Raw genomic sequence first — 143,178 nt, 5'->3', positions numbered from 1 at the left:
CAGAGAGATTAACAACCACTTATGTCAACAACTTTTACCATACAGCACCACAATCAAAGAACTGGAAAATTAAAAAGCAGCCAAACAGCTTTTGAACAATTTCATGCAAATCAGTGATAATTCTTACATAGTCATGTTTTTAATTATTCATTAGTTTTCCTTTTATATTTTCTGTCATGTTCCAGCCACTAAGTTGATTTGTTTACACTTGTTGTTGTTTTTGTTCCCTTATAAAGAGGAAAAAAGACAAACAGGTGGTTTAAGATGGCGCCATCTTAAACCACCTGTAAGGTGGTTGTCATGTGACACATTTCGAGTGATTTAAGATGGCGCCGTATTCTGTGGTTTATCAAGAGCAGTGTCGATATGAAACGTCACACAACACTAGGTGCGATGAAACACAAAGTTGGAGTTGTGTAATCTGTGGACTTTTATGTTTCTGTATGATTTTCTTGCACCGTAGTTTGTGTGAACGTTGTTGTTGAAAAGCATGTGTATGATGAGTTACAGAAACACATCAGTTCCTTTTCTGTGCAGCTTTTATTTATTTATTTAAGCGAGAAAGTGAAAGGCGTCGGAGGAGAGACGAACGAAGAGAGGTGACAGAAAAAGGATTTATACAAATCAGGCTGAGGGAAGAGAAGGTTTCTTTCCCTGATGGGCAACCGCCCTGATCCTTTTATACCTTAACCAAACTCACAAAGAAAATTCCTCAACACATCACATGAGCCTATACAGTATTTTACGGTTTTGACGTGGAGGACTCAATCGGAGAACTCCAGGATCATTTGCACGCAAGAAAGTTTTATTTACAAGTCCACCAGGTGTACAGAAGGTGCAGGGGAAGTGTTATGTACAACGGGGTGGGGACGAGGCTCCAGGGAAATCCAGGGGGAGGCACGCGCAATCCAAACAATCCACACACACACGACAGCAGGCTCTCTCTCCAACACTCGCCACTCGGGAATGACACTGGGAAGAATCCAGGAAGTCTGTAGACAGGGAGACGTTGGTAAATACAAAGTACAAAGAAACACTCCACTTAACTTGCTGTGGCTTGACGTTCACTAACGCGTGGCAGACAACGATCCAGCAAAGAACAGCAGTCATCTTCTGGCTTATATGCTGATCACCTTGATGAGGCTCAGGTGTTTCCTTTCTCCAAGGGCCGAGGGCGTGAACCCACAGTGAGTTCTGCCCCGGTGACAGAAAGGAGCAGAGAGAGAAAGATAGAAACCGCTGATCAGCGTTCAGGTGACCCTCCTGGCCGTGACACTATACCTTCGAACCTTCCCCCTCACATGGGGCCGCTGACTTTGCTATGCACTCAGCCATTACAGTGATCTAATCTAGAGAAGATGAAAGCAGATTACTAGATTTGTTCATGCTTACTTAAGTCGAGGTTGTTATCAGAAATGACTGTGAGGATTTTACATTATTGGTCCAGTTTTATAGATCAGGAGCTCAGGTGTGTTTGTGAGTGCGCTGCATACACAGCGGCCAATGACAACTACCTCAGTCTTATTCATATTTGGCTGCAGAAGGTTTGTGCCATCGAACAGTTATTATGTTTGTTGTGTAGCAAAGGCCCTATATCTTATTGGAACTACATTACCCAGCAGACCTTGCACATAGCTGACTGATGTAGTTATCTCCCAGGGTGACAGCAAAGCAGAGAGGTGCTAGGAACTAAAGCGAACAGCCCATCCTTTATTTGTTAAAGCAGGAGTTTGACTGTAGTATGTTTACAACACTTCTATTTTGTGATATTTGTGTTGTAGTTACTTCTAGTTTACTTACTACTATTTACTACTACTATTTAGTAAAAGTGTGAACAAGTGGGGTTTTTTTTCACCCCCCCACCAAAAAAAAGCAAAGTGGTCACTTTAGTTTTGAACCTAATTGTTTCTATGATTGTGATTTCAAAGCTCCACAAGTTAGTAATTGTACTTTGATCCCTTTAACCTCTCTGCTTTGTGTCACTTTCTCTCTTTCAGACCAGAAAAACATCACAGCTGGACAGAACGTCATTCTGCCGTGTCGAGCTCGAGACAACAACATCCCCATCATAGTGGTAGAGTGGAGCAGAGCTGACCTGGGCAAAGAAAGTGTCCTAATGTACCGGGATAAGCAGCTGGATCCAGATCACCAGCATCCATCTTTTAAGAACCGGGTGGATCTGCAGGACAGACAGATGAAGGATGGAGACGTGTCTCTGATTCTGAAGAACGTGACGATTAATGACACTGGAACATACGAGTGTCGTGTTGTACAAAGAACAAACCGCAGGAAGAGAGCAAATCTGAAGACTCCCCCCATCAGAGTCATCTACCTTCATGTTGTTGTTCCTCCAGGTGAGTGAGTAGAGTTGAGTGTGTGTGTGATCAGAGGTGAAGCTGCTTCCTGCTTGTTGATGTTTGTTTCTAAAGATGTTGTTGATGAGACTTTGTAGAAAGCAGCTGGTCTGAGTGATGTGATCAGAGTGCAGTAGATAATGTCTGACAGCAGTTTGAAGAGGAAATGGATTCTGTTCTGTTCTTCACTCATCACCTACCTGACAGCTGACACCTCACACCTGTTTCTCACCTGCAGGTCAGCCAGGAGGACACACAGAGGATGGAGGGAAGGAGGCTGGATCTTTTGGACTCGTCATTGGTCTTTCAGTTGTTGCTGTTGTTCTTTTTTTGATCTATAGAAAACATAAAAAATGTAATCAGGACTCACACCATCCTCCCGCTGAACCACAGACTGAAATGTCTGAGAGTTTTCTAAACTCTGAATCTCCTGCTGCTGAATACAATGACAGAAATGACCTGGAAGCAAACAACTGTCACGGACACTCCAGAAGGATCCCTGATGTCACTCTGACACTTGCTGACTCCTCAGGAAACAGCAGGACTGCTTCCAGAGAGAAACATCAGAGTGCAGTAGATAATGTCTGACAGCAGTTTGATTCTGTTCTGTTCTTCACTCATCACCTACCTGACAGCTGACACCTCACACCTGTGTCTCACCTGCAGATCAGACAGGAGGAGACCCTGGGCTGGAAGCTGGTCTGTCAGTTTTTGGTGTGACTTATTTTTAAACCTGAAACAATTTTTTCACCTTCTCTTTGTACCGAACAAAAGCTGGTCTTAAGCTATATTTATATTATAAGCTAATGAAATGTTTCATAACTAAAATCTGACAGTTGAGCTTTCAGATTACTACAGTACTATTTTATCTACCTCATGCTTTACAACCTATTTATTTGCCTCATTACAAATTGTCCAACTAATGTTCCTTCTGCTATCAGTTTCAGTAGAAAATTGAATCAGTCTATTTCAGCTTTAGCACTGGATACATGAAAATCTATTTACTGTCATTTCATTGTTTTTATAGAAAACAGATCAACTAGTCTGACAGGTGCCTCTTCATCACAGAGGTAACACTGTGATCAGTAACATTAGACATTCATTGTTATTAAATGTTCTCATTAGTTTGTTTCTGTTTCTTTATTGTATTGATACATTATTACACATAATTCTCAGAAATTATAAGAGCAGAATACAAACAGACCATGACACATTTTTCAGGGATTCTCAGCTGCCAGAAGCAGATCAGAAAAGATCATAATGTTTTATATTCTGTAAATGATCAAATAATGAAGAAATAAATGATGTCAACGTTAATTCTCAGTGTGTCATGTGTGTTATTAACAATGTCCAGGTGTTGAAACTTTGTAAGCTCTGCTTTTCAAATCTTTCATGTTCTTTAAAGAAAAGTAAAGATCTTTTGACCTAAAGTGACTGAATTTTTATTTCAGCTCAGCCCCAACAAAATGGTTTCTACAGAGAAAGAGGATCGTACTCAGTGTGCACACTACACAGGAGTGACAGCTGTGCCCACACAGTTTAATTATACCTGGAACAACATCAGTGATCACACTAGTCAAACTTGCTCAACAATGGCAAGGACAAACATTTTCTTAATACGATGAATATAACTTTTTTAGACTGTCATATTATAATTATCTGGTGAGAATAAATTATGTATTAATAATATATTTGAGATCTCATGCAGGTTAGACGTGTAGGCTAACATCACAGGATGATTCTGTCCATTCAAAGCTGCTAATAAACCTGAATATTGACCTTTAACCACGATACAGAGAAAATGCAATTAAAATGTAACCTGCACAACTCCTAACAAGCCAGTGTTGTGGTTTGTGTTCAGGTTGATTAAAACCACTGTTCAGTTTGAGGAAGCAGTTTTAAGACACAACAGACATACATGCAAGTGTAATCGTTTTTGTTTGTTTGTTTTAAAACAAGCTCATTATTCAAGTCTTTAAGAATCCAAAGAACATTTAACTGCCTGAAGGAAAACTGTGGATGTTAAAAATGTGGTCAGGTCAGTTTTAACAATGGTTTGCGTTACCAGTTTGTACCGGTTCTTTTGTTTTCCTGTAATTTGTTTTACAAGCAGCAACTCATGAACTCAGTAACTCGATAAAATGGTTTAAAAAACTAAATGTGGGATCAGGGCTGTGAGTCAATCAGTCTTATTTGAATGTTCTTTGATAGCATGTGTACGGTTTCCTCATCAGGCTGACTAGATACAGTTTTGAAGTTCATTGACAGCATCAGGGTGAGTAAATCTGCCTCATCAAGTTTAGGTGTGACCTACATGAGTGTGTGCTCGAGTTAGTATAGTTCAATGATAACTAGGTAAATAACCACAATGACATCATCTTCTCAAAATGTTAGTTTGTCCTGTTTATAAGAAACGTCTCCTAGTGTTTAAATCTGACCTTGGACTTCCAGCTTTTTCGTTTGTTATGAGCTCACTTGTTTATTTATTTTTTCTTTTGTGAACTGAAAAAAAAAAGTGAATCAATTCTGATAAATTGCTACAGAGTAGGTGGAGCCCAACCCTCCCTCATTTCTTGTAAAACGAAACTAACTTTCTCCATTTTCGTCCTTTCTTTATCAACTTATGTGTGACTTTCTTTCTTTTTTTCTTTGTAAATAATTATATTTAAGGTAGGAACATTAAATCAGGCTGTTGTTGGTCCTGTCTGTGACGGCTATGCTGATTTATATTGGATGATGAACTGTGACATGGTAAGCAATAAATGCTTGAGCTCATAAGATCAGTATGGCTGGACTTTCCCCATACAACAACTTTCATTCACAACAATAACATCGCGTCAGCCCATCAAACACCTCACTGACTTCACACCCAGGCTTAGCCTCTACATTACAGCTTTACTTTATTTTTCTCTCTTAGAGCCTTTTTCAGAATGACTTATAATAACTCCTGCATCCCAAATATGAATTAATAATACTACAAATTCAGTGATTCAGCAAGAGATGCCTGAACATTCAAACATTGTAAATAAATAAACCTTCATGACACTGCTGCATCACACCTGCTTATGAAGCATATGAAGTGGATCAGAGTACAGTTGTTCATGGGCTTGTTTGTTTTCTCGTATTACGAGGTTTCCTCCGTGATTTATGACTTATTAAAGCATTTTAACCTTTGATACTGTTTCACCTGATTTCAATGTTGAACCTGAACTAAATACATAAATACATGAAAATTTGCGCATAGGAACCATATCTAGTATGGTTTAATTGTTTAATTATGCAGTTAGACATTTTTCTGAGAACAATAATTGTCGGCAGTGCGTCTAAATAAACACAGCATCATGCTGAAACCTCAGCGCTGGTTCAGCTGCTTGTTATCACCAACTTTGTTTAAAATGTTATCAGCCAAATAATGTAGTTTTGTAATGACTGAGAATAAAACACAAACACCAACACAAATGCAGCATGTTTTTCATTCAGAAACAAAGTGACGGCAGTTTGAATGTGAGTCTGTTTGCACGGCAGCTGTGTTATTAGGAAGACTGGATTTCCATTTCTTATCCATTAACTAAATGAAAGTTTTCCTTTGTCGAGACAATAGAGAAGTGAATGAACTGAACAAGGGAAGTAATTGTACTGCACATGTTCTAGTTGTTTTTTAACGTAAACTAAGAAACAGTGTAGAAGGGAAACTCCCTGCAGGAAAGCAGTCAATGCATTACAGTGTGTGTGTGATGCTGTTGCTGTTGTTTGTAATAATGTGGTGTTGATATCAAGTGAATGTGTCATTTGCATGATGAATACTGCATACCTGTAGCACATGTCAGGCTAAAAATAATGATGAGGCCAAATAAGCACTATGACTGATGCTCAAGAATATATGCAACGCAGAAAGAGGAAAAAAAAAGAAAGAGATGCTCCTCCTCTGATTCACCACTCTGTTTTTATTAAATATGATTGAAGAGCGTTTCTCACATAAATAGTAGAAGTCCATAAATAAACATCTCTCCTCTTCAAAAGAGAGCTAGAGATAACTTACAATCACCAATCCCCTCAATCTGAAACAGCCTCAGTTAAACTTCTTTGGTTTATTTGCTCTGACTGTGCAGAGCCATCACACAAAGGAGAGAGTACACAGATAAGATGAGAGATAACAGCAGAGGAGAAACTTTGTTTGCACATTTGAAATTCAAATCAGGCCACAGTACAGGGTCTGTTTTAATCAGAGATCTGTGGTTCTGATCCACTGCCTGCTGAGTCCACTCTCCTCATACACTTAGCCTCCGAGTATTTGAGATCATAATATTTAAGTGAGTTATCTAGGTTTGTTTAATGGCAACAGCAGATAGCTCTTCTCTTGTTTACCTCCCGCTCCTGCTGAATGGCAGGAGCAAACAGTTTTAAGTTTGAATAACAAAAAATGCAATTAAATGCTGAATGCCGAGAGACACTCCTCTGATTCACCACTCTGGTTTTATTAATGACATTAGCATCACAAAAGCTCCCCCTAGTGGTGAAACGCCAGCATTTCAACAGCTGTTACAAGTCCCATTACAGTTTTCTTGACCATGGATTCATACTGGAGGCCAAACCTGCACAAGCATAGCAGTGTAGAATGTAACACATCATTTCATTTCAAGTGGCTTCTAAGGTGGATTTACTTGTGCAAGTTTAGATTTTTTGTTTGATATTGTTGAGTGCCAGTATGGGTTTACTAAGTTTAATTTTTTTAATTTAACTATTAGTTTCTGTGTGTGAATGACAGAAAGACCACATACTGTTGAGGGAAAACAAAGGCATAGGAATCTCTTTTCCTCTGGCTGAGTAATATCACATGAACAAATGCAGCAGATGGCCCCATGAATGGAAATCTGCCCTCACGACACGTGTGTGTTACATTACAACTTCTTATTATTCCTTCAGATACACACATACATTGTGTACATTGTGTGGTTCAGATGGACTACATTATTAAATAATCATCAAATCTTCATTATGAGTAATTAAATTATCTTCAGTTACAATCACAAATATTTTCCCAACTGAACCCCCCCCCCCACACACACACACACACAAACTTTGTTCTTATAAAACAAAACTTAATGTTTTACTTTCTTTTTCTCGCATTTTTCTTTATTGAAAAATTCATTATAACTTATAATAATCAATGAAAGCTCCTGAATCCCAAACAGCTTAACAATGAAACACAGTTGGCATGATGACCATGCCCAGAATGTATAAAATGAATATAAAGCAAATAATTCACACGAAAATATTTTAATAAAATAAATAAGGTATATTAAGGCTGTGTCATTGTTCAGCCAAGGACAGTGTGTGAAAAGGTAACTGTCTCCACCTTGGGAAATGGTGAAACTGCAGATCACCTGAAGCCCTTGATGGATACAAAATAAAATATAAATAATACATTATAATAGACCTGCCTGGTCCGCCATGCAACAGAGAGAACAAATGTGACCGCAGGTTGGGTCTGATATGAGGCAAACAGAAGATCGGTCTAAAAAAGTAGGTGTGGCATCCAGTCGAACTGAGACGGCCAGAACTGAGGGTTGTTGAATGACCTTTATTATTTATTGCAGTGTATCAGACAGCGAACAAACGTAAGAGCTGGAACAATTCATATTTGTACAATATAACAATAGTCCTCTCTCCCTTTTTCTCCGTTAGCATGAGTTTTCCGGTTTTTTTTTCTCGTCTTTTTATACATCAAGTTGTTCACCGTTACACCATTCTACTTCCGGTCACACAGGAAGTTGCCAAAATAAAAGGTTTATACGGTATGTTACGTGAATATGAGCTAGCTTTACATATCCGCTGTTACAGTAGGCACAAACGTGTTGAGAGGAAAAGCAAATCTGTGCAGATTGGATGAATTCTAAATTATCTGTTTGCTGAATAAGATGATCCTAACTATCAAATTGGCTCAGTAGTAGTATAGTGGTACACACTAATAAAATATTATAATATGCTATTGCTGTTATATAAGACAAAGATGATAATATTAACAATGACATAATATTAATATGAAGAGGCACCTTAGTCGGTTATGATGTGAGGTGGATAATTGTTAAACAGTAGTCTGCATCAAGCTTAAGGTTTGCTGAAACTCAGTGTAGTGACATGTGGGATGAAGACAATACAGAGAATAACTAAACTAATGAAGTGCATAGAGGCACTTGACCAGCTTGAAACCTATCATCCTAGAATGACACATTGCTGAGATATAGAGCACACCTATAATAACAACCAATAAGCAAAACCCTGTAGACAACAGCTAAAACTACAGGATTGAGAAGCTGAATTAAATATGTAGACACTGCTAAACTGATGAGCATGTTACACATTTTCTTTTATTTTTATTTATTTGTTTCTTTTAGAGCAGAAGCTGCATGCTATTAAAAGCCAACATATGCAGACTTCTGCCTTGTTCGGGTGGCAGCATTTTTTTCTTTTTTCTTTTGTGTCCTGACACGTGTTTGTTTTTTGTTTTTGTTTGATTATTTTGTTGGTTTTGGAAACGAATTTAAACGAACTTGTGACAATACTTGAGAATCACAGTGACACATAGTGATTAGGCATATGATTGAAAAATGCCTAGGTTTAGAGCTGTGAGCTATGAGCTGTGAGCAATGCAAAGTTTAAATATATATATATATATATATGTATAAATGGGAAACAACCCTAACTTCAAAGTTTGAAATGTGTGAGATGCATGAATTGTTTGAAAAACTAGAAATTATCTAAAAATGCCTTAAGTGAAAATGTAGTGTTGCATCTATAGAGAAGAGAAAAAAGAAGAAGCATTCTGTAACTTTTGTAAACTAATTGTAGGAGTAGGCCACAGAGAAATAATGCAAAACAGTTTTGAGGCAGCCACTTAAGAACTTACAGTTTTCAAAGGACAAATTAGTTGTAAAGTCAGCTTCAGGCCACACAACTGTAGAACAATTAACTGCCCCTTTAGAACTAGTACATACAGCAAGTGGCCGCAGGTGCTTTATTAAATGCATATGACCCGTCGTGTCCAGTAAATTTGCTAGGTAGAGACGCTCTGACAAAACTTAAGATAGGTGTAATACCAGAAAAGAATGGCATGACTGCTGAGTGCATGCTAAATGACACCCCACCAGAGCCAGATAGCACTAACACAGAAAACAGTAGCCGCGTGTGTCTCTCTCAAGGCTACGGTGTTCCACATTATTACTGGACTCTCGCTTTGCCAGAGCTAAAAGCACTACACGATGTGGCCCGTCAACACACACCCGCCACATCCACTTTCCAGAAACCAACCGAGTATCACAACACTCTGAGATTTAAACAAACTCCAGGCCCAGATCCACCTTATGATCAGCAAGTGTGGAAGCTAGGAGAACAGCGTTTGACCTTACAGCACAGGCCGGAATTGTGTAGGTTACGCAGTGACCACAGACAGTAAGATGATAGAAGCAAAACCACTTTCTTCTTCATGTTCTGCACAGAGCGCTGAGCTGATAGCTGTGATACGCGCATGTGAGATGCACAAAGATAAGCGAATAAACATACATACAGACAGCCAGTATGTTTTCTCTGCTGTGGATCATTTTGAAAAATTTGGCAAAACAGAGGAATGATTGATGTGTTGAAAAATGAACAAAAGCAGCAAGCACAGCCGAACAGAAAAAAATGGCTACAACACGGTGCAGTTCTGAGAACGATCTAATGATGTGCTATGGCAAGCCAGTGTTGCCAAAATCTCCCCACAAAACAGCAGCATTAGTGACACATGGCTCAACGCATTTGTCAACGGGGGGAATGACTAGTATTGTCAACTCACATTTCTACACTGTAAATTTTGAAACCTCAGCAAAACAAGTTGTCAGAACGTGCATGACGTGTCAAAAATATAATGCTCAGGGAAACCTAAGACCAAAAAGAGGTTGTTTTCCCACACCACCTTATCTTTTTCACACAATCCATATGGACTTTATTGAGCTAAATGAATGCCAAGGGTAAAAATACGCCCTAGTGGTTATAGATGTATTCTCAAAGTGGCCAGAAATCTACCCAGTGAAAAGGGCAGATGCAATTTCAGTAGCAAAATGTCTGTGCAATCACTTCATACCCACATATGGCATCCCAGCTTTGATACGATCAGACAACGGCACTCATTTTGTAAATGATGTCATCACCAAGGTCTCTGAAGCACTCGGTTTCAGCATAAAACACCATTGTGCGTATCACCCACAAAGTGCTGGCCTTGTAGAGAGAACTAACGGCACTATAAAACAAAGGCTCAGAAAGTGCATGGCAGAAACAGGAAGGCCGTGGCCTGAATGTTTGGGTTTAGTGAAAATGTGGATGCGTTTAACGCAGGGCTCCCAGAAACTAACTCCATTTGAAATCATTCATGGTAGGCCATTCCCACTGCCCATCACCAGTGAACCAATAGACAAATCAATCAGAGAAACCACACTAGCAAAATGTATGTCTAAGTTGTTGGAAAATAAAGAGATGATTGTAAATAACGAAGAACGTAATGATGTCTATCAAGTGTCTTGCAGATTACAGCCTGGTGACTGGGTTCTGATCAAGGTGCTCCAAAGGAAAAACTGGAGCTCACCAAGGTAGAAGGGACCATACCAAGTTCTTCTCACTACACCTACCGCTTGCAAAATAGCGGAACGACCATCTTGGATCCATCAGAGCCACTGCAGGAGAGTAAGTGAAGCCATCTAAACTCAGCCGACACAGGCTCGCCCAATTGTTGTGATCCTGCTCGGTGGAGGGATCAGCCTTTCTGGCCGAGAGTTCTACTCTCAACAGGAGGGTGTGTTCTGCTGTCATGAGGTGTTGGCTGCTTATCACTGCAGCGGGCTTGACCCTGGCCGGGCTCCTCATCTTTGTTTCCGTGAGGGACAACAAGTCACGCCATATGAAGAAAAGGCAGACACTGTACGACAAAGGAAAGCACACCAAGTTTCCCCATGGCTACGCCACTAATTTCTGGTGGCAGTTTATGAACACTATCGCTCACTTGAATAATAAAACTGACTGCTATGCATGTGCCCATATGCCCCTATCCTCGCAGACGTCTGGCCTATGGCCATACAGCATACCAGAAGATCGCAGTTGGTGTCTGTTGGGTCTGGCAACTCATCCAGGCTACGGTACTCTTTGGTCCAAGGCCAACTACAGCATCCCTGCAAACGCAACCTGGAGGAAATTGTCACTCACGAATGTGAACTGTTCCGGACAGATCAACCTACTGACCTGGCCCCAAGTCTCAGACCCACTGCCTGATGTAATTCTACTAAACAAACTGAACGCAGCGCAACTGCCAGTATGTGTGATGAACAATGGATCGCGGGCAGTGGGGGAGCTGCCTACTCACCTATGTAGATACATATACACTTTCTGCCCACCGAGGAATGAGAGGAAGTGTATGGCCTGTTCAACCAACACAACCTGTGCCAAAAACACGACGCTGATGAGCATCAACTGTCGCTCTAACTACAGTTACCGAATGCCACTAAAAACAAAGACTCAATACCAGACAGGTTGTGCACGGACGGCACCAAGCAGTAAAGGAACCAGAGTTTCGCATCTGGGGAGGAGTGAAATTCTTACAGAGCTTGATCCCCGGCATTGGAGTTGCCGAGGTGCGGGAACATGTGGAGATCAACCGATATGCTCTGCTATGACACATCAACATTGACAAAGACCCTGGGAACCGCCTTAGCAGAGGAGCGGAAGGCCATCAGAACGATGGTGCTGAAGAACAGACTGACTCTAGATCTGCTAGCAGCATAACAAGGAGGAGTTTGCAAGCTGATCGGGGAGACATGTTGCACGTTTATCCCTGAAGGATACGAAGCTGGAGGAGACATTTACGAAGCTTTGCAGAATTTGACCGTTCTGCAGAAATATGTCACTGACCACACATCTGGAGCAGCTACACCACTAGGCTGGCTGGACTGGCTATTTGGCGGCTCGTGGTTGGCTGCTGCAGCAAAGCCGTTTGTCTTTCTAGGTTTCATCATGGTAGCACTGCTCATACTAGTGTTGTGTGTGGTGCCATGTCTAAGAGTAATGATTTCAAAGATGATAACAACTACAATGACGACTTATGTTGTCGTGCCTCAAGAAGAACAGCATCCCGTTGCAATTCTGTTAGAGGAGAACTTGTAATAGCTGCTAATAAATGACGTGGTGATTAAAAGTGACTTGTCAAGTGATCATGCACTGATTAACGCATTAGTAGGTTATGCAGGTACAACATAAGGTTTTTATTCTTTTATTTTTTGTAGTTTTAGTTTTATTATTTTTCTTTATTATTACTTTTATTCTTTCTTTTTACTGTATTTTCATTTGTTCTTTTATTCTTTTATTGTTTTATTTTCTTTTATCGTTTACCACATGATTTACATTTTTGCTATGTTCACAATTTAAAAATTTAAAAATTGCTAAACATACTTAATCAATGACCTTTTCAGACAACTGTTGTAAACATTTAAAATAAGTTAAAACAGGAGGGAATATGTTAGAGGAAAAATGATTCTATGTAACTTTACCTTCTTTTAAATGTACAAGCTGTGTTCAGATAAGTAGTTTAGAAGTGTCTTTCAGACTTTCCCAGCAAGGACATATTGTTTCAGATTGTTTTATCTGTTTATTATTTTCTTATCCTGTTCTCACTGTCTCTGTGCTCTGTGCCTATAAAAAATGCCAAGCCACTGTGCATGGCGTGGGTTGTTCTCAGCAGCAGCTCACCCGTGTACACGTTTAGCAAAGAAAGTAACTTTGTCTCATTGTGTCTTTATTTCTCCTGGGTTTTTTGCAGAGTTTTCTCCCAACAGCTATCATGAACTTTATTTTAAATTATTTAAATCTAACATCAGTTATAAGGTTCATACAGACAACTCACTGTCTGTTATACTGACAGGTTAAATTTGTAAAATCACCGGAGAATCCACAACTTTACTGCTCCACACATCATCCCCCCAGAAATGTTTTGTTCTGTGATCATATAAACACATCAAAGTTGCCCCATGTGAAAATACAGATTACTACCATTTTTTAATCAGTAGGAGGAAAACTGTGAGACAGAGAATGGAAGTACACACATCATGTTTAATATGCATAAACACTGTGACACTAAGTATTTGTACATCATTACTTCCAACCTCTTGTATTTAATGAAGTGAGAAATCAATTGAAATGAGTGTTGAAACACTTGATCCAAGTACTTTATTATGTCAAATAAACTCAAAATGTTTCTACTTCTTTCTCACTTTAAGGGAAAATATCTTAAAACAAGAGCAACTGAGCAAGAATGTTACTTGAAGGATTTTCTTATATTAAACCAAGACAAAGCCTTTACACTACATGAATTAAAGCACATATACAACAACCTTTATTTGAGCATTGATCACATGAAACTGCAAAAGAAGATGAACTAACTAAGAAACTAAGAGATAAAATAAATGTTGTAAAAGATTAATTGCATCCTGCTCTCTCTGAGTGTATCACTCTACAAACAAGATAACACATTATTTTTGGCTTGATATAAGATTTTAAGAATTAGTTATTTGCAGTGATGGTGATTAATCAGAGGATGATCCCTGCAGCTCCAGGCGCAGCTCACACAGAGCAGACAGGTACTCTTCATTGTCCTTGTCATAGGTCAGAGCTTCTTCATAAAACGCAGCAGCTTCCTTGCTGTCGCCCTCAGCTCTGGCCACCTGACCCAGCAGAGCGAGAGCTTCACCATCACCTGGATTCCTTGACCGACGTCTCTTAGCGATCTGCTTCAGTTTCTGCAGGAAAAAATAGAGGAACAATGAAAGATTAATTTATGTTCCAAAGAAGTTGATTCTGTTCATCTGGACGTAGCGTTTTCAGTGTGAGAAAACATTACAGTCATTATGCTTCTTTTCTTTTGAAAAAACAACGTTTTAAAGGATTTTTAGAAATGACAGGTGCATCATCCAATGTGGGATGGATGCCACATCTCCTCACATGACCTAGTGAAAGACAGAACCACTGACAGTCACCAGTAGTTTTCAAGTTGAAGTTGAAAACAGTCCTCAGGTGCACAAGTAGGTGGTATTGAACAAATCATTTAAATCAAGGGATGTTTGATATGAGGTTATGCTCAACCCATAAGTTTGGTAAGAACACTGAGTGTATATAACACAGAATCTTTGTTATGTCTCTAGTGCTCACCTGAGCACACTGTCTCCACTCATATTTTTTCAGTGGTATCAGCAGCCCCTGCAGAGAGAAAACAGCAGAAGACTATGGTGAAGATAAATCCATCCATACTAAGTTCATGTGGTGGATGTGAGCGGTAACATGTTTCACATTACTGCCCCGACACCTCCACCCTCCAAACAAGGCCTGTTAGTTTTTCTTCTTTCATTGTTCTTCTTGGGTTGAAACTAGAGATGATGATGGCACGATACCTCTTGTTTTAAGTCCGATACCGATATAAATTTGAAAATCTGCTGAAACCGATATGAATCCGATATTGTCTATTTTAAAATCAATAAAATTGTTTGTTTTTTTAATATTTGCTGCATTTTGTATAAGTTCATACTCATGTTTAAAAAGCCAAAACACTAAAGCTATTATATTGTATTTGGATGCAAAAAACACTGCACCCAAAATACTTCAGATCAGCAATACTGAGCTTTTTACTTAAACCTTTAGCAGAACTTTAAAGTATTTAAAGTAATATTGAAAAGTAATTTAAAATGCAATTTTATGTAGATTTCAACTACTCTTTGGTTCTGAAAAAAAAAGAAGCGCAATATCAGCACAAAATAATTCAACAACTTAAAAAAAAACAGGTTGTAGAATGGACGCTTTTGTACTTAAAGCTGAACATAAATACACATCCATCCTGACAGTTTCTGTCACATTTAACCTGAGATTGAATTTTGTGTAATTTCTATACAAAACTTAACACGTATGAAAAAAGTGTTTTCATTGTTTTGTTGTTGTTGTTGTTTTTCTTTCGAACCACAGAACTGTTTAGCCTGCAACACAGTTCTTTTCAAAGTAAAACTCGAGTCTATCCATTGTACGGTCAGACTTAGCAATGACAGATGTCCCAGCTTCATATATCGGTTGTTAAGCTTAACGTGGGAATGCTTTACAAACATTCAGAGATGAACTTAGACTCTTGCTTTATTTTTCTGGGATAGCTTGCTTGGAGATGAAATTCTGGTTTGTCAGCACGTAACGAGGCTCCAAATGCTTTCAGTGTGAAGTGACTCCAGACCGCCGACAGGTCTTGTACACAACAGTCACTCTATCACGTGACGCAAACTGCTCCAGCATGATAAGGGGACCACCTGGGTTACACCATGTCGCAAGTTTTGTGAGGTGCTTTTGTGATATTTGATGGATCGGGATACATTTTTAATTTCTACCCAATATCCGGCCCAGTAATTTAGGTCAGCATCAGCATCGCACTGATACCAATACTGTATTTTAGATCCGTCCATCCATAGTTGAACCGTGGAATATTAAGAGGCAGCTGCATGTCTAACACTGTACATGCAGCTGCCTCACCTTGGTGTAATTTGCCCTCTGATGAATCAGCTGCCTGTCACCGTCACTTTTTTGTCAGTGAGGACCAATCAGAGTCTGGCACCTAGAAACTTACCTTGGTATAGTGAGCGATGGCTTGAGCCTCATTTTTTGTGTGATAATGATGAAAGTCACCGTAGTACTGATGGATAGTCTGACAAACTCTTTTCTCCTTCAACTCTGGTAACTTCTCCAAGCAGTGCTTCAAAGTCTCCTCAGCCCTGAGAAACAACGAGATGTTTAGGAATTTACACCCAGAGGAAAGAAAGGAGGAAATCGTGCAGCTTTGTTTAGACAAGCACCTGCTCAAATCCCCTTCCTCTGCGTACAACAGTGCCAGTTCAGCCCACGCCCGGACAAAGGATGGTTTCATCTCCACAGCGTCTTCAAGGTGACTAATACAGCAACGCCTCCACTTACGCACCTCTTCTGTGGAGCATTAAAGGATGATTTGAGTTGTGTTGATTAAAGGATAACATGTTGTATATTTCTGTGTACCTCTGTTGCTGAAGGGCCCGCGGCGCTATTCAGCAATTTTCTTCTGCTTGTAGCACAGAGCCAGCTGGCAGGTGAAGGAAGGTAATTGATCGCCCCTTCTCAGGCCTCGCTTAAGCACATCAATAGCCTCATCCAGTCGATTCTGGAACAGATTTAAAAACACTAATCAGATACAAATATATGTAGAGAGAGAGGCTACACCCACGCTTGAAGCCACTGAGGTGTCTGTTGGCGGGGTGACTGGTATGAACGAACTTATGAAACTTGCTACAGTCCAATAACTCCAGCCGTACCTATCTTGTTTTTTAGAATTGTTATTCCAAAGCCATTTAACAGCGTAGCGATCACAAACTGTTTGCTTCCTTCCAAACAACAACACCTGGCATTAATTACTAGGGGTGCAACGATATTCGTATCGATATTGAACCGTTCGATACAGTGCTTTCGGTTCGGTACGCATATGTATCGAACAATACAACATTTGTAATTTATTTTATCAACTTTCCTTCTGACGATGCTGTCTGTGTGGAGCGCTCAGTGAATCTGCATTTGACTACTCCGCCTAGGCTGCACTGTCGAGCGCAGATCCACTGAGCGCTCAACACAGACAGCATAGTCAGAAGCAAGAGTGCAGGGCAAGCTAGCGAGACAGAAGTTAAGCTCTCCTTACAACATGGACCTCCCCCACCCTCATTCAGATCTGGCGTTTGGAATTATTTTGGTTTTCATGTGACGTATGACCCTGAAGGTAAGCGAGTCATGGACTAAAGTAAAACAGTATGTTGGATGTGCCATGCAATGCTCAATTACATGGGTGGGAACTAGTGTGTTAGCGCAGTTAGCTCGTTAACGTGTTGGCCGTCTAGCCCCATGCACGGGGTGATCGGCGGTAGCTCGTTAACGGAGATTTGCCGTGTTGTGGCGTTAAGGTCATTTCAACGAGATTAACCTGAAAGCACTAGTGGGAACACAACGAATATGACTGCACATTTACACCGACATCATCCTAGTGCAAAGACAAAAACAAGCAAGCATGCTACTAACTTTAGCCGAGTCATTTAGACAGCTGTTAGCACGTGATTCTCCTTATATGTTTAATATGCTGCTGAGAATATAGCCCAGAAGAAGCGGATAGTATAGCTTTTATTTTGGAAAGAGACATTTCTCTGTAATAAACTCTCTTTTCCAAAGATGAGTGATTCCTCAATCAGATACAGGGCTCGCAATATCGCTAGCCCGACGTCCCGGGGCTAGCGATTTTTTTCAGTCAGGCTACCAAAATCTATCTCTTCCCTGCCCGTCGGGCTATTGTAGGAAGGAAAAATATATGTCAATGCTTTTGCATTCTTTCAGAAATGTAGCTGGGTAATTATGTCATTGGCATCGGTGAGCCACTGTCAATATGTGACATATTGAAATCGCGTTTGAATTTGCTTTCACTTTGCAATCATGCGAACTGTGTATAGAGAGCGACAGCACTGATCTGTGAGTGATGATAATTTGTGCACCAATTCCTCTGACATCGTCTTATTAATCGTTAGCTTACTATGCAAACATGACAAGTGAAATCTCCCGCAGCAAGCTTAAACATGTGAGAGGTTGATCGCGCAGAGAATCGCTGAGCTTATGTGAGTGAGTGTGTAAAAGCATTTCAGTTCTGCTGAGCCAAATAAGACAGGTCAGGGTGAAGAAGTGACAGCCAAAGAAAAGCTTACCACAAAACGGAGAAGTTATGACAAATCAGACTATAAGGCAAAAAGAAAGTGCAGCTTTATGGTTTCATGGACAAAATAATTTCTGTGGCTGCAATATGATGAGCTAAATAACCAGGGCTGCACATAAGTGGTCCACAGGTGCGCATTCGCTGTCAAAATAAAAAACACGCACAAGGGTTAGGGTTAAATTTAAAAACTGTACTTTTGAGTTAAAATATATATTTATAATCTTAATAAATGACAAATTAAAAAGGCATGAACATTTTTTTTGTATCGAAAAAATATCGAACCGTGACACCAAAGTATCGAACCGAACCGAACCGTGAATTTTGTGTATCGTTGCACCCCTATTAATTACGTGTGTCTACCTTGAACACATTCACCATACCAAAAAAACCCACATGCCTGAGGTATTCACTGAGCACGTGGTCAGTTGGGGCCATCTTCACAATGTTTTCATAGATGTTCGTTGTCTCATCCTGGACTGTGGTGCTGACACTCACCAGTTCCCGGCCTCCCTTCAGCTTAGCGTTTAGCCTCAGGGTGCTGGACTTGGGGTGAAACCCTTCATGCATGGTCAGGAGCTTCCTTGTCTTGATGTCAGTGGCTTCTATCTCCATATTTGGCCAGCTTATTATGCCAGCAGGGTACCTGATCACAGGCAGGCTGTAGGTGTTCATATCCCAGACATTGTTCTTACCGTTCAGCTGACTCCTCAGGACTTGCCTGACCCTCTCCAGGTACTGGTTGGTTGCAGCTGATGTCATCCCGATGTCATTGCAGTATATCCTGGTGGTGTGGATCAGTTAATTTAATGTCTTGTTCACTCTTGGCATCCATGTACAGGAGGTGACTGACAATTGCTCAATTCAGTAGTCAATGATCTCACTGAAGGGGTTCAGGCCTATGCAGAACAGTAGTGGGGACAGAGCATCTCCTTGGTAGATCCCGCACTTGATGGTGACTTGTTTTATAGGCTTGAGGTTGGCCTCTAGTGTTGTTTGGCACATTCCCATTGAGTTCCTGATGAAAGCTCTAAGGGTCCTATTGATCTTGTATAGTTCCAGGCAATCCAGGTGTGGGGCATTGAGTCATAGGCCTTCTTGGATTTCTGCCTTCTATGTTTCTGCCTTATTTTTTAAGAAGATGATATCATAAATATGTTGAATTTATTGTATTATTATTTAAAGACAATACCATTTTGAAAATGTGCTTAAAGTTCTTAAAATGGCACTTTATTTTTAAGTCTGACCAATTTTGGCCAGGGGTATTATTTTTGCTTCTCTGTTTTGAACTGAAATGTAGTTTAAATGCTTTCCCCCCCATAAATTAAAAGAGTTATTAAGAGTTTGAGTTTACAATATTCATGTCCATGTCTATTATTTGATTTTATCGCTCACTAAAACCCTATAAATTAAAAAATACTGTTGCACTTTGGGGGAAATTTTCTTATAATAATAATAAACTTTATTTATAAAGCAAACCTAAAAACCAGGGGTATACCAATGTGCTTAACAAGTAAACACAGAGAATAAAAAAGAGGTAAATAGAAATAGGACCAAACAGATCGCTGTCACTGATGCATAGGAAAAGCAGCAGATACATATAAAACATAAAAGTACATAATGTAAAATCACAAGTGAAATGTTAACTAGAAGGAAAAGCAAGGTTGAATATTGTTGAATTGTTGCAAGGTTGAATAAGGTGTGTTTTCTTGTGCGATTAAATGTGATTAATCACAATTAATTAATTACAAAGCCTCAAATTAATTATATTAATTTTCTTAATCGAGTCCCACCTCTAATAACAACATAAATTAGATTTCCACTCTAAATTACTCAACACACAGACATTAATGTTTAAACCGTTGGAAACAAAAGTGAGTATACCCGTAAGTGACAATATCTAAATTGTGCCCAAAGTGTCATTTTTTTGAGTGGGTACGATTAATTTCCAGCACTGTCTTAAGGAAGGCTTGCTTCACCTGCGTGGGGAGCTCCTTTCACTGCATGTTGTCTGTTCACAGCAAAATCTTACAAATGCAAGCAGCACACCTCAAAGAACCAGGTGTGAAAGTCAACAAACTGAAAGCAGTGTCAAGGAGTGAGATTTAGAGACAAGGTAACTAGGTCCAATGTGCAGTGAAAATCAGGCTGAGCAGTACAGAAATCTAAATGTTAACGTAATGTGATTGCTGGAAAGTAAAGTTTTGTCATAGGTCTTTCTGTCTGATTGTACTGTGTATTACAACAAACAAAGACTATACAAGACCACTCACGTATCCCACTCAACAACCGAGAGCCAATAGGAGCAGCAGATTCCAGTACTAGAAAATTAACTCATGGATTCAAACTTCTCTTTTCATTTTCCATTTTTGCTGTTCTTGAAGCAAAGGCAGGTATTCTTACACACAGTGTTTACAGAACAAATCTGAAATGTACTCAACATGTCTCCTGCAGGGGCCCGTTCTTCGTACGTTGCTTACTACATCCAAGATCAAATGACACATCCAAGACCAAATCATCGCGCTAACCGTGAGCTCGCTAATCCGGTTCTCCGAACACACCTGCTGTTGACGATTAGTACAGCTGGATGAAGTAATGTGAGATCACTGGGTGGCTTAACAGGGGCTACGCATCGATAGTAGAAACATTGATCGGCAACCCTCTGATTGGTCGGCGAAAATGTCGAAGGAGTGCGCTCGGCTCGGTATTTTTTGGCAGCAGAGCAAGAACTCTTGAGTGAGGGATTTCAGGAGTTTCAGAGTTTAATCAGAACGCAAGGGAACACTGCAAAGGCTGCAAAAGCAAGGAGAGAGGGCTGGCAGAAAGTTGCTGACAAATTAAACTCGTAAGTAATTTAATAATAACAATAATAATGGAGTGGATTTATATAGCGCTTTTCAAGGCACCCAAAGCGCATGACAATGCCACTATTCAGTCACTCTCACATTCACACACTGGTGGAGGCAGCTACGGTTGTAGCCACAGCTGCCCTGGGACAGACTGACAGAAGCCAGGCTGCCATATCGCGCCATCGGCCCCTCTGGCCAACACCAGTAGGCGGCAGGGTAAGTTTATTATATTACACTATATTATCCAATATTATATTACATTATATTATATTATGTTATATTATATCCCCTTTCACATTAGAGCCACAACACCCACTAGATCCACTAGAACATGGGAACAAGTAAAAGTGAAATATAAGAATATTCTACAGAATGGTAATATTTATCACTTATATTGCTTTTAGTCTCTTGGAAAGAGACCCTGGAATAATCTGTTTGTTTGTTCATAACAGCAACCAAGAAAAGGGCAGAGCAACAAAAGACAGGTGGTGGTCCTGCACCCCCTCGTCAACAAGTTGGTTAAGTGAATAATACCCTCACGGGAATATCGATATCTCTCTATGAGCACACTGTCGCGCTGAGCTAAAGGATCCTGTCTATCCCGCAATATACGCTGAATTCTGAGGACTCTCCTTATCAATCTTGCACCTTCCGCAATGGGTTGCTCGCGTATACGGACAGGACATGGCTGCGACAGGCTTCCCAAATCCACCTTCGCTTTTATAGCCGTGGTCTCTCATCTTGATTACACAAAGTAATTTGCAATTGCTACTCTGAAATATGACTTACATCCGTAATAATCACATACATGTAATAGAATGTTAATAGTACATTTCCCTTTTTCAGGAAATGACCTGTATGTATCTGTGTGACATCAATACAAGGATCAAGTGCTGCATTATCTTTAGTTACATTGATAATATTTATTTATGGTGAAACAGTGTTGGAATATCGCTGTTGCTTTCGTATAAATGAAGCGGACATACCTGCGTGGCCGCGATCTAATTCTGTTTACATAAAGTAAACCTGCTCCCGAGCAGGTTTACGCTTACGGCTCTGTTGCTATGGCAGCAAGTCCCGGATGAGCTTCGGGGAACCGAACGATCCAGGATCACGCGAAATCGTCAACAATCAAATCCAACTAACTTACTTAGCGAGGTACGAAGAACGGGCCCTGCTGTGGTAACAGCTTGTTTTGTTGTTCTACCAGAGAGAGCAGCTACAATGAAAGCTTGTTTATTTACTACTGTCACAGTACTGGGTCATGTGCCTTCAGTTACTCTGTTTTTTACATGTAAAAACAGAAGCTAATGGCACAAAGGACGGTTCCAGATAGATTTCCAGACTACAATCTTGGACTTCAATTATCTGGTACCTTTACCCTCAGGACAGGCAGCCATTCTCCTTGAGTTGGAGTCTGTTGGCGTTCTCCTCTCCCCACTGTCACCAGGTTGTTAACATTGAATGAATTTCTAAGTATAACACTGCAGGTACCTTGATATACTGTAAATATTGTTACAATATTTTCTATGAAGAAAATGAAAAATGAAACCAAGGAGTCTCTACAGATGGATTTCTTCACTTTTGCTTTGATCTGTTGTTACTAAGCCAAAGACCCAGTAGGAAGAAATAGCATTCATAAGGTTGCAGACTTACCCGATTATGTAAGTAATTTCCCGAGTGCCGGATGACATGAGGGTTATCGGGATCATTTTCTAGTGCTTTCTTCACCAAACCATCAGCCTCTTCGTATTTCTTATAAGCCGTCAGCTTCAAGGCCAGCATGCACTGCAGAACAGCGTTATTTGGGTTGATCTCCAATGCAAAGCGAAGCTGTTTGGTGGCCTGGGATTCCTCATCTTCCTGTTTATTTCCTAAAAACCACTGCAGATGAGAAACTGGTTAGTCTGCAGTTTATTTCGCTTGAATAAAAGAATTAGCCAGTGAAACTTCTAAGAATCATACTGACACTGGAGGAGCCATAAGGTTTACTCTCATCATTTGGTGCTTTATAGAGGAATATCCATATAAGTTAATACTCTTCATTCTTATCATAAAACTGACCTGTTCTCTGCAAAAGAGAGTGATGGCATAGCCGGCGTTCCACTCGGTGTCATGACGCTGTACCTCAAGTGCTTTATGAAAACAGTCGATGGCTTTGGAGAGAGAAGACCATGACACCTTGAAATAGGTCCAGGCTTGAGCGCCATACACCTCTGGGAGGAGACTTCCTGATGAACCAGTGGGATACTTCACCTGCACAGGGAGAAGGAAGCGTCAGATGTTCAACAGCAGTGATCATCATGTTTGATCTGATTGGTTTACATACCAGTATGTCCTCGACTCTCTGACAGTAGCTTTGTGACTGTGCAAAGTCTCCGTCGTGATATTTCAGCCAGGCCATGTCTCCATATGTCACAATCAGCCGCTTCTCACTCTCATCACCGTAACTCTCCCTGATGGTCTTCTCTGATTGGTTTAAAAGTGACAGCGCTTCCTCTCGTTGATCCTGAAGATACCTGAGGACCAACAGGTCATCAACAGCTGTTCCACATCTGGTGTTTACAACACCTGACAAGAAACTGACCTGAGAGTTCAACTAACACTTGTTGATGATTCATTAAGGCTTTTATCTGAGGTTCATGACTCCAGGGTTAGATAATTACTGCATTTCCACCAGAAAAAACAAGAGTCAAAACAAGCTTTAGGAGGCAGATTATATCAAGATAGTACCAGCTTTGTAAAGAATCAGAAACTCTATTCCAATACTCAAATAATGTTTCTCTTCATATTACATGTTTGTATTAAGGTTGAAATAATGAGGTAAACTTAAAGCAAGCTGACGTTTTTCTTCTAGCTGTAGCTTTGCTAAACTGCATAAATCTGGTGATTGTTTATTTATAATATTAACTGAGTGAGTTGAAAATCAGCGAACGATATCTACTCCAGACAATATGTTATGTTATTAAATAAAATAAAATTCATCTGTGTTAGCAGCAGGAGCACTGCTGATAGGTAACATTAGCAGAAGAAACACAGCTCAGGGTTGGATCTGATCCTGAAAACAAAACTATCTCTCTATCATTCAAATATAAATCCTGCTGATGCGACCACTGTTTCCTTTGACAGTCAAATTTCTCTTTGGTCAGACGGACTTCAGTGAGAAAAACTGTCTTTCTTCTGGCTAATGTTAGCTCTTCTCTTCTGTAGCAGAGTCCCAGAAATAAAAGTGTTGAGATTTGAATGAGCAGAATAAATCCACTTTAGCTTTTCTTTCATCAGACAGCTACAGAAACTGTACCTGACATAAGCCAAGAGGCTGTAGGTGCAACTCTCTCCCTCACACTGACTCCGATGAAAATCTATGTCGATCTGTAGTCGAGTGCTCAGGGTTTCCAGGTCCACGTCCAGCTTCAGATCCCAGGTGAAGTGACACTGCAACTGTTGCAGCCTGCTGAGCAGAGCGCTGCTATCTTCACTGTAAGAGAGTCACAAAGAAAACGCTGTGAGGAGCATCAGAGGGAGAGCATCAAACCAGGACTGGCTGAACCGAGGCTCACTCAGTGCTCTGACACACTACAACCAGCACATGATCAAACATCCTCACTCAGAAACTCTCATGACAGTTCACCCACACCTCCCAGCTCCTCTCCTTGACAAAAATTCAGTTTGTGTGATCAACCAATGAAATCAGTGATGTGAAGTAGATCTGTGGTTTGAATCTCACACTGAGGAACCAGAAGAAACCTTAGATGTGGAGTGAGACACAAACACAGGGGGACAGCTAAGTACTATACTTAGTACTTGTGGAATATTTTTGATATTGTTCTGTTAAATATTTTTGGATATGAGACCACACGATTTGTTTTTGTTCAATTCATTTGATCACATGCCAGTGTTAAAATGTCTAGTTATTGATGTAAGATGCATCAGTTACCAGTGTTCATGATCTGGAATTAATATTGTTGAAGAGGTGAGCACTGAAGAAGGCAAGCATGAACGCGGACTCAAGTTGTGAGCAATCAGGTAGTTGTGAGCAATCAGGGCTAAATTGTGTGGATTTTGATACTCAAGGATGGGAGGTTTAGGCTGGATCAGTAGTAGAATGAATGAAGTGCATTCCAAGCAGCACTAAGTGTGCAGCACTCTGTGCACTCCTCAGTGCAGTGCCATGCATTGCTCTCCAGGAACTGAGATTGTTTGCTTGACACTGTTCAGTCACTGTACAAATCAAATCAAATCAAATCAAATTCAAATTTTATTTGTCACGTACACAGTCATACACAGTACGATATGTAGTGAAATGTTTGGACAACTGCTCGTGACCTAAAGAAAACAAAAAGGAAAAGGCTATGAATAAGATAGGAAATAAATATGAAAAATTAAAAAGGGTAAATTTAACTAGGAAGGAATAAGATAAAATATATAAATTAAAGTTGAAAATAAAATAACTGTACAACAAAATACACAATATAGAACTATATAAGAATGTATGAAGAAATATAAATATAAATAAATATATACACAATAACAGCAGCTGTACAAGTATTAACCGGAAATGAAGAATGTAGTGACCAGTGTTGTGCAATCCACATTATGTCTTGTGCAGTGCAAATATGCTTAAAGTGATTTAAGTGATGAAGTGAAAACAAAGTCCAGAATGTCCAGTGTGTGTAAGAACTGTATGTGTGGGTCAGTACTGTGTGGTGTGATTGAGAGACCGTATCGCCTGCGGGAAGAAGCTCCTCCTCAGTCTCTCTGTGTTGGTCTTCAGGGAGCGGAATCGCTTTCCTGACCTCAACAGAGAGAACAGTCGTTGTTGGGATGGCTGAGGTCCTTCACGATCTTCCTGGCCTTGGTCCAGCACCGCCTGCTGTAGATTGAGTGCAGGTCAGGGAGCTCGGAGTGGATGGTGCGCTCAGCTGACCGCACAACCCTCTGTAGAGCTCGTCTGTCCTGCATGGTGCTGTTCCCGAACCAGGTTAAGATGTTTCCCGTCAGGATGCTCTCTATGGTGCACGAGTAAAAGTTCCTGAGCACCTTGGAGGGCAGTTGGAAGTCTCTCAAGCGTCTGAGGTGGTAGAGACGCTGACGGGCCTTTTTCACCACGGTGTTGATGTGACAGGACCATGACAGGTCCTGCGTGATGTGAACTCCGAGGTATTTGAAGCTGTCCACTCTCTCCACTGGGCACTCGTTGATGACAGGGGTCTGGTAGTTCCTCTCCTGCTTAGTGCTGAAGTCCACTATCAGCTCCTTTGTCTTACTGACGTTTAGAAGGAGGTTGTTCCTCTGGCACCAGTTCTCCAGATTCCTAATCTCCTTCAGGTAGGCTGTCTCGTTGTTATCAGAGATCAGGCCCACCACGACGGTGTCGTCAGCAAACTTGATGATGGTGGTGGAGCTGGTAGTGGCCACACAGTCATATGTGTACAAAGAGTACAGCAGGGGGCTCAGAACACACCCCTGGGGGGGCTCCAGTGCTGAGAGTGGTGGAGGCTGAGATATGTCCACCCATCCTTACTGCCTGTGGTCTGCCAGTTAGGAAGTTGGAGATCCACTGACACATAGATGAGCTGAGTCCCAGATGCTCCAGCTTGGTGGTGAGTGTGGAGGGAATTATGGTGTTAAATGCAGAGCTGTAGTCTATGAAGAGCATTTTAACATAATTCCCCCTTCTAGCGTCCAAGTGAGTGAGTGATGTGTGGAGGAGATGAGAGATGGCATCGTCTGTGGAACGATTTGGACGGTAAGCGAACTGTAGTGGGTCCAGTGTGTCTGGTAGTGAAGAAATGATGAAGTCTCTGACCAGGCGTTCAAAGCACTTCATCACTACTGAGGTGAGGGCTACAGGGCGATAGTCATTGAGAGAAGCAGGGTGGGGTTTCTTCGGGACAGGAACAATGATGGACTCTTTGAAGCATGTGGGGATCACCGACTGAGATAAAGAGATGTTGAATATCTCCGTGAACACAGGAGCTAGCTGGTATGCGCAGTCTCTTAGGATACGACCTGGGATGCCGTCTGGTCCTGTTGCTTTCCTGGTGTTCACTCTCTTGAAGGCTCTCCTTACTTCATGCTCGGAGATGACGAGCACGTTTCCGGGGCTGGCAGTATCTTCCTGTCTGCAGCCGTTAGCGCCGCTAGCACTAGCATTGTTGGAGTCCTTAGCTGCAGCCTCGAAGCGAGCATAGAAAGTGTTCAGCTCGTCTGCCAGAGTCACGGCCGCGTTCGTCATACCGGTTGTTGGTGCTTTATAGTCCGTTATTGTCCTTAGTCCCCGCCACAGGCTCCTAGAGTCACTCTGTTGGAGTTGTGACTCTAGTTTCCTCCCGTAGCGCTGCTTTGCCTCTTTCACCGCCCTCCGCACGTTATATGACGCGGCTTTGTACGGGTCCATGTCCCCCGTCGTGAGTCCCGTGTTGTAGGCAGCGGTGCGGGATCTCAGAGCTTCGCGGATGGTTTTATCCACCCACGGCTTCTGGTTGGGAAACGTTGTGATAGTCTTTGTCTCCACGGTATCATCCGCTAGTTTCCCGATGAATCCCACAACCGCTTCCGTAAACACGTTGACATCATCATCGGAGCTGTTCCTGAACATGCCCCAGTCTGCGTCATCGAGTGCGTCCTGTAACGCGGCCACCGATTGATCCGTCCAGCGCGCGACCTTCCTCTGAACCGGAACTTCCTGTTTCAGCCTTTGTTTGCATTTTGGCATGAGGAAGATGGCGGCGTGATCAGATTTGCCAAACGGAGGGCGGGATTGTGCCTTGTAGCCGTCCTTGACCGTAGTGTAGCAGTGGTCCAGTGTCCTTTCACCTCTGGTGGGGCAGGTGATGTGTTGATAAAAGTTCGGCGCTGCGCGTTTGAGGTTGGCGCTATTAAAGTCCCCCGTCACAATAAGCGCCGCGTCCCGGTGTTGTGTCTGGTGCTGTGTGAGTGCCTCATGCAGCTCGCATAAGGCGGTGACCGTGTCCGCTTGTGGTGGAATATAAACGGCACTTATAATGACCGATGTAAATTCCCGAGGTAGATAAAAAGGACGACACATGATGGACAGTAGTTCCAGATTTGGTGTGCAGGAGCGTGTGAGAGGAACAACGTTCGCACTGTTGCACCAGTTGTTGTTCACCATTAAACACACGCCGCCTCTCCTTGACTTCCCCGAGTCCCGTGTCCTGTCCATGCGGTGAACCGAGAAGAACTCGGCCGGCTGGATGGCGTGGTCCGGCACCGCTGGGCTCAGCCATGTCTCGGTGAAGCAGAGGAGATTGCAGTCCCGAATGTCTCTCTGGAACTTTACCCTGGCCCTGAGGTCGTCAAGCTTGTTCTCCAGTGACTGGACGTTGGCGAGCAGGATGCTAGGCAGAGGTGTGCGGTGTGCACAAGCTCTCAGCCTGTTCCTGACGCCGGCTCGCTTCCCTCTAGGCCGCCGCCGCCGCTTCCCTTTGTTCTCCCTCAAGATCTCACTCGGCCAGCTCGGGTCCGGAGTTAAAAACTTCGAATTGTGAGTACATTGTATACCAATAGAAACAAGAGTGTCACTGTCATACCTAATGTACCCAATGGAGATGATTTTGCCGATTTAGAAACGCTGAAAACTAACTTAAAAAACAAAGACAAAGAAAAAGTGGTCGGAGCAGTCGTGACCAGCACCATCTTTTATCTTTGCATGATTCTATGCATGATTGTGAAACAACAAATAAAAGGTTGACTGCACAAGAACTGAAGGGTGAGAGTCCTGAGGTTAAAGTGTTAGTGCAACCTGTGACAAATAAGAAGGGACAAGTGACAGCTGGGACTGAATGGACCAATGAGACCATGTAACACAAACAAAAAGTCACCTCACCCATCTCAGAAGTGTACCGTCCACTTCTTTAGTTGAGCAGAATAAAAGAAATTTGGCTAATTAGGCAGAGAAAAGACTCTAAATATGATTAAGGTTTCTTTTGCCCAATGTGCAGAGACTTTGAAAATGTTCTAATTAACAACTTTGAGAGCCTCATGAAGTGAAAGGCATCTGGCATCTTCTGGCATCTCTGTAACGGTGTGTTCACACCGAACGCGATGGACGCGAATAAAACGCCCCAAACGCCCCTAATTTGACGCGTGCACATTCGCGTCTCAACGCGTGTCCAAGAAAAATCCACATTCCTCCCACCGGAAATGTGGGAGGAATGTGGGAGGGAGTTGTGCCAGACCGGTATCTTTGCAAGATGGCAGCTATCGAGCTAGCGCTTGAAGAGAGAGTCTCCCTTCTCTATGTACTGTGGAGAGCAGAGCAGCAGCGTAAAAGACGTCCTCGCCGTACCTGGGTCCATCAGGTCCTCCAGAGGCATGAGCAGTTTGGTGAGTTTCACCACTTGCTCCAGGAGCTGCGCCTGGATGACAGCCGATTCCAGCGCTATCACCGTCGGCCAGTTTGAGGACCTGCTTTCCCTCGTCGGTCCCAGCATCGCCCGCCTAGACACCAACTACAGACGCTCAATCCCACCTGCAGAGCGCCTGTCTGTCTGCCTGAGGTTAGTAAAACTATTTAATACGGTAGTCCTTTATTGATATCTGTGCTAATATGCTAATCCATCCAGTTATACACTGCTAACATGGATGTGCTATGCTAACAGTGAATGCTGTCGGTGTTTACTGAAAGCAAACTGTGGTACAGAGACGACTGTTTATAATATTTCTAGTGATACTCAGAAGCTCTCATCAAGCCCCGATTTAATTCGATTTATGCTGTTATCAGTGTTTGCAATGATAGCATGGCTGTGGTGTCACATCAATGTATGCGCTCGGTGTTTGCTGATATCAAACTGTAGCATTAGGACCACTGAGTTAACCTTTGTAGTGATACTCACTCCTTTTTATTTAGACCTGGTTTAATTCTGGGATAGTTGAATATTTGTATATAATCCCTGCAGCTGTCAGACTCTATAGCAGGGGTCACAGCCTTTATTAAAACAGAGTTAGATAAAACTGTGAACAGTTTGGTTCATCTCTAGTTACATGGTTCTATCTTGATAAGCTGTCTTATCACAGATTAATTTTTCAAAAATATTAATGATTTAAGCAAGGAAAGGGCTACATGTCAACACACAACTCTTTATTTCTATTAATGTCTTACTTCATTCCTACCTGATTGACATGTTTAGGAATTATGAGTGATTGGCTCACTGTAGTTGTGAAAGTTGCTACCAATCAAATTATGATATGTTAAAGTTAAAACAAAACACAACTGTTTTAGATATTATCTAATATACATTTTGTAATTATCCTTATAATTACAAAATGTTTTATGTAAGATTTAAGTTTTGTGATTTATATCTGACATCACAAAAGTATTTTGGAATTTGAATAATGTATTTTGTAACTGCAGTACACATAATACTGATTTTGAACAATTTTGTCCAGGTTCCTTGTCACCGGGGACTCCTTCAGGACCATCGCGTTCAGTTTCAGAGTCGGTGTGTCCACGGTGAGCCAGATCACCCCCCAGGCAGCGACGTCCATCTGGGACTGTCTAGTGGACGACTTCATGGCTGTGCCTTCACCTGGAGACTGGCGGTCCATCACAGAGGGATTCCAGGAGCGCTGGAACTTTCCTCTGTGCTGTGCAGCTCTGGATGGGAAGCACTTCCAGACAAAGGCACCCCATATATCATATAGGAGACACACACATTGATATACACTAAATATTCATTTCATTTCTTTTTTGTGGTGCCCAAATTTATGCACCTGCTTGATTTTGTTTAAACAATTATTGCACACTTTCTGTAAATCCAGTAAACTTCTTTTCACTTCTCAAATATCACTGTGTGTGTCTCCTGTATGATATTTAACTGACATTTTTTATTGTAACAACCAACGATTTATACAGGAAAATAATGTCTATTAACAAGGTTGCCCAAACTTCTGCATCCCACTGTATCAGTATATTTTGTCATTAGTATAATATGAAATAAATTCTACATGTGTCAAGTTGTGTGCCAACATTTGCTGTGTAGTAGAACTGAGACATTAGTCATTATAAACATTTATTTGAAATAATATTAAAAGTCTCAAACAGAAAAACATTAAACATAAATATATAAAATATAAGAATTTACAGAGAGACAGGAATAAAAAGGACCAGCTGCTCTCCAGAGCAGGAACAAGGCTGAGGAGGAAATGCTCCATTGGAGACTGGTGTGGCCTCTTCAGGGACTCCAGGATGGCCAGCTCCACCGCCGATGGACCGTCCTGGGACCCGTCCCTCATCTGCCTCGGAGCCGTCCTCCTCTGTGGGCCTGTAAAACAGCACAAAACACAAAGAAATGAGAAGGCTGCTACTAGATTTTAATTTCAACATTGAAAAAAAAAAAAAAACAATAACAGGATATAATCAGATTGGTTGTAGATATTTAGTAAAAGGGAATCCCACCGACTAAAAAGGTATCAGTGCTTGCTGTACATATCTGTGGGTGCAGCAGCAGGAGCTCAGGGACTGGGGATGCTCTGCTGCAGAATCAGTTGGTTCTATCAATACAGTATTAAATGTTAACAGGTTGGATATAATAATCGTAGAGTAGACAGTGGTCCCTCATTTATTGCAGCAGGGGTTCTCAGAATAACTAGCCCCTGGTCACAGTTCTCACAATTGATTCTCAAAGTGCAAACCTTTGTAGATTGCAAAACGTAAAAGTATTATTGTTAGGTATTTTAGTACCATGGGAGCATTTACTGGATATTGTTTTATAGTGACATTATGCAGGAAAACTCTGTCATTCAATAAGGCCCCTTTGTTTTAGTTATTTTTCTCTTTGACCCAAGAATTGATGTGTGAGAATCACAGGCTGGTACAAGGTTGAAATACCACAGAGATCACTCCCTCAGCTACATTAGTTTCTTAATCTTTTAGACGCCTGTTGAAGGCCAAATGGTTTGTTTCAGATTTCACTAATGTAAGAACTCTTCGTTTTGTGCCTTGAAAATATGTCGCTGAGATAATCACAATTGTAGCTGAACTAATAAACTACACAAAGGATGCTTCTTCACCCAAGGGCAGGAAGACGCTGCCTTATCTTGGTCTGTACTGGTTTAAACTGATAATCTGCTGTCTCATGAATTTTACCCTCTATATAAACTGTTGTACTTGTGAATAAAGTTGAGTCACTTTGGGAAGACAATCTAAAGCAGTCTCTGTTTTCTTGTTCTCCCAAGCTGCTCCCGAGCTGCTCGTACTAACACGCTGAATGGCATGCTTGAATATTACTTGAGAATATATTTGACTGTGTTACAGACTAAGGGACATTCTCTGCTGATAGGTGAAGGTACATTCTCTGCTGATAGACGTCCACGCCTCGGAGGAAGCCGATCCACGGAGTAGGCCCTGGAAACAGTTTCCTTCAATTTTGGTGTCGAGAAGTGGGATCCTGACGAAGGTAGGCACTTGTCTTTTTATTTTATAAGACTGTGTTATGCCTTTCTCAGTGATCCACATAGAAACGGGATACGCTGACGAGGCCTTCTTCAGTGGCCCACATAGTAACAAGTGGGATACACTGAGGAGCCTTATTTAGTGGCCCACATAGAAACACAGGAAGTTGCCTGTTGTTTTGTAAATAAAAGCAGAAAGGACACAGGAAGTTGCCTGCTGTCATAAACTAAGAAGTTGCTCACCAGCAGAAAGGACACAGGAAGTTGCCTGGGGTCATAAAACGAGAAGTTGCTCGTTAAAAAGTGAGAAGTTGCTCACTAAAAACATAAAATTGCTAGCAAAAAATCAAGTAACCTCAGGTGTGCCACAGCAAAGATAGATACTAACTTAAATCCTTCAAAGCGTCTAAACCCCTCTGGAAATCACTGACCATGGGTCAGAATAATTCAAAGACCTTAGACGGGTCCGATAAAAACTCAAAATTAACTGTAAAACCGAAAAAAATAAAATATAAAATCACAAATAGCGGCTCAGTACGACTCCCACTTCCGGTTACGTTTAACCCACGCTCGCGAATCAATGAAGACTTCCATGATTACGTATCCAGGACATGCGGAAGTGCTTACGTGACTGATTTCGTCTCGAACTTAAGAACTATAACTTTAATGCATCCTAATGTATTTCCGGAGCCCTATCCCGAACGATTATCGCCAGAAAACAGGTCAGTAGAAATGTTAAATACTATTTGTGATAAGGAAAGTAGGCTGATTAAAAAGTCCTGTAAAAAATATATGATAGAATGTCGTGATGTGACCAATCGCATGCTACCACTATGGAAAAAAGGACCCGAGCCAGACGTAAATGCTTTAAATCAAGCCAGTGTAGGCTCTAGTAAATCCACTGCAGAAAAAACTAGCCTTATATGCCCATCCGTTCAACCTACGGCTCTGCCGCCTTATGATGAAAAAACAGAATTAATAGCTGCTGCGGCGGCTGCACGTCATCAGCGCGTATATCCTGATTTAACAGCAGAATCCCAAAGGAGTGAGGAAGGCACTGAAATGACACCTAAATCAGAAGAAGATGACTGGTTTAACCTAGATCAAAGACAGGAACGAGAATACACTGAACGAGAAAGAGAGTTACAGGAACATAAAAAGCAAACAAAACAGTTAATGACAGAGTGTGAGGAAATCATGAAAGATCCTTTAACTGAACGTACGGAAGCCGAACTGCAGGAAGCCGTTTCTGTCATAGATAATCATGTTCAGCGCCACACTAGAGTAGCGAATGGTTTAACTGTGCCAAAAGCAATAACTAACACCAGAAATTTAATAAGGAACTACTTAAAGCAGAAAAAAGAGGAAAAAACTCAAGAGGGCCCCCACAAAAACACCCGTTATAAAGAAAAGCAGGGATCACAATTTAATGACGTCAGCACCTCCCTCCCGTTCATGATAATAGGGGACATGTGTTGCATTCAACCCCCTAAAATTTCAGAGTTAGCAGCAACCATTAAAGAACTTCCCGATCCTCTACAAAATCCTACAGCCTTTGTTTCTGCATTACAGAGAAGTACCAGATACCACCACTTGGGTGGGCCTGACTATAGATATATATTATGTCAACGAATCCCAGGTGTGACTGAATCTCAGCTTATTGAAGAAGTAGAGGAACTAGACCCTAAAAATGACCAAGCAGCCAACACCTCCTCGTTTTTGTGGATAAATGATGACAAAATCACAGCCTTTTTTCAAAATCTAAAGAGATTTCTGCTCACAATGTCTAGAGATAAAATTGATTTAAATGCAGTAACCATGTGTAAGCAAAAGCCAGATGAATCCATTCTAGTGTTTATGAAACGTTTCACACACTGCTGGACTAATGAGGCATGCATGCCTGAAGGAGGAAATGATCAGATTTTTATAACAACATTCTTAAACAATATTCATCCAGAATGTTCACAACTATTGAAGCTGACTGCCACTGATAATCTCTATGACATGAAAATAAAGAACTTTATCACACTTGTCAAAACAAAAGCTGGTGCAGATCTTTTCCCCAACAGCACGAAGGCTAAAACTGTTAAGATGATGTTGAACTTTGATGTTGAAGGCTCAGAGGAAAGTGAAAAAATGATGTATGCAGGGGCCCCGTCCCCTCAACAAGCGCAGCAGGGAGATTTCAGAAGGAGAGATAGGAGTGGAGACGTATGTTTTTATTGTGGAATAATAGGACACTGGAGGACGGAATGCAAATCAGCAGCAGGTAGATCTCAACCACAAAACACAGGACCAGCTCCTGCCACTAGGCGTAAGCAGAGCTCTTACAGACAAGGTAACTGGCAACGCAGACAGGAATCACATCAAAATAATGGCCCCTTTGCACTTAGGCAGCAACCTTATAATCCACATTTTAATCCCCACCCATATGATAACGAAAGACTGGACCGACAATAGGGAGGCCCAGGTGAAGATGAGGGACAGTGTGAAGCACTACACACGATGCTGCATTTGCAATTGTCTCGTAACACAGAAAGCTTGCCCATGTTAGATATAGAGATAGGTGAAAAGATTTATTCCTTTTTAGTTGACAGTGGAGCCACTAAAAGTTCACTGTCTGGAAAATTCTATAGTGGGCCTGTTTCCTCTGTGTGCATCAACACCATGGGAATAAACGGAACTCTAGTGCAATGCCCCAAAACTCATTCTCTAAAAACACGCTGGGGCCCAAAACCAGATGAAATTACATATCATCCATTCATAATTATTCCAAACTCGCCTGTGAATCTATTAGGCAGAGATTTAATGGCAAAAATGAACTTGTGTATTTCATTTAACACAAAGGGTGAAATGTTTGCAGATACTGATAACAGCTATGTTTTCTCTGCCCTATGCACCGACACCATGGAGAAGGAACATCCTCTGTGTCAGCTGGACGCCTCAGCGGAGAATGAACTCAATATCCATCTGACTGGTATCCCACGTCACACTCTGTGTCAAAAACATGTGCAAACACCGTTACCAGGTAGCCCCATGCCTGGAAGCCACATATTTGTTTCTCTCACACTGTTCAACAACATGATAACTGCTCACACCAGTGAAGGCCAAACAGTGGTTTTGTCACATAACTCAGACATAGGCTATGACATCACTGCACCATGTCAACACATAGATCTAACCTACCCCATACACTGTACTATCTCTGCTGTCACATTGCCAGCTGAATATCAAAACATGACATTATGGTCAAGAGGTGAGAATGATGTAGGATTTATTGACTGTACACCTTATCATGCTCAGCTGAAAAACAACAAGCCGGTATATGTCAAGCAATATCCCATTTCCGCTGAAAAAGCCGCAGCCTTAGACATCATCATAGGAGATTTATTGACAGCTGGAGTAATAAAGCCCACAGTATCTCCATATAACACTCCTGTCAATCCTGTGCCAAAGCCTAACAAACCTGGCGTATGGCGTTTCACACAAGACTTAAGGCAAGTTAATGCAGTCATTATGCCTCTGCCACCTATTGTCCCAGATGTCCCCAGCATACTGACATCTATTCCAGCAACAGCCACACATTTTACTGTGGTGGATTTGTGCTCCGCCTTTTTCTCAGTACCTGTGCATATAGACACACAGCCGATATTTGCTTTTACACATAGAGATAAGCAGTACACATGGACTCGCTTACCCCAAGGCATGGTAGACAGCCCTGCGGCTTTCTCAATGGTAGTACGTGCTACCCTGGACGGCTTCACTCCTCCAGAGGGCTGTACTCTGATCCAGTATGTAGATGATCTCCTCCTCTGTGCTGAAAGTGAAAAACTATGTCAAACTGCCACACACATGCTACTCCAGCACCTCCAACAGACTGGCCACAAAGCATCAGCAAAGAAAATGCAGTACTGTCAGACTTCTGTTCAATATTTGGGATTTACACTGTCTCACGGACAACGTTCTATGACTACAGACAGGGTCAAAGCTGTGACCTCTGTCCCTAAGCCCACTACACAGAAAGAAATGCTGTCTTTCCTAGGCATGGTGAACTATTGCAGACAGTGGATACCAGACTGTTCTTTTCATGACCACATTCTGCGTGAATGCTGCAAAAAAGACAAGCCTCCTCGAATACTGTGGTCCACAGAAATGACTGCCTCTTTCAATGCATTACAGGGAGCGCTGACCTCCGCCCCTTGTTTGGGTCTGCCTGACTACCACTTACCGTTCCACCTGTACGTCACAGAGAACGGCACAACCTGTGCAGGTGTATTGGCCCAAGAGCATGGCTGTGGCTACCGTCCAGTAGCCTTCTACTCAAAGGTGCTGCCAGCAGTAGTTCAGGGGATGCCGGCCTGCCTGAGAGCAGTAGCAGCTTGCTCTATCATGATAAGGGACTGCGAGAAGCTCACACTCTCACATGACACTATTCTACACACCAATCACCAGGTCACGACCATTCTAGCAAACATAACTACACAACACATGACCGCACAACGTCGCTCAGGTTATGAAGCTACACTGACTTCAACAGCAAATCTCACTATAAAAGCAAGCAGCACACCCAATTCGCCAGCACACTTACTCATTCGTATGCTGTGTTCCTCTGACCGACAGGATGGTTCAGACGACCCTGACGATCATGATTGTATGACACGTATACAGGAATCCACAGCACCACGCCCAGACTTAGAGCAGACACCAATCCCAGACTCAGTCATTGTTTATGTGGACGGGTCCTGTTCAAAACCAAATGACAACTTATTTCTTTGTGGCTATTCGGTGGTGACATTGCCTGACATCATACTAGAGGCTCACTCATTACCATTTCACTCAGCACAAAAAGCAGAACTCATGGCTTTAATACGCGCCTGTGAGTTACATGCGGATAAGCGGGTAACAATTTACACTGATAGCCGTTATGCATTCGGTGTGGTGCATGACTTTGGCACATTGTGGAGACAAAGAGGATTTAGATCTGCTGATGGAAAATCAATCGCTAATTCTGACCTTGTTCAAAGACTTTTGCAGGCTATACAGCTGCCATCGGCAATTGCAGTTGTTAAAACGAAGGGGCACAGCACGGCTGACACAGACGAAGCAGTGGGAAATGCTCTTGCAGACGTAACCGCGAAAGCAGCTGCTGCCTCACAGCAACCACCCAGAAGGGAAGTATTATCTTTGCCTTTACAGCTGCCACTTGTCACGCTCCCAGACTATTTAGAAACAAATGTTGACCTAAAATTCATACAAGAGCAAGCCTCTGCCTTAGATTACACTTATTGGGAAAGTAATGATTGTACCTTGGATAACAGAGACGGCTTATACAAAAACCTTGAGGGTTTGATTGCCCTCCCATCTTCACTACTGCCAATCCTTGTCCGCCATTTTCACGGTGTGAGTCATGTCGGACAAAGAGGGGTAATAGGAGCAATAAAATCAAGATTTGTAATCGAGAAAACATCACACGCAGTAAAACGCATATTAGCAACCTGTCTAACATGTGCACGAACTAATGTAGGAAAACCAAAAGCAAAACATCAGCATTTACCACAACCAGATTTCCCATTTCATACATTACAAATTGATTTTACACACATGCCAGCACAAGGAAGCATCAAGTACTTACTGGTAATAGTGGACCAATTTAGTAAATGGGTAGAAGCTTATCCAACATCAAAAGAAACTGCAGAAGTAGTCTGTCAAAAGTTGTGCAATGAAATAATACCCAGATTTGGAATACCTCACCAAATTAACAGTGATAGAGGACCTTCATTCACATCAGAAGTAATTCAAAAGTGTGCTAAAACTCTAGCAATAGACTGGAAATATCATGTGCCATACCATCCTCAGAGTTCAGGAGTTGTAGAAAGAATGAATAGGACCATAAAAAATCGCCTGACTAAAGCAATGATAGAAACAGGAATGACCTGGATCAAACTACTTCCTCAAGTCCTCTGCGAGATTAGAATGACTCCATCCGCAGCAACCAAATTATCTCCATTTGAAATAATCATGGGAAGACCGTTTCCAACACCATGGTCAGCCTCCAGAGGGGCACCGCTATTGGAAGGGGACATAGACACTGCATTGTCTGACTATGTCCATAACCTGGTAGAAACACTGAATAATAACTATCAGAAAGTTTGTCTCTCTCAGCCTCTCCCTTCCATAGATCCAACCCATCCGTGGAAACCAGGAGATGCGGTATTGGTAAAGTCGCTAAAACCAAGGGCACTCGGGGAGGCCGCGTGTTCCAGCCCCCAGACTGTACTTGCAGTGACGAGAACCAGCATCCTAACAGACGGACAACCTCAGTGGATTCATGCCAGCAGGGTTAAGACCAGCCCCACCAAACCACCTAAGGCGTCGGATCAAGTAGATGACGTCTCCGGCGAGCCAGCGCCCGGATTCAATACACCTATAGATGACGACTCAGGCGAGCCAGCGCCCGGATCCAATCCACCTACACACACACAATCACTGATTAACACACAACGTCGGAAAGAGCCAAGACTCAGAAAGCCCTTTGATCCCCCGCCTGAACAACAACAAGGTACTCGAACATCCAGCAGGAACAGAAAGCCTAGAGTACCACACAATGTCTAACCTGATAAAGATAGACTCGTTTCATCCTGATAATGGAGAAAATGAAATGCCCATTGTCATCACACGAACCTGGGACCAGGCCAGGAGACGACTAAAGAACTGTCTTTTTTATATATTTAGGTTATTAATCATATCTACTGCATTAACCTTAGGATTTTTATTTACTATTTCGTATTGTAAAGTGCAACCCTGTTCACATTTCTGCAAGCCACATTTTCAATGATAACCCATATAGCTACTAGTACAGCTACTTCAATGTATTTGCAATTAGCACAAATTGATCCTGAGGATGTGCCAGATGTTACCAATGATGTTCCTGATGTGTATATTGAACATTAGGTTGTGAACTATTACATTTTATGATTTGCTTTTTATATTATGTTATTACATTTGTGATTTTTCCTTTCTATTTGAGTTATTATTTTTAAAAATAATAAAAGAGGGGAACTGTTAGGTATTTTAGTACCATGGGAGCATTTACTGGATATTGTTTTATAGTGACATTATGCAGGAAAACTCTGTCATTCAATAAGGCCCCTTTGTTTTAGTTATTTTTCTCTTTGACCCAAGAATTGATGTGTGAGAATCACAGGCTGGTACAAGGTTGAAATACCACAGAGATCACTCCCTCAGCTACATTAGTTTCTTAATCTTTTAGACGCCTGTTGAAGGCCAAATGGTTTGTTTCAGATTTCACTAATGTAAGAACTCTTCGTTTTGTGCCTTGAAAATATGTCGCTGAGATAATCACAATTGTAGCTGAACTAATAAACTACACAAAGGATGCTTCTTCACCCAAGGGCAGGAAGACGCTGCCTTATCTTGGTCTGTACTGGTTTAAACTGATAATCTGCTGTCTCATGAATTTTACCCTCTATATAAACTGTTGTACTTGTGAATAAAGTTGAGTCACTTTGGGAAGACAATCTAAAGCAGTCTCTGTTTTCTTGTTCTCCCAAGCTGCTCCCGAGCTGCTCGTACTAACACGCTGAATGGCATGCTTGAATATTACTTGAGAATATATTTGACTGTGTTACAGACTAAGGGACATTCTCTGCTGATAGGTGAAGGTACATTCTCTGCTGATAGACGTCCACGCCTCGGAGGAAGCCGATCCACGGAGTAGGCCCTGGAAACAGTTTCCTTCAATTATTATGCCGCGGTTTGTCTTCATCTGCCCGCCACTTTCGTGCGCCTTTTTCCCTCACGGTGCAGGTGTCTATTTCCGAATGAGGCTCATAGTTATGGGTGTTTTTGTGCTGTTTTTTCTATTGGACGCGATGGTTATCAAAACCAAACGTGATAAATTTGGCAAGCGCAGGAGATTTGTCAATCAGGCTGCAGAATGCAATGCTGTACTGTGCAATAAAAAATCAGCGAAAAAGCAAAGCAGTGACGGATGAACAGCGGGACCACTGTGTGCTGTTTATTAATAAACAATAAAATATATTCCTAAATGACAACATGCATAAAAGCAGAACGGTATTTGTACGTCAGTGGGAAAATAGCGGTGGCTTGCTAGCTTTTGTGCGGCTTCCCGGGTCAGTGAAAACTTTCAAAAGAGAAATGAATGAACTTACCAGGTTGCCCGATCTCTTCACATATCTTCCTCCAAGCTCGGTCCTTTTTATTCCTGTCTCGGTACTGAAAGCAGCTGGTGTTGTACAGCTCCGAGTTGTTTGCTACCGCATTGATTAGCCTTCCCCTCCATTGAAGTATGAAAGGCTTTGGCTGGATCTGCCCCTTTGACCTAGGTAACAGCCACGTCACCAGGCTCCTGATTGGTTGTCGCGGCGCGATTTGACGCTGGAGTTCAGATTTTTCCAACTCGAGCGGTAGACGCGAAACGCGCGTATGCACAAAATGCAACACAAAAACTCACGCGCGTGGTTTTATTCGCGAGTCAAACGCGCCAGACGCGCTACACTGACGCGCGTTTCACGCGTTTTCGCGTTTTCGCGACGCAAATCTGCTTCCGAATTTTCGCGGGACCCGCAATCGCGCGTCATCGCGCCTTTCCATTGACTTTACATGTAAACCTGACGCTCTATTCGCGTCCATCGCGTTCGGTGTGAACACACCGTGAAGCTGGCTATGAATACATTCTTGTGTGTTATGTAACGGGGAGAAAGAATAACTGAAATCCCCCTGACTGCTCCATCACAGCTGAGCTTGACACTCAGCCTTATGTGTTAACAATGTGTTGATGGTCAGAGTGGTAAACCAGAAGAGGTAAGTAGATCAAATTTAATATTAATAAAAGATAAAGATATAAGTCTGATCAATAGATTAGCAGAGACATGTAGTCTGAGTAGTGAGAATGTTTATTCTAATGTTTAGATTTTGTGTGTGTAGACATAAATGATCAATCATCAACCTTTTTTATGGGGTGGCTGTAGCTCAGGTGGCAGAGCAGGTGCAGAGCAGCCACTAATCAGAAGGTCGGTGGTTCGATCCCAGGCTGCTTCCTGGCTGCATGCCAAATATCCTTGGGTAAGATACTAACCCCATGTTTGCCTACTGGTGGTGGTCAGAGGGCCCGGTGGCGCCAGTGTCCAGCAGCCTCGCCTCTGTCAGTGCGCCCCAGGGTGGCTGTGGCTACAACATCGCTTGCCATCGCCAGTGTGTGAATGACTGAATGTAGTGTAAAGCGCTTTGGGGTCCTTAGGGACTAGAAAAGCGCTATACAAATACAGGCCATTTACCATTTTTTATTGTCTGAGTTTGAGAAGATAACGATGGGCGTCTCTAACTCGTCATTGTACTTTTGAACAATAATAAAATTCTGATTCATGTGTGAATTTACTGGATAGTTAAATATGCTCAATAATGATCAGAACATTATCTTTAAACACATATAATGTGAATGTCTCTCTGTGTGTGTGTGTGTGTGTGTGTGTGTGTGTGTGTGTGGTGTGTGTGTGAGATAACAGACCATATTATTGTGGCTGTAAAAACAGTGATGTCATATCCAGTATCCGTTAATCAAACATTAACATTTCAAACCAACGAGCAGCTCATCATAAAAACACATTTTTGTTTTTCTCGTTTAAATATTTATTATTACTCATTAATAAGACAAAAGTATTTCTTATTTGATTTATCAATTAAATAACTAATAGAATATTTGACTAATAAAATAATTGATTACTGCAGCACCAGTTATTATTTTCACATACAAGGTTTATAATTTGTTAATGTCCACTTTCTCCTCTTCCTCTGATATCAGTCCCCTGTTACATGCACAGGTAGACAGACTGTGTTACTTTGTATCTCTCTGCGTGCACCTGAGCGCCAGGTAAGCTAAACTACTGCTGCATTTAAAGTCCATCAGGTGATAAATGTGTAATGTGTGATAAATGATCGATTATTGATCAGAGGTTTGACAAACTGACCTCATGTTGGAGCACACAGAGACCTCCTCCTCCTTAGACACAGCAAACTGATGACTGAACACGAAGAGTTCGTGGACCGATCTGTGAAGCTCTCACCTTTGTCACACAAACCACACACACTTCTCGTGGTGCCTTCAGGGCCTCGCTGAAAACAGGTAAAAGGCTGATGGCTCAGATCGCTCATCCTCTCCTCTCCTGTCCTCTCGAGAACTTAATGGCCATAAATATAAACTATGTTAGGAGACGGAAGGCGCATATTTTAGAAAGGAGGAAAGCTTTCTGACGAGAAGGCTGGGCTTTCTGTTTTATATGAGAGGTACATGAAGGCACCACAAGGGGACGTTAGGTTTCGTTTCTGCATCTCAGCTGAGAGCGTCTCCAAAGATCACTGATCAGCCATTGATCTGTAAATGATTGATCTGAGGTCAGCGTTTCTCACTGAACGACCACTCAGTGACCGATCAGTCGGCGCATAATCGTTTCTTCATCGGTGTGTACTCAGTGGCGTGTCTAGAAAATTTTTGTTGGGGGGGCCAGGTAGGGGCACAGATTTGGAGAAGGGTGGCAGATGTAATTGGCAGATAATGTTAAAAAAAATTCTACCAACCATTAACCATAATTCAATAACCCTATAAACCAAATAACCGAATGTGCTTTTAACTCTTATTACAATGAGATTTTAACCACTACGGTGCAAAGTTTTTAGATACTGCGTTGATAAAGTACAAGAGATACAATCAGTGCTTTGTCAGTGTTTACTCAGCATTCAAGGACATCAATGTTTGCATAGTATTTTTACTGACATGTAGTGCACATATGTTTTGGGCAAAAACATTTTTGAATATTAAAATACGAACATTTGTAACAAACAATTGACAAATTAGCCAGTTCCAATGTAAAACTTTATCTGCCTGTTAAAAAAAGAAGATAATCTTCTCACAAACTGGTGTTTGATTTTGAAACAGGAAAAAAGTGGGGAAACAACTGAAAAGACTAACATTTGAATGAAACCTGAAAGCAAGTAAATACTTTCTATGCTGCCTTATGGTAAACTTTGGTAATATTGATAAAGAACAACACTGGCTGATGATGAAATACAGTCAGCTGGCATGGTGACACTGCCAGTATAACCTGCAGGGCTGGACTGGGACAGAAAATCGGGCATTTTGACTACAGACCGGCCCACCAGGTATTAAAGCCATAAAGCCTTTGAATGAAAACAAACCCTGTTGTGAAAGTGATGTACAGTCTTGTTGGTATATGTATGATTTCTATACATTTTACGTCAGATAAAAACTTTGGTTGTAAGATTTAGATAATTATTTAATAAAAGCGAGATATTTTAAATGAGAATAAGAAAGAAAAGTATTTCTTTGTGCCTTTCCCTGTTAATGCCCTACCTGGCCCCCTGGCAAAACTTTGCTAGACCCACCCCTGCACAGTTACCAGCTGTCAGCTACATAAAAAAGGATCCTGGTGTTATTTGTCTCTCAGAAACAGTTGATAACTTCAACTCATTCATGTCACCTAAAAGGTAAACCTGTTTCTCCATCACCTGTTCAGCTCTGATGGTTCAGTAAGGACATCTCCTGGTTTCATCTTCATGTTTCCCTCTCACCACATATCCAAACCGACATCATGACCAGCAGCTTTACAGCTGTGGCTCCAGCAAACATCAGCTGATACTTGAAATTAATATTAAATAAATTCTAACAACAGCTGATCAAGCTTAAACGTGCTGCTGTTGTTTAGCGCGACATCTGCTGGTTTCCTCTTTCTGGCACAAAGTGGGCGATAAACAAACAAGAGAGAAAAGCCGATCAGCTGATCATTGATCAGTTTCATGATTGAAGTAGCAACAGGAGAGGGAGAGGGGAGAGAATGAGAGAAGAGGCAGCTGTGCAGCATAAAGACAGAATAAATCCAGCTTTGTGTCTTTTTCCATTCTAGCTAAAGTCCGGGACAAACTGCGTCTCTTCTCAGCTCAATACGAAACGTGTAATATTTTCTCTGAATGAGGGACCATTCCATTTTTTTAAGGAGCCGTTGGCAACTCTACTAACTAACCTTATGAATAAAATAAAGTTCACTATCAGTAACATCATAGCACCCACCCAGCTGGCTAAAACGCAGTATGAGTTATTGCAACTGACAGTAAAAAGTCAGCAACATGAAAATAAACTCCACCTAAACTTAGTTCATATCTGACCCAGATAGACTGCAGGTCATAACTTCTTACCTGAAGTTCAGTTCACCTGACACTCGGACTGGCGGCTGCTTCGGGTCTCTCCTCCTGCCTCCCCTTCCCTCATCCACCTGTTGCCTCTGTGGAAGCCCCGCCATAGCCACCACCAAACAACGGAGTTATTTCTACACATCGACCAGCATCTGGCCAATCCACCACCCCTCATTGTTCATGCCTTTACAAAAAAAAATAAAAAATAAGTCACTGGGGATATGCCCGGTATGCCCGATGGCCAGTCCAGCTATGTTAACCTGCAACCAAATCTGCAGCTCCATACAGCAATGTTACGACTTAGATTATCTTATAACTCATAACTCTTATGTTAGCTGCCCTCAGTAGCATACTGTCTGAAATATTCCACAGCTGCAATAATTCTTTACGTGTTATTTTTTCCTTGGTATTCTAATTTCACCGAAGTTTACTAAACTCAACAAACTTAATATTACTTACCGGGACATTTATTCTGTCATTTTCTTTCACCGAAAAATTGTTTCCTTCAGTGCCATCTTTCGCGCTTGGCTCTCCTACCTTTGCTAACGTGATGCACATAGCGCGGAAGCCGATGCTGCATTCACTTACACTCGGATATCTGAGCGTCACCGTGAAAACATAATCGGACATTTGATATTTGATTGAATTTTATTGTTTTGCCTTTGGGGTGGCACCTGGGGTGGCCAGTCTGGTTGGGGCCACCCCGCTGGACACGCCATTGTGTGTACTCTGAGGAAGAGGAGGACTGTTTCCTGTAACATGACGTGAGTTCGCATTAGCTTCACAGCTGATTTCCGACTTTCGAAAACTTTCCCAACTGAAACCCCCCCCCCCCCCCCCCACACACACACACACAAACTTCGTTCTTATAAAACAAAACTTAATGTTTTACTTTCTTTTTCTCGCATTTTTCTTTATTGAAAAATTCATTATAACTTATAATAATCAATGAAAGCTCCTGAATCCCAAACAGCTTAATTTATAATTGTTTGCTGTGATCTCATCTTGGCACAGAATCCTGAATCAGAGAGTAAATTAAACAGGAAACACAGAGAAAGTGTACACAAGTAACAAGACAGCAGAAGCTTTGCATCCACGTTTGAAAGTCAAGTGAGGTAGAAGAACAGGCCCTTTACTCAGATCTGAGGTACTGATTTCACAAGTAATTTATTTATAGTGTTTAAATGTATATTAACCCTTGATCACATAGATGTGATCACAAAAACAACAAGACAGCAGCTCGTCTTTCTGCAGCAGCTGAGGTGGTTTGGTATACTCACTTCTATTGATGTTATTCTGTGTGTCTGTATCACAAACTGCCAAGACCACAAAGCTCTGGAGGAGGGTCAGATCACAACGTATCACCTGTCTGAACTGCCAGTCATTTGGGACAGCAGTGGAGGCACGGCGGGGGTATGGACTGATTTTACCCATGTGTGGCTGATGCCACCACACCCATCCTCATGCACTCATATGCAGTTACACTTGCCCAACATGGAGACAAACAGAACATACATACATACACTAACACTCCCAAAACATACTCTATACCCCCAGGCCAGGAACCATCACCCCCAGAGGGGCAATCTGCCCCAGACCCAGGAGATGGTGCCCTTTGCCCTGCGATGGAGACGAGCAGGTTTCCCCCAGTCCCGCAGTAGCAGAGAGGCCCAGCATCCCAGACCCCGACCAGATGGCCAACTCCTTCTCCCGGCCCCCCACCCCGAATGGCGAGCAGAGAACCTATACCCTATACCTCCCTCCGCCCACTCATGTGTGGTGTTGCTGCGTGCTTTTCTGAGTGCATTTAGAACCCAGGATGGTGCTTTCTGCCAGAGCGCAGCGGGTTCAGCACCTGAGAACCCTTAATGTCCACTCAGGGACACAATCTTAATGCTGCTTGAGCAGAAACCATTGCTGTGGCCTGGCACTGACACTAACATGTCCACACGTTGCTAACTTTTGTGTTCTTTAGTTTTCACAGTGTCTGAAGAGTGACACAGAGAGAGTGAATACAAGTACGAGTATGATCTGTAGCCATTGTTTTGTTAGTGTATAATGACATCAGCACAGAAAAACAAAAAGAGAAAGAGGAGCATTGTGTAGAGTCACTTTACAGCTGTGAGTGAAAATTCTCAGTAGTTTTGTGGTTATTTGAATGTTGTTCTTGCTTGTGTTCAGTGTTGTATATGGATTCCTGTTTGTGTACAATAACACAATAACGATGTGTTGCAGGTTTCTCTGTGTTTTTATGCCTAATATCTTTACTTACTAGTCGTTCCATTTATCTTTATGACTGTGTGTCACTGTACACAATCTGTCCTCTACATTATAATCAATCGTCCTTGTAGACTGAGATAAGAGCAGTGGTACATGTAGTAGAGTAAAAAGTGAGGATAAAGGATGTGCTGCCACCTCCTGGCTGTAGTTGAAAGGTGGACATTTTATTCTCTTATTCTCATAAATTAATCATCATTAATTATGTTCTACAGAAAAAAAACATGTTTAGAATAAAAAAAGAAAGTGTTGTCTATAAATTTCTTCACTTAAACTTTAATTTGAGTTCTCCTAACTTTGTTTTTTATCATAAAGGTTAGTTTTCTTACGTGCATCCTCTTGAACTTTGACAGTAAATTATCAGCAGCTGTTTTTACCCTCTGATGTCTCCAGTCCTAAACCTGTGATATCAGAACATGTCGTTCTTGTTTTTTAAATACAATTCTCTTAAAAACTGTGCAACACTTGACAATGTTTCTCCAAGATGTATAACCAAAAATAAAAAATTACATATGCATTATCTTATACTGCATATAGAGATGATGGCAAGCACAAGTGAAGTGAGGCACTGTTCCTGTTGGTCAGTGAACAGTCAGCAGCTGCATTATATGGAGTTCACCTTGATTCTCTTCATAACACGTTAAGTCTTCTTAAAGAGGAAATTCTTTGTTTGCTGTAACAGAACCACAAATGTTTCACTCCATATTTAATTTCTTCCATTTTATTGTCTTTCCTGTCTTATCTGTGTTTCCACATTCCACTGAAAGTGGCTAACCTCTGACTGAAAGTGAGGGAGTCATTCAACACTTTTCCTCCGGATAAAAACCAGGCACGGATAAAAGTTTGGCAGTCAGCACTTTGAATGGAAATCTGTGCCAACTACAAATTTATCCAGATGATACATGGACACAGCAACAGGGTCAAAGTGGTTCAGCTCAAACCGAAGAGCAGAAAAACAACAAAGTCTGAAGTAGAAATGTTGAAGTTCAACCCAGCCCTAACAGCACGCTCAATGAGCACCAGCTGATCATGTTTTAGCTATCATGAACTTTATTTTAAATTATTTAAATCTAACATCAGTTATAAGGTTCATACAGACAACTCACTGTCTGTTATACTGACATGTTTTCAATTAAATCTGTAGCTCAAAATTACAGTAGAATCCACAACTTTACAGCTCCACACATCATCCAAAACTCCCCAGAAATGTTTTGTTCTGTGATCATATAAACATATCAAAGTTGCCCCACATGAAAATACAGATTGCTGCCATTTTTAATCAGTAGGAGGAAAACTGTGTGAGAGAGTATGGAAGTACTCATGTTACTGTTTAATATGCATAAACACTGTTACACTAAGTATTTCTACATCATTACTTCCAAAGTCTTGCATTTATTGAAGTGAGAAATCATCAGAAATTATGTCAAGTAAACTTAAAATGTCTCAAAATGGAAAATATCTTAAAACAAGAGCAACTGAGCAAGAATTTTATTAAAGGACCAAGACAAAGCATTTACACCACACACGATCACATTCACAAGTGCATCATCTCAGTGCCTTGGTGATATCGATTAACCTAATATGCAATTAAATAACTCATTTTAGGATTTAAAAGCTAAGAGATAAAATACATGTTGTAAAAGATTAATTGCATCCTGCTCTCTCTGAGTGTCTCTCTCTCAAAACAAGATCACAAATACTTTTTGGCTCCTTGTAAGATTGTAAGTTAGTTATAGCCAGTTTTTGCAGTGATCCTGATTAATCAGAGGATGATCCCTGCAGCTCCAGGCGCAGCTCGCACAGAGCAGACAGGTACTCTTCATTGTCCTTGTCACAGTTCAGAGCTTTCTCATAAAAAAAAGCAGCTCTCTTCCTGTCGCCCTCAGCTCTGGCCACCTGACCCAGCAGAGCGAGAGCTTCACCATCACCCCGATTCTTTGCCAGATGCCTGTCAGCGATCTGCTTCAGTTTCTGCGGGAAAAAAATAGAGGAACAATGAAATATTAATTTATGTTCCAAAGAAGTAGATTCTGTTCATCTGGACGTAAAGTTTTCAGTGGGAGAAAACATTACATTATGCTTTAATTTAAAAAAAAACAATGTTTTACAATTTTACAACATTTTTTAGAAATGACAGGTGCACCATCCAAAGTGGGACTGATGCCACATCTCCTCACATGACCTAGTGACAGACAGAACAGCTGACAGTCACCAGTAGTTTTCAAAACGTAAGTTGAAAACAGTCCTCAGGAGCACAAGTAGGTGGTACTGAACAAATCATTTAAATCAAGCGAGCTTTGATATGAGGTTTTGCTCACACCGCACGAGTTAGTAACAACACTGAGTTTATATAACACGTAACCTTTGTTATGTCTCTAGTGCTCACCTGAGCACACTGTCTCCACTCATATTTTTTTCAGTGGTATCAGCAGCCCCTGCAGAGAGAAAACAGCAGAAGACTATGGTGAAGATAAATCCATCCATACTAAGGTCATGTGGTGGATGTGAGCGGTAACATGTTTCATATTACTGCCCCGACACCTCCACCCTCCAAACAAGGCCTGTTAGTTTTTCTTCTTTCATTGTTCTTCTTGGGTTGAAACTAGAGATGATGATGGCACGATACCTCTTGTTTTAAGTCTGATACCGATATAAATTTGAAAATCTGCTGAAACCGATATGAATCCGATATTGTCTATTTTAAAATCAATAAAATTGTTTTTTTTTTTTTTCATATTTGCTGCATTTTGTATAAGTTCATACTCATGTTTAAAAAGCCAAAACACTAAAGCTATTCTATTGTACTTGGATGCAAAAAAAACTGCACCCAAAATACTTCAGATCAGCAATACTGAGCTTTTTACTTAAACCTTTAGCAGAACTTTAAAGTATTTAAAGTAATATTGAAAAGTAATTTAAATGCAATTTTATGTAGATTTCAACTACTCTTTGGTTCTGAAAAAAAAAGAAGCGCAATATCAGCACAAAATAATTCAACAACTTAAAAAAAAACAGGTTGTAGAATGGACGCTTTTGTACTTAAAGCTGAACATAAATACACATCCATCCTGACAGTTTCTGTCACATTTAACCTGAGATTGACTTTTGTGTAATTTCTATACAAAACTTAACACGTATGAAAAAAGTGTTTTCATTGTTTTGTTGTTGTTGTTTTTCTTTTGAACCACAGAACTGTTTAGCCTGCAACACAGTTCTTTTCAAAGTAAAACTCGAGTCTATCCATTGTACGGTCAGACTTAGCAATGACAGATGTCCCAGCTTCATATATCGGTTGTTAAGCTTAACGTGGGAATGCTTTACAAACATTCAGAGATGAACTTAGACTCTTGCTTTATTTTTCTGGGATAGCTTGCTTGGAGATGAAATTCTGGTTTGTCAGCACGTAACGAGGCTCCAAATGCTTTCAGTGTGAAGTGACTCCAGACCGCCGACAGGTCTTGTACACAACAGTCACTCTATCACGTGACGCAAACTGCTCCAGCATGATAAGGGGACCACCTGGGTTACACCATGTCACAAGTTTTGTGAGGTGCTTTTGTGATATTTGATGGATCGGGCTACATTTTTAATTTCTACCCAATATCCGGCCCAGTAATTTAGGTCAGCATCAGCATCGCACTGATACCAATACTGTATTTTAGATCGGTCCATCCTCAGATGAACCATGGAACATTAAGAGGCAGCTGCATGTGTAACACTGTACATGCAGCTGACATGTCTGGCACCTAGAAACTTACCTCTTTATAGTGAGCGATGGCTTGAGCCTCATTTTTTGTGTGATAATGATGAAAGTCACCGTAGTACTGATGGATAATCAGACAAACCCTTTTCTCCTTCAACTCTGGTAACTTCTCCAAGCAGTGCTTGAAAGTCTCCTCAGCCCTGAGAAACAACGAGATGTTTAGGAATTTACACCCAGAGGAAATAAAGGAGGAAATCGTGCAGCTTTGTTTAGACAAGCACCTGCTCAAATCCCCTTCCTCTGCGTACAACAGTGCCAGTTCAGCCAACGCCCGGACAAAGGATGGTTTCATCTCCACAGCTTCTTCAAGGTGACTAATACAGCAACGCCTCCACTTACCCTCATCTTCTGTGGAGCATTAAAGGATGATTTGAGTTGTGTTGATTAAAGGATAACATGTTGTATATTTCTGTGTACCTCTGTTGCTGAAGGGCCTGCGGCGCTGTTCAGCAATTTTCTTCTGCTTGTAGCACAGAGCCAGCTGGTAGGTGAAGGAAGGTAATTGATCGCGCCTTCTCAGGCCTCGCTTAAACACAACAATAGCCTCATCCAGTCGATTCTGGAACAGATTTAAAAACACCAGTCAAATACAAATATATAAGGAGAGAGGCTAAGCCTACGCTTGAAGTCACTGAGGTGTTTGTTGGTGGGGTGATGTGATGTCACTGGTATAAATGAACTTGTTAAACTTGCTACAGTCCAATAACTCCATCTTGTCCTTTAGAATCTTTGTTCCAAAGCCATACTTGTCCCAAAATTTCATCTTGAAAATTGATGACTATGTCAAGGTTAAAAACTTGGGCGTGTGGTTCGACATGGTGCTCTCCTTCGAGTCCCATGTAAAAGAGACAACAAAGACTGCCTTTTATCATTTAAGGAACATACCCAAATTCAGACAACATTTATCAAGCAACACTGCAGAGGTCCGTCTCCAAGCATTTGTGTCTTCACGTATCGATTATTGTAACGCTCTCCTTTCTGGGCTACCAAAGAAAGGTTTTAGAGGTTTACAGATGGTGCAAAATGCAGCTCGGGTCCTCTACCAGAGGCCTGGGAGCTTGAGGGTCCTGCGCAGTATCTTAGCTGTTCCCAGGACTGCGCTCTTCTGGACAGAGATCTCCGATGTTGTTCCCGGGATCTGCTGGAGCCACTCGCCTAGCTTGGGAGTCACCGCACCTAGTGCTCCGATTACCACGGGGACCACCGTTACCTTCACCCTCCACATCCTCTCGAGCTCTTCTCTGAGCCCTTGGTATTTCTCCAGCTTCTCGTGTTCCTTCTTCCTGATATTGCTGTCATTCGGAACCGCTACATCGATCACTACGGCCGTCTTCTTCTGTTTGTCTACCACCACTATGTCCGGTTGGTTAGCCACCACCATTTTGTCCGTCTGTATCTGGAAGTCCCACAGGATCTTAGCTCGGTCATTCTCCACCACCCTTGGGGGCATCTCCCATTTTGACCTCGGGACTTCCAGGTTATACTCGGCACAGATGTTCCTGTACACTATGCCGGCCACTTGGTTATGGCGTTCCATGTATGCCTTGCCTGCTAGCATCTTGCACCCTGCTGTTATGTGCTGGATTGTCTCTGGAGCATCTTTACACAGCCTGCACCTGGGCTCTTGCCTGGTGTGATAGACCCCAGCTCACTAAAACCCTTTAAATTTGGGGCAAATTTTCTTGTGTGATTAAATGTGATTAATCAAGATTAATTAAGCACAAAACCTCTTATTAGTTAGATTAATTTTTTTAATTGAGTCCCACTCTGCCCGTCAGACTACTCAAAATGGAAAGCAGTGCTCTACCTGCACTGTGTATAGTGTAGTAGAGCACTGCTGGCTTCGACTGAGGATATTGTTGGGTGGTGGAAGTAATACTTTAAGGAGCTCCTTAATCCAACTGACACACCTTCAGTACAGGAAACAGAGTCTGGGGACGAAGGGAACAATTTGTCCATCACCGGGCGTGAGGTTATTGAGGCAGTAAATAATAAGGGCCTCAATAAGGCAGTTATTGAGGCCCTTACTGGGCCCAAGACCCAGTGAGCAGAAGTAAGAATTAATAAGACCAAAGTTGCAGACTTACCTGATTGAGTAAGTAATTTCCTGAGTGGCGAATGACATGAGGGTTATCAGGATCATTTTCTAGTGCTTTCTTCACCAGATCATCAGCCTCTTCGTATTTCTTATAGGCCACCAGCTTCACGGCCAGCATGCACTGCAGAGCAGCGTTATTTGGGTTGATCTCCAATGCAAAGCGAAGCTGTTTGGTGGCTTTGGATTCCTCCCCGTCCTGTTTATTTTCTGCAAACCACTGCAGATGAGAATCTGGTTAGTCTACAGTTTATTTCACTTGAATAAAAAAATTAGTCATTGAAACTTCTAAAAATCATACTGACGCTGAAGCAACCGATGCCACTGAAGAAGCCTTTAGTTTATCATTTGGTGCTGTCTATCCAAATACTCTTCATTCTTATCATAAAACTGACCTGTTCTCTGCAAAAGAGGGCGATGGCGTAGCCGGCGTTCCACTCGGTGTCATGAGGCTGTACCTCAAGTGCTTTATGAAAACAGTCGATGGCTTTTGATATAGAAGACCTCGACACCTTGAAATAGGTCCAGGCTTGTTCTCCGTAGACCTCTGGAAGGAAACTTCCTGATGAACCAGTGGGATACTTCACCTGCAGAGGGAGAAGGAAGCGTCAGAGGTTCAACAGCAGTGATCATCATGTTTGATCTGATTGGTTTACATACCAGTATGTCCTCGACTCTCTGACAGTAGCTTTGTGACTGTGCAAAGTCTCCATCGTGATATTTCAGCCAGGCCATGTCTCCATACGTCACAATCAGCCGCTTCTCACTCTCATCACCGTATCTCTCCCTGATGGTCTCCTCTGATTGGTTTAAAAGTGACAGCGCTTCCTCTCGTTGATCCTTAAGATGCCTGAGGACCAACAGGTCATCAACAGCTGTTCTACAACTGGTGTTTAACTACGAGGCATTTACAACACCTGACAAGAAACTTACTTGAGACTAACACTTGTTGATGATTCATTTAGGTTTTTATCTGAGGTTCATGACTCCAGGGTTAGATAATTACTGCATTTCCACCAGAAAAACAAGAGTCAAAACAAGCTTCAGGAAACAGATTTATATCAAGATTCTTAAAGAATCAGAAACTTCAGTCCAATACTCCAATAATGTTTCTCTTCATATTACATGTTTGTATTAAGGTTGAAATAATGAGGTAAACTTAAAGCAAGCTGACGTTTTTCTTCTAGCTGTAGCTTTGCTATGCTGGTAGGTAACATTAGCAGAAGAAACACAGCTCAGGGTTGGATCTGATCCTGAAAACAAAACTATCTCTCTATCATTCAAATATAGATCCTGCTGTTTCCTTTGACGGTCAAATTTCTCTTTGGTCAGACGGACTTCAGTGAGAAAAACTGTCTTTCTTCTGGCTAATGTTAGTTCTTCTCTTTTTCTAGCAGAGTCCCAGAAATAAAAGCGTTGAGATTTGAATGAGCAGAATAAATCCACTTTAGCTTTTCCTTCATCAGACAGCTACAGAAACTGTACCTGAAATAAGCCAAGAGGCTGTAGGTGCAACTCTCTCCCTCATGCTGACGCTGATGAAAATCTATGTCGATCTGTAGTCGAGTGCTCAGGGTTTCCAGGTCCACGTCCAGGTCCAGATCCCAGGTGAAGTGACACTGCAACTGCTGCAGCCTGCTGAGCAGAGCGCTGCTATCTTCACTGTAAGAGAGTCACAAAGAAAACGCTGTGAGGAGCATCAGAGGGAGAGCATCAAACCAGGACTGGCTGAACCGAGGCTCACTCAGTGCTCTGACACACCTGAGGATCCTGTTTGTACGACCAGCACATGTCAGCTCACCCAGACCTCCCAGCTCCTCTCATTGAGAAAATTCACTTTGTGTGATCAACCAATCAGTGAAATCAGTAATGTGGTTTGAATCTCACACTGAGGAACCAGAAGAAACCTTAGATGTGGAGTGAGACACAAACACAGAGTTTGTGTTAGGGGACAGCTATTGTTGTGATACACAGGTTTGTACTTGTGGAATATTTTTGATATTGTTCTGTAAAATATTTTTGGATATGAGACCAAACAATTTGTTCTCGTTTAACTCATTTGAGCACATTCCAGTGTTAAGATGTCTAGTTAGTGATGTTAGATGCATCAGTTGCCTGTGTTTTTCCAGTTACCAGTGTTCATGGTCTGGAATTAATATTGTTGAAGAGGTGAGCACTGAAGAAGGTAAACAGGAACATGGACTTGTGTGTACATGCTAGGTAGTTGTGAGCAAACAGGGCTTAAGTGTGTGGATTTTGGGAAGTTTAGGCTGGTAGTAGAATGAATGAAGTGCATTCCAAGCAGCACTAAGTGTGCAGCACTCTGTGCACTCCTCAGTGCAGTGCCATGCATTGCTCTCCAGGACCTGAGACTGTTTGCTTGACACTGTTCAGCCACTGTACAGAGACTCTATGCATGATCATGAAACAACAAATAAAAGGTTGACTGCACAAGAACTGAAGGGTCAGAGTCCCGAGGTTAAAGTGCAAGTAACAAGGGAGTCACCTCAAGATGATCCATCATCAACCTTTTTACTCATGTCTGAGTTTGAGAAGATAACGATGGGCGTCTCTAACTCGTCATTGTACTTTTGAACAACAATAAAATTCTGATTCATGTGTGAATTTACTGGATAGTTAAATATGCTCAATAATGATCAGAACATTATCTTTAAACACATATAATGTGAATGTCTCTCTCTCTCTCTCTCTCTGTGTGTGTGTGTGTGTGTGTGTGTGTGTGTGTGTGTGTGTGTGTGTGTGTGTGTGTGAGATAACAGACCATATTATTGTGGCTGTAAAAACAGTGATGTCATATATCCGTTAATGAAACATTAACATTTCAAAAATATGAAACCACGAGCAGCTCATCATAAAAACACATTTTTGTTTTTCTCGTTTAAAAATTCATTATTACTCATTAATAAGACAAAAGTATTTCTTATTTGATTTATCAATTACATAACTGATAGAATATTTGATTAATAAAATAATTGATTACTGCAGCACCAGTTATTATTTTCACATACAAGGTTTATAATTTGTTAATGTCCACTTTCTCCTCTTCCTCTGATATCAGTCCCCTGTTACATGCACAGGTAGACAGACTGTGTTACTTTGTATCTCTCAGCGTGCACCTGAGCGCCAGGTAAGCTAAACTACTGCTGCATTTAAAGTCCATCAGGTGATAAATGTGTAATGTGTGATAAATGATCGATTATTGATCAGAGGTTTGACAAACTGACCTCATGTTGGAGCACACAGAGACCTCCTCCTCCTTAGACACAGCAAACTGATGACTGAACACGAAGAGTTCGTGGACCGATCTGTGAAGCTCTCACCTTTGTCACACAAACCACACACACTTCTCGTGGTGCCTTCAGGGCCTCGCTGAAAACAGGTAAAAGGCTGACGGCTCAGATCGCTCATCCTCTCCTCTCCTGTCCTCTCGAGAACTTAATGGCCATAAATATAAACTATGTTAGGAGACGGAAGGCGCATATTTTAGAAAGGAGGAAAGCTTTCCGACGAGAAGGCTGGGCTTTCTGTTTTATATGAGAGGTACATGAAGGCACCACGAGGGGACGTTAGGTTTCGTTTCTGCATCTCAGCTGAGAGCGTCTCCAAAGATCACTGATCAGCCATTGATCTGTAAATGATTGATCTGAGGTCAGCGTTTCTCACTGAACGACCACCCAGTGACCGATCAGTCGGCGCATAATCGTTTCTTCATCTTCATCGGTGTGTACTTTGAGGAAGAGGAGGACTGTTTCCTGTAACATGACGTGAGTTCGCATTAGCTTCACAGCTGATTTCCGACTTTCGAAAACTACCCTAAATACTACAAATATTGGTACTACTACTACTAGGCGAGGTGGTAGAAGTACTAGTTGTGTTGTTTTTGTATGTATACCGAGCTTCTTATTAACTGCACGCACACGCTGATCTCTGTTCCGCTTCCACTTTATTTCTTATTCTTTTTGCTTGCCCTCAAGCTTCTTGCTCGCCAGTGAATTACACACATTGCAGCGACACAGTGCCATCTAGTGGCTGATACAAACATAGGTCAACATGCTACATCTCCCTTCTTAAAAAAAAAAAAACACAACTCAGGCTTGTAAAATTTCTAAGGCAACTGAAATTACAGGAATAACATCCTGAGCACATCCATTGATAACATAGCATTCGACTCAATACTGGCTATATCACAAACATAATAAACAGATGCATTTAGTGACATCATTGGAACAACAAACATATAAACAGCCTTTTTTTTTTTCTAGGGCAGCGATCCGCCTGCACCCTTTACAATATTACAGGTCCAAGACCTGTCTTGGTTTGGTAACACGCCCATAACGAGTCGTGTATCCAGGTGTTGTAATGTCTTTATCAGGGGGCTCCACAGGCGGGGGCTGAGATACCACAGGGCTGTCATCGCTGATGCCTGTTGGTTGAATGAACTCCTCACCTCCTACGCTGTTCCTGCTTCTGCGGAGGTGTCGGCGGTTACGCCGGTAAACTTGTCCTGTATCTGTGGTTATGTTGTAGCTTCTGGATGTGTCGGCACAACTTGTGACCACAGCTGGTTTCCAGGAACCGTCTTTTTGCCGGAACCGGACCGGTGTGCCAGGATATAGTTGAGGCAGAGGTCGGGCGGCTCTGTTGAAATAAGTCTGCTGGCGCTGCTGGCAGACTTCTCTCCTTTCACGCACTGTTTGCTGGCAAACTACTTGGGGTTCCAGCTGTTTTGGTGTTGCAGGGAGGATGGAGCGAAGTCTCCGGCTCATGAGTAGTTGTGCAGGCGACTTTAAGTTGTCCACGGGGGTGTTCCGGTATTCTAATAGGCTCAAGTAGGGATCCTTATGTTCCGCTTTGGCCTTGTCCAGAAGTTTCTTTGCTGTCTGGACTGTTTTCTCGGCTAGACCGTTGCTCTGTGGGTAATGGGGACTAGTAGTGGTGTGGGTGAAACTCCATGACTTTGCAAACTGTTGAAACTTACTGGAAGCATAGCACGGACCGTTATCACTAATCACCGACTCTGGAATACCATGTCTAGCCATGGCTGACTTTAGTTTGTGGATCACTGCTTCTGCAGTGCAGCTGCGCAGTCTTTCCAACTCGAAGAATCTACTGTAGTAATCTACCATGATGATGTAGTCTTCCGAGTTCCAAGTGAACAGATCGGTGGCTATGACCTGCCACGGTCGTTCTGGTATTGCATGTGACAACAGGGGTTCCTTGGGGTTAGCAGCTTGTCTCTCCTGGCATGTGCTGCAGGCTCCGACGGCTTCCTCAATCTGCTTTCCCATGCCTGGCCAAAACAGAAGGTCTCTGGCTCTGTTTTTGCTCTTTTCTATGCCCATATGGCTGGAATGAATCCGATCTATCATGTCCTTTCTGAGCCTTTTTGGGATGATCATTTTCTCTCCTTTAAACATGATCCCGTCTATCAGTGAGATCTCATCCCTGTGGTTCCAAAACTCCTGGATGTCAGGCGGGCATTGAGACCTTTTATCTGGCCATCCACTCAATGTGGTCCTTCTCAGGATGTTGAGCTGAGGATCCTGGGCTGTTTCGTTTCTTATCTCTGAGAGTCTCTGGTCACTGACAGGCATGTTGCTGAGGACTGAGTGGATCTGCGCATCCATCCCGTCACATAGTGATTTGTCGTGAAACTCTATGGATTTCCGGGAGAGCGTGTCGGCTACCGGGATGTCTTTCCCTGGCTTGTGGATGATGCTGATGTCGTACTTTTGCAGCTGTATTATCATCCTCTGTAGCCGTGGTGGTGCTGATGCTAGTGTTTTTTTGAGTATGGACTCAAGTGGCTTGTGGTCCGACTCAATGGTCACATGTCGACCGTACATGTACTCGTGGAACCGCTTGCAACCAAAGAGAACAGCATACAGCTCTTTTTCTATTTGGGCATAGTTCTGCTCAGTGCTGTTAAGTGACTTGGATGCGTAGGCAACTGGCTTGCCGTCCTGCAGCATCACAGCACCGAGGCCACTTTCGGATGCATCGACCTGGAGTCGTAGCGCTTTCTTGGGGTCGAAGAAGGAGAGAACTGGGCCTGGTTCTTTAGTGATCAGCTCCTTCATTCGTTGAAAGGCTCTGTCATGGTTCTTGTCCCATACAAACTCACTGTCCTGCTTTAACAGCTGGCGGAGCGGAGCATTTATCTCTGACAGGTGTGGGGCAAATCTTGCTAGATAATTAACCATCCCCAGCACTGTTTCCAATTCCGCCCTGTTCTGTGGGGGCGCCATGTCTTGGACTGCTTTTACTTTTTGTGGATCTGGTTTCAGCCCTTCGTGTGACAATGTGTGACCGAAGTAACTGACCTCTTTGACGCAGATGGTGCACTTGTCAGGGTTCAGTTTTACACCTCTCTCTCTGCTGCGCTGCAGCATGGCCCTCAGGTTGTCGTCATGCTCCTGTTTGGTTTCTCCGAAGACCAATACGTCGTCCACAATGGCTGCCACGCCCCTCAGGCCCTCGTAGGTCTCGTCCACGCGTCGCTGGAACTCATCCTGAGCTGAGATTATGCCGAATGGCAACCTGAGGAAGCGGTACCTGCCAAACACAGTATTAAATGTGGTTAACAGAGATGATTCGTGGCTTAGCTTAATGGCCCAGTAGCCTGATCTGGCGTCCAAAACACTGAAATACTTGGCCCCAGCAAGTTTTGTGGTGACATCCTCTAAGGTGGGTAGAGGGTAATGGGGTCTTTGTATAGCCTTGTTGAGGGGTCTGGGGTCCAGACATACTCTGAGTCTGCCCGTCTTGGGTTTTTCCACGACAACAAGTGCATTCACCCAGTCCGTAGGATCTGTGACCTTGCATATGATTTGGTTCCTTTCCATGTTGTCGAGCTCGTCTTTGAGTCGGGCTCGCAGAGCGATGGGAATCCGACGAGGTGGGCTGACTGTGGGTGCAACGTCTGGATTTACATGGAAACTGCATTCACCAGGAAATTCTCCTATCCCTTTGAATACGTCTGCATATTCGTCTAGTATTGCCTGTGAACTGTTGGTTGTCTTGCCTCTTTCCTCCGTCACTGCCATCACAATCCTTACCAGGTTAAGGTCACGGCAAGCTTTCATTGCTAATACAGGTGGGGCGCTTGTGTTAACAACATGGAATTCCAACGTGCAGGTCTTGTCTTTGTGTTTGCATTTTAACTGGCATTTTCCTTCCACGCTGAGTGAGTGTCCCCCATAATCTGTGAGCTTGTGTGTGACAGGCTTCAGTGTCACGTGTGGGAAGAGTGTCTGGAACATGTTAGCTGGAATTGTGTTTGCTTGCGCCCCAGTGTCAACTTTAAACCTCACTGTCTGTGGGGGGGAACCAAGCTGCATGTCTGCATATGCTTGCTCATCATTTCTTCCTTCATTTTCTATGGTGATGCTATCAATGTAGAAACAGTCTTGGTCCTCATCTGTATCCATAGTTGACATTTCTATGTTCTCTCTCACAGTGTGTACTGATTTGAGGTGGGCTTTTGTCTGCGAAGGGAGTCTTGACCTGGATGCTCTCGCAAAATGGTTCATTTTCTTGCATTTTGCACATTGCTTCCCTTTTGCTGGGCAGGTGTCTTTATTACTGTGTTGTCCGGCACAATAGCTGCACGTTTTTAGTGTTGCATTAGCGTGTTCTTTTGGTCTCACGCTTCTTGTTTGATATTCTTGTCTGTGCGATTTCCTGCCGATGGCGTGCACAGTTTCTTGGCCCCTGGAGTGACCCATAGTTTTTAGCTGTTGCTTTGCTAGCTCGTGTGATCGTGCTATATCTATAGCTTTCTCTAGCGTGAGCTCTGCGCCTTGGCTGAGTAGCTTTTCTCGGACGTGTGGCGAGTTAGTGGCAAATACAATGCGATCCCTGACCATTTCATCTGTATTTGGGTACCCACAGTCTTTAGCAAGTAGTTTCAGTTCCGTAATAAACTGTTCAAATGTCTCATTTTCACCCTGCATCTTTTCATGAAACTTATATCGGGCGTAGATTGGGTTAGCTTTCGGTATGATGTAATCAGTGTACTTATCGTAGTACGTCTGAAGCTTTCGGGAGTCGTCTGCGGTGAGCGTCCACGTGTTGTAGACGTCCCGTCCTTTCTCACCGACCCATAGAAGAAGGTAGCTGCATTTGTCTGCCTCCTCCTTCCCCCGAAGAGGACCAGCGAACATTAGCTCGGCGTGCTGCTTGAAACGCCGCCATGCCTCGGGCAGGTTGCTGGAGTCCCAATCCATACGCGGTGTGGGAACGCCGTAAGCCTCCATGTCTGCGCTGTCCGACGGCGAGGGATTGCGTAGAATCCGCTACTCTGACACCATGTGTTGTTTTTGTATGTATACCGAGCTTCTTATTAACTGCACGCACACACTGATCTCTGTTCCGCTTCCACTTTATTTCTTATTCTTTTTGCTTGCCCTCAAGCTTCTTGCTCGCCAGTGAATTACACACATTGCAGCGACACAGTGCCATCTAGTGGCTGATACAAACATAGGTCAACATGCTACACTAGTGTTAAAAATACTCCAGTAAAAGCTGAAGTACAGATTAAAGTAAAAACAAACAAAGTGCAGTCTCTGACATGCAAAGGTAACTTAGTTTGTTTTTCTTTGTGATCCTCTTAAAGTGAAGGTAGCAGCGCTCTGCTCAGGAGGCTGCAGCAGCTGCAGTGTCACTTCACCTGGGATCTGAAGAAGGACGTGGACCTGAAGAACCTCAGCACTCGACTACAGGACCACATAAAACTGCAGCTCGGCCAGCGCGGGGCAGTGGCTCGATCATACAGCTTCTTGGCTTATGTCAGGTACAGTTTCCACAGCAGTGGGAAAAATTACTTTTGGGTAATTTAACTAATTTAACTACTGGCGAGATGCAACTGCCAGCAACATAGCAACAGGCTGATCTTGTCGGTGGGTAGGTAGGTAGGTAGGTAGATAGATAGATAGATAGATAGATAGATAGATAGATAGATAGATAGATAGATAGATAGAGTGACCTGTGACCCTCCATGTGTCAAACACCTCCAGATTCTAACCAATGATATTTCCACTCTTACGGATTAGTTTGTTGATCCTGCTCCATCTCTGGCACTGATGATCGTGTGGATGAACCTAGTCACAGTTTTTTTTTCCTCTGGAGGTCAACCACAATCTGTTTTGTCTTGCTGACATTCAAAGAGAGGAGATTTATTTTGGACCGCTTTACAAAGTTCCTCACAAGCTCCCTGTACTCCATAATACACCCAACCCCTGTAGTGTCATCAGGGAACTTCTGCAGGTAGCATGTTTAACTGTTACACTGGACGTCTGAGGAGCACAAGGTAAACAGAAATGGTGATAGGACTGCCCCCTCTGGTGCCCCAGTATCTATATCTAATATATATCTATATCTATACTAATCACCACAACAGACAAACTGAGACCTCTCTGACAGATAGTCAGCACTCCAGGAGACAGTAGAAGTGGTGATCCATGATATGAACTGATCTCAAACAGTATGGATTGTATCAGTCAGTTGTTGTGGCTGAATTTCCTGACAGTACCCACCTATCCTGTATGTGGGTACGATCTTAATATAAATCTGCCTCCTAAAACTTGTTTGCATGATTATTTTGGTGGAAATGCAGGTAGAGTATTTATCTTAACACCCATGGGGTCTAGAACCTTAGCTAAATGTCAACAAATAAAGACCTGCTGCAGGGCTGTTATTGAAGACCAGGCCAGGTGTAGACATCTGAAGTATGATTCCAGAAAAACATGATTTAATTATAAGCATGTGTTGATGGTCCTCAGGTATCTTCAGAATCAACGAGAGGAAGCGCTGTCACTTTTAAACCAATCAGAGGAGACCATCAGGGAGCGTCATGGGGATGAGAGTGAGAGGCGGCTCATTGTGACGTATGGAGACATGGCCTGGCTGAAATATCATGCTGGAGACTTTGCACAGTCACAAAGCTACTGTAAGAAAGTCGAGGACATACTGGTATGTACACCAATCAGATCAAATGTTATAGATCACATGCTTCTGAACCTCTGACTGCAGCTGAACCTTCTCCCTCTGCAGGTGAAGTATCCCACTGGTTCATCAGCAAGTCTCCTTCCAGAGGTCTACGGAGAACAAGCCTGGACCTACCTCAAGTTGTCAAAATCTTACTACTTACAAGCCGTTGACAGTTTTCGTAAAGCACTTGAGATACAGACTGATGACATTGAGTGGAATGCTGGCTACGCCATCGCCCTCTTTCGCACAGAAGAGGTCAGTTTTATAAGTTTGATATCAGTTAATAAATTTATTATGTTTATATTGTTCTAAAAAACAGCCAATTTATCAGTTTCTTAAAAAAAACCCCAGCAATTCATTGGGGTGTGGTTCTCAGCAGTTCACAGTAGACTAACCAGTTTCTCATCTGCAGTGGGTTTTAGAAAATTTACAGGAAACTGAGGAGCCTCCATCCATCAAACAGCTTCACTTTGCCCTGGAGCTCAACCCCGATGATGCTGTTCTGCAGTCCATGCTGGCCGTGAAGCTTGGAGCCTATAAGAAATACAAAGAGGCTGAGGGTCTGCTGAAGAAAGCACTGAAAACTGATCCTGATAACCCTCATGTCAGCCGCTACGTAGGAAAATACTTTCGTAATCATGTAAGTCTGAATGTAGGATATTGTAAATGCTTACTACTCATGCAACCACAGACAATGTGATTCTTCCAAGGTCATGTAATATAAGAGTCAGTGCACAGGTCCATGAAGATCTTTTATTTAAAGATGGTAAAGCATGCACCCTGACCCTACATCAGCTCCAAAGAAGGCTGTCAAAGATGTGCAGCTCTGTACATTTTAGCTTCCACGGAGATTTTAGATTATCTGTGATCGTTGTTAAAGACTAGCTCGGCCTTTTCTTAAATGAGCCATGCTGGTTGGGCTGGGTTTCCCATTCTCTAATTCTGATCTGTTTCTGTCCTTTTATCTGTACTTTCACCTTCCTGAATTCTCCTGATTCAGAAATAGTAAAATCTTTATTATTTTATTCTGACCAGTGACCTGAATCAGGCTTGAGACTGAAAAGACAGATTACTAAAGTTTGTTATGCTTAATTTAGTGGTTCTGAGTTCCTTCCTTCAGTGAAGATAGAGGAAGTTAATGTTTCCACTAAATTGTTAGATTAGATTAGATCAGATCAGATTAGATTAGATTAGATTAGATTAGATTAGATTAGATTAGATCAGATTAGATTAGATTAGATTAGATTAGATGAAACTTTATTAATCCCTCGGCTGGGTTCCTCCGGGAGATTCAGTAATTGTTGAGGTGCTTCTTCCAGGATTGAGGCATTCTTCTTTAGTTTTTTTTACTAATTTTTGTGAAAATGACCATTAAATGTTGTTTCAGCATCAACTGGACGAGTCTATTGATATGTTGGAGCGAGCGTTGAAGAGGACCACCCAGTCATCTTTCATCCACCACCAGCTGGCGCTGTGCTACAAGAGGAAGAAGATTGCTGAGCAGAGCCACAAGCCCTTCAGCAACCAAAGTACGCTCAAACATACTGCATGTCTAAAGGTCCAGTTATCCCCAAACTCAGAGATAAACCATGATTTCTGGCTCCACAGGAGAGGTGCGGTGCTGGAGGCGCTGTTGTATTCGTGAATTTGAAATGGCTGTTAAGATAAAGCCGTCCTTTCATCTTGCGTGGGCTGACCTGGCACTGCTGTATGCAGAGGAAAGGAATTTCAGAAGGTACTCCTCTGTGGAAAGCAGCAGTGACTCCTGTCTTTTTGCTCGGCGCATGTTTGTCATCATCACGATCATCTCTTTGTTTCTCAGGGCAGAGGAGATTTTCCAGCAGTGCTTGGTGAAGTTACCAGAGTGTGATGAAAGCCTTTCTCAAGCTATCCATCAGCGCTTTGGTGACTTTCATTACCATCACAAAAGAAATGAAGCTCAAGCCATCGTTCACTACACCAAGGTTGGTTAAGAGGTGCTTGTACAGTACAGGAACATAAGTGTTTTTGGCCATTTCATTGTGGACGCGCAACCCTGTGAAAACGACTGAAAACGATAGTGTGGACGCAGAGCGTTTTCAGAAGAAAACGCCATTTCAAATCTATCCAGGCCAGTGTGGACGTTGCCTAAATGAGTCTCACAGGCCTGAATGTGCGCTTGACGCCATTTATAATTCTTAACTTGTTTGATCTGCCGATCACCACAAACAAGCACAAGCAGAAATTTTGGACTTTTAACTGTGTTTTCAGTGTTACAGTTTTTACTGCTGATAAAAACCTCCCTTATGGCCATTCACACAAAGCAATTAGGTACTAAACAATGAAATGATCCTATTACAGATTTGCCTCTTTGTCACAGGTCCCTTTCTTTCATCATGTAGGAAACAGTTAAATATGTTTCACTGATCCGGCCCACTTACGATTAAAGTGGGCTGCATCTGGCCCACCATGTAAAATGAGTTTGACACCCCTGCTCTAAAATAGGAATTCAGGCTAAATGAGCCCAAATCTAGAGGGCCACATGGCAGTAAACAATCAGAACATACACACTCACACTTGAATGTTATTAATGACCAATCAGTTATATCTGTGTTATTAATCTGCCTCCTGCTGTGTCCTGCCTGCAGGGTCTCCTGATACCACTGAAGAAATATGAGAAGAAAGTCTGTGCTAAGGTGAGCGCTAAAGGTTATGTGATTAAAGTCTAATCAGTGGCTTATGGTCAAAATTTACTGAGACCAAGTCTCCTGTCTGCTGCACCTCTGGACCATTTTCATTAGCAGGATGTGAAGTCAGAGGGAGGCTAATCTGTCAGGTGGAAGCTTTCAGCTTCCAGGTGGTGGAAGATGATTTTAGACTCCTTCCTTTGCAGAAAACTTTGTATGTGATATTTGATTTGTCCATCAAAGGATTACTCCTTTATCTCTGTGTAGGGCCAAAATTCACTAACACAAACAAGGTGTTTGCGAGTATTTTGAGAAACCTCCCACCTGCTGAACAGGGACTGGCTCTCCTGCACCTTCATATAGACCCTGGCTGTAATCTGATAAAGCACACTCAGTGTACCTGTTTCCACACATCGTCTCAACACAGTACTGAGGGAGTGGAGTCTGGATTGTTTCCACAGCTGTCCTTTCTCTCACCTGCCAACCAGCATGAATCAGTCCTGTTCTGTGGTTTAAGGCTGGGAGCTGCTGTACTCATATGTCTTCAGTTAGACATTAAATATTTTTTTAATCCTGGTCTGAGAAAGTCACTGAAAATAAAAGTCAGTTTCTCTAAATCCACAGAAATTCATCTGTCTTTGTTCCTCCATCTTTCCTGCAGAAACTCAAGAAGATCGCTGAGAGACGTCTGTCAAGGAATCCGGGTGATGGCGAAGCTCTCGCTCTGCTGGGTCAGGTGGCCAGAGCTGAGGGCAACAGGAAGGAAGCTGCTGAGTTTTATGAGAAAGCTCTGAACTGTGACAAGGACAATGAAGAGTACCTGTCTGCTCTGTGCGAGCTGCGCCTGGAACTGCAGTGATCATCCTCTGATTAATCAGGATCAATGCACCGCTGTTACATCATACTTCAGCCCGCTGAATGTGGACTTGATCCATGTGCTTTCAGAACTGCACAACCTTAACAAATGGGCCCTTCATACCTTTCTGTTAGGTATTAAATTATAAACCATGAAGAAGTTTATGTCCAGGTCTCTGCTCAGATACACTTTTACATATTAATTTAAACTGTTACAAAGAAAACCATTTCTGTTGATTTTAATAAAAATGAAGCTAGCAGGGTTCAAATTTGAGTAAGCGGGTCAAAGATTGTAGATTAACACATAAAATCTCAGATCACTTTTCAGGTTCACATATTTTCTGTGTTTTTACATGTCTGTAATGTTTGTTATATACTTGTAACAGCAGGTCAGTGCTAGCATCACAAGCAGCTGTGGGATGTGATGTCATCATAAAAAAAGAGATTTCAGGGTCATGAGAGTCATTTTCTATTTTAAATATTTTCATCTTTTACCTTTAACAAAAAATGTGTTCAGGCAGAGGTCACTGTGACTCTGGATCTACAGCTGATGCTCGGCATCTTCCAGATGTTCCAGCTGTGCTTCACATTAAGAAATGAAACCTTTTCTAACTTTATTTAAACACGTCCATGTGAACAAGGCTCTGCAGCTTACCTGTGAGCCACCTTCTCACAGGGGTTACACTCACACATCATCACATCATTTACGACACTTAAAGCTGCAGTTCACCTGAACCTTACCTGGACAACTGAGTATGTGTGAACACAGGATACATGAGTGTTACAGTATTATAACGTTTCAGTCAGAATATTCTGAAAATTATAGAGGAATCTTACCACACACTCACACAGGTTACCTTGTAATATTGATCCAACCGAGAATATCAGGCAACCATCAACATCATAGTGGTGAAAGAAGAAGTTTGTGAAAGAGCAAACAAGCTTGTGGCTTTACAGCGCTTTAAAGTGCTGTTAGCTGTTTTAGTGTTGCTGACAGTGAAGACAGCAAGGTAGGTGAGTGCTGTGTTAGGAGGGGAGGCTGGGTGCCTATATTAGGGTTAGAGTCAGGGTAGAGAGGGACTGGGATTAGTAACTGTGTCCCTGTTGCTGTCCCCTATCATAACCTCCAATGAATTACAGTAGTCCAGCCTAGAAGTAATAAATGCATGAACTAGTTTTTCAGCGTCACTCTGAGACAGGATGTTTCTAATTTTAGAGATGTTGCACAAATGGAAGAAAGCAGTCTTACATATTTGTTTAATGTGTGCATTGAAGGACATGTCCTGGTCAAAAATGACTCCAAGGTTCCTCACAGTGTTACTGGAGGCCAAGGTAATGCCATCCAGAGTAAGAATCTGGTTAGATACCATAGTTCTAAGATTTTCAGGGCTGAGTACTAGGGGTGCAACAATACTCGTATCGATATTGAACCGTTCGATACAGTGCTTTCGGTTCGGTACGCATATGTATGAACAATACAAAATTTTTAATTTATTTTATCAACTTTTCTTCTGACGATGCTGTCTGTGTTGAGCGCTCAGTGAATCTGCGTTCGACTACTCCGCCTAGGCTGCACTGTCGAGTGCAGATCCACTGAGCGCAGCGCAAGCTAGCAAGACAGAAGCTAAGCTCTCATTGCAACATGGCAAATTGAACCTCCCCCACCCTCATTCAGATCTGGCGTTTGGAACTATTTTGGTTTTCATGTGAAGCATGACCCTGAAGGTAAGCGCGTCATGGACAAAAGTAAAATAGTATGTCGGATGTGCCACGCAATGCTCAATTGGTGGGAACTACTGCGTCAGCGCAGCTAGCTTATTAACGTGTTGACGCCCCCCAGCCCCACGCACGGGGCGATCCGCGGTAACTCGTTAACGGAGATTTGCCGCGTTGTGGCTTTAACGTCATTTTAACGAGATTAATGCTGGCAGCACTAGTGGGAACACAACAAATATGACGGCACATTTACACTGGCATCATCCTAGTGCAAAGACAAGTGGAAGCAGACAAAAGCAACAAGCATGCATGCTACAAACTTTACCTGAGTCATTTAGACAGCCGTTAGCACACAATTCTCCTTATGGGGACCTGATATGTTTAATATGCTGCTGAGAATATAGCCCAGAAGAAGCGTATAGTATAGCTTTTATTTTGGAAAGAGCCATTTCTCTGTAATAAACTCTCTTTTCCAAAGATGAGTGATTTCTCTATCAGACAGATTTTTTTATTTTTATTTTGTTGTTTCAGCAACAATAAATTTAAAAAATTGTACTTTTGAGTTAAAATATATATTTATAATTTTAATAAATGACAAATTAAAAAGGCATGAACATTTTTTGTATCGAAAAAATATTGAACCGTTACACCAAAGCATCGAACCGAACCGTGAATTTTGTGTATTGTTGCACCCCTACTGAGTACAATTACCTCAGTTTTGTCTGAATTAAGAAGCAGAGAGTTATATTTTTAAAAACCTGAATAATCTTTATTTTCATAATTTCAGACCAGACCAGTTTAACAAAGATGTGGCAGTGGCACACATTCAAAAGACAAATTAAATTAACAACCAAAGAAAACTCAAGTTTTGTCAAAATACACATTTTGTAACACTTTTTGAAAAAATTAGCAAAATGAAATATTGAAAAAAACAAAAAAACAAAACCACTTTGCTAACACAAAGGTAGACAGCCACTCATGGATTTGGACTCTGAGAGCATTGCCCTTTGCTGTCAGCAGTTACATTACTCAAAGTGTTCACTGACAGATCGATTAATATGAGTGTCCCAGCACTGCAGTGAAAATGAAACCTAATTTTTACTACATAAAAGAGAAAGCCATCATGAAATTTGCAGATGACACCACCATCATCGGCTGCATTTCTGATGGAGATGAGGCCGCATACAGTGTAGAGGTGAGAGCCCCGACATCAACTTGCTGCTTAACATCAGCAAAACCAAGGAGCTCATTGTGGATTACAGGAGACTGCAGAGAGGAGGCCACACCTCCATCCACATCGAAGGAGCAGAGGTGGAGAGACTCAGCTGCTTCAGATTCCTGGGCATCAACATCAGCGAGGATCTGAGCTGGTCACACCATGTTGGTGTGATCACAAAAGCAGCGAGACAGCAGCTCTTCTGCCTACAGCGCCTGAGAAGATTCGGCATGAACCCCAGAATACTTACAAACTTCTACAGAGCCACCATTGAAAGTATTCTGACTGGCTGCATCACCACCTGCTACGGCAGCTGTAATGCTCTGAATCTCTGCAGAGGGTGGTGAGATAAGCACAGCGCATCACCAGGACTGAACTGCCAGCCATGCAGGATCTTTACAGACAGCGCTGCGTGAGGAAGACGCAGCAGATCCTCTTTGATCCCAGCCACAGACTTTTCACACTCCTGCCGTCTGGAAGGTGATACAGAAGCATTCAGGCCCGCACTACCAGACACAGAGACAGTTTTTACCCACAAGCCATCAGACTTTTGAACTGCTGACATTCTATACACACCATTACACACTCACTGCAACTACTGGACTCTATACACTGTCACTTTAAACCACTTTAAACTCTCACTGCACAAGTTTGTTTTTGCACAACTGTAAATACCAAACTGTGAATACCAAACAATTGTCTCAAATTCTCTTAATATTAATACTTTAGTGTTTTTGTGATGGCCAAACCCATAGTTGCCACACTGTAAAGTCGGTAACTCTTGTATTTTCAATCCTTTGTTAGAACACAATAAGTTATTGTGTTGTCAATAACACACTTTAGTTTCCAATAAGTTTATTGATTGGTTTGGATACATTTGTTCTATTTGTAAGCGTGCACATTTAGTTTACTTAGGTATTCATACCAGTTCATTACTTTGATTTTTGACTAACCTTTGTTTCTTTTACTACTTATCTGCCATGATATAACGAGTTGCCAGACAAAAGGTGGTGGCCAGGGTTTGAAACTATTAAAAGCAAAGAGGGATAAGTGGATCGCACCACCATTTCCTGTTGAAATGTAGAATGCGTGTTTTCTTTCATTAAAAACAAAGTATTTGTATTTAATTAAATATTGAGTTTGCCCATATGGAAAAGAAATAGTAAAAACATATATGATTTACTCATGAAAGTGGCCACTTTCTCATTACTTTCATACATTGTTTTAGTAAGTATCCAAAACATACAAGTTTCATTATATAATTTTTCAAGGGATCTTATATCTGTTTTCACTTTTGTATGCGTTTCATACAAGTTTCATACAAGACAGATACAAACTTTATAAGATTTATATATATCTTTCCATATGGGTGGGGTTTAGTAGTTTTGATTTTCTTCTTTGATGTTTAGTTTATTAATAAACCAGACTGTAGTGTTTGTATTGTTTGTTTACAATTGTGTTTTGTTTAGTTATCCCTCCTGTGTTATAGTGGTCTGATCAGCCATTATATATATATACCAGGGATCCCCAATTCCAGGCCTCCAGGGCCGGTGTCCTGCAGGTTCTAGATCTCACCCTGGGTCAACACACCTGAATCAAATGATTAGTTCATTACCAGGCCTCTGGAGAACTTCAAGACATGTTGAGGGGGTAATTTAGCCATTTAAATCAGCTGTGATGGATCAAGGACACATGTAAAACCTGCAGGACACTGGCCTTCAAGGCCTGGGTTTGGGGACCCCTGATATATACCCTTGTGTGTCAGTTCATGTTTAGATCATTTATGTTTGTTAGGGCAGTCATTTGGTTTTGGAGTTCAGTTTTGTTTCTTTGACCTCTTTTCTGAGCTCAAATGTATTACTTTTGCAAATATAATTTTTGGGTTAAATAAATGGCAACCCTATTTTTCCAATAATTCCTGTGACTCTTCCTACTTTTTCAACTCGGTCCATCACAGTTTTGTTAGTTATTTTTAGTTTTATTATTATTATGGTTATTTTCTTCTTTAATACAACTACACACTCATATATATTTTCATGTAAAGCTGATGAGCACGAGCAAAGGAATTTCATTACAGGTAAATGTGGCTGCACTGTTTATCTGTGCATGACAATAACAACGTGATTTGACAGGAAAGTGTAGTCCAAAGAAACACATTAGATTTCCACTATCACTATAGGGTCTGTGTTCTCCACTTGCTGTTGCTGAAGAAAAAACCAAGAGGGTTTGTTGTGTGTTTGTTTGCACTGACGCAACAGGATTTCAATCACTTGAAGTCAACAAGTACTTATACCTTGTAACTGAGTGGTGTGTAAAGTTACAAGACTGCAAAAAGGCTCAATAATGATGGTATATAAAAACTCAAGCTGAATCATATCTGCTTTTTTCCACGTCGGTTCAGCTGTTTCCCCTAATGGAGTGTTATAGCCACAAAAAGAAAAAAAAATTGTTTAATTGAAAAGTTTGAGGTTAACCTAAAAAAATACTGTTTTGAGAATAAAGTCAAAAACAAGAAAAACTGTCACAATGCTACACCCTCTATGAGTTACTGAAAATTACTTCAGAATGAGTTTTAATAACAGTAAAAAAAAAAATTTTTTTTCTGGTGATGAGTGTACTTTTTATCATGTTGCCTCATATGATGCCCTAATACTCTTTGTTACACTGACAGAAAAGAAACCAGTTTGAAGTAGTGATGGGATTTCTGGCTCTTTTTAGAGATCCGGCTCTTTCGGTTCGGCTCACTAAAAAGAACCGGCTCTTCAGGTTGTTTTGTTGCTTTAATTAATTTATTATTAACAATAATATAAAATTATGCACAAAAGAAATTACTAATGTAAAAAAAAAAAAAAAAGCGGTTTTATTTATATATGTTTATATATAAATATATGCGGTGGCCCCTAGAGACAAAACATGTACAAACTCCAAAACACATTTCTAGCATGAACTGAACTTCCAAAACAGAGCTACCTAGATCACTTAAATTACACAATTGAAAGCATGTGTGTATTGTTTGTGTATTTATACACAAGCATTCATATATAGTCAAATAATTTAAAAAAACAACGTTCATTTACCTGTTATTACCACACACCAAATTCGGTCGTTGGTACTTGCTGGCTTGTGTAGCCACTAGGTAACAAAAGTTCAACACTGCCCCTAGCATCCTGGAGCACTTCTGTTGTCTTTTGTACGTGTTTTGAGTTTCTATGTGCTTCTGAGTTTTTACGTGTTTTGGAGTTTGTATGTGCTTCAGGGTTTGTACGTGTTTTTATGTGTTTTGGAGTTTTTACGTGTTTTACATGTTTTTACGTGTTTTTACGTGTTTTGGAGTTTGTACGTGCTTCAGGGTTTGTATGTGCTTCAGAGTTCGTACGTGATTTGAAGTTTGTATGTGCTTTGTCTCTAGGGGCCACCGTAAATATACTTTTATTTATTCACTCCACATAAAATGTAATAAATAAATCATATAATACAAAAAACAACTATTCACATTTCAACTTTTAACTATTTAAATTTTCAGCTTTTTCCTTTTACAAATTTAAAGTGAAACAACACAAAACACTGCAAACCACAACACAATTAAATATAAATTATAATATGAAAACAAAAAGAAGATGCATATTCTCTGTCATATGGGCCTGCATGAATAAACTTTCTGAATCCTTTATCATCTGCAACTGAAAATAGTTGTGGATGATTACTATACCTTTCTAATGTGACGTTGTTGTCCCTGGCTCTCTTTCTCTGTCTTTTCCTCCTGCTCTGTTCCTGTGCAACTGAGTGTAACTACTATGGAATCAGAACGATGCCACCGACAAAAATATTGAAACCGAAAAAAAATATTGTAACTGAAATAAATGTACTGAAAAATCTTGTATTGAAACCGAAAAAAAAAATTGATAGTGAAAAAAAATTAATTGAAACTGTAATTTTTTTGTTTTCGCTTACAATTTTTTTTTTTCGGTTTCAATCCATTTTTTTCCGGTTTCAAACCATTTTTCAGTTTCACTCTGCTGGCACTGTTTTGGCGTCGGGGGGCGCGCTGAGGGGGGGGATTCCGACCCGCATGTATTTGCATATATTATAATAATGCTGACCAATGACTGGAGAAAACACTGACGACGCGGCTGCGGTCACGGACAAACTCGCACGTGTCTGTTAAGGAATGGCAGATGCCGAGAGGTCCAGTGTTTACATTACCGACTATTTCAAAGTGACAGCCTGAGGTGTTCTTCAGTAAATTGGACTACCGGACAGGAGGACCTGAGGCCCCACCGCATTATTTTTGGTAAGTTAAATGTGTTTGTAAGCTAATCCATAATTTAGGTCCTTAGCTAGCTACCTAAGGACCTAGCTAGCTAAAATGAGCACTCGGCTGTCGGGGAAACTTGTTTTGTAAAGTTCGTTTAGCTAACCCGTGCAGGTGAATGAATTTACCCTGACTAAAGAAATCAAGAGAAACGCACCGGGCTGTTCAGTGACTAACCACGTGTAACAAGTGTCACCTGGCAGTTTGTTGCTTTCTGCCAGGTGATTGGCTGAAGAGCTGTGAAAAGGTAGTGGGTGTGTGGGGTGAAGTCAGCGCTCTTCTGTGGAAAAAACCAGAGGCAATTAATTCACTCAGGTGTGAGTGGGTATACTGTCGTGTGACCACGAATTTTAATAGAAGAATTGATCAAGCCCTAGATCGACTGCGCGCAGGGAAACTGATCAATATTCTGTGCTGTTTCTGCTGTCCTTTTTTCGTTCTTTTGATTGATTTGTAATTTTGTTTTGGTTAGTCCGTCCAGCCGTAAAGGCGGTTATTGATTGAGAGTAAGTTGTGTAAGGGCGGACTAACCTCCTTTTTGTTTGTTTTTTTGTTTAATTGTTTGTGCCACTTCCCTTTTTCTCCCAGATCACAGGCCATACATAGCACTGATTCCCAGCTGCGCTGAGACCCGAATTGTTTACAGTGTGTGCCACGATTGCAGTGTCGCTAAGCGGGGTGTGACGGGTTGCAGTGTTGTTATTTTCGCACAGTTTGTGTGGTAAGTCTCATGTGCAGCTGGGATATCAGCAGGATGTGTTGTAAGTCCTGTCTGGAAATGACTGGGAATTATGTCTAACTTATGTAATAAATAAACGATTAATTTATTTCTTTGCCCGGTTTACTCATCCCTTGTCCTCGGTTACATTTTGGCGTTGTTACGAACAGGATTCAAGGGAGTGGCCATTTTGTTTTGTTATTTTGTAAGGACAGCAGGGACAGGTTTGTAAGATTGGAGAGAAGGAGCAGCCAGGTCTCGATCGCCATCATGGAGGGAAGTGTTAGGTGTGGCTGTGTGCAGACAGGAATAGGACCCAAGGTGCAGACTCCGGAGACAGTCGTGAACTCAAAAAGGCTTTAATTTGGTACTCAAAATATAACATAACTGAAAAAACTCAAAACAAACTTAAACTGGAGGAATGACAGAACACACAGCTAGGAAAACGGTAGATCGCGACACGGACACAGAGAAACACAGGGCTTAAATACACAGAGGGAGCAATCAGGGAATGGGTAACAGGAGGGAAACACAGCTGGGGCAAATCAGGCCTAACGAGACAAGGGGAAGCAAAACCAGACACATTAACATCAGACATGGACTTTCAAAGTAAAACAGGAAACACATAACACAAACTGAACAAAGACACAGACTCGCACGCACTGCAACAGAGGGAACAGAGACGTGGGACCAGGGCAGACACTGACTGGACACGGGGATATAGCCACTAAGGACACACAGAGACGCGAACTAGACAAGGGGATACAGCTGACAGGGGAGACAGAGCAGCTAGAGAAGACAGAGACATAAACTATAAGACAGAACTCAAAGAAACCAAAGACTAGAAAGTATAAATAATATAATAAACTCAAAACCCCTGGGTCAACGACCCAGGCATCCTAACAGGAAGCGAGCAACAAACAATGGCCCAACGTATACAGGAGTTGGAGAATGAACTTAGAGACTTGAAAACAGCATCTGTGGATACAGAGAGACCCTCTACATCAACAGGAGCTACAGGAAGTGAATCAGAGACTGTGAGACCCAATCCTGTGGTATATGTACAACAGGATAGAAAGTTGCCAACATTTTCAGGGAAGTTGGACAATATGGGCTCACTGACTCTAGATGAGTGGATTGAGCAAATGAGAGACTTTGTGCGCACGAGAGGCAGAACAGAAAAAGAGCAAGCTCAAATTATTTTTAACCATTTAGAGGGTACTGCACGCACTGAGATAAAGTTTTTGCCAAAGGAACAGAAAGAAAATGTTGAGAAAATTTTTGATACACTGAAAGAAATGTACAGCTGCTTAGACTCCCACATTTCTTTGCAACGCAGATTTTTCAATCGTAAACAATTAGAAGGCGAGTCCTTAATTGACTTTTCTCATTCTTTGATGGCCTTAATGGACCAGATTATTAAAACGGATGAGGAAGCCGCAAGAAAAGCTTCAAAAGATCTGCGTGATCAATTTTGTGATGGTGTTAGAGATCAGACATTGAGGATCAGGCTGAGAGATTTGATTAATGCCAATCTACAGTGGACGATTCGTGAGGCGAGAGCCGAAGCGACCAGGTGGATGGCACAGTATGAGAATCAGCCTTTTAGGTCTAGATATAATCAGTCTGTTTCAGTCTCTGCAGATATGCAAGCTTCTTGTGAAAGTGTAGATTTTAGAACATCAGAATATGCTGAGTTGGTGTCCCTTTTTAAAGCCCAACAGACACAATTAGAGTTGGTCATTAAGGCATTAAACCCACAGGAGGTGGCTGCTTCTAGCAATCACACTTCTCGACGTAGAAGGACGGTGAATGGTAAACCCATTTGTTTTAGGTGTGAGCAAATTGGACATATTGCCCGATTTTGCCCGACATTACCCAATTCTGATGGAAATCAGCATGAAAGAGCAGCTAGGGCTGATGGCCAAACTACTGGGGTGGCGGAAAACTAGTACCCACCAGTGCACAGAGCCACACACTGGTGGGAGGGTTGCAAGGCTCCAGTAATGTAGAACTCAGTCATCTAGTTGGTGAATGCTTGGAAGGGGAGGTTGATTTGGGTGGGGTTATTATTTCATGTTTGCTGGACACAGGGTCCATGGTCACAACAATCACAGAAAGCTCTTTTAAAAATAACTTTTCTCATCTCAGTGATGAAAAGCTTAAAGACTGTGGTTGGTTGGGACTTAAAGCAGCTAATGGCCTACAAATTCCTTATTCTGGGTATATTGAGTTGGATGTTACAATCCTGGGAATTCACCTACCTCGTCGAGGGGTGTTGATTGTGGGAGATCCAACAGATAGCCACATGGCACAGAAAAAGACATCTGTACCTGGTGTGTTAGGAATGAATGTATTGAACCCCCTTTACTCTGAATTGTGTAAACAATATGGTTCTGACCTCTGGGAAGCTCCAGTTTTGAAGACTGCGCCACGTGGTTGGAGAAGAGTGTTGAGATACTGCCAAATGATGGAGGCCATGGCAAATTCTCCTGAACCCCATCGTGTTAGAGTACAGGGTAAGAAGTCTTTCTGTGTTCCAGCTGGAACGCAAAGTTATGTTCCTGTTACCTGTCCAAAGATGCCTGTGAATACACCTATTGACCTCTTGATTGAACCCCTCGGGCCTGATGATGGTTTTCTCCCGGAAGGCCTATTGGTGTCTCCTTCATTGGTAAAGGGAGAAGGAGGGGAGGCTTTTGTTCCAGTTACTAATGTTGGTAAAACTGATGTCTATTTGACACCTCGTCGGGTGATTGCTACAGTTCAACTGGCCAGTGTGCTAGCAGAGGGTAACTCTGAAATACAGGTCTCTGTAAATTCACAGTGTTGTACAGCTTATATTTCCAGTCATACAATGGCAGACAATGCAGCGGAATTGGATCTGCCTGAATTTGAAAGTCTTGAGGAGAGCGAGAAACGGCAAGCAAAAGTTTTATTGCAGAAGTATAGCGGTGTGTTTGCCAAGAATGAGTTGGATGTTGGTTGTAGTAAATTGATCACTCATGAAATTCCTTTGATAGATGAAACACCAGTGCGACAACCATACAGGCGAATCCCTCCGTCTCAGTATGAACTGGCAAGGGATCATATCAAACAGCTGCTGCAAGCTCGCATCATCAGAGAAAGTAGTAGTCCGTACTCATCCCCAATAGTTCTTGTTCAAAAGAAGGATGGAAGTCTACGCATGTGTGTCGATTATAGACAGTTAAACGCCAAGACCAGAAAGGATGCATTTCCTCTGCCAAGGATTGAAGAATCCCTTGGATGCTTTGACTGGTGCTCAGTGGTTTTCCACTTTGGACCTGGCTAGTGGTTATAATCAGGTGGAAATGGCTGAGAAGGATAAGATTAAAACTGCATTTTGTACCCCATTTGGTTTGTTTGAGTTCAACCGCATGCCGTTTGGTTTGTGTAATGCACCCAGTACATTTCAGCGCCTGATGGAGCGTTTGTTTGGAGATTGCAGACATCAGTCGGTGCTTCTGTATTTGGATGATGTGATTGTTTTTTCATCCTCCGTGCAACAGCATTTGGAGCGGTTGGAAGAAATCTTCTCTCGTCTGGATAAAGAGGGGCTTAAAGTGAAACTCTCAAAGTGCCAGTTTTTCCAGAGGCAAGTGAAATATTTGGGGCATGTGGTGTCTGCTGAAGGAGTCTCTACTGATCCAGATAAAATAGCTGCAGTGCGGGATTGGAAAACGCCCAGCAATCTAGCAGAACTGCGTTCCTTTTTAGGATTTGCTAGTTATTATAGGAGATTCATAGCTGGTTTTTCACGCATGGCTGCTCCCTTGCATAGACTGGTCTCTGCACTCCTCCCTCCAGGTAGAAAAGGTAGGACCCCCCCAAAACCGTTATTGGATTCTTGGGATTTAGAGTGTGAACAAAGTTTTCATCAGCTCAAGGCTGCTCTGGTTTCTGCACCAGTGCTTGCTTTTGCTGATTTTCAGAAGCCATTTACATTGGAAGTAGATGCAAGCTATGGGGGTCTAGGGGCAGTGCTTTCCCAGGAGTATGAGGGTAAATTGCGGCCAATAGCTTTTGCCAGTCGGAGCTTAAAGCCTACAGAGAGGAATATGAGGAATTATAGTTCCATGAAGCTTGAGCTTGTAGCTCTCAAGTGGGCCGTCACTGAAAAGTTTAGGGAGTATCTTTTGGGTCATTGTTGCACTGTATTTACAGATAATAACCCACTAAGCCATCTGTCCACGGCAAAGCTAGGTGCCACAGAACAGAGGTGGGCATCAGAGCCGGCCGCTTTTGATTTGACCATAAAATACCGACCTGGGGCTCAGAATGCTAATGCAGACGCACTGTCCCGCCTACATGGAACTGTAATGGAATTGGATGGTCCGTTATCTAATGATATTGGAGTGCAGTGTGAGATGATTCCCAGTGTTCAGGCAGAGATAAGTGTTTTACCTGGTTGTTCTTTCTCTGATCTCTGTAGGTTACAGAAACAAGACCCTGTGATTGGTCCTTTCTTAAAGTATTGGGAGGTGGCCAGGTTGCCAGATTCAAAGGAAAGAGATGGTCTTGGTAAGGGTTCGAGGGAATTGGTCCGTCAATGGGGGCGGATGAAACAAAGGGAGTCTGTGTTGTATCGCTGCACTCATACTCCTGATGGAGTGAGGGAGGTTGACCAGCTGGTGCTGCCACAGTGTTTACAGAGCCGCGTCCTTCGTTTTCTCCACGATGAGCATGGCCATCAAGGGGTTGAGCGTACACTGCAGTTGGTGCGCTCGCGATATTATTGGCCGCACATGTATGCAGATATTGAGAGATGGTGCAGAGATTGTGAAAGGTGTGTTCTTTCTAAGGCCGTTGTGCCAAAGATTAAAACCTTTATGGGTAGTATTTCTGCATCTCGGCCTCATGAAATTTTGGCAATTGATTTTACAGTACTTGAACCCTCAACTGATGGTAAAGAGAATATTTTGGTAATGACTGACATCTTTTCTAAATATACTCAGACTGTCCCTACAAAAGATCAGCGAGCCAGTACAGTGGCAGAGGCTTTAGTGAAGCATTGGTTTCATTTATTTGGGCCTCCAAGCCGTATACATTCTGATCAGGGGTGAAATTTTGAAAGCGCTTTGGTGCAACAGCTGTGTAAAATTTATAAGATAGAGAAGAGTCGGACGACACCCTATCATCCACAAGGTAATGGTCAATGTGAACGATTTAATCGTACACTTCATGACTTGCTGCGTGCCCTGCCTCCTGAACAAAAGCGCCGGTGGCCGCGGCATCTCTCCCAAGTCACATATGCGTATAACACCACAGTACATCAGTCAACTGGTATGACTCCATATTACTTGATGTTCGGGCGAGAGCCACGGTTGCCAGTGGATTTTTGGTTGGGTGCTGGCAGTGAAGTTGATGAGGACGTCACTCTTGAAGAGTGGGTACAGGAACACCAAAAGTCCTTGGCTGCTGCATATGATGTTGTGCAGCAACGGTTAGAAAGGAGAAGGGTTCAGAGAGATTTGAATTCCTCTAAATGTGCTAGTCCTGATTTGGAGCAGGGCGATTTGGTGTATATGAGAAACCACTCTGTAAGAGGTCGCAATAAGATTCAAGATTTTTGGGATCCCACTCCCTTTCAAGTAGTGCGACCTCCTCCTGGTCATGGCGTAGTATATTCAGTCGCTCCTGCTGGGCACACTGGTCCACTTCGACAAGTACATCGAACTGAGTTGAGAAACATTCCAATCAGGGAATTGGATGGAGACCAAGATGGTGGCCTACAAATGTCAAAACAGGATGATCTAACTGGAATGTTGGCCACAAATAACAGTATGGTTGATGAAGTGGAACAGATGTTTACAGAACAGGGAGATGGAGGCGATTCTGCAGTGTTGGAGGAAGGGACGTTGAGTCCCACACATGTGGGGGTGCCCCATTTGGATTGTTCTGGGGACCTAGAACCTGGGGAGGAAGATATTGCCAGCTTGGCGCAAGGGTCTCGTAGGTCAATGAGGAAGACTGCTGGACAGCACTCAAACCCATTTAAATTGCCACAATCCATTATAAAATTAGCAAAATTTTAAGTGTGCTCTCTTTTCAGCTCATCGTCGGGTCGCCGATGCCCTTTGAAGGGGAGGGTTGTAACAAGTGTCACCTGGCAGTTTGTTGCTTTCTGCCAGGTGATTGGCTGAAGAGCTGTGAAAAGGTAGTGGGTGTGTGGGGTGAAGTCAGCGCTCTTCTGTGGAAAAAAAACAGAGGCAATTAATTCACTCAGGTGCGAGTGGGTATACTGTCGTGTGACCACGAATTTTAATAGAAGAATTGATCAAGCCCTAGATCGACTGCGCGCAGGGAAACTGATCAATATTCTGTGCTGTTTCTGCTGTCCTTTTTTCGTTCTTTTGATTGATTTGTAATTTTGTTTTGGTTAGTGTAGCATCCCCGGTTGAAAAGATGGTCTCTCAAACTGATGGTTCACAATCCTTTTATTAAACAGCCGTGTATGTGAACACACCGTAAGAGCTACAACATACAGAATAAAAGACTATTAGTAAATCAAACAGTGTGTTACCTTTAACCTTTTGACTTATTCATTAATCACAAATTAATTCTCCTTACCTTACATAACAAATAACACTAAAACTTGTAAATTATTGCATATAACAGGGAAATCGTTGCATCGCTGCCTAAACATGACGAGGTACGTTAGCGCCCTCTAGTGGGTGAAAACTTAGCCTTTATGCTTAGTAGCGGTCAGCAGCTATATGCTCCGTAAAACAACAAAATACATATCTACAGGACAAACTTTGTTACAAACCTTGTTCCCTCATCAACCAGGTGCTAAGAAACTGCTTTCGACTCAGTGTTGCACCTTAATAGCCGTTCTTTTTCCCATTCCCGTCCATTAACCATAGAGCACACCTTCTCTCTGTGCATTAAAACTCGCGCTTCTGCCATATGGTTTACGCCACTTGATTTACGGCACCTTGTCGCTCTGTGACTTTCAAAATAAAAGCATTCACTCCAACAATATAATAGCCACTCATAAGTTTACAAAACACTTTACCAAATATTAATGAGGTCATTTACACTCCCACCAAATCATTAAGAGCTTAACTGGGAATTAACTGAAGCGATAATGATTTCCTAATGAAGAAATGACCCGTAACCATTAAACTGTATGATAACACATAGTTCCATTGAACCTTAAACTTTAGAATACAGTTAAACAGTCTCTAATAGCAAAACCAGTTTCTGCACTGGGCGTTCCACTATAGAACGTTTACTTGAACATTGTCCCTTCTCAGTCTTCCTTTCTCCGAAGCAAATCCCTACTTTTCTTACAAGTCCGTCTTTGTCAGTTACTGTGTCCACTACACGTGCTAATCTCCATTCATTGCGGGGTAGATCGTCCATCTTCTCCATGACAACATCTCCAACTTTCAAGTTTCTCCTTGGAGTGTGCCATTTCTGTCTTGTTGCGATGTTGGATAGATACTCCCTTTTCCAACGTGACCAAAACTGTTCTGATAAGTACTGCACCTGCCGCCACCTTTTACGTGCGTAAATATCCTCTTTGATGAATGTGCCTGGAGGGGGCAGGGATATCTTTGATTTCATAGTAAGCAGGTGATTTGGCGTCAAGGGCTCTGGGCTGCTTGGGTCACTTAGGTTGTCCACCGTTAGAGGCCTGCTGTTGACAATCGCCATTGCCTCATAAAAGAATGTCCTTAACGATGCGTCATCCATTCTGCCAGATGAAAGTGAAACTGTGAAGCGCAGAATGTTTCGAACTGTCCTGATTTGTCTTTCCCATACACCTCCTGTATGGCTTGAATGAGGAGTGTGCATTTTGAAGTCACACTGCTTCTCTGCAAGAAATGTGGTAATGCGGTTGGAGTCCACTTGTTTTAAAGCTTCTTGTAGCTCATTTTTGGCTCCGACAAAGTTGCTTCCTTGATCGCATCTAATCTCACTGACTGCTCCTCTTATGGCTATAAAACAGCGGAGCGCATTGATAAAGGCGTCTGTAGTCATGTTGTCCAACATTTCTATGTGCACTGCTCTGCAGCAAAGGCATGTAAAAAGAAGTCCATAACGCTTGTGCTCTTTGCGAGCTTGTTTGGTTAGAAAAGGACCAAAACAGTCCATTCCACAGAATGTAAAGGGTGGAGATGGATCTAAGCGCTGCGTTGGGAGATCAGACATCTTTTGTTCCTCTGTGCCTCTTCTGAGTTTGCGACACTTCACACAGTGGTGTATAAAATTTGCTACGGCCTTGTTGATGCCTGGAATCCAAAATCCATTCACTCTGATCTCATTGATTGTAAAACCTTTCCCTTGGTGCTGCACCTTACTGTGGAAATGATCTATTATTAGTTGAGTGACATGGTGACCTTTTGGAACTATCACTGGGTGTTTCAGTATTGAGGAGAATGAAGCATCTTTAAGTCTTCCTCCCACCTTAAGGAGTCCATCAGTATCAAGAAAAGTGTCCATTTGAAACAGTTTACTTTTGTGTGGAAGTGGTTTCCCGTTCTTTAGCAACCTCATCTCCTCTGCATATTCACTTGCTTGTGTGTCTCTTAGAATAACACATTGTGCATTTTGTCTTTCTTGTACTGTACTGTGGCCTGTTGTTTTGTCTCCCTTGGCACAGCGAATGAGTCGAGCTATGGCTTGGGTGGCTTTGTACCATGAGGAAAACTTTGTTAACTTGTCTGATAAACCTTTTTTCTCTGTTTTGAGCGCGTTCAGTGCCTGCACCTTCTTAACCTCTGGGTCTCCAAGTGGTATGTTCATGTCGATGTCAGCAGGTGGAGGTATTTCCTTTTCCCATAGAAGCTGTGGCCCTTTGAACCAGTTGGATATGATGAGCTCACTTGCACCTGAACCTCTAGAGGCAATGTCTGCAGGATTTTCCTCAGAAGGGACATATCTCCACTGCTGGGGAGAGCTGTTGAGCCTTATCCTCTGAACTCTATTGGAGACAAATGTGTGAAAACGTCTTGCATCATTATTAATGTAGCCTAAAACTACCTTAGAGTCCGTCCAGAAATACTCCTCTATCTGTGTCAATCCAAGCTCATCTTTTAACATGCTACTTACAGTAATGGAGACAACAGCAGCAGTCAGTTCGAGTCTTGGTATTGTTGTTACCTTGATGGGAGCAACTCTGGTCTTTGCTGTGACTAAAGCACAATGCACCTTATCATCTTTGTTTACATGTCTTAAGTACGAACACTGACCATAGCCGTATGAACTTGCATCAGAAAAGTGATGCAACTCTGTTTTTACAATTGGGCCAAAGTCTTTAGGGACATAACAGCGTGGTATTACGATTTTCTCTAAGTTCTTCAAGTCACTGTTCCAGTTATCCCACATTGGCCTTAATTCGCTTGGAAGGGGATCATCCCAGCCTGTGCCTTGTTTGCATGTCTCTTGAAGCACTCTTTTGCCTGTTAGTACAAAAGGAGAGATGAATCCTAATGGGTCATAAAGGGATGCAACCATAGATAGGATGCCACGCCTTGTAGCAGGTTGAACATTGGGGTGAAAACGAAACCTGAGTGTGTCTGAGCCAATGTGCCAGTGAATGCCTAGTGCTCTTTCAAGTTTAGAGTCATTAAACGCCAGGTCACATGCTTGCTGTGGGGAGGCACGTTCAGATGCTGGAATGCTTTCTAACACAGTTTTGTCATTACTTACAAACTTGTGTAGTCTGAGGCCACCTGACGCACAGAGTGTCTGAGCCTCCTGAGCGAGCTGTATTGCTTCTTTGACACTTGGAGTGCTCGTCACACCATCGTCCACATAGAAATCCTTCATTATAAATTGAGATGCAAGAGGAAACTGTGTCTCGTTTTCTTTAGCAAGATACTTTAATCCATAATTTGCACACCCTGGTGAGGACGTAGCACCGAAAAGGTGCACCTTCATCCGAAACTCTTGGGGCTCAGTGTTCATTGCGCCATTTTTCCACCATAAAAATCTTAAATAGTCTCTGTCTGCTTCATACACGTGAAATTGGTGGAACATTTTTTCAATGTCACATAATAATGCAACTTGATGCCTTCTAAACCTGATGAGAACACCATTAAGGCTATTCAGCAAATCTGGGCCTGACAGCAAATGATCATTAAGACTGGTACCTCTGTATTTTGCGGAGGCGTCAAACACTACTCTGAGTTTGTCTGGTTTTTGGGGGTGATATATCCCGTGGTGAGGAATATACCATCTTTCTCCTTCTTTAGCTTCATTCTGCACTTCCTCTGCATCACCCCTTTCCAATATTTCACTCATGAACTTTATATACTGTTCCTTGTACCTTTGGTCTTTTGACAGTTTGGTTTTGAGGCTTTGAAGCCGCACAGTGGCCATTTGCTTATTGTCTGGTAGGAGGGGTCTCTCCTTAAATGGAGGTGGCATTTCATAATGTCCTTCAGTGTTTTTGTAAATGCCTTCCTTTAACATGTTGAGAAAGAGAATGTCATCTTGAGACACTGACTTGTTATCCTTGTCGTTATCCTTAAAGTCAGACTCAAGGACCTTGATTACATCAGCTGGAGTCACTAGGGGAAGCTCTTTAACTGCAACTCTGTGACACACAGTAGACATGCTAGAAGAGTCACCATAAGATGATGTCGGGCCTACAATACTCCAGCCCAATGCTGTGCGAACTGCATAGGGTTCGTTCTCGCCTCCTAAGATTACCTGCTTTGGAGCTAATGCCTTAGAGCAACTGTAGCCAATTAAAAGGCCGACTTCACATTCTAGCTGTGGAGGAATCTCGTTCCTTATTTCCTTGAGATGATTCCACCGCCTTGCCGTTTCACAGGTAGGAATGTGAGAGCGGTTAACTGGTATACATTCTTTAGTGTAAGCGGGAGGGAGTTCAATCATTTCTGAGGAGTTATAGCCTCTTACCTTGAGACCTGAGATGCGTTCGCTTGGCACAACAACATCCTTACCAAGCAGTGTAGTGAGCTTCAACCTTATTGGGGTAGCCTTAGCTTGGAGGTTATTAGACACATCTTGGTCAATGAACACGGTGTCACTTTGCGTGTCTAGGAGGGCATAAACAAGCCTTTCTGTACCTGGATGTTGCTCTGAAGAAACCCATACTGGCAGAATCATGGAGGTGCTCACGCACTGTTCACTGGCTTCTGCATTCAGAGACAGGGTGGTTGCAGCCTGTTCTGTGCTGATCTGAGTTTGTGGCTGGTTTGAGGCTGATTTATCATTGTTATAGTTGAAGTCGTGCAGACAGGTAGGATGTTTTTTCTTACACACTTCACATACAAGTCTGTAATTACAGTTCTTTGCGCTGTGTCCGGGTTTAAGACAACCATAACAGAGTTTTTTCTCCTTTATATATTTCCTTCGTTCCTCAAGCAATATTCCATTGAACTGTGGACAACTGTGAAGTTTATGTCCGTTGTTTTGACAGAACATGCATGGGGCCTTAACATTTGGACCTTTATTTTCAGTCTCAGTTATCGCCTGGGTATGGAGAACACTAGAGGTGGGCCTTTTGTCCTTTTGGCAGCCCTTACCAGTGTCTGTGGTGAAGTTTACAGAGTGGAGAGCCTGAAATGATGTAATGATGGGTTGCACATGATCTCTGCTTCAGAAGACATGAACTTGGCAAAGTCCTTTAAACCTGGAAACTTCCCACTTTCTTTCATAAACTGAGTGGCCTGACGATTCCAACTTGCAGCCGCCCAGTTTGGTAACTTTTGAACGAGTTTTTGGTTCTCCTCACAATCGTTGAGAATGCTTAAGCCTTCAATGTGGGGCATGGCCTCGTGACATGTTTGAATGAAATCAGCAAATGCCCTGAATCCTGTGGAGTCATTTGTTTGGATCTTTGGCCATTTTGCCAGTCTTTCTCTGAAAGCCCTCTGTACCACAAATGGATGTCCATACCTGTGGTTGAGACGCTCCCATGCATCTCTGTATGCTTCACTGTCGTTTCTATAGAAGATGCCATCAAGCGTTTGTCGAACTGGACCTCCTATGTATTTCTTTAAGTAGTGCAGTTTGTCAGCAGGTGAGATGTTCCTTTTATCAATGAGAGCAGTAAAGGAAGCTTTCCACTCTATGAATTGTATTGGGTCACCTGTGAACGTGGAGGGCTCTGGCACTGGCAGTCTGTTCAATGCAACACTATCCAGTACTGCTTGTGCTAAGTAGAGGACATCTGTTTGTGGAAGTGAGGCAGACACTACATTGTTGTCAGGGACTTTACTGAGATTAGAAACTGTGGGGGCTTTCTGAGCAGTGTTTCTATAGTCAACATCAGAGGCACTGATTTCACTCTTTATCTCAGTGTCATAGGTCCTTAGTCTAGCTCGTGCAGCCTTTAACTCCTTTTCAGCCTTCAGTTTCTCTAGCTCACGCCTTTGAGATTCGAGCTCCTTTCTTTGCCTTTCTTCTAAAAGCTGAATCTTTTCCTTTTGTTTTTCCTCCTCTAATAACACCTCATACTCTGCTTCTTTGGCTGCTAACTCTGCTGCAGCCTCTGCTCTTTTAACAGCTACTACTGACATTGCAGAGTATGACTTACTGGCAGAAGAGTTTTTACTTGAGTGCGTGACTGAGGAACTGTAAATGGACTGAGCATAGTCTGGCTCAAGAAGCTCACGGAGACGTATCTTTACCTTGTCCCTATCATAGTCATCTATGCCTGAGAGTCTTTCATGAGCAATCTTGATAATGTCTCTGGTGACTGCTTCACATGCATCTATGAGTCACCTTGTGCCACTCGAGGGAGTAATGTTTTCTCTAATTTCCATATACAACTTTATGACATTCTCCTTTTCATTCTCTAACATGTCCATAAGTGAAGCAATTTGATTGTTTGTTAAGTCTCCTTTTAATTGCTCTCGTGTTTTACGTACTTGTTTTTTCCATTCATCATAAACTTTGAGAAGCCGTTTTTCTTTCTTGTGGGCCTCCTCCTCCTGATACGCTTGCATTTTTTCAGTAGGCCTCCTTCGACGAACAGAGTGTGGAGGCTCCTCTTCCTCATTGGCCTTGGGATCCTCCGCAAACTCTGTCTCTTCTTCAGATGCTTCCATGCTGAGGACGGGGCAATTTAGTTGATCATCAGATCCCAGAAGACTTTGTGTGGAGCTGTGGAACTGGGACCTCGATGCTGAGCGTGGGATGGAGCTCTTCTCAGCTGGGGTCAAGCTCTTACTGTAGCATCCCCGGTTGAAAAGATGGTCTCTCAAACTGATGGTTCACAATCCTTTTATTAAACAGCCGTGTATGTGAACACACCGTAAGAGCTACAACATACAGAATAAAAGACTATTAGTAAATCAAACAGTGTGTTACCTTTAACCTTTTGACTTATTCATTAATCACAAATTAATTCTCCTTACCTTACATAACAAATAACACTAAAACTTGTAAATTATTGCATATAACAGGGAAATCGTTGCATCGCTGCCTAAACATGACGAGGTACGTTAGCGCCCTCTAGTGGGTGAAAACTTAGCCTTTATGCTTAGTAGCGGTCAGCAGCTATATGCTCCGTAAAACAACAAAATACATATCTACAGGACAAACTTTGTTACAAACCTTGTTCCCTCATCAACCAGGTGCTAAGAAACTGCTTTCGACTCAGTGTTGCACCTTAATAGCCGTTCTTTTTCCCATTCCCGTCCATTAACCATAGAGCACACCTTCTCTCTGTGCATTAAAACTCGCGCTTCTGCCATATGGTTTACGCCACTTGATTTACGGCACCTTGTCGCTCTGTGACTTTCAAAATAAAAGCATTCACTCCAACAATATAATAGCCACTCATAAGTTTACAAAACACTTTACCAAATATTAATGAGGTCATTTACAGTTAGTCCGTCCAGCCGTAAAGGCGGTTATTGATTGAGAGTAAGTTGTGTAAGGGCGGACTAACCTCCTTTTTGTTTGTTTTTTTGTTTAATTGTTTGTGCCACTTCCCTTTTTCTCCCAGATCACAGACCATACATAGCACTGATTCCCAGCTGCGCTGAGACCCGAATTGTTTGCAGTGTGTGCCACGATTGCAGTGTCGCTAAGCGGGGTGTGACGGGTTGCAGTGTTGTTATTTTCGCACAGTTTGTGTGGTAAGTCTCATGTGCAGCTGGGATATCAGCAGGATGTGTTGTAAGTCCTGTCTGGAAATGACTGGGAATTATTATGTCTAACTTATGTAATAAATAAACGATTAATTTATTTCTTTGCCCGGTTTACTCATCCCTTGTCCTCGGTTACACACGGTTAGTGTACTTTTATTATGAGTATTATACTGTAAGAGCAACAGGCTGGACTCTGCTTCTGCTCCTGTGCAGAGCTGATTATTAAATATGTGCAAACAGCAGCATGTTTTCTGTCGCTTTCCACATGTGGAAGGACATTAACGCCAACTTTTAAATTCCCCTCATTAGTCAATAGCTACGGATTAAATAGCAAAGCCCGATACTTATGTACTGAAACCAACTACTTCCGCTTGTCAGCTTAAGTTAAAATGTTACATTTTTCCCCTGATTATTTTTTTTAGCTTTTTTTTTGTTTTTTTGTTTTTACTGAGTTTGTTACAAATATTCAGGTTAAAAAACTGTCCAAATTATTTTTAATGAATTATGTTCACAAAGTCACATGTTCAGTACTCTGTACAGCTTGCATCCTTTAGGACAAATAATTTGAAACATTAATATTTCTTGTTCAATACTGAGCTGATAACACCTCTGTATGTTGTGACCAGGATGCAGCAGCAGACTGAACCTCGACTGAAACCTGCTCCATCATCTCATCTTTGCAGATGTCCATTTATAAAGCATCAACAACTCAAAGGTAAACATGATATTAGAAAATGTGTTAGTAGATTACAGGAGCCATCCTCAGATTCAGACCTCAGCACCACCCAGTGACAGCAGACAGATCATCCTATATCTTCAATCTTTGTAGTAACTCCAAAATTAACTGAAGAAAACAGTACAAAGGTTAAAGTACCACATGTGCTGTCAGTGAAAGCTGCAGCTGTTTTATTGATAAATTTAAAGACAAAAAGTCAAAAGGATTAATCACCCCTGTAACTGTGTCACTATACATCAGCATTAACAGTACCTCAGTTTGGTGTTTCAGAAAACTGCTGATCTCAGACCTGCACAACTTCTGATTTAAACACTGAATGTACTCAGCTACATGAAGAGCACATGATGTTTTCTCTGACACGATTAAATAAAACCTGATTAAAGTCAAAGGTTGTTACTTGTATTTGAACTAAAAACTTGTGATCTGGAATTCTTTCACTGTTTTTTGACAATAGTGTTTTATTTATCATAAAGTAATTCAGAGTCATTCATACCAGAGTAACCAGTGAGCACAACATATATTTAACTTTCTACAGGACTTAAAGCTATTACTATAGCTTATAGCTATAGCTATTACTTAACTGCACTACTGTATAGTTCTGTGTAAATAATCATTCTGTACATATGATGATTTTTAATCCTACAACTGTTTATAACTTGCATTGTTCACATTTCTGTATAACTGTATATCTCAGATTTCTGTAAAGTTATTTATTTCATATTCTGTATAGTTTTTCATATTTATATCCTGTTCATAGCCTGTACATAGTTTGTACTCACTACAGCCTGTACATACTTATAGAATATTCTTAACATACTTCATACCATGTACATTGTAACATACCATAATAGACCCATTTCTGTAATATACTTACATATCTATATTATTGCTAATATATATTGTAATATATCTATATCATGGCTAAAGCACTTCTGGATGGATGCAAACTGCATTTCGTTGCCCTGTACCTGTGCATGTGCAATGACAACAAAGTTGAATTCTATTCTATTATATTATGTAAAAGTCCAGACCCTCTGAGGATTATCTGAGTACTTCTAACATTACACAAAGCAAAGGTCTCCATCAGTGTTCATGAAATGCTGGGTTTATCCTTCTTGTGAGGGAGCTGCTGGTGAAGATCACGAGCCCTGCTTGATCCTGGCGACGAGTCTTCCTGGTGTTTTCTGAAATGATGCCTCAACAGAACTTCTGGCACAGGACAGCTGTAATGAAACAAATTGAAGAAGTTTTGAAAAAAAAAATCTTGGAAATGCCCTAAATGTGAGAAGCAGATTTTGTATTTACTTTTCTTTTGCCAATCAAGATAAAGTATAATTTTCACCATACAATTACTAACCTTGTCATCTCCTGCACCGTCTGTTTTGGGCTCTGGGCTCGTCCTTCCCAGCACTCATGAGACTGCTTTGCTGCACTGTGGTATGAGGTGCTAACCTGTTGACAGTGTTGGGAAGGTTAATTTTAAAATGTATTCCACCAAAGATTATAGAAGTAATGTATTCTGAATACTTTACAACTACATGAATGTGCTATTGCTGTGTGATTTATTACTATTACTGAAGGCTACTCGCCATACCAATACCAACTAGATGTTAAAATCTTAATATAAATGAGTAACAGTAGGTGGACATTAGGTAAGGCTGCACTTTTTGCAGCGATCTCGTGTAGAAAACTATTCAGCGTATATATAAAACAGGTCAGCGGCTCCGAACCGTAGTAAAGGGACCTCTGGCTAATACGTCCGGTTCGTGACGGGCTCGTAGCTGAAAACTAGCTTTACTTTGTTGTCTGGATCAAGTTTGCTAGCGAGAGACAGAGAGAGGCGTTGAAAATCTCAGTTTTCAAAAATACCTGTGTACGTGTGGACTTAGCCTTGCTTCATAGTTTACACATGTGCGTTTTTTTTAACTTATACTGCTGTGTAATATGTCATATTGACTGCCACGCACATATTTCCACTTCATATCAGAAACTACTTTGAGTAAAAAAAAAGCAGGACCATTGAGTGTAGAAAACAATTAAACAGTCATTGGACTGCACCATCTTACTCTAACTCCTCCCAGTCCAGTCAAACTAGAATTTTTTTTTTATCAGTAGGGGCTTCCCTGGTAATTTTGCAGGATACGCACAATTCAAGCACTCCTTTATATTTTTAGATGTGGTTATTTGGAATATACTGAAGACCTGTAAAATGGAACAAGTGCACCACCTGTGTCCCACCACGGATGATGGAGGAGGGTTAATTTTGCGATATGTTGAGTTTAAACTTATTGGCAACTGTCAAGCCTTTGAGTCGCCGAGCAGCTGAATAGGGGAATAATGATGACGCGCCCGCTGTTCAAAACGTAAGTCAAAGTTCTAGGTTAAAACTCCTTTATTTGTTATCAAATCCTTAAAATCTGTAGAAAAACAGTGATCAAAAACATTCTAAGCTTGAGCGGTCAGCAAAAGTCGACTTCCCCCATCACCCACTCATTCACAAAAATTCCCTCGGGACATGAACAGGTGATATAGCAATCACTATTACTATTACAGACACCACGTGACCCAAAGCTATGCCTATCCACAACAAAACTATTTTCAGTGTCACTTTTTATATTTTATGTTTTCCTGCTCTAGATCACAGGGCTACCTTTAAGACACGCGAAGCAAAACCTGATTAAAAAGTAAACAAGGAAGCTTTGATCGTATTTTGCCGCACATGGCTCGAGACATTACTCATTTCTGAAGTCAGACCCACCCCTTCTCGCATCCTTTACTCTCACCACTCACAATTGGCCTTTTATACGGTGCTCGTGTGTCGTTTATAATAATCGCCTCTGTCAGTGCGCCCCAGGGTGGCTGTGGCTACAATGTAGCTTGCCATCACCAGTGTGTGAATGTGTGCGTGAATGGGTGGATGGATGACTGGATATGTAAAGCGCTTTGGGGTCCTTAGGGACTAGTAAAAGCGCTATATAAATACAGGCCATTTACCAATCTGGCAGTGCGTACTCGAGCTATCCACAGCAAGGAATAATCTGTGGTTTAACAGCCATGCTCAGAAAGGGATTTGATGTTTTGTTGAGGCAGAGAAAGGATGACCATGAATAATGTGTTTATCATTAAACTGCTCTGGACTCTATTGTTTTCCCATCTGCTGCTGGTTTATGGCCATGAAGGTAAGAAGTGACAATATTCACATGTTTTCATATGTGATACATTCAGTGTTCCACCTTAACAGTTATAATGTTACCTGGGGATAACTGTATGGATATCAACACACATACAGCAATTATTTACATCTGTATGTTTTATAGACAACATTTTGTATGTAAATAGTATATATATACATATATGTGTGTGTGTGTGTGTGTGTGTGTGTGTGTGTACATATATATATATATATATATATATATATATATATATATATATATATATTGTTTGTTCAAGTAGTGTTACTTTTGCACATGCTGTCCACAGCAAGGAATAATCTCTGGTAGTGACAGGCAGCTGAACCAGTCAACTCAAAATAGAAGGTGATAAACGCACATCGGCCCTCTCGATGGGAAATTTGAGCATTACAAAAATAACAAGACGGAGCAGTCGACCGAGATAAAGTATTGTGCAGGAATTTTCTTGTACAATGTGGATTGCGACAAACTGTAGACTTATTAATATGGTTGACAACACACACTTTACATAGCTTTCGTTCCTCTTTTCAAGGACTTGAATTGCCTCCCCAAGAGTGACAGAGAGAGAGATAAATGTTTACAGAGTTTTTTGTAAACATGAATGTTCAAGATGTTCAATAAACATGTTAAGTGTGTATATCTTGCCTTTTTTCTTGAGTCTATTTATCATCATCTATATCATGCAAAATGAAATGCAATTAATATAGAATAAATGAATACTGACTCGTTGTTAATCGAAATTAATCCACAGCAACCTTGTGATGAATCTGATAAAAAACTGTAATTGTTTGACAGCACTAATATATCTTATATATTACACTATTAGTGTATACACATATATAGTGTATACCACTATATATGTGTACCTGTTAGTGTATAGGTTTTTTAAAAAAATTGTATCTGTGAAATACAGAGTTTTTATATTTATATATATATATATATATATATAACTAAATTCTTTAAACAACTTATACACTATATAGATAGATAGATAGATAAAATTCAGCAACCAGTGTGGGAAGCACTTCCTCTGATTCAGCAGAGTCTTGTGGTCTCTATCTGTAGTACAATCTTGCTGATCAGTTGATCAGTGCTGTTGAAATTAATAATTGCATGGTGACATTTTAACTCCTCTTCTCCTGTTTTTTTTTTCTTTTTTTTCCTCTTTCAGACCATAAAATCATCACATCTTCACCTGGACAGAAAAACGTCTCTCTGACATGTCGCGCTCCTGACAACAAAAACATAGTTGTGAAGTGGACCAGAGCTGACATGAAATCAGAATATGTGCTTTTGTACCGAGATGAAGTGTTTGTGCCAGATGATCAGCATCCATCTTTTAAGGACCGGGTGGATCTGCAGGACAGACAGATGACTGATGGAGACGTGTCTTTGATTCTGAACAATGTGATGATTAATGATAGTGGAACATACGAGTGTTATGTCGTCCACAATCGGAGAGGCAGTTTGAAGCTCATGAACATTGTCAGCCTGAGTGTTGATCCTCCAGGTGAGTGAGTAGAGTTGAGTGTGTGTGTGTGATCGTGTGTGCTATCCATGAAGCCAGATAACAGACACCAATTAGTTAAACTGCAGGAATGTCTTAAAGACATTGTTAGAGTTTGTATTGTTGATTGTCATTTATGCTTAGAAATATTTAACCATAGATGCTTAGAGGTGTATAATCAATTGTGTAGTGATAAGTTGTGTGATCTTTAACAGGCTACAGAGGCTTGGTGTGCATTCCACACTAGAATGCACACCTACATCCTGGGAGCATGGGAAAGTTCGTACCTTGTTTAATTGTTTTATGGTAGGATTAACGTAGTTGCGTCTGTTCTAGTCTAAGTGCTCTTTGTTTAGATGAACTGCAGGACTTCCTCACCGTGTTATCTAGGATGAACCATCTAGGGTGAGGGGGAGGCTACCCTCTTCCTGACCAAGGATGTTTGACCCTTTGATCAGCAGTCCACACACACACACACACACACACACACACACACACACACACACACACACACACACACACAGGCAAGGTACTCTTTGTGTGTATGTAGACGTCATATGTTAATGAACTTATGCATATTCATGTAACCTCAATAAAAGAACAGTGGTACGGGAGAACGGACGAGAGCAACTGGGGTCAAGCGAAGGAACGGCGCCTGTCCGGTTCTCTCCCGTGCACGAGAAACATGAAGAAGCTTGCCTACTTGTGTCTTGCTTTGCAGTGTAATTATATTGTCTTCAGCGTTCCAGCGGATAGATTCAAGCTACAAACCTATCAGACATAAAGACCTGGATGGCCGCTAACTTTCTGCTTCTTAATTCAGATAAAACTGAGGTTATTGTACTCGGCCCTGAAAATCTTAGAAATGTGGTATCTAACCAGATTCTTACTCTGGATGGCATTACCTTGGCCTCCAGTAACGCTGTGAGGAACCTTGGAGTCATTTTTGACCAGGACATGTCCTTCAACGCACATATTAAACAAATATGTAAGACTGCTTTCTTCCATTTGCGCAACATCTCTAAAATTAGAAATATCCTGTCTCAGAGTGACGCTGAAAAACTAGTTCATGCATTTATTACTTCTAGGCTGTACTGTATTGGGCTACAGTGTGTCATTGTGAAACAAGTTTGGTTGGTGGTGTGCCACAGGATATTTTTAATCTATAAAATGTGTCGCGACTCGAAAAGGTTGAAAAAGACTCTTCTGTGGAACCATTTTCCAGTTTGGATTCGGGAGACAGACACTATCTCTACTTTTAAGATTAGGCTTAAAACTTTCCTTTTTGCTAAAGCATATAGTTAGGGCTGGACCAGGTGACCCTGAATCCTCCCTTAGTTATGCTGCAATAGACATAGGCTGCCAGGGGATTCCCATGATGCATTGAGTTTTTCCTTTCCAGTCACCTTTCTCACTCACTATGTATTAATAAACCTCTCTGCTGAATCATACTTGTTATTAACAGTGTTGGGAAGGTTACTTTTAAAATGTATTCCACTACAGATTACAGAATACATGCCCCAAAATGTATTTTGTAACGTATTCCTTTACGTTACTCAATGACAGTAACTTATTCTGAATACTTTGGATTACTTAATATATTATCATGCTTTTTACAACTACATGAATGTACTATTGCTGTGTGATTTATTACTATAACTGAAGGTTACTCGCCATGCCAATACTGACTAGATTTTTAAATCTTAATATAAAATGAGTACCAGTAGGGTGAACATTAGGTAAGGCTGCACTTTTTGCAGCAATCTTGCATTGAAAACGAATCCGTGCGTAAATAAAACAGGTCCGTGGCTCTGAACCGTAGTAAAGGGACCTCTGGCTAATACGTCGGGTTCCGTGTCGGGGGTCAATCTTGCTAGCGAGAGACAGAGAGAGGCGTTGAAAGGCTGCTCCAACGGAACTTATTGTTTCGGAGGAAAACACGAACACAGCGTACAGTCGAGTCTTAATAGCTTACTTACAACTGGGCTCGTCAGGCACTCTCTTTGGCTGCAGTGGTTATTATTATATTTACATGCTTCCAGCTCTCGTTTTTGCTCGATGACAGCTCGTACTTTTCCACTTTTTTTGTCCCTACTTCGCACTCACAGGCACATAATAGGTATGGCAGTCCATTCTCTCTGCAGCACGGACTACACTGCCCATCAGGCTACATTCTTTAGGACGATGCCTGTAGCACTCTGCCTATTACTTTCATATTAAATAATTTTTTCAAAATGGAAACAAAAAATAGAGAAGGCATAGCCTAACATATAAAACAGGAAAATACCGCTGTGTAATCCCTTTATTTCAACAAAGTAACTGTATTCTGAATACCACCTTTTTAAACTCCGACAAGAAAAACTCAGCTCATTTCTGCTGGTTAATGCTTCATGATTTAAGATTCTTTATTTGTTTATTTGTTTGATCAAGTCTCACAAGTGTCAGTACTAATAAATGATCAGAATTATAATATTTCTGACTGTCTTTCCCGATTCAAATCAAATCGTGGATCGAATGAAATTGGGGGTCTTGTGAAATGCAATTGAATCACAATACCCAGCCTAGTCTGAGTGATGTGATCAGCTGACATCCACACCTGTTTCTTACCCGCAGATCAAGCTGGAGGACACACAGAGGTTGGAGAGAAGAAGGATGGAGTCAGTAGAGGACGTCCTGGACTGATAGCTGGTGTGATAGTTTTTGGTGTGATGGTTGCTTTGGTGATCTTTATAACACTAAAAACCAGTCTGAAACAAAACTCTTTGCTGTGTTTTTACTGACTACAGACAAATCAGAGTTTCCTGTAGCATCATTCTGTACAGACATGTCTCAGTGTTCCTCTAAACTCTGCTGTAAACATGAATAAACTGGACAGAAACACACAGGTTTTACTCCTTTGTTGCCATGTGTTTTGTAAAAACAAAATTGCAATGTCTGCCTTTGTGAGTGTGTGGATGTGAACCTAGACCAAGAAATTATGTTGAACCATTATCACCACAGTACACAAAGAGTAAAAAAAAAACTATCAAAATATCAACCTGACCAGACACAGAGAATGAGCATTTTTCCTTATTGTTTCCCTACATACACAGGATTAAAATCTTACTACTTTTAAAAACCACTTAAGCCCCATGAGTCCTGACATGTGTGGTATCCACAGAAACCTCTGAATCTCAGCTAAAATGTCATATAAACCATTTTTACAACCACCAAACACATCGAAAACAAGCCACGATTAAATGAGCAGTTACGTAAAAGCGCAGAAGTCCGCTAAACAAACAAAACCAAACAAGAAATTCTTCAAACTTCATGTAACCGGCTAAAGATATGCTGGTTATCTTCCAGAGCTATTACTGACTCCACACACCAAGTTTCACCACACTCTGACCAAAATTCACTGAATGAGCTGCAAAAGAAGACCACAAAAACACACAGCGGCGCTAATGCGCTAAGACAGAAATTGGCTTCCCGTCCCGATTTCCTCCGTTATTTTCGCCGGTAGCCACGTGATTATCAGCAGTTACCACGCCTACCTAGCCGCATCGGAGCCGTTTTCCTTCAACAACCTCCATTTTAGACCCGCCTACAGACACGTGACTAGATAGACGCCACATGCAGTAAATTTGGGCCCACGTGGGTTTTGGCATTGCAACGTCTGATTGGTTGAAGTGACGTGAACGTGGCATCGTTACTGTGATTCTATTGGCTCAAACGATGCCACGATGAGGTGTCAATCATGCAAAAGAACTGACCAAAAGAAACCAAAGTTACAGCCCCTCAGAGTTTAAAGGGCCAGAGGACAATTAAACGCTCCATGCGCACGGCAGAAAAGGGCCATTACCATGTAAATGTGTGGTTAATTCTTCAAAAATATATTTTAAAAAAAGCATTTTTAGGCCTGTTAATAAAATGTATTAATTTTGGCTCTTTAATACCTAAAAAAATCAACTGGCATGATGTCCAATTGTGTGCCAAAATTGGACATTTTTGTACAACGTCTGGATATTCATGTATTGACAGGGCTGTAATTTTTCACTGATTCACTTTAGAAACATAAATCTTTGCACAGATGATGCTGATATGTTGGTTACTGAATTCCTGGAATGAAATGTGAACTGAGGCATATTTTTAAAAGGGTTATATGCTAAAAATTAAAAAAAAAAAAAACTACTTACTTTTTCTGTGTTCCAGTCTCAGTAACTTTGACACAGTAATATCTGCTTCAAAATTTACACCTCTGATGAAATCTCACAAGTGTTAGCTTTATTTTGATACCAAGATTGTAAGTACAGAGTTTGGAATTGCAGAGAAATACTCAATTAAATTTGGGCATTACATTTGCGAGCAGGAAGCTCAGAAACCCCCTTGGGGCTTAAGGTTTAAGTTTTGTTTTAGTTAAGAGGAAGCTCACGAATGTGGTTTCAACAGAGTGAGTGAAGTGTGGCAGAGTTTCGAGCTTTAAACCACACACTGTGACTTGGTAACACCAGCAAGATTACGGGAAGAGACCAGGCTGAGATGTTTCATCTTTCTTTAAAGTAACAAAATATCAAGATAAAAAATTCACCTTATCCGCCAGCCGAGACAAACACAATTTTCGTTAAAATAATAACGAAAATTTGTGCCCACACTAAAAATACAAATCAGTCAGAGGTACAGGGCCTGTTGTAATCAGTGCTCTGTCGTGGTCCTTTATACTGATTTGACTTGCACTCATATTTTTAGCCATAGTAGCTGTAAACATGGTACTCACATGACTTATGCGCCTTTGACAGCTGCAGGTGGTAATCCCCCCCTTTGGACAGAAACAAAATAAACAGTTGAAACTTACAACATGATTAGAAGTAATTTCATGATATTGAACAGACCAGAATATGAGACAATCTGCATGCTGAAAGTAGTTTATAAATTCTCTCCTCTGACTTCAGCTAAACACTTTTCAGCGTATCAATCTGCTTGATAGTTATAGATATATAATATATAATAATATATTATTATATATAATAATATAATATATATAATATATTATAGATAGATCTCTTTATGTGATATGAAGTGGTGTTGTATGCTGTTATCTGCCGCAATATAACAACACGTCTGGACTTCTTGAAGTTTCTTGAAGACGTTTCACCTCGCTTCTTTTCAAGCTCCGTAGACTATAATGACCTGGATGACTGAGAACTTTCAGACAAATATAACAACACCAGAGCTGAGAACAGATGGAGTTACACTGCTATGCTCTCCACTTTAACCATTTTATCTCATTTAGCTCATGATCTTTGTTAAATTCACACCACAAACTGCTTCACAGAGAAAGACATTATAATATGAAGGAGATCTGAAAGTAACACTTCTGAGTTTTACAAACTTTTAAAAGTTTCCAGAATATTAACAGGTTCTGCTATAATATCCAGTATGCATGCCGAGTTGATTTGCATTGAAGCTCTGATTATGGCAATTAGAAACCTTACTGAGAAAATATCTTAATCTGCGGTTAAGTTCCACCTGCACCTGGTTGCAATGTGCTGGGTGAGTTACAAAAGTGTATGAGTTGAGCCCCAAGAGTACGCTGAAATTCACAAATGTGTGTAATGATTTGTATGCGTGAGCGATGCTTTATCTGTGCTCTGCAGAAGTGATTATGAAAGCTTACTTGATGTTAAATCCTCTTGTTACTTGTCTGGTCCCTCCTCTGGACTAGAACCATGGTCCATATATAAAGTGAGAGAGTATTAAGAGTTACAAATGCATATATGATCCACGAGGGTAAACTGACATTTACAAATGTTACTGATACAAACTGAGTCCTGCATAGAAACATGAAATCAGTCAGCTTCTCTCAGCCTCATATTTCTGACATGGTAATAAAACATATTCTGTGGTTTCATCTTCTCCACAATGATCTCATTTCCCTGTTTCTTTATTGGAAACATACCAGGAAACATGCCTGTGTGGGCCCACAGTGGGTAGGTGTGGGTGAACTGTGGGGCTGTGTGGGCAGGGAAAATACACATTCATCCCACAATAAGGGCAAGTGTGTGTTACTGCACATGGCCCACAGCAGTTTTTTCCTTTAGAGTTTTGAGTTTTCTGTGGGTGTCCAAAGATTTTAGTGCCACATAAAAACAAACAGCCGTACAATAACACAGACCTACAGTGTGTTTCAGATAAACAGCTTCCTTGATCACATCAGCAGATTTGTTTCTCCTCGTGTCAGAGCACCACTTTGTTTGTTCTAATGTGCGATCAGTAAAATTAATCTGTTGTTGGATGATTAGAGATGTGGACACTGCGTCTACAGCTGGGGGAATATGTTTGTGTCACCAACACTCGTGAGAGCTGACTAAATTCTTGCATTGTTTTTTCTGTGCTTTTTTGCATGAACAGCAGGAATCTCCCGAACAACCGCGAGTCTTTAAAATGTGAGCAAAACAGAAACAGACCTTAAAGTGAGGAGAGATGGTGGAGGTTTAGCTGTGAGCAAGAAGTGATCATGAGGAGAACAGTCACCAAAGCGGTGATAATAGGCATACATTAGATTTTATCTGAGCTAATAATTAATATTCTGGGCATTGTGTGAGCTCAGAGGCTGTGCTGTGTGGTGCAGATTCAGCTGGGTTTCTCTGAGAAGACACACTAATGGCCGAGCAGTGAAGGCACAGATCAAAAGCTGTTGAGCAGTCTTTGTTTTTTTTAATATATATTTCTGTTGTTGCACAGTTCTTCTTTTTTAAATTCTTTTTTTTCACAGCAGTGGATTAGTGTATGATATTTGTTTTGTTGGAAAAAGAATGAAACAAAAGAACAAACAAAAAACAACCAGGCATGACTAACTTTAAGATAACAATCCAAAACAAAATCTAACAGATGTGAGAAGCTGAGCTATGCTCCATTTCAGTCGAGCTCTGTGAGTTCAGACACCGTGGGGTTTACACAGTGAAGCAGGAAGTAACAATAATCATGAATTAAATACAAAACGCACTTACAGCAGCAATTCAGTTCAATTCAGTTTTATTTACATAACATCAAATCACAACAGCCGTTGCCTCAAGGTGCTTAATAATATTTTGTAATGTAAATATCTTACAAAAATACAGAGAAAACCCCAATAATCAAACAACCCCTTATCAGCAAGCAGTTGGCGGCAGTGGGAAGGAAAAAGTTCCAGCAGAACCAGCCTCAGTGAGGGGCGGGGCAATCTGCCATGACCAGTTGGAGATGAGGTGATGAAGATGTGATAAAAGACACACCGTGGACGAGGTGATCAGTGTATCATTCAAAGACAACAGAAATAAGTTAACAGAGAAAATAATATTTACGAGGACCTGCTCTGTAAATGAAATCAACACATAATTTAAAAAATAAAAAATAAAAAAAAATCTGACAAACTTCTACTTCCTACTACACTTGGCACCTTCCTCCATGAAACTGAACTGGACTGTTTTGGCAGTTCCTTGAATGAGGTCCAGTTTGGAGGAGAGGTGACAAACAAATTACTCAAATATAAATTTTAAAATTGGCGTTTTCATCAGACCCTTTGGACTCGGAGTTGGCAGCACAACACTGACACCAAATAACAAACCTTGGCTGGTGCTTTTGTAGTGAAATAAATAAATAGTTAACTTAAGTCAGAAAGAGTCATTTGATGCCAGTGTTACATTAAATTCAGTTATTACAGTATGTACAAAATAAATCATCAGCTTAGAAAATGTAAAGCTTTGTTCACTGTATAAAAACACTTCACAGATAATAGTCAGGGCACAGATTTAAAGCAGAAAATGAATCCTTCCTTTAGCACTAAACAATGCTGTGGTGTAAACACAGTCAGCCCAGTCTCACAGGAAATATGAAACAGTCACAAAACAGTGTTTGTGTTCAGTGACACAAATGTTCACTTCATCACAGCCAGCATGACTTCATAATCATGTATTTCGTGAGTGTAGCACATCTGTTTGTCAAACTCTTTACTGAGAATAAAGACTCTTTTTTTAAAAACTCTGACTTTGAAAGAATGCCAACTGGCATCTCCATCCAACCCCAACCCAGCAGTTTCAGCCCCTCCAACATCAGGATGTGGACTTTAAAAGGGGAAAATATTAATTTAGTGTTCAGGGACATGAAGCACAATTAGAAGTTGTGACTGCTTCATAAAGTGCTGTGAGACTGTTTGGACTGTTTGAGGTAACATGTTCATGCATAAGAGTTCACACCCTTTGATCAATGAACACACCAATCGTGTTAAAAAGCTTGTAATGCTCTGAGTTTAGGAAAGAGAAATCCCACATTCAGCACCACGAAATCTGTGGATCAGATTTAAATGTTTTACGCAGCATGGGAACAAACAGGAAACAATTACCAGGAACCTATTTATCAGCAACTCAAAGCTCCCACATTTTTAGAGCCCATAGCAGTGGATGATGCTGCAATTATACTCTGGTTTTGTGCTTGTTTCAGCCACCTGTTGGTCAGATTTTCAAATTCTAGAAATGTTTATGAAGTAACATTTATTTCTGTACGTCGTGAGATAATGTCTTGAGCCATGCTGAGTGAAAATATCAAGCTTGGAATAACAGAATTTCAAACTTGCTGCTGTTCAACAGGAGGCTGGTATGAATTCTGAATATGAGGAGTATTACATTTTTTGTAGATCACAAAACCACCAAACACAAGAACCAAAGCAGAAAGTGACAGACCAGCGATGAGCCCAACAGATCCATCCTCCTTCCTTACACCCTCCCTCCCTCCATCCTCCTTCCCTCCATCCTCTGTGTGTCCTCCTGTCTGACCTGCAGGTGAGAAACAGGTGTCAGCTGTCAGGTAGGTGATGAGTGAAGAACAGAACAGAATCCATTTCCTCTTCAAACTGCTGTCAGACATTATCTACTGCACTCTGATCACATCACTCAGACCAACTGCTTTCTGCAAAGTCTGGAATATTATTGGATGTATTTTAGCTTCCATCCTTTTGAAAGTTTAAGTTGAGTCTCGTGTCTGGTACATAGAAAGATTCCCAGCTTCCTGCTCACAGTGAGGCTTATCATCAGTACTCTGTATTATCAGATATACATGAATCAAAAATATCAGTAAGTGGAAAAAGATGGATGGTTGGACCCTTAGGTCTGACTTAACCCACCAATTCTGCTTCATCCAGAGACAAACAGGTAAAGAGGTTTCAGACTCACCTGCATGAATAACCTTCAGGCTAATTTCACTGATGATCTCAGGGGTCACTCTCTTGTCGCGTCCTGAGCCACTCTGATATGAGATGTGGCATTCATATGTCCCGGTGTCGTTAACGGTGGTGTTGTGCAGAATGATGGACATATTTCCACCTTTCATTTGTGGATCTCCCAGCTCCACTCGACCTTGGAACGAGGGATGCTGGTAGGCTTTGTAAGGACGATCTTCTCGGTAGAAAAAGACATAACCATCTGTTTGCATGCCCCTCTTGTTCCACGCTATCACTGTGATAGTCCCTTCAGTGGGACCCTGGCAGTCAAGAGTTGCATCAGCTCCAGCCTCCACTTGAACTTCATCTTGGCCTGAAGGAAGGAGGACACAATCCAGAGGAAGCATGAAGAATGTTAGTATTGCGTGAGGCCCTTCTTTAAAAAAATACTTGTATGCCACTAAAAATCCAGTTTCTTTGGACATTCTCGATTTGGTGTGATCAAGTATCAAAACCTGTGGACATGCAAACTCAACCGGAGCTGTGTCTTAGAATACAAATATCTTTATTGAACACAAGAAATACATTTATTTATCTATGTTTATTGCAATAAAGGAAATAAATGCATGTATCTGTGATTTTTGGATCAACTAATTAAATTAATTAAATTTTTAAATTTAATTAATTTAAAAAACAGACACACAAACAGACACAATTGAAAGGTACAAATGTATTGTGCATGACACGAATTCAAACGTGCTGCAGATGTGTGTCACAAGTTGATCTGGCTGTAGGCTGCGGCACTTGGCCAGAGGTGGCGCTGGTTGACTCGACTCCATGTTAGTGCACAAAGTAAACTGCTCGCTTTAGTTGTGAAGCAAAAACGCTGAATTCGGAGAAATAAACCGTGCAAGGGGAACGATAACGACGACAAGAGTCTCCCGATCGTTTACTCTTGCTGTCCTGTGAACAACATCGGCGTGGTGTTACTTGTTTGCTGTTTTCGCGATCGCGTTGCGCATGAGGATATCACCAGGTAAACTCGCCACATTTTTAAACATTTTGTTGTTCAACAGCATCAAGACTGACGGAGTGTGTTTGAGACAACCTCACAAGTGTCACAGATGACACATTTGGCGTTTTTTTGCTGGTTTGTCGGTAGCAGCTCCTGAAACGCAAGACTGCCACACATCTGTTCGACCAACGCCAGTTGATCTAAACGCCAGTAGATCTGGAACACCGGTCTCCCCTACTTGTGTTTATTAAACACTGGTTGCTAGGCAACAAGTTAGCGCGTGACATTTTTGATTACGCAAGTTGCGTTTCCGCTCTGTTACGATCAATAAAGACAGAAGAAAACGATCGTTATTCATAAACTCTTTCTACGTTTAATGAGAACTTAAAACGGTCACTGTCATCAGCGTGTGTGAGTGTTTCAGAAAACATGTAAGCCTCGGTTAAACGTCGAGAAACTCCGACACGTGACCGTTTTTAACATGTTTACTGATGACTTTTATTTATTTATTCTTTAGTTCGTGTAAGTGTGCTCTTTCTCACTTACCTGTGTGGCCAGGAATTACGGTTAAAAGTAGCACAACTCCCAGAGACTCCATCTGCGTCCACAGAGTAGAGTAACACCGGGTTCACGTGATGGCGGCGTTTAAAAAAAAAAAAAGCACCTAACATTTCTCTTTCATTCTTTCTTACAGTTATATTGGCGGTTGGCAAACAAGTGAAAGGTGCATTACCGCCACCAACTGGTATGGAGTATGGTCTGGAACGACGCCCAAAACCTAACATTTCTCAGCAGCTCTGCCTCCTTTTCTACTACCAGGACATTTAAACAATGGATAATCCGTTTACAGACAAATTCATGCTTTTCTCCTCAACAGAAAGCGTTCCCCGATTGAACAACAGCGCTGTAAAATAAGAAGAATGGCGCCTAATTACAGAGTTAATAATACAGACTTTGTAATATGTCATGTAAAGATTCCTCAGCCAGATTAAGTGTTTACTTACGGGCTCAAAATGTGGTCATAAATATTTTGTACTTGTAAATCAGTTTTGTACTTGTAAAAAAGATTTGTATGCCATCCATCCATCTTCATCCGCTTTATCCGAGGCCGGGTCGCGGGGGCAGCAGCCTAAGCAAAGAGGCCCAGACCTCTCTCTCCCCAGCCACCTCCTCCAGCTTATCCGGGGGAATACCAAGGCGTTCCTGGGGGGAGAAGATTTGTATGTGTAAAAAAAAATTTGTGTATGTGTAAAAAAGATTTGTGTGTTTGTAAAAAAGATTTGTATGTGTAAAAAAGATTTGTGTGTGCGTAAAAAAGATTTGTATGTGTAAAAAAGATTTGTGCGTTTGTAAAAAAGACACACAAATCTTTTTTACACACGCACAAATCTTTTTTACACATACAAATCTTTTTTACAAGTACAAAACTGATTTACAAGTACAAAATATTTATGGCCACATTTTGAGCCCATATTTACTGACAATTGACAGTGATAGTGGACATCATCTTCAGTATTCCAATCAATCCTCTCCACACAGACAATCCCACCCCTTTTCCACTATCTAGTATCAATAGACTACAGAAATACCTCCTTGTAATTACATTATATGTTATGTGTAATTTTTTTTTTTTTTTAATATATACACATATATGTTTCTATCTATCCATACCTACGTATATACACACATACGCACATATACACATTTTCAATAACCCCATTAACACCTGAAGGATACACAACCTACAATTTTATATATATATATATATATATATATATATATATATATATATATATATATATATATATATACATTGAGCTGTCAGTGTTTTATATAACATTAAAGTCCCTGAGGGTATGGCACCAAGCACCATTGAGAATTCCTGAACACTGATTGGAAAATTATTTAGTGCAATAAAGTCGTTGTAAGTAAGTAGTTGTCCCTCTTTATTAACCAGCTGAGCCACCAATAGAATCCCATTTTGGACCCAAGTTTCCAGGAAAAGTGATTTATTTTTATATAAAATATCTCTGTTGTTCCAGATGAGGTATTTGTGAGGTGAGAAGTTGTGTTTATAAATGAGGGTCCACGCTAAGAGGACCTGCTTATGGAAGGATGAAAGCTTTACAGGGAGTTTCTCAACATTGTAATTACAATTTAAAACAAAATTAAAGCCACCAAAACGAGAGAAAATATGATATGGTATAAAGTTCCAGATAGAGGTAGGGTTTCTAAGAAAATGTTTAGCCCAATTAATTTTGAAAGTGTTATTTAAAGTAGAAAAGTCTAAGACGTTAAGCCCACCTGATTCGTACTTATTCATCACAACAGTTTTTCTAATATAATGCGTACAGTTTTTCCATATAAAATTAAAGAGCATACGGTCAATATCTTTACTAATTTTCTTATCCAGATGTAAGGAGAGAGCAGCATATGTTAATCGGGATATACCTTCTGCTTTAGTAATTAACACTCTACCTTTCAAAGACAAGTCCCTTTGCAGCCACTGGTTGAACATAAACCAGAGGCCTCAGAGAAATCACTAATCACAGTAAGGGCTGGTGGGATTTGGTTTGCATTCTTCAAGAAGAGTGTGGTGTCATCGGCTAACTGGCTGATGACGAGCTCCTTATCAGCTATGGTGATTCCTTGTACAACACTGTTTGAAATATTAGTTGCAAGAATTTGTGTACAAAGTAAAAATAAATATGGTGAAATAGGACATCCTTGGCGAATACCACGTTTCAGGTCAAATCTCGGGGTGGAGCCGTTAATCATTTTAATAGAACTATTGCCATTTGTGTTTAAGGTTTTGACAGCTTTACAGAAAGACTTGCCAAAGCCAAATTTTTCCAAAGAGTGGAAAATAAATTGATGTTCAATTGTATCAAAAGCCTTGTTAAAATCCAGGAAGAGAATGAAGCTATTGTCAGGTACCAGATCAGAGTAATCAAGTAAATCCAAAACCAGTCTAATGTTATTAGAAATGTGTCTGTTTCTCATAAAGCCTGATTGTGTCTCATCAATAATTGTTTCCAAGACCTCTTTAATTCTGTTAGCAAGTATTAAGGCCATAACCTTATAGTCATTATTAAGCAGGGAGATGGGTCTCCAATTATCAATAAAGAGTAAGTCTTTGTTTGGTTTTGGAATAAGTGTTATGAGACCTTGAGTAAGAGAAGGAGGGAGGATGTTATTCTCTAAACTTTCTGTAAAAACCTGCAGTAAAAACGGAGCCAGGAGATTAGAAAATGATTTATAAAACTCTGCAGTCAAACCATCTGTGCCGGGAGATTTATTGGCCTTAAGTGCAAAAATGGAATTACAAACTTCCTCCACAGTCAGAGGGCTGTCACAAGAACTTCTATCTTCCACAACAATAGATTTTGGTTTTTAATATTATTGAAAAATCCTGTTGAGACAGCCTCATTATATTTTGAGTCGTATAGTTTAGTATAGAATTCGGCACAGAAATGTGAAATTTCTCTAGGATTGTCAGAGACAATGCCATTAATATTTAGTTGATGAATAGTTTGTTTTTAATCTGTATTTTTCAAGTCTGAAAAAGTAAGCAGAATTTTGTTCGCCCTCCTCCAGCCACCTCTTCCTGGATCTTATGAAAGCACCCTCAGCCTTGCGTCGATATAAACCGTCCAATTTATTTTGAAGTTCTAGTAAACTTAATTTATCTTTCTCTGAGATTTCTTCAGGGGACTTCTGGTAATAAGAGGCAATTCTGCTTATTAGTTCTTGTTCTTCAGCTTTCCTTAATTTAGCAATTTGACTCCCATATCTTCTCAAGAATTTGCATGCTTCAAATTTAAAAAGTTCCCAATTGGTACAAAAGGACTTCTCTCTGTTCGCTTTGTTCCAATAATAAACAATTAAGTTATTAATCTGCATGTTAACCATTTTATCATTTAGTAAAGAATTATTTAACTTCCAATAAGAGAATTTATGAGGTATATTATCCAGTGTAAACATTTGGACATTAATGTAAATTGCTCTATGATCAGTGAGGGGGGTGGCAAGTATATTAACGGTAATATTATCTTTATCAATACAGTCAGAAACAAGCCAAAAGTCAATACGTGATTGCCTGGATCCTGTCTTATTGCTCCAAGTAAAGAGTCTATCATCTGGAAAATTTTCTCTCCAAATATCCACAAGATTAAATTTTCCCATGAAATTTTTTAAGTTTGCACTGTATGAAGACTGCGGCCCTGGAGGCCACCTATCAACCGTATTGTCTAAAGCAATGTTAAAGTCTCCACCAATTAAGAGGACTGAATTTGGGTATTTGGAGAGCCAGAAATTAATTCTTTCTTCTAAGGAGTCAAGTAAGGTAGTAGTGTCCTAAGGTGTCACTGGGGAGTAAACTGCCATTGACTATGTGCACGAGAAAATGCTAACTTCCTGGTTTGAGACCGGATGTGGGGTTGTGCATTTCCGGTAGCTTTACTTTGCGGTCAATCGCTACTGCAAAGCTGGGAACACTCACTGCTGTTGTGTCATAAAAAATCTAATTGTAACAAGTGTCACCTGGCAGTTGTTGCTCTCTGCTAGGTGATTGGCTGAAGAGCTGTGAAAAGTTAGTGGGTGTGTGGGGTGAAGTCAGCGCTCTTCTGTGGAAAAAAAACCAGAGGCAATTAATTCACTCAGGTGCGAGTGGGTATACTGTCTTGTGACCACGAATTCTAATAGAAGAATTGATCAAGCCCTAGATCGACTGCGCGCAGGGAAACTGATCAATATTCTGTGCTGTTTCTGCTGTCCTTTTTTCGTTCTTTGGATTGATTTGTAATTTTGTTTTGGTTAGTCCGTCCAGCCGTAAAGGCGGTTATTGATTGAGAGTAAGTTGTGTAAGGGCGGACTAACCTCTCTTTTTGTTTTTTGTTTAATTGTTTGTGCCACTTCCCTTTATCTCCCAGATCACAGGCCACGATTGCAGTGTCGCTAAGCGGGGTGTGACGGGTTGCAGTGTTGTTTCGCACAGTTTGTGTGGTAAGTCTCATGTGCAGCTGGGATATCAGCAGGATGTGTCGTAAGTCCTGTCTGGAAATAACTGGGAATTTGTATGTCTAACTCATTTAATAAATAAATGATCAATTTATTTCTTTGCCCTGTTTACTCAGCCCTTGTCCTCGGTTACATAATGATCAATTTTGACGTTTAAAGCGTTTAGATTGATCAGTTGTTTACATCACTCAACACAAGCAGAACTGCATCACTGCAGCAGAAGACACATCGTCCACATTCAGAAGCACATCTCTGTATAGTGACTGGTCTTATGATTTAAACAGGCAAATGTTCAGCATTCAAACTACAGGTGAAGAATAGTCAAACCAGATGTTTCCCCCATTATGTCGATATCAGCTAGTCAAGTAAGATAAGATAAGATAACCTTTATTAGTCCCATACGTGGGAAATTTGTTAAGTACACACCTAGCATGTTAACAAACCGTGAAAAAAGCCACACAAAAAATGAATGATTGCTGGTAACGGTTTCTATTTACGAAGGGTATGTTGTGACTTACCTTCAAAATTACAGCGGTCCCTCGCTATAATGCGGTTCACCTCGCTGTTTCGCGGATTTTTTTAGTTCAAGTTTGCATGCTTTTTTTTACGTCACATTGTGTCCTGCGTCCTGATCGCTGCAGACGATCTCCTCCGTGACGTCTCTCCTGTACAGTACAGAATCGCTGCATCGATCGCTAGCAGTGTGACTCTGAAGTGCAGTACTGTATGTCCACGATGTCCACGAAACGTTTTGCACCCTCAAAAAATAAAATTGGCTACTTGATTTCACCTATCGCTGGTTATTTTTAGAACATAACACCCGCGATAAACGAGGGACAGCTGAGAAATGTAACATTTGAATCCCTTTTCTCTTTTGCCCTGAGGCGCGGGGGAAAAATATCGACAAGTTGATGAACATCATTTACAGATATATTGGGTAAATGCCAAAGACATCTATAGAAATGTAAATCGCCGCTTGATTCATTCATTTGCTTAACTTGTTTTGGACCTGTGGTATTGCAAGAAATAAGTGGTTATATAAATATATGAGTATACATAATAGTTATTATTCATAGATACCTACATCCTTTTTTTTTTTTTTTTTTTTTGCCTGTCCCATTTGGTTCTTTAGCCATCAGAATTGTTGTCTGAAGACCAACAAGGATACCTAATGGATTTACTTTGCCAAATGGATCATCGTGGCATTGCCGTATTGGTCCATTTGGTCGATCTTTGTTTTTATTATTTATTATATTTTATTTCCAGATGTTACAGACGGGACAGACATGAGTGAGAGATAGGAAAGGGAGAAAGAAAGAGGAAGGAAAGGAAAAACAGAAGGGGAGAGGGACAGTGAGAAAGGGGGGGAGAAAAAAAATAAAAATCTCCTGGATCACCTGTTGAGAGAAGAATAGAAAACAAGCAAAAAAAGACAAAAAAAAAAAAAAAGAAACAAAGCAACATACTAAACACAACACCATCGCATTAATCTAGCTAAGTGTAAACAGCAGTAAATACTAAATATTCAATGTTGTTGTGCAGCACGCAGGACAGATGTGCTTCGAAGTAGCGGCCAAGAAAGGTGTAATTTGGGTCTACGAGCAGTGAACACCCGTGTGCATACCTGTGTGGATCAGCGCGCTTGTATTCCAAAGGTTTCTCCATGTAACGATCTGCTAGGGAGTGTGGGGGGGCCACAGCCCCGTCCTCCAGGGTGTGAAGCAGGTATGGAGGAGATCAAAACTTCAGACATCCAGAGGCCCCCAGAACACAAGAAACCATGGAAGACCAACAGAGGGGCAGCCGCGCCACTGTTCCAGTAAGAGCTGAGGAGAGTCCCAGATGAGGGCTCACTCAGCAGCCGCGGAGCAGAAGTCAGGGGGGGTTGCAGTGACGCGCCCGTGAGCTCCGCCGGCCGCCAGCTGTGCCTGAGTGACCGAGCCCCAGGCCGAGAGGCCGGGGGCACCCCACCCCCGAAGGGGCCCGAGCGAGCCCCAGGCTCCAGGCCCCGATAAGCGGCCGCCAAGGAGTGAGCCGGTGTGTACCTGGACGCCCACCCCCAGACACAAAGAACCACCAACGCACCGACACCTGAGGGAGTCCGCCACCGGCAGGGGAAGTGGTGGTAGAGGGAGATAGGCCTCCAAACCTTGGAGGGCCTGAGGTGTCCCCAGAGAGGTGGCGTCTGATACCCAACCTGACATATAGACACAGACATACAGGCACACACAGATACAAACATCCATTCCCCCCCTCATGCTCTCATATGCACTCACTCCACACTCAACCAACGTGGATACCTACATCCTAAGTTCCTGTTATTCTTCTGAAAGAAACAGAATGAGTGTGTTGTTACAATGGTAATGTCAGGAGAGGCAGTATTAGTTCTGTGTTACATTAATGTGTAAGGAAGTGGAAGAAGTGTGTGTCCTGTAGGAGGTAGTAGAAAATGGATGCTCATGTTCTGTACATGCCCTGAAAGAAAGGTTCAGTAAACCAGTGCAACGATACTCCGGTGTAAGGCTCAGTTATTGTATCTTTATTTTTTGAAGATGCAACATCTTTTTGGCGACGAGGACGTTTAGGGGGAAGGAGTTTGGGCGATCGGACTGAAAGAAAAGAGAAGAAAAAAAATTGATGGAGTCGGCTACAGGTTTGGCTAGCTTTTCAAAGAATGCAAAAGTTTTCGGCTGGAAATAGAAGGCAGTGACCTCGAAGCGGAAATGGCTACAATTGGCACGCTAGTAGCGTTCGATCCAAAGAATCAGACTTGGGATGAGTATACGGAAATACTCGAGCAGTTTTTCGCAGGTAACGGGATCGACGATGCAGAGAAACAAAGAGCGATATTAATAAGTGTCGTCGGAGCAGCGACGTACAGCTTGATGCGAAACCTTCTCAGCCTGGCCAAGCCCAAAGACAAAACCTTCCAAGAGCTGGTGCTTCTGATGAAAAATCACTTCGATCCGAAGCCCAGTGAAATTGTGCAAAGGTATAAGTTCGACTCTCGCTCCCGCAAGCCGAATGAAACCGTCATGGAATATGTAGCGGAGCTGCGTCGCCTGGCACAGGATTGTAACTATTGCAACAGGTTACAACAGATGTTGAGAGAATTAAGGATGACCGAATTCAGAGACGTCTCTTGTCAGAAATAGATCTCACTTTTGACAAGGCTCTGTCAATTGCAGTAGCCATGGAGACTGCAAATAAAAATGCACAGGATCTGCAGACCTCAGGGGCATCAGCAAAATGTTTCAGTCTCACTAGAGGACAACAGGAGAGTCGTACCTTTAAAGCAGAAAATAAAGAGTGTTATCGTTGCAAAGGAACCAAGCACACAGCAGCAGACTTTAAGTACAAACAAGAAAAATGTCATGCTTGTGGTAAAGTGGGACACATAGCTAGAGCTTGTAGAAGCAAGACTAAACTGAACCAGAAAAAGTATGGATCGACATATGTAAAGAAAGAAAAAAAGCAGAGTTCACACTACAGTACTCACAATGTGGGCGAGAAAGCAGATAACAACAAAACTGATAGCTCTGAAGATGACTCTTTCATGTTGAACTGTGTCAAGTGCAGTCAAGGGCACAACAGAAAACTGTTCAAGTTAGGGCATGGCAGTGTGGTACACTTAAGAAGAGTAGACCCCTACACTGTGGATATGCAAATTGATGGAAAAAAGGTGAACTTTGAAATAGACACTGGATGTTGCCTAACAGTCATGAACGAAGCAACATTCAGAGAAACAGGGAAAGACAGCAAGCCCCCCAGCCTGCAGCCCATCAAAATCAAGCTCGAAACTTATACAGGGGATCCTGTTAAGGTGATTGGTGCAACACGAGTCAGCGTCAAATACAAGCAGCAGAAAAAACATCTGCCCCTGGTGGTGGTCGAAGGCGACGGCCCCAGCTTGCTAGGTCGAGCTTGGCTCGAGGAAATTAAATTGGACTGGGGTGAAGTGAAAAACAGTCCTAACAACAGAAAGCTGCACCAAGTCAAAACAACAGAAAAAACACTTCAGCAAGTGTTAAGTAAACATGAAAATGTGTTCAAAGAGGAGTTGGGCACCCTGAAAGGAATGAAAGCTGCTATTCATGTGAAAAGTGATGCCACCCCACGCTTCTTCCGTCCGCGTTCTGTCCCCTTTGCTATGCGAGCAAAAGTCGATGAGGAAATAGACCGACTGTTGAAAGAAGGCATCATCTCGCCAGTGAAATATGCTGAATGGGCGGCACCAGTAGTGCCACTCCTGAAGCCCACAGGGACAATAAGACTGTGTGGGGATTACAAGCTTACTGTAAATACCGTGGCTTCACTGGAGCAGTACCCCATACCCAGAATGGGGGACTTGTTTGCCACACTGTCCGGGGGTAAGCAGTTCTCAAAATTAGACATGAGCCACGCTTACCAGCAAATCCTCTTGGATGACGAATCGAAAAAGTCCGTGACAGTAAACACATCTCGGGGGCTGTTCACGTATAATAGATTGCCTTTTGGAGTGGCCTCTGCTCCAGCAATATTCCAGAGGACCATGGAAAGTCTTTTGAAGGGGATACCTCATGTAGCAGTGTATTTAGATGACATCTTAGTGACTGGAGTGGATGAAGTAAGCCATCTACAGAACCTGGATGAGGTGTTGACCCGGTTGGAGGAAGCTGGGTTGAGGTTAAAGAGGTGCAAGTGTGCCTTCATGCAAGAGAAAATGGAGTACTTGGGGCACATAGTGGACGCCCAGGGGCTCCACCCAGTGGAAAACAAAGTTAAAGCAATCATGGACGCAGCTGCCCCCACAAATGTCACTGAACTGAAAGCATACTTAGGTTTGCTAAATTACTACAACAAATTCCTTCCAAACCTGGCAACCCTGTTGGCACCCTTACATGAACTTTTGAGACACGAGGTACGGTGGACATGGCAAAAGAGACAAGAGGAAGCATTCCAGAAATCTAAGAACCTGTTGAACTCAGCAGAGGTGTTAGTTCATTATTCTGCTGACCGTGAGTTGGTTCTCTCATGTGATGCATCCCCATACGGCGTAGGCGCCGTATTGTCACATAAGATGGAGGATGGAAGCGAGAGACCTTTGGGGTTCATGTCACGCACACTCTCTCCTGCTGAGAAAAAGTATTCTCAGCTTGACAAAGAAGGTCTAGCTGTAATATTTGGCATCACGAAATTTCACAAATACTTGTATGGCCGAGTTTTCACGATTTACACAGATCATAAACCCCTAATCTCACTGTTCAATGAAAAGAAGCCTATACCTCAGATGGGCTCACCAAGAGTACAAAGATGGGCCGTGACATTGAGTGCTTACGAGTACAACATCAGGTACAAGCCAGGAAAACATCATGAAAACGTGGATGCGCTCAGCCGGTTGCCGGTACCAGACTCAGCACCTGAGCAAGAGATGGCTGAGCAGGTTTTGATGATGGATGTACTGGATGACACATTAGTGGACACTGCACAGATCAAACGATGGACAGCTAAGGATGTCTTGTTGTCGCAAGTCCATGAGTACACCTTAAAAGGCTGGCCAACTGAGACCGATGCCTGTTTAAAGCCGTATCGACAGAGATGTGAGGGATGGTTGCGTGCTCTGGGGAGCCCGAGTAATTATTCCCACCAAAGGCCGAGACAAAATATTGAAACTCCTGCACCAGACTCATACAGGCATGTCGAAGATGAAAGGCTTGGCAAGGTCGTATGTATGGTGGCCAGGGATGGATGAGAACATTGAAAGAGAAGTGCAGGCATGTGAGGAGTGTCAGAAACACTCCAAGTCACCACCTACTGCACCATTACACCCTTGGGAGTGGCCGGAGTCACCATGGTCCAGAATCCATGTGGACTATGCAGGGCCTTTCCTCGGGGAGATGTTTCTAATCATTGTGGATGCTCATTCCAAGTGGATGGACATTTACCCTGTGAAATCCTCTACATCACAGGTAACTATAGAGAAACTGCGCCAGAGTTTCAGTGTGTTTGGACTACCTAAAATGTTAGTTTCAGACAACGGAACATGTTTCACAAGTGCTGAATTTGAGTCATTCATGAAGCAGAATGGAATTGACCATGTAAGATCAGCACCTTTCCACCCTTCTTCAAATGGGCTGGCTGAGAGGGCGGTCCAGACCTTTAAGGAGGGGATGAAGAAAGTCAAAGGTGATACCTTGCAAACCAGACTGTCCCGATTTCTGTTCAGTTATTGCATCACACCGCATGCCACTACTGGTTTATCACCTGCAGAGTTGATGATGTCACAGAGACTCAGATCAGTTTTGGACTTGCTCATGCCTGATGTGAAAACAAAAGTGCAGCACAAACAATTGAAACAGAAAGAAAATCATGACACCAAGAAAAGACTGAGAAGTTTCACACCAGGAGACAAGGTCTTCATCAGAAACTACTCCTATGGCCCGAAGTGGATTCCCGCAGTCATTGTGAGAGCATCGGGTCCAGTGTCTTACATTGTTACCATTGGATCAGGTCAAACTGTGAAGCGGCACGTGGATCAGGTGAGAGCAAGAGTGGCTGACACTGTTCCCAGTACACCAGACAGGGAGGTGGAGCCATTGCTTGACAAAGAATCAGTGCCTGAGTGCTGCTTGCCATTGGAGTTGGACACATCGCCACAACCTCCGGCAATGGAGTTGCCTTATGCTCCGGAGACTCCAGCTCCCGGAGACTCCTCAGTGACACCCGTGTTGCGACGTTCCCAGAGAGAGAGACGTCCACCAGAGACTTTAAAGGACTTTGTTAGGTAGTGTGAGATCTTCCAGAAATAGAGCAACAATGCGCTCTGATCCCACAGGAAGGACGTACCTTCCTAGTTAGAAAAAAAAAAAGAGAAACATGGAAACCTATGTACAGTTGTATGGTTGTATGGTTACCTTAATTACATGTTGATTGCTTGTTAAGCATTCTTTAGATAAACAGTTATTTTGTAAGTCAAGGGAGTTGTTGACTTAAGGGGGGAGGAGATGTGGTATCGCAAGAAATAAGTGGTTATATATATATGTGAGTATACATAATAGTTATTATTCATAGATCCTAAGTTCCTGTTATTCTTCTGAAAGAAACAGAATGAGTGTGTTGTTACAATGGTAATGTCAGGAGAGGCAGTATTAGTTCTGTGTTACATTAATGTGTAAGGAAGTGGAAGAAGTGTGTGTCCTGTAGGAGGCAGTAGAAAATGGATGCTCATGTTCTGTACATGCCCTGAAAGAAAGGTTCAGTAAACCAGTGCAACGATACTCAGTTATTGTATTTTTATTTTTTGAAGATGCAACAGGACCGTAAAAAAGGCGCAAATAGGACCCTGGAAACAAAGCTCCCCACAGGAGTTTCCGCACCGGAAGTAGCATATGCTAACGTGCACATAGTCATTTAAACGAACAGAAGAAGAAGAAAACCCCTGCACATGCGCGGTACGGATCGGGTAGACCCGATTTGGTCCGACTTTGCACATGCGCAGTAAGGATCGGGAGTCCTGATCCGTAACTGTCTTTTTATTTTTCGTTTTTGTATAAATTATATTGAAACATTTTAAGAGATACTTGTTATTCTTAACATCTTAACAGATACTCTGACCCGTAACTACCATAAAACGCTTCGACCGGAAGTAGACACCTTTCGCGCATGCGGGGTACCGATCGGGTTTCCGGTACGGATCGGGTAGTGACAGGCCGCTCTGACTCACATGAGCCCCATACCCTTTTAACGACGCTATTTATAGAGTCAATTATGAGCTCGTGTTTTAGAAAAGTCCCTTGTCTCAAACAAAGAAACAAAGACAATTTTTATTTTTTAGTCCAAAGGTTGAGAAGTTGCTTAGCTGAAAGAAGAAGAAACTGAACTTTATTTGGAGCCCGAGCAGCTGGATGCCATATTCTGATGTTTGACTTTGTAACATTAAGCTTCTGTTGTCCTGCTTATGAGAGAGCCTGTTTAAGTGCAGTGTCAGTGACAAAAGAAAGGGGGAGGGGTACGCGTTTGTCATGAGACTTGAATATCAGCTTGACTACCCCTTCAGTTGGTGTGTAGTGGTTAGAGGGAGGATAAAGACAATTAATGGGACCTGTTTATAAGCAGCTGTAAAACCTCCATGTTTACCAAAGCATCCAGTCATGAATGGAAATGCACCATCTAATGCAAAAAATATATGGAATGAGCCCCTTTGTAAGGGCCATGAAGATGTATATTGCATATTAAATGTTGTGAGGACGCCATCAACTAACTGCTGTCGAAACTGAAACTCAATTTTATTATTATTATTATTATTAATAATCATTACGTTATCCGACTTTTTAATGTTAAACAAAACAGAAAAGGAAACATTTCTCTGAAAATGATCAGGCAAAGGCCTGGATTGAAAATGAGAGAAAAACAGACAATACTGAAAGAAAAAAGAATTATATAACTTTCGAAAACCTGGAGATCTGGATACTTTCACTTTCTGATGACAAGACTCTCGCTAAAGCAGAGAGAAGGTGTCAGGCGAGCAGTAATAATGCCACCTGTAGCTCACTTCCTTTCAGTTGCTCAGCAAAACCACAGCCACAGGAAGAAGCTGCTTTTTCCTCCCAGTGTTTAAGATAACTCAGCCATTTGGTTTCTTTTGTTTTTCACTTTTAAGATATTCTCTAATCAAAATTGTTGCTCCGAGTTTTGCCTCAGATCTCAGAGTCTTCAGAGTTAGTCTGATGAGGAGGGACCTTTTCTTCCATGTAGGATCAACTGATTTTGTTCCAATTTAGTTTCCAGTTTAATTTATCATTTAGTTTGACCATTTTACAACTTTGTTTATCTGCTTTGTTGCCATCGAACAGAAAGCCCTTCTTTTTCAAAATGCAACATGTCATCCTGTGACAGAAGAAGAGGAGGAGGGTTTGACTTTGAGTGACTGTAAACTGCTGGTCTGATTTCACCAAGAGGCTCGATGGAGAAAACACCTCTGCTAACGCTGCTCTGTAAGTACATCGCAATGATTATAGCTGTAAAAAAGCTCTCTGATGTGTCTCCATCACAAACATACATTTTTGTGTAGAAACAAAGGAGTTTTATATAGATGAGGCGACACAGAGGAGGCCAAGTAGAAGGAAGAAGGTTAAAGAGGAAATCTGAAAAATTCATAATAAGTAAAGTCAGTGTAGATACTTGATTTATAGGTTAATGTGCAGTCTTCATACAGATGTGTGGCATGAAACTTTGTTGCATGAGAGTGGTGAAAACAAGACTCTTTAGGAACAGTTATAGAGTGAAAGCATACTTACAATAGTTAAAATGCAATATTCAGAACCACATCCATTACGTTAATGAGTCACACTTAATGATGTGTTAATGTGTCACTTTAATGTTATGTGAAAAACTAAGTACACCCCATCATTCACTAGCTACTGAAGCCCTCTTTAGTTTTTCTGTATGACGTCATCAGTCTCTAACATCATTATGGGGGAATATCGGCCAAATCTTCTTCACAGTGTCTTTTCACTTCATTGAGGTTTGTGAGCATTATAGCCAATCATCTCTCATCTCTTTGGTTCTTGCACTGTCATGATCTTTATTATCTAACATGCTAACTGAGGCCTGTGGAGTCTGACATGTAGCTCTTACAGTTTCTCTGAGCGCTGCAGAGTCTGACCTTGATGTAAATTTGCTGGGACATTCACTCCTGGAAAGATTGTGGCACTGTGTTAAAACACACCTGAATGCTGAATGACCAACAAACTTCCAAAATATCAGTTTGTCTGTCAAGTGCATTTGATCACCTGGCTGCTACCTTTGCTGTGTCCACACAGAAAATGATTCACAGTAACGTGGTAATCATAGCCTGCAGAAAGTTTAAAATCAATGGTGCAGAATATTAAGGGATTATTTGCATCCAAAAATAACGGAGTAGAAGTAGAAAGCATTATTTAAACCAAACTGATCATATCTGTGGACGGCAGAGTTTTATTTATTGTTTTAAATAAATTTAAACTAACCTGAAGATTTCTCATTTCTCTTTAGTTCTGATCTCACTGCTGTTGCACACAACAAACCCAGGTCAGTAACCTCACTAAGAGCTTCACTTAAATAAAACTGACTGTGTTTTATGCCGTATTAGTGAATTATGTCCTGTGTATTTCTCAGAGATGTTTATATTTTTATTCATTTTAAATGTTGCTGTTAGGCTAATATGACACGTCAGTAATTACTTATCACCAAATTCTTGCGTCTCTTGATTTTAATCATAAACAAAGCTGAAGATGATCAGGCTCCTGCAGAGACATTATTCTAGCAGTCTATCTGATCTCATCAAAGCCTTCTAACTGCATCACAACCTTAGTTTAAATCGCGACCAGACTGAACATTTATCTTTTAAAGAACTGCTGGAAATGTTTTAGTTTGGTTTGGATTTTCTTGAAGATTCACCCCTAATGTTTGGCTGTGATTCACAAAATTGCTTGTGAAAGAATTAATGAATTAAAGAACTTATGTTTGAATATACTGTGTGCTGGGTTTTGTATGTCTCTTTAAGATTTTTTTATGAAACTTTGACACAAATAAAGTTATTACTAAAATAATAATTACATTTACTCTTCCTCACAAGCTCGTCTGACTGTGAGTCCCAGCAGCTCTCAGTTCTTTAAAGGAGACTTTGTGTCTCTGAGCTGTGAGGAGGACGACAGCTCTGCTGGATGGACTCTGAGGAGAAACACAAGCAGAGACACCAGGAGTCAGTGTGGAGCTGACTGGGGGAGCTCATCTGGTTCTTCCTGCACTATCAGTCACATCATCCCACTCGACAGTGGAGTTTACTGGTGTGAGTCCAGAGAGGGTCCCATCAGTAACATGGTTAAGCTGACAGTCACTGGTAAGCTGAGTGTGTGGAGTTAGTGTTGATGAAGCTGTGTGTAAATGGATGAAATGCTGTAGTTTGTCTCTGTGTTGAGGTGGATCAGTGATCCTGCAGAGTCCTGTCCTCCCTGTGATGGAGGGAGATGACGTCACTCTGCTCTGTAAAACAAAGACCACTCCCTCCAACCTCCCAGCTGCTTTCTATAAAGATGGCTCCCTCATCAGGAAGCAGCCTACAGGTCACATGACCATCCAGCATGTTTCCAGGTCTGATGAAGGCCTCTACAAGTGTGACATCAGCGGTCATGGAGAGTCTCCATCCAGCTGGATCACTGTCACAGGTGAGGAGCTTCACTCTGATTTCACCTCTTATTTCATCCACATATTCACCTGAACATGTGAGATTCTCTCTGCAGGCAAACCTACAACCACAAGCTCACTCTTCACCTCTACAACCCCACTCCCATCTTCTGCCCATCCAGCTGACCTTGTGTTGAGAGTTTTCTTCTACCTGGTCGTTTTCACTCCATACTTCATCTCCACTCTCCTCGTGGTGTCTTTGTATCAACACAGAGCCAAAGGTAACAGTCTAAATTACCTTGATTACATACTGTGGTCAATTCAATGTAAAAAAGTTTAATTGCGTGCTTTTTCTTTTTGTGCCCCATTCTTGTGGAATAGTCTCCCTCAAAATATTAGGCAGGCATGCTCTGTGGAGGTTTTTAAAACTAAGTTGAAGACACATCTGTTCACCCTATCTTACATGTCTTAAATCTATGTCTTTTAGTTTTTAAATTCTTACTGTTTTTAACTACTATTGTGTTTTTACTTGTACTGCTAGTTATCCCTTTTATTTATTCATCTTTTTAGTTTCAAATAGCTGTTCAGCACTTTGTTTAAAAGCACTTTAAAAATAAAGTTATTATTATTATTATTATTAATTACCTCATCTAACAGGAAATGATGAGCTCATCTCTAAGGTAACAGCCCCGCCCACTCAGGCTGGGCAGAGATCAGCTAAGGACTTGGATGACATCGTGGCGGTCACCACTGAGCATCACTTCTGAGCTTAAGAGACACGATATCAGATCACTGTGATTGAATTATATGTGAAATCATTGCTTTAAGATGGAACTAAAATGTAAGATATACACACTCTTCATTTTAGTGCAATTTAAGAGTTGTTGTGTGTTGCAGAAGTCAATGAAACTGCTATCTTTGTGAACTGTTGGGTTATGTTTATATTTCTGGTATCCTCTTGAAACTTGGTATCATGACAAAATGTGTAACGTTTAACCAGATTTATTGAAAACCTGATGAATTGGCCTCATTATTTGGCAAAGTTAACATTTAAACAAGTGTGACAGCCAAAGAAAGACTAAAACTCCTGCCCTCCCACTTTCAGGCCACCTTATCAGACTTCACACAAGAAGAATCAAGGAGGCTTACTGAAAAAGTAAAAACGTGATTTAAATGTGTAATATAATATTACTATATTATATTATTATTATTATTTAAATCTATTGAAAGAGTTGTTAACCAGATACTTGATTAACAATGTCTAAATTCAGAAACAGGTAAACAGCACACCTTAAAAACAAAACAAAACAAAAAACCCATTTATTTTACAGCAAGTGTATTTAAAAAAAAGTATTAACTGGACAGAATTTTGAGTCCCGCGTGGTAGACTTGGTGTTTGTTCTTCCTGCCAAATGATACATTTGTTCCCACCCATCGGGGACACTTGTTAGCACTCATCCTCCAGCTTCATTGTGCTAACGTGTTTATAATAACCTTCCCATAGCACTGAAGCTAGCTACCAGGCAGGACACAATTATTTCCCAACTTCTACAACGCTTCAAATACTGGCTGCTGTTTAGTTTTGTTCAATGGAACATTTCTAACTCTCAGTGATGGCACATTGTTCGCGTTTGTAAAACCAAAGAAGAATTTGTATCCATGACTAATGATGTATTTAAGTGGGGGGATACTTTGCTTTGTTCCTTTGTCCTTATGTACATTAGAACAACAACAATAACAATGACAATAAAAAGTAACACAGCACACACAGACACATCATCTATATCTGAAGGAGACCTGTCCTCGTCTCTCCACATCTGTTTATCCTCTTCATCCATGACACCTGCAGAGCAGACACAGTGTGAGGACAAATGTAACAGTTGTGTACTTATTACATTAGTATTGTCACCCTTTGAAACATGTCAGCAGCTCATTCAGAGGCTTTGGGGCACATGAGAAGAAAAAAAACCAACCAAGCTGATTTTTTTTGTATTTGTTGATATCTTTTTCCTGTCTCATCACACTGAACTGAATGTGCCTCAGCTCCACAGGAAAGGAGTTTGAAAGCACAAGAATCAGAGATGAGATCATCTGATGATGCTCTACTCGTTTATGACCTAATAACCTTTTGTGTTATTAAGTAGGACAGCAGGTGCAGGTTTCACTGGGGACTTTGTAGCACTGTGGTACAATTAGGCTGAGTGGCTGTTAGATAAATTCCACCTCTATCCTAACTTTATATTATTTAATGAACTGAGAGCAGACTCACCTGAAGCTGTGATGTTGAGCATGATGAAGCACTTAAGCTCATCAGTTCTTTTGGTGAATAAAATCCGACACTGGTATGTTCCTGCGTCACCGAATTTTTTAAATAATTTTTTTCAACTTTTAAAATGTAAAAAGCAACACTACCTTTATTTCTTATTGAACACCACTGACACATCTACCTGGCTCTTAGTAGGTGTGGCCAAAGTTTTAGATTATGAGCAATGTTTTTGCTTTCACACTTTCATTCTAGCAGTTTCTGGTTTCATCTGCTTCAGACTGTCACATTAAAATGAGGTCACATGACTCAAAATGAGCCCTGCTGCCTGCACCAATCACAGACGTTATTGGATGATGACGATGATAAACTTGTGATTAAAAAAACAACACAAAAAAGCAAAAATGTGAGAATAAAATGCAAATCTGCTGCAAACTTTACGGTGGACACTAAAGTGTAGTAATCGTCACCTCTGCCTACAGCCCACCTGACTGTAACACTGACAAAGTCAAGACTTTCAAACTCTTGATTTTGTTGTACGTGTTTACAGTGAGAGTAAAGTTGAATCAGTCCAAGACCACAGTCACAGGGACACGAGGCCGCTGCTTTGATAGAAGAGTAAAATCTCACCTGTACACACGAACAACAAGGCAGGCAAGCAGCAGAATCCAGAAGAGCATCGCAGATGTTCCTGAACGCATCTCTCATTGCCAGTGTTGGGGAGTAACAGAATACATGTACCGCCGTTACGTATTTAGAATACAAAATACGAGTAACTGTATTCCGTTACAGTTACCGTTTAAAAAGGTGTTATTCAGAATACAGTTACTTTGTTAAAATAAATGGATTACACTGCGGTACTTTCCTGTTTCATATTGTCGCGGGTCAGGACTGTTTGGGTTTTCTTTGACAGCTACGTTCTGTTGTTCCAGGCGGCAGCGTTACGGTTGCCATGGTTACAGGGCGACGCTCTCTCTCTCTCTGCGACTGTGTGTTTCCTGGGTGAGAGAGCGCCTTTTCGTTGTTGTTGTTGTTGTTGTGCTAAGCTAACAGGCAGAATGCTACAAGCATAGCTCTAAAGAATGTAGCATCATGGGCAGTGTAGTCCGTGTTGCAGGGAGAATGGACTGCCATACACGTTATGGGTCTGTGAGCGCGAGGAGGGAGAAAAAGGGGAGTGGAAAGGTACGAGTTGTCGAGGAAAAACGGGAGCTGGAAGCATGTAAATATAATAATAACCACTGCAGCCAAGAAGAGTGCCTGACGAGCCCAGTTGTAAGTAAGCTATTAAGACTCGACTGTAGACCTCGCAAGAAAAGTTGACCCACACAACAAAGTAAAGCTAGTTTTCGGCTACGAGCCGACAGGGACCCCGCCGTATTAGTCAGAGGTCCCTTTACTACAGTTCGGAGTCGCGGACCTTCAGTAATAGTAATAAATCACACAGCAATAGTACATTCACGTTGTTGTAAAAAGCATGATAATATATTAAGTGATCCAAAGTATTCAGAATACGTTACTGTCATTGAGTAACGTAACGGAATACGTTACTGTCATTGAGTAACGTAACGGAATACGTTACAGAATACATTTTGGGGCATGTATTCTGTATTCTGTAATGGAATACATTTTAAAAGTAACCTTCCCAACACTGCTCATTGCTCTACAGATCCCAGATCAGGTTGTTAACAGAGAAGCTGAACAGGCTATAACACCCACAACACCCACTTCAAGTGGGTGTTGTGGGTGTTTCCTTCAAGGAGATTTATGAGTGACGGACAGTCACATGACTTACAGGGATATTTCTTTTTTAAATAAGATTTTCAAGCTCACATCAAGCCCTCGTGCCACAACTAAGTTTGAACTAATTTGCCAATTAAAGTCTTTTGTTGAATGGATTCCTGAACTGACCGTTCATCACTGTTCATCGTTCATCACAGAAACATTAAAAAGAAGAAATCTGTAAAACTGAAACCACTAAAGGAGACCGCGTCACATGACTGTATCATGTGACGCGGTCTCGTTCACCACAGAGTAAAGCAAGGAGAGATATAGAAATAATCAAAGTACTTTAGGTATTTCAAATTTTGCTATCATTACTATTTAAATATTTAGCAACTTTAAATATTTAAATAGTGTAGATATAGAAATATTTTAATGAATGAGCACATTGTAGTTATTATGCTTTGTGGGATTTTTTGTGTTATTTTTAGTGCTTTTCCCCCACATGTAATTGTCAATAACAGCTCTGAGGTTTCCAGTTTCTGATGAAAGTTTCCCTGCAGGGTTAATAAGACAAGTAAAGAAAGACTTAAGTTTTACATAAGTGTCTGTACAGACAGTAGATGTAATTCTTATTGTTCTGTTCACCTGTGTACTCTATTTGTAGTTTGATTAGGTTAATAATTTAGTAGTTTTGTAGCTGTAAACATCCTGACATGTTGGCTTTATGTTTTCCATGACTGACGGCTCTGTGGTTAATCATGTGCATCTTCCTCTTCTGTCCTCAAGTCACTCGACAGCTCTGACAAACAGAAGCTGTCAAACTGTCACTGCGAGCCATATTTTAGACCTAGCTTTAGTCCAGACATCACTTTTCTTTTTCCGTTATAGAAAGTAAACAGGGTTCAGCACACAAATTAAGGAAAGGTTTGTTCAAAATCAATGAATTAAAAATAATTTAATAATATTTTATGATTGACCTGCAAAAGATATTTTAAACAACATTCTGTCTTTATCAATTATTTCAGTTTTTGTGGATTTACTTTTGTATGTTTGCTGCTGTGATTGAGTTTCCATCTTGTTCTCTTTCACTGTTTGACAAACATAAAACAATTATAAATATTATTTGACTACAGTATGGATGGAACGCAATGTTTTAATGATGCCAGTAAGTATAATGTTATGTATAGTTTATTGTGTGGCACTATGCTGTTAACGCTACAACTGTGAGCTTGCACTTTTACGGGGTCAGTAACCTTTGATCTCACTTTTTGTTCTTCTTTGTGCTCAGAGTTTGTGGTCAGAGAGAGAGAGAGAATCCACAAAGAGCAAAAATAGCTTGACCTCAGCCACAGACTGGAAGCAGCAGGAACGTCTTTCAGCGGTTTCAGAACAGACTGTGTAACTGTGCCGTTTCAGGAAAGTTAAGGACCTGCGCCTCCTACGTACATGTGCATTATCACACCTGGTGGATATATTTAACCTCTTTCACAGAACAACCATGATAATTTCCTGTAATATTAGTGCCACAGAAGAGTAGTGCAGTTATATATATAAAAAATAGAGTGATTCCTGTGTGTTGCACCAACCTTGCTACCTTGCGGTGACTCACACACACACATCCCTCCATTGCTGAAGCAGTTACAAGACTCTTTGGCCACAAATGATTGGTGAGTGTCATGGTGGGAACCCCGAACCAGATGGTGGACACCGGAGGTGAAGGCAGCCGTCACGGTAAAGAAGAAGAATAGTCTTACTGGGTTTGGTTAGCCTGTGGGTCTTTGGAGGCAACTGATGGGTACCAGCAGGCAAAAACTCCCCATGCTGTAGTCACGGTGTATAGTGGGCGTGGGTTGGGTTCATTTAATGATTACAGTGGACATAAAAATGAGCATGACTCAATATCCAAATATGAACACATTTCATGAGAAGCAGCAATAGAAGTAAGTATGTAAACGCTGTAAAGAGCAATAATATTTACTGGTGTTACATGGATTAGTATTATATCCATTCATACTTTAAGTTATGATCTTTTTCAATAGATGTTCAGATCCTGTAAAGTGAGGAAAACCTATTACTCCACTAATAATCCTCCTTTATACACAATGTGTTGGATTTTCTTATAGGAATAAATGGAAATGATCTCTAGGAGTAAATGCATCAGTGATACATCTGTTTATAATCATGTGGTCATTTGAAAAAAGTCTGTTAGTCTGACAGAACTCCGGGTCATGTATGTAGGTAAAGTCACCAGCTTGCAACCTTCTGTCTGCTGTGCCCAGATTAAACCATGGTCTCGTGCTGCCATCTACTGATAGTAAAGTGCAACAACAGGCTGTCCAACTCTAATCTTCCACCACTGAAACTTTAATATCACTCGCGTTTTATGAATGCGGAGCACCGTTTTTGTATCTGATATGGAAGGAAATTCACACTCACACATATAAACGTCACAAAATGTCTTTTCTAATTAGTTTTTTGCAGGCGTGTTCACACCTGGTGATCTCTGGTGGTCTTACATCCAAGTCCTAACTGGGTCCAACCTGCTCAGTGACATCACACAGGATCAGGAGAGCTCAGCTCTTTAAAAAACGCCCTGTCACACCTGTTTTAACTGACACAGAACACCACAAAAATCTAACGTCAAATATGTGTTCACATTTTTGATTTAATTAAAGTAATATACACTCACTGGCCACTTTATTAGGTACACCTTCCTAATATTGGGTTGGACCCTTTTTTGCCTTCATACTGTTTTAATTCTTCGTGGCAGATTCAACAAGGTGCTGGAAACATTTCTCTGCAATTTTTGGTCCATCACTCACTTCCACAATGGCCCAAAGCTGCTCTATTAGATTACGATTTGGTGACTCTGGAGTGTGGGATATTTGAGTGCAGTGAACTCACTGTCATGTTAAAGAAACCATATCACACTCAGGTCGACTGTGATGTATAACACTCAGTTTGTGTGTCAAGAAAATCCTCCACACGTCACACCACAGGCTGAAGTGGTGCAAAGCAGGATGGATTCATGCTTTCATCCTACATTTAGATCCTACTATCTAAACGTTGCAGCAGAAATTAAGATAAAAGAGCGTGTGTGGATGATTCAGCACCTACAACTCAGAAGAAGATGACAGTGGAAAAGACTGGAGACAGTTGAGTGTAACAAGTGTTTGTTTGAGGTCAAATGCAGTCTGGAGGAGAGGGGCGAAACAAAAGCAAATATGTGCCAAACATTAATGTAAATCTTGAAACCAGCACATTTAATCAAACTCTCGTTAGCTTTTAATAACTGACTTGGCAGCAACACACACACACACACACACACACACACACACACACACACACACACACACACACACAACCCCGTTCAGCTATCTTAGTAAGGACCTTCATTGACATAATGGTTTCCCTAGCCCCTTACCCTAAACCTAACCATAACCTAAATGTAACCCTGACACTAGAACCACATTTTGAGCCTCAAAAAGGCCTTCAAACTTGTGAGGACCGGTGAGTCCTCACAAGTGACTGTTGGTTCTCACAAGTATAGTAGAATGCAGATTTCGGTCCTCACAAAGATAGCTAGACAGGAACACACACACACGCACACACACAATGACATCTAGTTTGAGGAAACCTGCTGTATTCACATGCAGGACATTTAATCAGTTAGAATCCATTAGTTACATTATTACAGTGCATGACATCATCAAAGCAGACAGTCAGAAAAAAAAGACGGAAAGAAAAAAGAAAAGACAATAAACAGACAGAGCTGAAGTAGAAAAGCACCCTTCTAGATCGTCTTCTGCCTCCTCTGGGATGCCTCAGAACACTAAGTAATCCCTCGTGTTATGGTAAATGGCCTGTATTTGTATAGTGCTTTACTAGTCCCTAAGGACCCCAAAGCACTTTACACAACCAGTCATCACACACTGGTGATGGCAGCTATATTGTAGCCACAGCCACCCTGGGGCGCACTGACAGAGGCGAGGCTGCCGGACACTGGCGCCCTCTGACCACCACCAGTAGGCAACGGGTGAAGTGTCTTGCCCAAGGACACAACGACCAAGACTGTCCAAGCTGAGGCTCGAACCGGCAACCTTCCGGTTACAAAGTGAACTCCCAACTCTTGAGCCACGATCGCTCCAGGTCAAGTGTCTGGAGCTCAATATAAGCCCAATACATCCCCTCTGTGAATGTTTCCACCTGCTGCCGGCTGTTTGAAATGTTTGTCATGAATGTCGCGCCACCATGTGTGATACTGCCAAGCTTCTTGTCGATGTCTCACATGAATACAGCAGCATTTTTTCACCCTTTAGAAGTGCAAAATATTCCAGTTGCCTTCAAGGACATGGCTCAAATTACAAGTTGTGACTATTTTATGAAGTGGTAATATATTCATGTGCAAGAGTTTTTGTCTTGTTAGTCTGATCCTCAAACACACCAGATACTATCACCATTATCATTTAGTCAGTGGATTTTCTTTTTTTTCCCTGTCCCAGTGCAAAGACTTTCAGGGAAAGTTCTGGACATGTTTCACACTCATTGAATTTCTGTCCATCAGTTCACCTGTCGTTCAGCCCGATCACAGCCCAAGTTCCGACTCTTTTGCTGTTTTCTTTACACCAAATATCCAACAGCAGCAACAATGAGAAGCAGGCTGGAAACTGATAGACCGGATACAAGTCCAACAGATCCGTCCTTCTTCGCTCCTTGTCTTTGAACTGCAGGAAAGAAACAGGTGTCAGGTGTGTTAGGTAGGTGATGAGTGAAGAACAGAACAGGAACCAGCTTCACTGTGAATCATGACCTGTTTCCTGATTCTCGCTGAAAACCTTTTCAACCATCAGCTAAATCTATCTACTGTGGCCTGAACTGGTTTAATGTTGCCAGGCGGATTGTCAGAGTGGCCACAAAGTGACTGGAAAGCTCTGACGATGCTTACTCTGTCAGCTTCTCTCTTTCACTCTCGCTGTCATTACTGTCAGTGTAACACTTGTTTAAAACCACTCAGGGTAACACAGTGGTGCCCAGCCGGCTGGGGCCGTAGGTTCTTGACAGCTTCCTCCCACAGTTGAAGAACATCCACACGTTAGGTTAACTGGTGAGTCTAAACTGGTATTGATGGTTTTCTGGCAACCTGTCCAACCTGTCCAGGGTGTACCTGTCTGTAGCCTTCTGGCACCTGGGATAAACTCAACCCCAACCTTGACCTCGAATTTGATGAGTGGAAGTGGGCTGTGTTAAATCTCACCAGCAGGTGGCGCTATTGCTTTGTCTGTTCATGGGTTGCATTGCGATAGCTAGTAGCGGCTATGCAGAGTCAGAAGCAAGAAATATTTCTCACATGTGCGCTTGTGATGGTTAAAGAGTCATGAATGAACCCAACTCCATCCTTATTTATGACTTTGTGGAAAACACTGCCTCTGAGTATTTTGAGCTTTTGACATGTTTTCAATTATTACTTTCTGGTACTTTGAGTACAATTGTGATTTTTACAGACGTTAATTTTAAGAAACAGGCTACTATGTAACTTCAGGTCTCATTGCACCTTGTTTAATTTTTATCACTCAGCTGTAAAATGTTCATGAGGGATTGTTGTGGACTCCCAGGTTTGTGAATGTGATAACTTGAGAAGGAAGTGGAATTAAAAATCAATACCATAGCTGTAGCTAGTAAAAAAATCTCAGACAAGTATAACTCTCAGGGATATCAACCTCAAGGTCAGAGGTCAAATGAAAAAAAAAATCCTGTCAGGTGACGTAGGATATTGAAATTGATACCATAAGTGCGTCGACCCTGAGACTGAAGTATATGTTTCCTGATGTCTGTTAGTTTTACTTTACATTTTGAAGGGCCGTCTTAATAAAGTAGCCAGCACACCTGTCACTGGTCAAAGAGCTGTCTGTCTGCTTAGCTGTGCTTCACACAGAAGTAGCAGAGCAGGAGGAAAGTGGATAGATGCACATACCTTGGCATTTATGGAAGTTGATATTTTACTAATAAACCAGTTCATCCATCCATCAATTTGCTTCCGCTTATCCTTTTCAGGGTCGCAGGGGGTGCTGGACCCAATCCCAGCTGTCATAGGGTGAGAGGTACACCCTGGACAGGGCTAACACACAACAACAGACAACCATTCACACTCACACCTATGGGCAATTTGGAGTAATCAGTGAACCTATCCCCACTAAGTGCATGTCTTTGGACGGTGGGAGGAAGCTGGAGTACCCGGTGGGAACCCACGCAGACACAGGGAGAACATGCAAACTCCACACAGAAAGAGCCTGATGGTGGAATTGAACTCAGGACCTTCTTGCTGTGCGGCAACAGTGCTAACCACCGTGCCACCGTGCTGCCTTAAACCAGTTCAATAAATGTATAATCATAAGAGTATATACCTGAAGCCAGGACATGACTCATAAAATGGATGAAAGCAGGAAGAGTGAATTCTTACTCTTGATTTAACCAGCTTGTCTTGCTCATCGACGGACAAACGGTTACAGAGGACACACTCGAGGCTTCAACTCACCTGCAGGTGTAACTTTCAGCTTGGTTTCCTGCTTCATCTCAGATCTCTGGCTGTGATCTGTTTCATATGAGATGTGGCACTCATATGTTCCAGTGTCATTAACGGTGACGTTGTGAAGAATGATGGACATTTTTCCACTTTTCATGTTTGGGTCTTCCAGCTCCACTCGACCTTTGAAAGACTCATGCTGGTATGTTTTGTAAAGACGATCTTCCCGTAAGAAACAGACGTAATCGTCTGCTTTCAGGTCACTCTTGGTCCATGCTACCCGTAAGATGTTCCCTTCATGGGGACCCTGACAATCGAGAGTTGCATCCTCTCCAACCTCCACTTCTTTCTCGTCTAAAAGAAAAGAATCCAGAAATACTGCACACCCCAAATTATAGCTGGATTAGTGTTGTTGGTTAGTGCATTACAATCATTCTGGACAGGCTCATATTTGCTACTTACAACCAGCACACTGTCATAGTCCAGTTTTTCAACTGAAAGCTGAAAAATGAAAACACACACACACACACCTTGTGTGTGCCTTTTCTTAGAAATCTTAAAAATCTGCCCACAAATGCAAAAAAAAAAAGTGCGAGCGCAATCCAAATGCAAATCAGATAACAGTAGCTGTGACCACAGAGTGAATCTATATTAACAGTAGGCCGACTAGAAAGGGAAGAAATCCCCCACAGCTGTTATTTTTCGGGGAAGTTAAGCAAAGCATTGACGAGAAAAATACTTTAAATAGTTTGAGGTCACGGGCCTCACTGTAACAGAGGAAATCACTTTAATGAATCCATTGTGACTATGCTGTAAAACATTGAAAACAAAAGCCTTTTGTAACAATATTAACTTCAAGCTGTTGCTTTAAGTACACTGTAAAAACTAAACTTCAAATAAAAATGTAGATCACAGGTTAAAATAACAACATTTTCTAGTGAAGGAAAGTTAAAGTAGAAATAAATAAATAATTAAAAACCTTGGCAACATCAAAGAGTCAGTGTGCCTAAAATTAAAAAATCCCACATTCCTCTGAGTCACTGTCTCATATTATCATGTTAACAGCATCATTTCTCTGCAGCTCAGAAACATGTGGATCCACTGGTAACCAAGTGAAATGTACAAATGTAACATTACCATTTAAAAAACATGAACCCTTTTCCACAGAAATACCATTAAATAATAACAATGTAAACATGCTCTTTCATTCACCTGCAGATCCAAGAATTAGAGCCAAAAACAGGAGGACTTGGAGAGTGTTCATCTGTGACAGGTGGCTGTAGACGGTGGCGTGATGATAGGAAGCATTAGGCTTTCACACGAATCAGAGGGGGGGACAAAGTGTGGGAGGTTCAAAGGAAAGTAGCGTTTAAGAGAATGTGAGATCACACTTATTTAATGCTCATGATATGAACATGATATGATATAAAAACTGTAAAACATTAGGAATCTGACATACAGTTTAGATGATGTCTCTCATCTCTCAGGCTTTTTACAGGAATTCGAGCTGCATTTGAGAAAAGGCTTCAGGGTCATGTTGGCTTCTATAGATCTGGTGCTCAGGGCCTCTGTGCTGCGCTTTAACATGGCCATTTTCTACACACTAGTAAGATTTCTTCATGTTTTGTCATCTGCCTGTGTGTCAGTGGTAGACTGCATGATTTTGTATGTTCCTGTTCGGTCTCATCTTCAGAGTCACTCCGTCAGCTCATCTTGGAGTATCATCTTCCTGATTTATTCATGGATGCTGTCCTGATGGCTCAGGTCTTATTCCTAGTGTTGTTGCTGTATTTTTAAAAGTGGCACAAATATGAAAAATAGAAATTCCTCAGGAGGAGGTTGATGGATCTTGTGGTGTGTGGTTTTTGTGTGTGTAGCTTTATCTTAAAATGACTAAGAACAGTGCCGATGTTTTTGCAACTGATGGTGGCTTCTCTGTTTGTCTGTGGCATCACTGAGATGGTCGTGTCCCTAACAGGGCCGAGGCAGGAAAGAGAGCAGGGGCGTTCACACAGTTTCACTTCTCTGTTGTTAACGATTGTGATGGTAAAATGAATCATTCCTGTCACACCAAAGAAATGTGGGTACTAACCATTAAGAACTCTTTGGAATTTGTGTACACAGGTTTTTCAAAGTTACAGGCCCTCAGAGTGCATTGGAGAGGGGGTTAAACGCTCAAATTTTGACAGCATTTTTGATTCCTCATAAATTGATAAGTTATTCACAGAAACATTCACAACTGTAGTCAAAGCTGGCACATTTGTATTTGAGGTTCATTCATGTGCCTCATGAAGACTCTGAAACTGTCTGACAGACGTTTGGGGATTTTTTTTTCTTCACTGTGGTGAAGAATCGTTTTCATCACTTTCCTTTCTTCGTGTTCCTCCTTTGTTCTCTGTCTTCGGCTCTTCCACCTTTAGCTCTCCACAGTTCTGCATCAGCATCAAGCACACCCGTGGTTCATCACCCCAACGTTCCTCCTCACGAACACAAAGTGAGACCAGAACTGTTTGTTTATTCTTCATCGATCTGCAGCCCGACCGATCCAACAGTGTCTGTGGAAGTTTTTTACGACTCAAACCTGAGTGTCATTTCTCTTTAGTTCTGATGTCACCGCTGAGCAACACAAACCTTCTGCCGTCACAGTTATTTTCAGCTGCTCACTATTTTACCACAGTGGAAACTTCCACTGTTTTTAACGTTGGCTGATTTTCATGCTAGGTGCCCTTTGTGACACGACGCTCGCAGGATTTCTGTCTCTTGAGTGTTGTGGTTCACATTTGCCTAATAAGTGAAGGCTGTTGAAGTGAACTACAACTTTCTAAGTGCCCAGTTCTTTTTTCATTCTTCACTGTAGTGTGACACAATAATAACAATACAATAATTGATCCATGGAGCCTGCTGAAGGTCTTCCTGAACCTTTTCACCCCTTTACTCTTTTTAAAGCTGCAGTTAAACAAAAGTGTGCCCCAGTTTTGAGGGATGTTCATGTTTGACTCATTTCACCACAATTCTGTGTGGTATTTCTACAGAAATGTATTTTCATGTTTCATCCCACTAGCTGTTTAATACTCAGACGTATTTGAATTTCTGTTTACCAAAGAAAATAGGCAAATCAGCAGGGTTGGCACAATAGAGGAGGATGTTAGAGACTGAGTGAAGGAGGCAGATGAGCTACTGTGATGACCCCTAATATGAGAGCAGAAGGTTAACCAACTTGAATTCACCTTTATACATCACAGCTTTATTTAACTGTCCACTTTCACAGGCCTGGTTAGCTGGTATCAAGTCAAGTCAAAGAAGTCAAGGAAACCTTAATTTCTCACATGCAAGTTGCCCTACTGTGAAATGGGACCAGTTGTGTATAATATGAGTTCATGTCAATAAACAACTGGGACACTCTCCTGGGACAGACTGGGAAAAGAGACATGTGGACACAGTTCATTTAGGCGAGGGAGTCGGCATGTTAAATAACTGAAATCCTGTTCCACTCTATGTTCACATCAGGAAATGTGGGTTTCATGTCAACGTCAATGCAATGTCAATGGTAACTTTATTGTCCCTAACGGGAAATTGATTTGCAGTATGTCCATACAGAAATATAAAAAACAAACAAACAAACAGGCAAACAAATAACAAATACATCACATACACACACAAAAATAATATAAGCAGAGCAGAAGGTTAACCAACTCGAATTCACCTTTATACATCACAGCTTTATTTAACTGTCCACTTTCACAGGCCTGGTTAGCTGGTATCAAGTCAAGTCAAAGAAGACAAGGAAACCTTAATTTCTCACATGCAAGTTGCCCTACTGTGAAATGGGACCAGTTGTGTATAATATTGATAGGTTTAGTATTGTTGATTGTCATTTATGCTTAGAAACATTTACTCATATATGCTTAGAAGTATATAATCATTTGTAGATTGAAAGAATGTCTCATCCTAAGAGGTGTATAATTAATTGTGTAGTGATAAGTTGTGTGATCTTTAACAGGCTACAGAGGCTTGGTGTGCATTCCTGGAATGCACACCTGCATCTTGGGGGCATGGGAAAAGTTCGCATCTTGTATTATTGTTTTATGGTAGGATTACCGTACCGTTTGTTCTAGTCTAAGTGCTTTTCTGTTTAGATGAACTGCTGGACTTCCTCACCGGGGGGGGGGGGGGTCTAGTCTACCCTCTTCCTGACCAAGGATGTTATATGACCCTTTGATCAGCAGTACCCCACACACACACACACACACACACACACACACACAGGCAAGGTACTCTTTGTGTGTATGTAGACATCATATGTTAATGAACCTATGCAAATTCATGTAACCTCAATAAAAGGACAGTGGTATGGGAGAACGGACGAGAGCAACTGGGGTCAAGCGAAGGGACGGCGCTCTGTCCAGTCTCTCCCGTGCACGAGTAACATGAAGAACTTGCCTACTTCGTGTCTTGCTTTGCTGTGTAATTATATTGTCTTCAACGTTCCAGCGAATAGGTTTATGCTATAAACCTAACAAATATGAGTTCATGTCAATAAACAACTGGGACACTCTCCTGGGACAGACTGGGAAAAGAGACATGTGGAGACAGTTCATTTAGGCGAGGGAGTCGGCATGTTAAATAACCGAAATCCTGTTCCACTCTTTGTTCACATCAGGAAATGTGGGTTTCATGTCAATGGCAATGTCAATGGTAACTTTATTGTCCCTAACAGGAAATTGATTTGCAGTATGTCCATACAGAAATATAAAAAACAAACAAACAAACAAACAAACAAACAAACAAACAGGCAAACAAATATGTCTGTGAAGGTTCTCAGTCATCCAGGTCATCGTAGTCAAAGGAGCTTGCAAAGAAAAGCATCAAGACTTCTTTAAGTTGCTTGAAGACGTTTCACCTCTCATCCGAGAAGCTTCTTCAGTTCTAAGGTCAAATGGTGGAGAGTCCCTGGTGGAGAGTACATCACAGCTTTATTTAACTGTCCACTTTCACAGGCCTGGTTAGCTGGTATCAAGTCAAGTCAAAGAAGTCAAGGAAACCTTAATTTCTCTCTGCCATCTATAATCCAGTTTTGAGATCCCTTCCCAGACGCCTTAACGCCCACTCACATCCTGGGCCATCTGATCTCAGGAATTCGCATGATAAGGTGGGGCCAGGTTTCACAATGAGCTCACCCGAAACTCTGGCTGATTGGGACCCACACCCAGTTTCACACCTTAGCTCAGGCGATTAGAGGATCATCAGGGGGTCCTTTTGACCCTCTGTGGGGGGTCCCTCCCACTAGGTTTATATCTGGGACTCTCCACCATTTGACCTTAGAACTGAAGAAGCTTCTCGGATGAGAGGTGAAACGTCTTCAAGTAACTTAAAGAAGTCCAGACGCTTTTCTTTGCAAGCTCCTTTGACGAAGGCAAACAAATACATCACATACACACACAAAAATAATATAAGCCTGAGAAAACAACCTAAATTTTATCATCAAAAAAAAAGTGCAACGTGCAGTGGCAACAGCACTTATGGTTAGTGTTATTAACCATGATAATAGAAGTAGGTACAAAAGACAATCTATGTCTCTTTATCTTCACTGCAGGCACTTTGTAACGACGACCTGATGGAAGCAGTTGAAAATCATTAGAGAGAGGATGATCTGAACACAACAGGACAGAGGTGGCCTTCCTCAGCACCTGCCTGTTATAAAAGTCCACAAGCTGGACCTGAGACCTCCCTGAAATCTGACCAGCCACTTTAACCAGGTTGCTGAGTCTGGTCTTATTATTCAAGGACATATTATCATATCAGGCAATGATACAGAAGGTTAAAACAGATTCAATAAAACTTTTATAAAAAAAGAGTCATTTCAGATGAAACATTAAAACCTCTCAACCTCCTCAAATAACCTGAGCCTTTTTAACTGTAGCAGCAAGATGTGGCTCAAAGGACAGAAACTTATCAAGAACAACCCCCAAATACTTATAACTTATAACACAGTTAGAGCAGGATGGGGGGATGTCTTCACATGACGAAACAAACTCATCCACAACAGGTCCATGGGAATCCTCTTCACCGTGAAGGAGGTTTTCAATCACTGTGTCATCTGCATACTTAATGAAATGCCTGTTGGCCTGTGTACTGCGACAGTCATTAGTGTACAAAATATACAGAAGAGGAGAGAGACAACAAGTTGTAGAGTTTTCTCTGTTTGGTCATCAGACTGGTGAGGGTGGTTTTTGGTGTTTACACGTGTTATGACACATTCAGAGTTCAGGTCATGCCATGTGGTACTACAATGGCCTGTGGCTTTCATAGGAAAGAGGGAGGTGAAATGACAGTTTCCTTATTATAGACTGGCCTGTTGTTGTTAACTGTTTTTATGACATAAAAGTGGGGTTAAAACTAGAATTTCAAACTCTATACAAATACTCAGAAAAATACTCAATAGATGATTCTTCAAATCCAACAAAGGTGTGTATGTGTGACCTTTTGACCTTTAGAATAGAATCCAACTTTATTGTCATTGCACATGTCACAAATACAAGGCAACTGAATGCAGTTATTACATTTTCAACTTCACCATGAAGGTAAATCACTGACAGAATAAGAATTTTTGTTCAACTTTATTCCAACTCGATTCAAAATCAGGGTCGATCTTTATCTCTGTCAGATCCACAGTCAAATCCATAGAAACTGAGTTGTTACATTTAAAGTCACGTTCAAATTTGAAGCATTTGGAATAAAAGAAAACATGATTTACAGACATGACATAAACATTTTTTAATGGCTCAACCAGTGCAGGTCACAGAAAGTCCCTGTCACACTGTGGAAACTCTGTTACTCAGCCTTCATTCAATCACTGCATCCTAGCTGACTGACAAGATTCATATCCTGGGCTCACTCAGAAGCAGAGCTGTTAAACTTGTATGTGTCACAGGAGCGTAACTTTAAACAGTATTGTGTCCTCCTGTTCTTTGTTCAGAGTTTAGTTGTTTCTCCTGTGTTTAACATGGCTTTGCCCACTGTAGTGTGTGGTTGTGTGATGGAGTACACAGGTTTTTTGAAGGTCAGACTGCAGGCCGACATCCTGAACAGCAGTGATCTAATTCGTCGTGTTTGAGCGCCATCTGGTGGTGAGTTTGGTAATTGTAAAAGGATGACGTGACTTCTCATGAGCATTGTAGTGTGGCTGATGGATGTTAAGCTGACCTTTTCTCCTCATCTGTCTTTAGACCTTTTTTTCCCCCCGATTGAGGAGCAGAGCAGAGCTGCAGGTGACAGGCCTGACATGTCCAAAGGTAAAAGGGACGAGAATATATTTCAAAGGACCTAATCTGTGAGATCTTCAGTTCTTATCTCCTTTAGTGAGAGAGGCGTGGTCCTCTAGTTGGTCGGAGGGTACCTGCACGTGGCGATAATCCCTGACCCAGATGGTGTAGACTGGAGGTGAAGGGCATCTTCAAACTGAATGAGGACTTCTGTCAGGCTTGGTTAGTCTGTGGAGCTGCAGAGGCACAGAGAAGTATGGATCTGGCTGAGGCTGAAGGAAAAACTGAGGTTTGGGAGGAGTTTAATAAAGCTGTGGAACAAGATTTTCAGTGTCTGTTGGTTTCTAGATTTTATTCATTCATTTTGCTCATGACCTAATCTAAAAAATATGTTTACTGACATGTTTCAGCCAAAGAAAACTTTTTCTCTTAATGATGAGAGGTGGAAACTACAGAACTACCACCCTGTAAGAGAGGAAGGAGGAGGAGGGTCTCGCTTGATGCTAGTGTGGACCGATCAAAGTTCAGTAGCACCTGCAGATGGAGAAAGTTTCTTCACTTTGGCTGCTCTGTAAGTATGCTGTGATGTGTTTTGGTTTCTGAAAAGGATTAAAAAGAAAGGACTCTCACTGTGTTGCTTCACAAACATCCAGTTTGTGAAGACAAAAAGAGAGAAAACCACTTCCTGTTTTCTGCTTCTTCAGTCTGTAGATCGACCAGACTGATGGCGTTGCTGCTTTTTTCCTGAATGTGAAGCTTTAAACTAACCTGTTATTTCTCTTTAGTTTCAACCTCACTGCTGATCTGCACAACAAACCAAGGTCAGTAACCTTCTCCTGTCACAGTTTAAACCTGATATCAGCTACACCGTAATAGAAGCTCTGAGCATTTTTTATATTGTGGCATGATATTATAGTTATTGCACTAAGCTATCCAGGAGCCTGCTGAAAGTTCATTGATGCTACCAAAAGCATAAAGGAAGTATGTTCACCTGAAGAAACGTTTCTAACTTTCTTGGAGGTTCACATTAAAAAAAAAACTGATCAGCTTTGACTGAGCTCACAAAGTTCACCACAGCAGGTCTGCTTTGGACCTCAGTGCTGGCTTGTACTTAATATGCATCTTCCTCACAGCTCGTCTGACTGTGAGTCCCAGCAGCTCTCAGGTCTTTAAAGGAGCCTTTGTGTCTCTGAGCTGTGAGGAGGACGACAGCTCTGCTGGATGGACTCTGAGGAGAAACACAAGCAGAGACACCGGAGCTGAGTGTGGAGATGAGTGGGGAAGATCAGCTGGTTCTTCCTGTGACATCAGTTACATCGACCCACTGGACAGTGGAGTTTACTGGTGTGAGTCCAGAGAGGGTCCCATCAGTAACATGGTTAACCTGACAGTCACTGGTAAGCTGAGTGTGTGGAGTTAGTGTTGATGAAGCTGTGTGTAAATGGATGAAATGCTGTAGTTTGTCTCTGTGTTGAGGTGGATCAGTGATCCTGCAGAGTCCTGTCCTCCCTGTGATGGAGGGAGATGACGTCACTCTGCTCTGTAAAACAAAGACCACTCCCTCCAACCTCCCAGCTGCTTTCTATAAAGATGGCTCCCTCATCAGGAAGCAGCCTACAGGTCACATGACCATCCAGCATGTTTCCAGGTCTGATGAAGGCCTCTACAAGTGTGACATCAGCGGTCATGGAGAGTCTCCATCCAGCTGGATCACTGTCACAGGTGAGGAGCTTCACTCTGATTTCACCTCTTTTTTCATCCACATATTCACCTGAACATGTGAGATTCTCTCTGCAGGCAAACCTACAAACACAACCCTTGCCCATGAACCCTCCTCCCACCACCTTGTGTCCAGAGTTTCCCTCCACCTGGTCGTGTTCTGTCCATACTTCATCTCCACTCTGCTCATGGTATCTTTATATCGATGGAGAGCCACAGGTAACACTCTTAGTCTCTTCAGTTATTTATCAAGCTCAGTTCCTTTTGACTCTTTATACAAATCTCTGATTACACATGTGACAGGAAGTGACCTTATCCCTGTGGTAACAGCACCACCCACCCAAGCTAGGGAGAGACTGGCTGAAGACTGTGATGACATTGTTGGCGTGATCACTGAGCATCACTTCTGAGTTCCTGTTTAATCTGTCAGATTGTGGTCGTCACATCTCTGTGATTGAACAATGTGCAACACCGCATATTTAAACTGGAATATTATGCTTTAATGAATAAATAAATGAAGAAAACATGGACCAGTCAAAGACTGAATAGTAGTAATGGAAGTTTAATGGATTTAAAGCACTTACATGTAATCATTCTCCTGTCAAAAGATTCAAACGTTGTGTAATAAAACATGTGACGGTGTGTGAAACACCTGCACCTCTGCAGTCTGCTCACATGTTCATGTTAAACAGGAAACTGAACGACTACAGTGCTGTGGAACATCTGTTAACCACAGGCTAAAAGACTGGTGGTCCTGCAAGAACACCGCCCACTGCTACCTTTCATCTGCAAACACACACTGACTGCAGGATGGGCATTTAGAAACTCTGGCTCAGTTTATATCAGTGAGACAGGCAGTTAAAACTGAACCTGGTGTTGTGTGCTATGAACTTAAATTAAATTACAATCCACGATTCTGTTCAAACCTTTTCTTAGTTGGTTTCTTTATGATTATAATCTCAGGTTTTTGTTACCTTTTCTGAAGTGAAATGAAGTTTCTGTTGGTAGTTTATCTTTAATTCTTTGAGTTCCAGTTTATTCTGTCTCCTCTATATTCTCCTGTATTTTAATGCTAATCTTGGTCTTTTTGTTCCCTTCTTACATTGCTTCCTGTTTTACTTTGATACCCTTTTGTTTCTTGTATTTGATTTCACATCTTTGATTACCCTTATTAGCCTTTGTGTACTTATAGCTTCAGTCTTCCTTTTTCGCTTGTGTCTTACTGTTTCTTCAGTGCCTTTTGGGGTTTGTGTCCTCGACATCAAATTTGTTTACTTACCTTTTAAATGTTCATTCTGATGGTTTTTCACACTGTAGATTGTAGATCTTCAAAATGAAGTGTACTGTTTGAGATTTGATGTTCTGTTTGTAACCCTCACAAGGTTATCCACTGCTGCTCATTACATGTTTTTCATGGATGTGTGGTTAAGTAATGAGCTCCCAAACAATGTGGCAGAGAGGTGGTTTGGGCTTCTACATTAAATCCTGGTGCACATGTCTGACAGTGTGCGCACTTACTGCTCTGATGTAGATAGATAATTGTGTTGTTGATTATCCAGTGCAGACCTTCTGTAGTTTATGTAGCACCAGATGAAAATGCTGAAACAGCCATGAAAGACTTCACTGACGCCATCAGCAAACTGCAAAGACTCTATCCAGAGGCCTTTGCTCTTGTTGGGTTTTAATTACTGCAGTGTTTGATCTATGCATCTATCAGAATGTTTGTAGTTTGCACTAAAAACTGACCATCAGGTCGCAGCAAACATTAAAAACACATGCATAGATTTCAGTTTCTAATGATTTATGGTGTAGGCACCTGTTAGTCACAACTACTCATGCTGTCCTCGGTGCACGCCTTCGTTTCTTCCTCTGTGAAAAGTTTGGGTGTCATCCTCGACAGTACTCTGTCTTTCAATTCACACATTAATAATGCCACTCGGTCTGCATATTTTCAATTGTGCACCATTAATCAGCTCCGTCCTTTTCTCACTCCACATGCCACTGCCATTCTTGTTCATAGCCGTGTTACTTCCCGGATCGATTACTGTCATTCAATTATTTTTTGGTCTTACTCAAAAATCCATCCACAAGCTCCAAGGCGTCCAGAACTCTGCTGCTCGTATCATCACCAGGACTCCTTCTATCCACCACATCAATACTGTCCTGCAGCAGCTTCATTGGCTCCTGGTCAAATATTGTATCAATTTCAAAATACTCGTGTACACATTTAAGGCTATTCATCATCTGTCTCCTCCATATGTCTCTGACCTGGTTCAGATCACCAGCCCATCTTGGTGTCTTAGATCCTCTTCTTCTCTTTCTCTCTCTGTCCCCTCTACCCGTCTTGCCACCAAGGGGATCGTAGCTCAATAGTTGGCAGTTTGTCTTATAATCAGAAGGTTGCCGGTTCGAGCCCTGGCTTGAACAGTCTCGGTCGTTGTGTCCTTGGGCAAGACACTTCACCCATTGCCTACTGGTGGTGGTCAGAGGGCCCGGTGGCGCCAGTGTCCGACGGAAAAATTAGGAGGACTTGGAGAGTGTTCATCTGTGACAGGAGGCTGTAGACAGTGGAGTGATTATAGGAAGCATTAAGCTTTCACACGAATCAAAACTGCACATTCCAGGGTGGCCTTTTGTTGTGGGCAGTCTGAGGTACACCTGTGCACTACTCATGATGTCAGATCAGCATCCTGATGTGGCACACCTGTGAGGTGGGATGGATTATCTCAATATGGCAGATGTGCCCACTACCACACATTTGGACTGATTTGTGACCACTGTTTTGGGAGGGATGGTTATATTGTGTATCTGGAATGAATTTTAGGTCTCTACGTCCATCCCATGGGAAATGGGAGCAGTAACACAGGTGTTGCGTTTATATTTTTGTTGAGTGTATCTAAACTGTGTAGTAGTAATATGAGAAATCAGTAATCTGAGAAATGTAATTTCTCACCCTGACCGGTTGAGGCAGATGGCCGCCCCTCCCTGAGCCTGGTTCTGCCGGAGGTTTCTTGCTGTTAAAAGGGAGTTTTTCCTTCCCACTGTTGCTCATAGGGGGTCATATGATTGTTGGGTTTTTCTCTGTATGTATTATTGTAAGGTTTAACTTATTATGTAAGTGCCTTAAGTTGACTATTGTTGTGATTAAGCACTGAATAAATAATGTCTAAAACTGAAGTTGATACTTGAGGTGGTGTGTGAATGACATTTTGAAAAATTTAAATTGTGTGTGGAAAGACATTTCTTGTAGTTAAGCAAATACTTCAATGAACTCATTTTGTTTGGTAATGGAATAGGATTTAATTTTATCAGAAATCCGTACAGTAATTTTGGCTGTGGATCACAGGGTGCAGAGTGGGGGTCACCCAGAGTCATAATCCAGTGAAATATCTGCATCACCTCTTATAGTTTTCCTGTAATCGAAGCTCAAAGATGAGAATATATAGAGTAGAGTAGAGTAAATTGTGCAAAGTTTACTATCAATTTTCTCAAAAACCGTACAGTAAT

General features: G+C 41.5%; 7 protein-coding genes, 2 long non-coding RNA genes and 2 pseudogenes across 15 annotated transcripts in view; 6 read left to right on the top strand and 5 right to left on the bottom strand.

The window, feature by feature from the left end:
• Positions 1 to 3,286, top strand: part of LOC147334316 (uncharacterized) — a 5,225-nt gene extending 1,939 nt beyond the window's left edge. Inside the window, exons 3-4 of the mRNA XM_086286657.1 lie at positions 1,998 to 2,354; positions 2,593 to 3,286. Coding sequence (XP_086142783.1) covers positions 1,998 to 2,354; positions 2,593 to 2,942 — 707 coding nt within the window. The 3' untranslated portion in view covers positions 2,943 to 3,286. The remainder of the gene's footprint in view (positions 1 to 1,997; positions 2,355 to 2,592) is intronic.
• A 10,221-nt stretch (positions 3,287 to 13,507) lies between these two features.
• Positions 13,508 to 24,615, bottom strand: LOC147334315 (antiviral innate immune response effector IFIT1-like; annotated as a pseudogene). Its single transcript, XR_015128359.1, has 10 exons — positions 24,575 to 24,615; positions 24,316 to 24,492; positions 23,344 to 23,533; positions 23,079 to 23,270; positions 22,671 to 22,898; positions 16,446 to 16,587; positions 16,250 to 16,376; positions 16,024 to 16,168; positions 14,577 to 14,624; positions 13,508 to 14,167 (listed from the first exon to the last, which is right to left on the bottom strand). The product of XR_015128359.1 is annotated as an antiviral innate immune response effector IFIT1-like (transcript).
• Positions 24,616 to 31,707: 7,092 nt separating this feature from the next.
• On the top strand, positions 31,708 to 39,973 carry LOC147334314 (uncharacterized). 3 transcript variants are annotated; one of them, XR_015128435.1, is made up of 2 exons: positions 31,708 to 32,434; positions 38,608 to 39,973. It is a non-coding gene; the product is annotated as an uncharacterized LOC147334314 (long non-coding RNA). The 3 variants fall into 3 exon arrangements; XR_015128433.1 differs by having other exon boundaries at positions 38,592 to 39,973; XR_015128434.1 differs by lacking the exon at positions 31,708 to 32,434 and adding an exon at positions 32,812 to 33,151 and having other exon boundaries at positions 38,592 to 39,973.
• An 8,091-nt stretch (positions 39,974 to 48,064) lies between these two features.
• LOC147334313 (antiviral innate immune response effector IFIT1-like) lies at positions 48,065 to 56,556 on the bottom strand. 2 transcript variants are annotated; one of them, XM_086286605.1, is made up of 9 exons: positions 56,053 to 56,556; positions 54,293 to 54,469; positions 53,468 to 53,657; positions 53,203 to 53,394; positions 52,800 to 53,027; positions 50,934 to 51,271; positions 49,979 to 50,852; positions 49,336 to 49,575; positions 48,065 to 48,920 (listed from the first exon to the last, which is right to left on the bottom strand). In XM_086286605.1, exons 1-6 carry the CDS (start codon positions 56,055 to 56,057, stop codon positions 51,071 to 51,073), a joined length of 993 nt encoding a protein of 330 aa, XP_086142731.1. In that variant the 5' UTR covers positions 56,058 to 56,556; the 3' UTR covers positions 48,065 to 48,920; positions 49,336 to 49,575; positions 49,979 to 50,852; positions 50,934 to 51,070. The 2 variants fall into 2 exon arrangements, with proteins under 2 accessions (XP_086142731.1, XP_086142730.1); XM_086286604.1 differs by having other exon boundaries at positions 49,336 to 49,384; positions 50,708 to 50,852.
• On the top strand, positions 56,386 to 66,788 carry LOC147334312 (antiviral innate immune response effector IFIT1-like). Its single transcript, XM_086286515.1, has 10 exons — positions 56,386 to 56,592; positions 61,446 to 61,622; positions 62,611 to 62,800; positions 62,882 to 63,073; positions 63,231 to 63,458; positions 64,206 to 64,347; positions 64,427 to 64,553; positions 64,641 to 64,782; positions 65,446 to 65,493; positions 66,146 to 66,788. Exons 1-10 carry the CDS (start codon positions 56,588 to 56,590, stop codon positions 66,341 to 66,343), a joined length of 1,449 nt encoding a protein of 482 aa, XP_086142641.1. The 5' UTR covers positions 56,386 to 56,587; the 3' UTR covers positions 66,344 to 66,788.
• Positions 66,789 to 73,417: 6,629 nt separating this feature from the next.
• Positions 73,418 to 96,704, top strand: LOC147334311 (butyrophilin subfamily 2 member A2-like). 2 transcript variants are annotated; one of them, XM_086286758.1, is made up of 4 exons: positions 73,418 to 73,562; positions 89,030 to 89,118; positions 93,502 to 93,840; positions 96,451 to 96,704. In XM_086286758.1, exons 2-4 carry the CDS (start codon positions 89,031 to 89,033, stop codon positions 96,615 to 96,617), a joined length of 594 nt encoding a protein of 197 aa, XP_086142884.1. In that variant the 5' UTR covers positions 73,418 to 73,562; position 89,030; the 3' UTR covers positions 96,618 to 96,704. The 2 variants fall into 2 exon arrangements, with proteins under 2 accessions (XP_086142884.1, XP_086142883.1); XM_086286757.1 differs by lacking the exon at positions 73,418 to 73,562 and having other exon boundaries at positions 87,152 to 89,118.
• Positions 90,337 to 100,624, bottom strand: LOC147334310 (uncharacterized). The gene is made up of 4 exons (XR_015128477.1): positions 99,491 to 100,624; positions 98,591 to 98,632; positions 90,497 to 90,591; positions 90,337 to 90,362 (listed from the first exon to the last, which is right to left on the bottom strand). It is a non-coding gene; the product is annotated as an uncharacterized LOC147334310 (long non-coding RNA).
• Positions 100,625 to 100,831: 207 nt separating this feature from the next.
• Positions 100,832 to 104,815, bottom strand: LOC147334309 (coxsackievirus and adenovirus receptor homolog). Its single transcript, XM_086286732.1, has 3 exons — positions 104,568 to 104,815; positions 103,020 to 103,379; positions 100,832 to 102,623 (listed from the first exon to the last, which is right to left on the bottom strand). The coding sequence occupies exons 1-3, from the start codon at positions 104,617 to 104,619 to the stop codon at positions 102,415 to 102,417; spliced, it is 621 nt and encodes a 206-aa protein (XP_086142858.1). The 5' UTR covers positions 104,620 to 104,815; the 3' UTR covers positions 100,832 to 102,414.
• A 12,616-nt stretch (positions 104,816 to 117,431) lies between these two features.
• LOC147334308 (Fc receptor-like protein 4) lies at positions 117,432 to 120,522 on the top strand (annotated as a pseudogene). The gene is made up of 5 exons (XR_015128358.1): positions 117,432 to 117,769; positions 117,872 to 118,012; positions 119,052 to 119,087; positions 119,635 to 119,898; positions 119,978 to 120,522. The product of XR_015128358.1 is annotated as an Fc receptor-like protein 4 (transcript).
• Positions 120,523 to 128,767: 8,245 nt separating this feature from the next.
• On the bottom strand, positions 128,768 to 131,954 carry LOC147334307 (butyrophilin subfamily 2 member A1-like). Its single transcript, XM_086271448.1, has 3 exons — positions 131,903 to 131,954; positions 130,703 to 131,044; positions 128,768 to 128,894 (listed from the first exon to the last, which is right to left on the bottom strand). The coding sequence occupies exons 1-3, from the start codon at positions 131,952 to 131,954 to the stop codon at positions 128,791 to 128,793; spliced, it is 498 nt and encodes a 165-aa protein (XP_086127574.1). The 3' UTR covers positions 128,768 to 128,790.
• A 6,020-nt stretch (positions 131,955 to 137,974) lies between these two features.
• LOC147334306 (low affinity immunoglobulin gamma Fc region receptor III-like) lies at positions 137,975 to 141,357 on the top strand. Its single transcript, XM_086271434.1, has 6 exons — positions 137,975 to 138,523; positions 138,738 to 138,773; positions 139,086 to 139,349; positions 139,429 to 139,674; positions 139,750 to 139,890; positions 139,975 to 141,357. The coding sequence occupies exons 1-6, from the start codon at positions 138,493 to 138,495 to the stop codon at positions 140,079 to 140,081; spliced, it is 825 nt and encodes a 274-aa protein (XP_086127560.1). The 5' UTR covers positions 137,975 to 138,492; the 3' UTR covers positions 140,082 to 141,357.
• The last annotated feature ends 1,821 nt before the right edge of the window (positions 141,358 to 143,178 follow it).

Source organism: Aulonocara sp. 'chitande type north' Nkhata Bay, linkage group LG3 (genome assembly GCF_057382095.1).
Source record: "Aulonocara sp. 'chitande type north' Nkhata Bay isolate Kocher_YH1m ecotype deep benthic linkage group LG3, A_spYH_male_GT1.1, whole genome shotgun sequence".
NCBI classification, from domain to species: Eukaryota; Metazoa; Chordata; class Actinopteri; order Cichliformes; family Cichlidae; genus Aulonocara; species Aulonocara sp. 'chitande type north' Nkhata Bay.
The sequence above is the reverse complement of the archived record's forward strand: the minus strand, read 5'-3'. Positions and strand labels throughout refer to the sequence as shown.

Bases quoted from the DNA above. Each gene is read 5' to 3' on its own strand.
- LOC147334311 (XM_086286758.1), top strand. From the start codon at position 89,031: ATGCAGCAGCAGACTGAACCTCGACTGAAACCTGCTCCATCATCTCAT. The intron at 89,119-93,501 runs GTAAACATGATA...TTCCTCTTTCAG, and splicing joins AAAGCATCAACAACTCAAAG to ACCATAAAATCATCACATCT. The intron at 93,841-96,450 runs GTGAGTGAGTAG...TCTTACCCGCAG, and splicing joins CCTGAGTGTTGATCCTCCAG to ATCAAGCTGGAGGACACACA.
- LOC147334312 (XM_086286515.1), top strand. The intron at 61,623-62,610 runs GTACAGTTTCCA...GATGGTCCTCAG, and splicing joins AGCTTCTTGGCTTATGTCAG to GTATCTTCAGAATCAACGAG. The intron at 63,459-64,205 runs GTAAGTCTGAAT...ATGTTGTTTCAG, and splicing joins GAAAATACTTTCGTAATCAT to CATCAACTGGACGAGTCTAT.
- LOC147334307 (XM_086271448.1), bottom strand. From the start codon at position 131,954: ATGAACACTCTCCAAGTCCTCCTGTTTTTGGCTCTAATTCTTGGATCT. The intron at 131,045-131,902 runs GTGAATGAAAGA...CTTTTCTTTTAG, and splicing joins TCTAATTCTTGGATCTGCAG to ACGAGAAAGAAGTGGAGGTT. The intron at 128,895-130,702 runs GTGAGTTGAAGC...TCTTTCCTGCAG, and splicing joins GCTGAAAGTTACACCTGCAG to TTCAAAGACAAGGAGCGAAG.
- LOC147334309 (XM_086286732.1), bottom strand. From the start codon at position 104,619: ATGGAGTCTCTGGGAGTTGTGCTACTTTTAACCGTAATTCCTGGCCAC. The intron at 103,380-104,567 runs GTAAGTGAGAAA...TCCTTCCTTCAG, and splicing joins CGTAATTCCTGGCCACACAG to GCCAAGATGAAGTTCAAGTG. The intron at 102,624-103,019 runs GTGAGTCTGAAA...TCTCACCTGCAG, and splicing joins CCTGAAGGTTATTCATGCAG to GTCAGACAGGAGGACACACA.
- LOC147334313 (XM_086286605.1), bottom strand. The intron at 53,395-53,467 runs GTATGTAAACCA...CTCCCTCTGCAG, and splicing joins AGAGAGTCGAGGACATACTG to GTGAAGTATCCCACTGGTTC. The intron at 51,272-52,799 runs GTAAGTCTGCAA...AATCTGTTCCAG, and splicing joins GAAATTACTTACTCAATCAG to AATCGACTGGATGAGGCTAT.
- LOC147334306 (XM_086271434.1), top strand. From the start codon at position 138,493: ATGGAGAAAGTTTCTTCACTTTGGCTGCTCT. The intron at 138,524-138,737 runs GTAAGTATGCTG...ATTTCTCTTTAG, and splicing joins TTCTTCACTTTGGCTGCTCT to TTTCAACCTCACTGCTGATC. The intron at 138,774-139,085 runs GTCAGTAACCTT...TCTTCCTCACAG, and splicing joins GATCTGCACAACAAACCAAG to CTCGTCTGACTGTGAGTCCC.